Raw genomic sequence first — 144,179 nt, forward strand, 5'->3', positions numbered from 1 at the left:
TTTGCCATGTCATCATCTGCATTTCATCTGCATGTTTTCCAAAACTTGCATCCGGTCCTTTTCCCCGTTGTCCGTTTCGCGATCCGACACTCCCACACGCACCCGTTGCACCCCTCTGTTTTATTTTCGTGAGCGGGAGAAAAACGTTCTCGAAATGGGCCGAGCTTTGCCGAGTGGCCTTGGTATATCACCGGTAGGCCGCCCGTCAAATTTCGCTCCATTTGGAGGTCGTTTGATGCCCCAACGGTTAACCGCGTAGCCCGAAACCCCTCTCTCTTTGCAGCCCAGCACCCCTTCACCACAGCCCACTAGCCCATCCAAACCCCCTCCATGCTCTTGGTCGTTCGATCACGATCGTGTGGGCGAAAACCGCACCTTATTTGGACACTCCTAGCTCCCTCTACCTATATATAGGCCCTCCCTTTCCATTTTCGCGCAGATGAAACCCTAGCCCCGCTCCTTCGCGCCGCCGGACGTGTCCGCCCGGCGCCGGACACGACCACCGCCACCTCACCCCGGCCAATCCCCCGCCGCCACGTCAGCGCCGCCGCCTCCCTCCTCCACTCGCGCACCGCCACATGGCCTGCCGGCCACCTCTCTCCTTCCCGCACCCGCCGGGGCCCGGATCGGGCCCGCGCGAGCCCGCCGCAGCCGCCTGCCTCCCGGCCCGAGCGCCGCCGCCCGCGCCCGTTCCTTCGCCGCCTCGGCGGCCTCCCGGGCCACCGTGCCTCGCGCGCCGTGCGCCGCCGGCCACCGCGCCCCCTCCCGCCGCCGAGCACGCCGCCGCTCGCCGGCCTCCGTCTCCGCCCGCTGGCGCCACCCGAGACCTCCGCCGACGTTCACCGTGCCGCCGCGCCGCCCCGCGCCCTCCGCCGACCGCCGCCTCCCCCCCCCCCCTCGTCGCCGGCCGTCGTCCCGGCCATCTCCGCCGCCGGCCCCGTCTTCCGGCCACCCCGCGCGCCGCCCCATCGCCGGATCCGGGCGGGTGGATGAGATCCACCCGTCCCGCGATCCAAACGGACGCATGCACCGCCCCATCCCCGAACCTCGCCGTCCAACTTTTCTTCGGGGTGAGATTTTCACCAAGTCCCTGGATTTCTACTTCATGTGTCCATATTCATTGCATCATAACTCCATGCTCATTGCACCGATTTGTGCGTGTGATATATCAAAATGTTCATCATGAGATGCTTTTCATTTTATACATTGTGCCATGATTTTTTGAGTATATCTTGATGTTAACATGCTGTCTGTTATCAGAACTTGGTAATTTGTCTTTTTATTGCATTTTGTGTGTGCATCCTATGAGCATGAGCTCTACATGTGTTTTGATCTATGCCATGTCATCTTTACATAGGTGCTTTCCATGTATTTTTGTGATCAATATGGTGACTAGCACAAGCATGCCAAGTAGCCTCCATGATGTTGCTGATTTCTGTGAGTCATTTCTGCCAAGTCTGTAGCTGTAACATTGTGATGCCAAGTAAACCTGCTGTCACCATGAGCTCTATGCATAATCTGGAAATATTCACTAAGGATGTTTTGTTATACATATTATTCTCTATCCATCCATGCCCTTGTTTGCATTTATAGCCTGCTGTAGCTTGTTGTAATCTTGCTCTCAAATTGCTAAATAATGTTTCTGTCAGCCTGTTAACATTAAGTTCGTTATTTCCATGTGTTTTGCTAGTGATCCATGCACCCTATTACCATGCTATTACCATTATTAGCTTCATAATTATGCCATCTTACTGTTCGTCACCTTGCCATGCCATGTAATTCTCTGTAGTGAGTTGTACAAGCTCACCAACATGCCCACTTATCGTTGTTTCTGCCATGCACTGTTATTTTCACCAAGTCTGAATCTGTCATATCACTTGCTATGTTTACATGGGTGCCATCATATCTTCTGTGCCATGTTGGCTCGTGATCAGTAAGAGACTTTTGTTCTATGCAATTATTAGATTCATGCCATGTCTTTGTTTGCTATGATATGTTCCTGTAGCATGTTGTTTGATAGCTCTAAATATTGCAACCTGATGTTATTCCTGTCATGTCCAGTGATTTCTGCCAAGTCTGTGAAACTATTATTATTTGCAATCTTGCCATGTCCTTTTGGGCATGTTCTAGTGGTTTCTGGAGATAACTCAGTGTTCATGTTTTGTCATACTTTACCTGTACATCATGCCCATGCCTTTTGTTTTCATGTTGAGGTGTTGTAGCATATTGTTATGATGCTTGCTAGAGGCCTAGTTGCTGTTTTGGACAGATTGTTGTTATATCTTGTTTGGAGTGTATGTGATGCACCGTTGCTCCGTTTTGAGCATGCTCTATATGAAACTTGCTTAGAATTGCATGTATTTTCATATTATCTTGTTGCATCCTTGTTTTGAGTGTGTTTGCTTGATGTTTGAATGCATTTTGCATCAATGTCATGTTTAACTTGTTTTGCTCATATCTTTTAGGCCGTAGCTCCGAATTAAACGAACTTTATATGTAACTTGACTAGATTTTTGTGTAGATCATCTTGGTGTACTTTAACTTGCTGTTTAACAACTTGAACATAAGGTTTATTCAGATCTGGACCAATTTCGAAATTGTATATGAGGACTTACCGGAATTTATCTATGATGTTTCCGGCCTCATTTAAACTTGCTTTGATGTGTTGCTCTTGTATGCATCATCTCTTGCCATGAGTAGCTTCATGTAGCCTTGTCATGCATCATACTTGATTGAGCATCATGCCTTGTTCATGTGTGGTGTGTTTACCATGTTGTGTGCTTCTTCTCGATAGTTCCCGTTTCATTGCGATCGTGAGGATTCGTTCGTCTACGCTTGGTTTGTCTTCGTGGCTTCATCTTCTTCATGGACTCGTTCTTCTTCCTTGCGGGATTTCAGGCAAGATGACCGTCGCCTTGGATATCATTACTATCATTGCTATGCTAGTTGCTTCATTCTATCGCTATACTGCGCTACCTATCACTTGCTCTTCAATGCCTCCCAAATTGCCATGTCAGCCTCTAACCTTTTCACCCTACCTAGCAAACCATTGTTTGGCTATGTTACCGCTTTGCTCAGCCCCTCTTATAGTGTTGCTAGTTGCAGGTGAAGATGAAGATTGCTCCATGTTGGATTATGTTTATGTTGGGATATCACAATATCTCTTATTTAATTAATGCATCTATATACTTGGTAAAGGGTGGAAGGCTCGGCCTTATGCCTGGTGTTATGTTCCACTCTTGCCGCCCTAGTTTCTGTCATACCGGTGTTATGTTCCTTGATTTTGCGTCCCTTACGCGGTTGGGTGATTTATGGGACCCCCTTGACAGTTCGCTTTGAATAAAACTCCTCCAGCAAGGCCCAACCTTGGTCTTACCATTTGCCTACCACCTATTTCTTTTCCCTAGGGAGTCGCGCTCCCGAGGGTCATCTTTATTTAGCCCCCCCCCCCGGGCCAGTGCTTCTTTAAGTGTTGGTCCGAACCGAGCCGCCTGCGGGGCCACCTCGGGGAAACTCGAAGTCTGGTTTTACTCGTAGCCTGTCTCATCCGGTGTTGCCCTGAGAACGAGATATGTGTAGCTCCTATTGGGATTGTCGGCACATCGGGCGGTCTTGCTGGTCTTGTTTTATCATTGTCGAAATGTCTTGTAAACCGGGATTCCGAGACTGATCGGGTCTTCCTGGGAGAAGGAATATCCTTCGTTGACCGTGAGAGCTTATAATGGGCTAAGTTGGGACACCCCTGCAGGGTATTATCTTTCGAAAGCCGTGCCCGCGGTTATGTGGCAGATGGGAATTTGTTAATGTCCGGTTGTCGAGAACTTGACACTTGACTTAATTAAAACGCATCAACCGCGTGCGTAACTGTGATGGTCTCTTTCCGGCGGAGTCTGGGAAGTGAACACGGTTTTTGGGTTATGTTTGACGTAAGTAGGAGTTCAGGATCACTTCTTGATCATTGCTAGTTTCACGACCGTTCCATTGCTTCTCTTCTCGCTCTTATTTGCGTAAGTTAGCCACCATATCTTGCTTAGTCGCTGCTGCAACCTCACCACCTATCCTTTCCTTACCCATTAAGCTTTGCTAGTCTTGATACCCATGGTAATGGGATTGCTGAGTCCTCGTGGCTCACAGATTACTACAACCACAGTTGCAGGTACAGGTATTGCGATGATCATGACGCGAGAGCGATGTTTACTTGTGTTGGAGTTCTCCTTCTTCTTCTTCGTCGATCTTGGGTTAGGTTCCTGGTCGGCAGCCTGGGCTAGCAGGGTGGATGTCGTTGGAGTTTCTATTTGTGTTTCATCCGTACTCGGGTGTTGATCTTATGTATGATGTATTGGTGTATTCTTGGGGCGTTTGTGCCGTTTGTATGTATCCCCATCTATTATGTATTGTTGATGTAATGATATCCACCTTGCAAAAGCGTTTCAATATGCGGGTCTATCCTTGGTGGGACCTTCGAGTTCCTCTCGGATAGGGTCGCATATTGGGCGTGACAAGTGGGAACCTACTATTAGAATTAAGATTAAAGATCATGAATGCTATGCTTTGTGTGATTTGGGTGCTAGTGTTTCCATGATTCCAAAAACTTTGTGTGATGTGTTAGGTTTTCGTGAATTTGATGATTGTTCTTTAAATTTGCATCTTGCGGATTCCACCATTAAGAAACCTATGGGAAGGATTAATGATGTTCTTATTGTTGCAAATAGGAATTATGTGCCCGTAGATTTCATTGTTCTTGATATAGATTGCAATCCTACATGTCCTATTATTCTTGGTAGACCCTTCCTTAGAACGATTGGTGCAATTATTGATATGAAAGAAGGAAATATTAGATTCCAATTTCCGTTAAGGAAAGGTAAGGAACACTTTCCTAGGAAGAAAATAAAATTACCTTATGAATCCATCATGAGAGCCACTTATGGATTGCATACCAAAGATGATAATACCTAGATCTATTCTTGCTTTTATGCCTAGCTAGGGGCGTTAAACGATAGCGCTTGTTGGGAGGCAACCCAATTTTATTTTTGTTACTTGCTTTTTGTTTCTGTTTAGTAATAAATAATTCATCAAGCCTCTGTTTAGATGTGTTTTTATGTTTTAGTTAGTGTTTGTGCCAAGTAGAACCAATAGGATCTTCTTGGGTGATAGTTGTTTGATCTTGCTGAAAAAGACAGAAACTTTGCGCTCACGAAAATAACTGTTAAAATTCACCAGAACGTGATAAATTGCCAATTCTTTTTGCAGTAGATCAATATACAAATTATCCAGGTTGTCCTAGTTTTTCACAATTTTTGGAGTTCCATAAGTATTCGAACAAATCTGATTGCTACAGACTATTCTGTTTTTGACAGATTCTGTTTTTCGTGTGTTGTTTGCTTATTTTGATGAATCTATCGCTAGTATCGGGGGGCATGAACCATAGAGAAGTTTTAATACAGTAGCTTTAACACCAATATAAATAAAGAATGAGTTCATTACAGTACCTTCAGGTGGTGGTTTGTTTTCTTATACTAACGGAGCTCATGAGATTTTCTGTTGAGTTTTGTGTTGTGAAGTTTTCAAGTTTTTGGGTAAGGATTTGGTGGACTTTGGAACAAGGAGTGTCAAGAGCCTAAGCTTGGAGATGCCCAAGGAATCCCAAGGTAAAATTCAAGGACAACCAAAAGCCTAAGCTTGGGGATGCCCCGGAAGGCATCCCCGCTTTCGTCTTCGTCTATCGGTGACTTTACTTGAGGCTATATTTTTATTCACCACATGATATGTGTTTTGCTTGGAGCGTCTTGTATGATTTGAGTCTTTGTTTTTTAGTTTGCCACAATCATCCTTGCTGTACACACCTTTTGGAGAGACACACATGAATCGGAATTTATTAGAATACTCTATGTGCTTCACTTATATCTTTTGAGCTAGATAATTTTGCTCTAGTGCTTCACTTATATATTTTAGAGCACGGTGGTGGTTTTATTTTATAGAAATTATTGATCTCTCATGCTTCACTTATATTATTTTGAGAGTCTTATAGAACAGCATGGTAATTTACTTTGGCTATAAAATTAGTCCTAATATGATGAGCATTCAAGATGAGTATAATAAAAACTATCATATAAAGTGCATTGAATACTATGAGAAGTTTGATTCTTTATGATTGTTTTGAGATATGAAGATGGTGATATTAGAGTCATGCTAGTTGAGTAGTTGTGAATTTGAGAAATACTTGTTCTAAAGTTTGTGATTCCCGTAGCATGCACGTATGGTGAACCGTTATGTGATGAAGTCGGAGCATGATTTATTTATTTATTGTCTTCCTTATGAGTGGTGGTCGGGGACGAGCGATGGTATTTTCCTACCAATCTATCCCCCTAGGGGCGTGCGCGTAGTACTTCGTTTCGATAACTAATAGATTTTTGCAATAAGTATGTGAGTTCTTTATGACTAATGTTGAGTCCATGGATTATACGCACTCTCACCCTTCCACCATTGCTAGCTTCTCTAATACCGCGCACCTTTCGCCGGTATCATACACCCACCATATACCTTCCTCAAAACAGCCACTATACCTACCTATTATGGCATTTTCATAGCCATTCCGAGATATATTGCCTTGCAACTTACCACCGTTCCGTTTGTTATGACACGTTTCATCATTGTCATATTGCTTTGCATGATCATGTAGTTGACATCGTATTTGTGGCAAAGCCACCTTTATAATTCTTTCATACATGTCACTCTTGATTCATTGCATATCCCAGTACACCGCCGGAGGCATTCACATAGAGTCATATTTTGTTCTAATTCTTGAGTTGTAAGTAAATAAAAGTGTGATGATCATCATTGTTAGAGCATTGTCCCAAGTGAGGAAAGGATGATGGAGACTATGATTCCCCCACAAGTCGGGATGAGACTCCGGACAAAAAAAAAGGAGGCCATAAAAAAAGAAAAAGGCCCAAACAAAAAAATGAGAGAAAAAGAGAGAAGGGACAATGTTACTATCCTTTTACCACACTTGTGCTTCAAAGTAGCACCGTGATCTTCATGATAGAGAGTCTCCTATGTTGTCACTTTCATATACTAGTGGGAATTTTACATTATAGAACTTGGCCTGTATATTCCAATGATGGGCTTCCTCAAAATGCCCTAGGTCTTTGTGAGCAAGCGAGTTGGATGCACACCCACTTAGTTTCTTTTGTTGATCTTTCATACACTTATAGCTCTAGTGCATCCGTTGCATGGCAATCCCTACTCACTCACATTGATATCTATTGATGGGCATCTCCATAGCCCGTTGATACGCCTAGTTGATGTGAGACTATCTTCTCCTTTTTGTCTTCTCCTCAACCACCGTTCTATTCCACATATAGTGCTATGTCCATGGCTCACGCTCATGTATTGTGTGAAAATTGAAAAAGTTTGAGAACATCAAAAGTATGAAACAATTGTTTGGCTTGTCATCTGGTTGTGCAGATTTAAATATTTTGTGTGATGAAGATAGAGCATAGCCAGACTATATGATTTTGTAGGGATAACTTTCTTTGGCCATGTTATTTTGAGAAGACATGATTGCTTTGTTAGTATGCGTGAAGTATTATTATTTTTATGTCAATATTAAACTTTTGTCTTGAATCTTTCGGATCTGAACATTCATGCCACAATAAAGAAAATTACATTGAGAATTATGCTAGGTAGCATTCCACATCAAAAATTCTGTTTTTATCATTTACCCACTCGAGGACGAGCAGGAATTAAGCTTGGGGATGCTTGATACGTCTCCATAGTATCTATAATTTTTTATTGTTCCATGCTATTATATTATCTGTTTTGGATGTTTAATGGGATTTATTATGCACTTTTATATTATTTTTTGGACTAACCTATTAACTGAAGGCCCGGTGCAAATTGCTATTTTTTGCCTATTTCAGTGTTTCGCAGAAAAAGGAATATCAAACGGGATACAAACGGAATGAAACCTTCGCGAGGATCATTTTTGGAACAAACGCAATCCAGGAGACTTGGAGTGGACGTCAAGGAAGCAATGAGGCAGTCACGAGGTAGGAGGGCGCGCCCGGGGGGTAGGCACGCCCCCCACCCTCGTGGGCCCCTCGTAGCTCCACTGACCTACTTCTTTCGCCTATATATACTCATATACCCTGAAAACATCCAGGAGCACCACGAAACCCTATTTCCACCACCGCAACCTTCTGTACCCGTGAGATCCCATCTTGGGGCCTTTTCCGGCACTCCGCCGGAGGGGGAATCGATCACGGAGGGCTTCTACATCAACACCATAGCCTCTCCGATGATGTGTGAGTAGTTTACCATAGACCTTCAGGTCCATAGTTATTAGCTGGATGGCTTGTTCTCTCTCTTTGGATCTCAATACAAAGTTCTCCTCGATTATCTTGGAGATCTATTCGATGTAATTCTTTTTGCGATGTGTTTGTCGAGATCCGATGAATTGTGGGTTTATGATCAAGATTATCTAGAACAATATTTGATTCTTCTCTGAATTCTTATATGCATGATTTAATATCTTTGCAAGTCTCTTCGAATTATCAGTTTGGTTTAGCCTACTAGATTGATCTTTCTTGCAATGGGAGAAGTGCTTAGCTTTGGGTTCAATCTTGCGGTGTCCTTTCCCGGTGACAGCAGGGGGCAGCAAGGCACGTATTGTATTGTTGCCATCGAGGATAAAAAGATGGGGTTTATATCATATTGCTTGAGTTTATCCCTCTACATCATGTCATCTTGCCTAATGTGTTACTCTGTTCTTATGAACTTAATACTCTAGATGCATGCTGGATAGCGGTCGATGTGTGGAGTAATAATAGTAGATGCAGAATCGTTTCGGTTTACTTGTCACGGATTTGATGCCTATATACATGATCATGCCTATATATTCTCATAATTATGCGCTTTTCTATCAATTGCTCGACAGTAATTTGTTCACCCACCGTAGATTATGCTATCTTGAGAGAAGCCACTAGTGAAACCTATGGCCCCCGGGTCTATCTTCCATCATATTATTTTCCTATCAATTTTCTATTTCTATCGCCGTTTATTTTGCAATCTTTACTTTTCAATCTATACAACAAAAATACCAAAAATATTTATCTTATTATCTTTATCAGATTTCACTTTTGCAAGTGGCCGTGAAGGGACTGACAACCCCTTTACCGCGTTGGTTGCAAGGTTCTTGATTGTTTGTGCAGGTACGAGGGATTTGCGTGTAGTCTCCTACTGGATTGATACCTTGGTTCTCAAAAACTGAGGAAAATACTTACGCTACTTTGCTGCATCACCCTTTCCTCTTCAAGGGAAAACCAATGCATGCTCAAGAGGTAGCAACTCGGCAGCCGTTACCCTTCGTGGATTGAAGTCTCCATCAACGTGGATGTGCGATACCACCACCTATCGGAACCATGCCAAAAATCTCCGTGTCTACATTACGTGGATATGCAAATGATTTACATTTCGCTGCTATACTCTTAGACTTGCATGTGTAGGTTGATTACTTGACTTGCGCTAAGTTGCTAAAATCTACCAAGACTTAAAATTGGGAAAAGGCTAGATTTTTATTTGGTCAAGTAGTCTAATCACCCCCCTCTAGACATACTTTCGATCCTACAAGTGGTATCAGAGCTTTGGTCTCCATTTGCCTTGATTTCCATAGCTTTTGGTGATCGTAGCCTTGGTTTCACAACCTAGGAGAGTATGGCGTCTAGCAAGGGAAATTACCACCGTAGAGTCCTTACTTTGATGGTACTAATTTTGCTAGTTGGAAGCATAAGATGAAAATGCATATTCTTGTACATAACCCCACCGTTTGGGCTATTGTGTGTATTGGATTGCAAGGTGAATTCTTTGATGGGAGAGAACCAAACCGTGAAGCTACCGTGGAAGAGTTGAAGATGCTGCAATACAACGCTCAAGCTTGCGATATCCTCTTCAACAGATTGTGCCCCGAAGAATTCAACAAAATCAGCCGTCTTGAGAATGCAAAGGAAATTTGGGATACTTCGATTGATATGCACGAGGGTACCGACTCCGTCAAGGAATCCAAATTGGATGTGCTTCAAAGTCAACTTGACAAGTTCAAAATGAAGGATGGTGAAGGTGTCGCTGAAGTGTACTCTAGGCTTGCTCTCATCACAAATGATAGTGCCGGCTTAGGAAGTGAAGAGATGACCGATAGATTCATCATCAAGAAGATCCTAAGAGCCTTGGATGGAAAATATGATACCGTGTGCACATTGATCCAAATGATGCCCAATTACAAAGATCTCAAGCCAACGGAAATCATTGGAAGAACTGTTGCTCATGAGATGTCACTCAAGGATAAAGAAGAGCTTCACAACAAGTCAAGTGGTGCTTACAAATCCTCATGTGACGCTCCTACATCATCAAGTGAGAAACAAACCTTCAATGAGGAATTGAGCCTAATGGTGAAGAACTTCAACAAGTTCTACAAGAGTAGAAGCAAGGAAAGAAGTTCCAAGTCAAGGTCCTACAATGACAAAAGATCTTTAAGTCATGAGCGTAATTGCTCCAATTGTGGAAGACACAGACACTACTCCAATGAGTGTACGGCTCCCTACAAAATAAGCGAAGACTCACCCAAAAGGAGAAGTAGAAGAGAAGAATCACCTCCAAGAGAGAGAAGGAGTAGAGATGATCGTTATGAACGAAGAACCTCTCAGAGAAGCAAGGATTCGGAAAGAAAGGACAAGTCATCAAGGAGCTACACAAAATGAAGACATCAAGCTCACATTGGTGAATGGGTATCCGGCTCCGACCATCACTCCGAAAGAAGTTATCACTCCGACTCCGAATATACTCAAGATGAAGGTGTTGCCGGTCTAGCACTTGTGTCAACCAACTCGTATGACATATTTGACTCACCAAATGAAGGAATTGGAAGATGCTTCATGGCTAAAGGCCCAAAGGTATCACACCCCGAATATGTTGATTTCAATAGTGATGAAGATGACTTGCTAGGTGATGATGAATTACTTGTTGACAACTCTAGTGATGAAAACTATGATGAACTTGCTATTAATCATGCTAATCAAGATAAAAATAATGATGATGATAAGAAGGAGATTGAGCGTCTAACTAAAGAACTAAACACTCTTGAGTTAGCTCATGAAACTACCTTGGAAGATCATCGAGAACTTTTAAAGACTCATGAGAAGCTACGCTTTGAAAAGCTCAACCTTTAGCAAGAGCATGGGTTCTTAAGAGCAATCAATGATGATCTTCGCAAGAAAAGTCCTTCTTACATTGCTAAGCGTTTACTCTTGTCTACTTACATGCCACAAGTAAAATCTAGCAACAAGAGTAAGAAAGATTCTTCTTCTAGTAGTAACAATGATCATGTTAAATCCAATGTTGTTGCTTCTAGTAGTTCTCTTGATTCCACTAATGATTCTCTTATCCAAGTTACACTTGAGCAAGAAAATAGCTTATTGAATGGAATTATAGATAAAGGTGTTTACAAGAGCCTTGCCGGAAGTAAGCAATTTGAGGAAATTGTACGCAAGCAAGGAAGACACCGGAAGAATCAAGGTGTTGGTTTTGAACAAAAGTTCAATGCCAATGGAGTTGAGTGGGAAGAAGATCAACACCCCAAGACGAAGTTTGTTCCTCAACAAGAGGAGTATGATCCTACTTCTTTCAAGGGGACACAAGCTCAAGATGATCTTCCACCACAAGACCACAAGCAAAAAGGCAAGGACAAGCTTCAAGAAGAGATTGATGCATTTGAAGAAGCTCCCAAGGCCTTGGTCAAGTGGGTTTCCAAGACTACATCAAGTTCTACTTCATCAAGTACGACTATAACTCCAAGGATTCCCATCAAGATGATGTGGATCCCGAAGAAGAAGAACTAGAGAGTTCTTGAGGGTGACTCCGCCAACATACTCCATTCATATCATTTTGGCGAGGACAAGTGCAAACAACTTCCACATCTTGCACTAGTTCAAGGAGTCACAAACCCTCTTGTTGGTAAGACAAGGGACAAGGTAACCTAATGCTTTCATGGACATCATCATGTGTGAACTTCATTCTATGTCCATGGATATCTTTGTTTGTTCCTTGTGGGACTAACCCATGTAGGTATTGAAAGTGCAACTCACCCCAATGGATTGCTCCGAATGATCTACATCAACCTTGAGCATCCAAATCTTCAACATCTACATGAAGTCATCATCGACAAAACCCAAGGTTAGTTCATCCCTCTAAGGGGGGATATCACATCTAGGGGGAGCTTTACTCAAAATATTGAGGTAAAGCAACTCTAATGGTGTGAACACAACAATGCTTTATGTAAAAGTGGTAACCCCACTTGTGCTTAAACGATGAGTATGACCTATGATCAAATGTTCTCATTTGACTCCTAAGTCAATATACTCATATATAGATGACCTAGTCATCGCCAATTGCTTGATAGATGCTAGAGTGTTTGTGCATGCTTTGTCACATATTTCATTTGTCATTTTATTATGTGAGCATGTTGGTTGCATATTTTACTCATTCGAGGACATCCATTTGTTGCTTTGATTGTTTGGCTCTTTTTCTTTTACAAAATGGATGGACAAGAATGCCTAAGAACCTCCTCTAGCTATCTATGTTTTTCTCGTCTCAAACTCTATTCATGCTGCATCACAAAGTTTGATCAGGTCAAATTCGAACACTCTGTGTGAGGAGCACTCGGAGTCCCCGATTCGTCATAGACTTAAACTTCCAAAACCTCTCTGTGCATTTCGGTCTGACCGATTCATCCTTTTCGGTCTGACCGAGTTCACTGAGTTGATCTAGGTTTTCAATCTCGGTGCAACCGATTAGAACTTTTCGGTCACACCGAGTTGCAGTAACCGCTTGCGATTCTGCATCTCGGTGCCACCGAGTTGTTCCACTCGGTCACACCGACAGGGTCAGGATATATATACCATCGGGTCGAATTTTGGAAATTTCTTCAAAACCCTTCAGCCCGTGCATGTCCTGCTCTGCCGCCTCGGGTCTCCGGATCGTCCTCTCGTCACCAGCGACCTCTCACCGCTGGTCTCCGTCGTCGTCAACGAAATTCAACCCCGCCGTTGCCGCCGTAGTGAGCTCATCACCGAACTAGGGTATGAGTTCAAAACTTTGTGTTGTTCCTTACTTCGATTCTTAGCACAAAGCAAATGCCATGTTCTTTACCATATATGAGATCATCCTGTCCAGCAAGAACATCCCTTAGATTAGATTTGATTCAAAAATTTAGGTTAGGTTTCCGCCGAACTCATCTCAGACCGACCGAGCTGTTGAAATCGGTCTCACTAATTTGGCCTAGGCCATTGCACTTGCACTTTTCGGTCTAACCGAAAGTTGCAAATCGTTGTGACTGAGTTCAACTCTCTATGAAACCCTAGCAATCTCGGAGTCACCAAACTGTGTCTCGGTCTGACCGATTTCACTAGTTTAGACTCCAAAAGTTGCTTCGGTGTCACCGAGTTTAACAAATCGGTAGCTCCGAAATGCTTTCTGTGGAAAACTAAAACTAAGTTTTTGACTCATTTGTTTTTGCAAAAACTCTGCACTTTGTGATGCTCATCCACTCTATCTCATCTATAACTATTCACAGGGTCAGCAGTCAGTTTGCTTTGTCAGAATGTTAGGTCAGAGTGATAGAGAAAACAAGTCAGAAGAGCAGGTGAACCTGACTGAGGGCACTAGTCCCTCTAGCAGCTATGATGAGGGCAGCAGGAGTACTCCAAGCAACTTGCCCGAAGCAGCCACAAGGACAAGGAGGAAGAGAAACTCTGACTCAGAGGATGAGGATTATATTGCTGCTGAGGAGGAGATCAGCTCCAAGAAGAAGGTGCTGAAGAAGGAATATGCTGCGGCTGCTGCAACAAAGCCAGATCTGCACAAGAAGGCTCCAGCAAAGAGAGTTCCTATGTCTAAGGCCAGATCCTCAACTCAAGAAACTATGGAGTTCACACTTGAACCAAAGGAGGCTGGGGAAGGCAAGAAGAGGAAAGAGAGGGTCAAGAAGACCACTGCCAGAGTCATTGGGAGATCCTCTATGATAAGAGATCCAGCTGAAGCTGAAGAGGAGGAAGAAGATGCTGCACCAGCATCAAAGACTCAAAAGCTGATGGGGGATGCCATCAAGTCTGGGGTTGCCCCTTCTAAGCCCAAGACAGCACCCAAAGCTTCTGCTCCAGTTCCAAAGACTGCACCCAAGAGGAGCACAAGAAATATTCCAGCTGCTGAAAAGAACAAGGCCCCAGTGCCTGAGATTGATGAAGAAGATGTTGATGCCCAAGTGCTTAGGAAGCTCAAGCCCAAGATCCCTGACCATGATGATAGTCATCTAGTGGCAGAAGACACGAACATCAGGAAGGATGCAGGTCTTAGACTTTGGAGACAAACTGATCCATATGCTGTGAGGAGAAGGACTGCTGTGGATTACATGTTCCACACCAAGGAGCAGCAGGACTTCTATAAAACCATCTTGCTTGATAAGAAGCCCATTGTTTGTGATATGAAGTGGGCAGATTGGAAATACATTGATGAGAATGAAGATCATTTTCTAGGTGTACATGAGAGCTTTAGGCTATGTGGAGTGGACAAGTTTGTGGGTCAAAAGTTGACCAAGTGAAATAATGAGCTCATTATGCAATTCTATTCTACAGCTCATTTCTATCCAGATGGTAGAATTGTTTGGATGTCTGAGGGTACAAGGTACCAATCAACAGTTGCGGAGTGGGCAAAATTGATCAATGCCTCTGAAGAGCATGAGGATGACTTGGATGTATATGCCAAGAAGAAGAAAGACCACAACTCAATGGCCAACATGTACAAGGAGATTCCTGACAAAGCCCTGGAAACTCATAAGCTAGGCTCTATTCATTATCTGTTATCTGGTTTGGCCACAATTAACACCATCTTAAGGCATACCTTATTGCCCAAATCTGGAGATCACAAGATGATCAGAGGCCATTCCATCAACTTGCTGCAATTGTTTGATGTGCCCCAAAAATTCAAAGTCATGAGCCTGATTGTGGAAACAATGAAGAGGACAGCTGCAGATCAGAAGAGATCTTGTGGGTATGCTCCACACATCCAGGTGCTCATCAACTCCAAGATGGGCACATGCACTTATCTTTTGTACAAGGAACATCTACCCTTGAGACCAGCTTTTGAGGACAACATTGTTGTCATGAATGAAGATGATCCCACATCTGTAGAGGCACAAGAAAAGAAAGAGAAAGCAAAGGCTGAGAAAGCTGCAAAGATGCCAAGTGCTGAGGAGGCATCTCAAGTGTTTCTAAAGACTAAGCAAGATCAATTTGGATATCTAATTCAAGCTACCTTGAGGATTGAGAAAGGATTGGCCACCCTGACTCAGAACCAAGAGAGCCTGGAAAGGATCATTGAGACTAAGTTCTATGATCTTGATCTAAAAGTGACAGAGATGCAGACAGCAGTTGAGCAGCTCCAGGAAGAAGCTGAGGAGAAGAAAGGGCAGGCTACCACAGATGCCTTTCAAAGAGTGCCAAGAGGTCAGAGACCTGCTGCAGTGCCCATGGCTGACAAAAGAGCAACTTCATCAGCACCTGCAGCCACAGCATCAGTGCCACCTCCAGTTGCCACTCCACCAGCTCCATCAACTTCCACAGATGCATTCATCCTTGAAGTCCTCTCAACACCACCTCCCGAAGATCAATCCCAGAGAGACGCATAACACTATGCATTTTCAAACTTTTTGGTAACTTGTTGCCAAAGGGGGAGAAATGTATAGATTATAGGCTTCGAGAGAGAGTGCTTTTGCTTCTTTTGTCTCTTTTGCTATTTGGTTGATACTTTTGTGTGCTCGCATGATACCTTATGTTTATGTGTGCGAGATACTCATTTGATCATGTCGTTGATCATATCATACGTTAATACTTATGCTTGAATGATGTTATATCTTATCTATTCTATATTATCATTCACTTTGCCTTGGTGATGAGTGCATGTTTTTACTTTCTATCATTTTGAGCGCTCCACCAAGATGTATGTGACATGGAAGAGTAACCAATGATCCTAATCGATTGTGCATTTGCATTCACAAGCAAATTTTAAATAATGCACAAATTTAGGGGGAGCTCTTACTTATCACATACTTCTCAAAGCAACGATGCATTTCAATCTTATTATTATTTGTCGAAGCTTTGATCTATATATTGTCATTAATTACCAAAAAGGGGGAGATTGAAAGTGCAACTATCCCTGGGTGGTTTTGGTCATTCCTAACAACATATAGCTCATTGAACTAATGCTCTTTCAAGATGATCATTTCAGAAAGTTCAATGATTGGCATGGCATGGAGTAGGAATGTGGACCCCTTCAATTGCTAAGGACACATATTGGCTCAAGCTCAAGACTCTACATTTTCATTTTTAGCGATCCAAGATAACATTGAGTCCATAGGAAAAGCCAATACTATTAAAGGGTATGAGGTGTTACTTAATGGTTTGCTTGCTCAAAATGCTTAGTGATATGCTCCAAAAGCCCTCAACCACTTTCTCGTATCCACATATGTCCCAAACCAAAAGTCAAACTCGGCCCCACCAATTTGATCTATCCGGCGCCACCGAGTTTATTTGACATAGCCACTGCCAGAAACCCTAATCAGTTCGGTCTCACCGATAGGGATCTCGGTCTCACCGAGATGGGATTGCAAACTCTCGGTTTCCCTTCGTAACGTTTCGGTCTAACCGAGATGAGTGACCAGTCCCACCGAGTTCGCAATGCAAACTCTCTGTTTCCCTTTCGTAACGGTTCGCTCTCACCGAAATGAGCGATTCGGTCCCACCGAGTTTGCCTGACCAACTCTCTGTTTGCCTATTACAGAAATTGGTCTCACCGAGTTTATGTGATCGGTCTCACCGAGATTACGTTATGCCCTAACCCTAATGAAATCAGTCCCACCGAGTTGACATGTCGGTCCCACCAAAAAGCCTAACGTTCACATTTTGAACTAAATCGGTCTCACCGAGTTTCATGATTCGGTCCCACTGAGTTTGGTAAATTGTGTCTAACTGTTAGATTTTGTGTGGAGGCTATATATACCCCTCCACCCACTCTTCATTTGTGGAGAGAGCCATCGGAACGTGCGTACACTTCAAGCATACATTTTCTGAGAGAGAACCACCTACTCATGTGTTGAGACCAAGATATTCCATTCCAACCACAAGAATCTTGATCTCTAGCCTTCCCCAAGTTGCTTTCCACTCAAATCATCCTTCCACCAAATCCAAATCTGTGAGAGAGAGTTGAGTGTTGGGGAGACTATCATTTGAAGCACAAGAGCAAGGAGTTCATCATCAACACACCATCTATTACCTTTTGGAGAGTGGTGTCTCCTAGATTGGTTAGGTGTCACTTGGGAGCCTCCGTCAAGATTGTGGAGTTGAACCAAGGAGTTTGTATGGGCAAGGAGATCGCCTACTTCGTGAAGATCTACCCTACTAAGGCAAGTCCTTCGTGGGCGATGGCCATGGTGGGATAGACAAGGTTGCTTCTTCATGGACCCTTCGTGGGTGGAGCCCTCCGTGGACTCGCGCAGCCGTTACCCTTCATGGGTTGAAGTCTCCATCAACGTGGATGTACGATAGCACCACCTATCGGAACCACACCAAAAATCTCCGTGTCTACATTGCGTTTGCTCCCTCCAAACTCCTCCATTTACCTTCATATGCAAATGATTTACATTCCGCTGCTATACTCTTAGACTTGCATGTGTAGGTTGATTACTTGACTTGTGCTAAGTTGCTAAAATCTGCCAAGACTTAAAATTGAGAAAAGGCTGATTTTTATTTGGTCAAGTAGTCTAATCACCCCCCCCCCCTCTAGACATACTTTCGATCCTACAATTGCCGAAATTTTGCAATTGTGTAGTGGGTGTATAATATGTTGCGGTACAAGGTGGAGGTGTATGCACTGTTGTGTAACCACATGTTCTTTCACCAATTCTATCAATTGATGAAGTTTCGTCTTCTTGGAAAAATCTAGCCTTTATTGCAGCATAATCAGGAAACAACCCATTTTCATATTGTTCAAGGCAAAGAGCACTAATCCTCTTGTTTTGTGTCAAGCTCTTTTTTAATGCAGCCACAACCGCTTCTGGAAGGGATTGCTCCGCAATACTTTCATATTCTTTCGGCAATGATTCATGAGTGTTACTGAAATTCTCAAATTGCGTACAGCATGCATTATATGCTACAGTATTAGATGACGACACATGTGTTTCTGCAAAATTTTCACTTATTCGGCTATGACCATGAATGTGCGGGGCCGAATTATGAACATCTAAAGTTGCGTACGGTGCTGAAAATTTACTAACAAGAGGTGTAGCATATGATGGTTGAGAGTAATTGGCCGAATAGCTAGTAGTAGCGTGGCCAATTCTCCCATCCATCGGCATGGTTGAATTAGTATATTGCAAATTAGTTGCCGATGAATAAAAAGGTGAAACACTTTGCCGCATGCTATTGGAAGTTCCCACACGAGGTGTTTCAACTTGATCGACCAAACTCATCATGTCATTCATCGGCATAACGATTTGTGGGGTTGCCGATGCATGAGAGTTGGATTACATATGGTACATGTTACTAGTATCATAAGAAGTTAAAGCATGTAATTACCTTGAATCGGCCTTTGCACGTAATTAGATGCATGATTGAAAAACTAGGGCTTGCCGATAGAGTATACTCATTGAACGATCTATTAACACCATATGAATTATTTGCATCTACAGTAGTGAATTGGGTATTCATATTATCTTTGTAGATTGCAAACCCTAGATGACGATCTCTTCATAGCAAGAACGGGCTAGAGACCGTTCAAGGCTTCATCCCCAACGGAGTTGCCAAAATGTGTGTTCGCACATGAACACGTCACCGTGTACCCTCGACGCCGGGGGTGATGCACCGCAGCTCACGTCGAACGAGACCAGGCCGGAAGCGCGGTACGCAGGCAATCCGACGGGTGCTTTTGAGGACTCGAAACCCCACGCGCCCGGGAGGGACCCCGTCTAGACGCACGTCGGCGATGGACTGCCCTAGGTCAGCCTGATAGCCCCTAGGGCCTCGAGGTTCGCCGCCCTGCAACAAGAAGAACAGACGAAGAACGAGGAAGAAGAAGAACAAAGGGAGAAGATAAAAGTAATGGTAAAAGTAGTAGAGGGATTTGTTCGATTGTGTGTTGTTCAATCGGCCGCCACCCCTTTGGTATATAAGAGGCGGCTGGACTTCCCGTGCAAGAAAAATGCTTGGATTCACGTCCAAAACTCTAGTCAAATTTGGATTGATTTTGTCCGAACTTTCCAAAACTGTCCAGTTTTAACTGGCTGCACCTTGCAGGTCTTTTTTATGGCAGTAAACGACCTCGATGAAAACGCGCCCAAAAGCATATTTACTCGCTTCGACAAGGCGAACAACTTTCATGTTGAACGTTTTTCGATTCGAAGCCATCTACTAGGCTAAAACGGTCACGCAAAATATCCATTTGCTCGTGCTACCTATGAGACATGTGTCTGGTGGGGCGCGCCATATTTCGCCTCATGACAGAGCTGCATTCCGATAGTTCTAATTTTTGCATATGTACTTGGATTGGGACGATTTTTATATCAGAATTGATAGTTTCGACGAGACGAAGACAATTCGTGTAGATCATTTTTCCATATGAGGCCGTCTTGGGGGCGTAATCAGCCGAATAGTATTCTGAATATAAAATCTCAATACTTCAAACACAACTTCTTTCTTAGAGATGAGATCGGATGGCTATGGCCCAAATATCAAATTTTCTCCTTTTAACGATACAGAACTTTCTCACTTTAAGCACTTTTCTATTTGAAGCCATTTTAATTATGTTTTTGACCATGTCAACATATCGATTATGCAAGTTTACGTAGCAAAAATGATATATAAATCCAATAATATAAGTTTTGGTGACATGCATTAATATTTTACTAGTCTAGCACTCCATCCGTCCCAATATAAGTGTCTCAACTTTATACTAGCTCTAATACAAAGTTGTACTAAGCTTGATACAGTTATATTTTGGGACGGAGGGGGTACGTGGTTAAAGTTTACTAGTACATATGCCCGTGCGTTGCAACGGGCTCCTCATCTAAGTTGTAACGTCCCTATAGGGCGCGACATCCTCCATGAACGTGTGACCCCGGCGGCCTACTGCTCCACCCAACAAGTCGTCCTAGGGGAATGTAGCATCCAAACGATGCCAATGGGTGATGAGGAGACCGAAAACCAGGATATGCTATTTATTTTACGGATCTATAAGGAAAGAAAAAGGTCAATCTAGTAAGACAAGAAACCATTTAGAATGAATAGTTACCCTAACTTTATTTCTCTCTATAGCTCGGGGGCTATGGAAGGCCGGTCTCCCGCTTAAGATAAAAATCTTCCTATGACAAATGTTCCAAAACCGCCTACCGAGGGCGGATAACGTTGCGAAACGCAACGGACCTTCCGACTGGTCTTGTGTGGTGTGCGGTACCATCGAGCTGCAAATCATGCCTTCTTTCGTTGTCACCTAGCCAGGTTTTCCTGGAGCACAGTTAGAGCCGCTTTCCAGCAAAACTGGAACCCTTCATGCGGTGCCGATCTTTTACAAATTATTCATACGCAAAAGGGGGCTAGTGCAAGGATTGTTTGGTGATGCGTAGGGGCGCTGCTTTGGTCCTTATGGACTGTGCCTAATAAGATGACCATCGAGAAGAAATTCCCTTCTCACCCAGCCGATGTCCTGTCCTCTTCTTGCAGACCTAAACACCGTTGGGGAAACCGCGAGACGAGGAGCGCATGATCGAGACGATGGAGCGGATCCACAACATTCAGGTGGAAGCGCGCCAAGTAGTTGCTCAAGACTGATATCATTTTGCATCTCGTTTCTTTGTGTATGCTTGCCGATGACTTGTTATTCCAGCCTGCGTGCTGGTGTTGATGGACCTCTTTTATTTTGGCTGGTTCTGTAATACTTAAGCTGGATTGCCGTGGTATCTGTTTTTAGACTTTGTAAACGCTGCCTTGTTGGCTTTATTAATTTAAAGCCGGACGACTTTGGCGTCTTCATTCTAAAAAAAACTTTATTTCTCTCAATACTAAAGCCAAAATGACACGAAAATAAGTGTTAGATTCTACTCTTTGTTATACTGCCTTTTACTTACAAAAACTTTGGATAGATACCTTGAATTTATTATGCATGCGTCGAGTTAATCATCTATTTATTTATAAACATAATATATTGAACTGGGGATTTCTGAATATTTTGGTGTAAGATGTATATTTACTCACGTAACATTGAACTATACAAATACTTGGACATACATTTATACTCAACCATGTAAATATGAGAAGTTCGTTATGCGTCTATAGTGATAGCTCTGTTTGTCTTCTCTATCTGTATACAAATTTCATGTTAGCAGATAGAGAGGGAAAAATGATGTCGTAGTATATATGAAGAAAAGTATAACTGACAATATACAATAATTAGCTAATTACTACGATGAGTTTTTTCCAGCGCTGCATCGCCTCCTGAACATAGGAATTTTGTTAATTCAGTACGTATGGAAGGCAAGAGCGTCAGACATAAAAACTGATAGTACATATGCCTGTTGCTTAACTCAGTTACTAATAAGATGAGATCGATCATTGAACTTCTAAACATATTAATTCATAGGAGCTCTTATACTCTATTTACAGCAAACATATTTCTGCCTGTCTGATCTCCATCACAAGTCTGATTCCTATAATCCAAGGGGAAGTATTAAAAACACATGTGCGCATATCAGGAAACTATCAAAGCACAAACATATTTCTGCACACCTGATGTCCATCACGCCATGTGACTTGTATCCCATTAGAACGAACACAACAACCAACACAACTGAATAGGTCCTTCCTGGTAGCCTGCATGAGCGTCAAGGAGCCAGCCTTAACTGTAGGGACATATCAAGAAAATTTGAGGCGTTCAAGCACGTGCTCACTGAAACCAAACCAAATATTGCCGGCATCGGCGAGATGTCCGTGCAGGGTTCAACTTTAGACTTTGCAGATTGCAGACCGCCCCAGCTGGTTCCCCCCTCCCTCCAACGTGTAATCTGGTAAGGAGAAGTGCTGCAAGATACGACAGAAAAGGCCAATTTTTCTTGATAAGATATTATGGATCAAGCCTGTTTATTGGGGATTCTGTTATAAATCCAACAACCTGATAACCGAGGGATTTAGGATGGGGGATTATTTACCGACGGCGTGGGGCGATGGTAGAATAGATGAACTCCAATTGGATTTAGAGTGTGATTTGCGTGCCACCACCAATCCAACATATTCCTCCACTTGACAGCCTCAACTACCGATGTCGCCTCCTTACTTCACATTATTGTGGATCCTCATCGGACGCATCAATCATCCTGTAATGCAAAACCTTGAATATGATAAGGGGAAGGCATAGATGGACTGAATCACGTTCTCCTTGTTGGGAATCCAGTACGGATGGAACCATGAAGTCTGGGATGGAATAAAACACGACATGGAGAGATAGAGGAAGAACATCCTTTTAAAGAGTCGTATGTATGGGATAGTTGGTCAGAAGTCCATGGCAGTTCATCCTACAGCTGCGGATGTGTAACATGTAAATACCGGTTTTACCTATTTCCATCTTGACCTTTGGTGACAACTTCTGCTTGGTTGTGGAACCTACACTTGACAGTTGTGACAATATCACAATATGTAAATTTTGAATACTGGGATAGAGGAATGATTCAACATGTCTAAGAAAATACTACTAATGAGTCATACTGCAGATTAGCCAAACTCTTGTGTCAGGCTCAGACACATCTTTTTTAGATCGGGAAACAAAATACTGATATACTGTGCGAAAACAACTATTTTTCAGGAATCTAGCTTCATGTAAGCATGCAGAGTTGATTTTTTACTTCCAATTGAACAATTACAGAAAAAATCAATCCTCTCAACTTCAAGGTAGGTGATGCAAGAAATGGAAATGGCAATGGCAATGCACAATTTAATGTTGATAAAATCTGGAATAGTTAACACAGTTTGCAATGCAGACTACCCTCATTGACTCTGGTGCAACTCCTGCAGTGATAACCAGAAGTCTTAATAAAATTAAGTTGAAAAGTGGACAGAACACACATTATGAGTGAACCATGAACAATACTTGATGCTAGAAAATCTTGTATTGATGTGCTCAAGGTAATTATATGCTATGTCTTCCACCGAAGAATGAAGTATTCGCTAGCTAGTTGTGCATGGTAAGCTTCTTCTTGAAAAGAATTACTCAATGCAAACTTCTTACTGAAATGGATACTGCAGAACTTGTGCTACTTGTGATGCATCATCAATCAATTCATACTATCATAAAAAAATGTATCACAACCTTTGGCATGAGCAGCAGCATATCATTCTCACCTGGAGCAGTTACCTGAATAAAAATGAATCAAAACTGCAGGAGATATTGTCCATGCATTTAGATCTGCAGCTTTACTATGCCCCCAGCATATTTGTGTTTCCCCAAACCATCTTCTTTTCCTGAACCTTTATTTCCCTAATGAACATGATGGCTTATGATTGTGGTAGCCTCGTAAGATTGGTAGAGAACACTATCATGTGAGACACGAAGCCCTCATCCTCACAGAAGGTCAAACTAAATAAGATATGTGGTAGTATGGACGTCAAAGAAGATGCTTAACAGCCAGCAGTCAGGTTGATGTCACTATTATGCGCTCCAACCCCATCGCCGGTGCAACCGGCCATGGGCTCATGCACCTACTGTCTGCATGACCAACCAATTTCAGTTAAGAGCATTGTACAAAAGTAGGCACACATTAGTAGAACAGAAGTGGAAAGGAGTAAATACTGGAATATATAGCTGTTGATATTGATTTGGCTATTAAAGCAGGAACATAATTTCACACCAAGTAAGTTCCTAAAGAAAATCCACACCAACAGATAAGAGAACTTATATGGACATGGTCTTTTTTGTGACTGAATCCAGTTTATATGGTTTCTTTGTACCAATATATGGCCTGCTGCTGCATTACAACTGGTACTTTGAAGGATCTGTTCATCACAACACAGCAAGATCTGTTCATTGATCTGTATTAGATAGCACACCTTTAGCTTGTAGTGCATATTTATTGAAATTGCAGTGCCACACTCCAAAATCAGTTATAGAATCTATTTTTAGCGCTATCTATTCATGTAACTGAAGAAGCAGTACATCTGCAGCAGCATGTCTGTTTTTGGCCCTTACATAGTTTGCTGAAATGAATTGCAATCATGGTACTGAAAGGACACATGAGGACATCCAGTTTGCATGAAAAGTTTTCTGTAAGAATAAATCATACACTCTGATTTCCATCTAATCACAGGAGCTGGTGCCTAGGCAGGATCAACCCACCTCATTCCCAGGCTCAGTGGCATCATATGTGAACACGCTTGACCAAATTGCACAAACAGGGTAATTCCAATCAAACCAAATTCACTAATAAGGTAATTCCAATCAAAGGTGATGGTGTTACTGTTGCTATGGGCAAGCAGGATGCGTAGTGCATGAAATCGTGATATGAGGAAGAAGTTCTGATAGCAGCCACGCCGCAGCCGAGGTCTGAGAATAACAGAGCAGATGGGGAGGGTACCGGGGTCGTTCGGGAGAGGGAGATCGAGTGACCACTGCTAGGGCACAGGAGACATCCGGCTCATGCAGTCCACGGATGCCGACGAGCGGATCCGGCAAGAAATTGTTGAACCCCGGAGATCGAGAAATTGTTGAACCTCGGGCCGACCCGCCTCGAACGCCACCACCACGGGGCGCATCGACCTTGAGCGAGCTCCGCGCCGCACTTGCGTGTTACCGCGATCTCAGCAAATCAGGTGGCTCGCGCGAGGAGGAGGTTCTTATAGGAGGAGGGCGGAGGAGTTGCCATCGTGGAGGAGGATTCCTCGAGTCCGGAGGACGGGTTGAAGAAGAGTCCTTTTTTGAAGCTAGGTGGAGAAGAGTCCTAGCTCAGACTTTTTTCCTTAGCTGCGGTTGGGCTGTTCGGCCCATAAGAGTCCTGGCCTAGTCTTCTACACTACTATTAAACAAGAAACATGGCGGACGAAAACTCTGCCAGGCCCACGCTCCCACAAGAGAAACAACCCACGCCCGCGCACAAGGGAAACAATCAAACCCACGTCTAATTTATATGGAGAGAAAAAAAATCTACACTTCTTCTACACTACTATTAAACAAGAGAACATGGCGGACGAAAACTCTGCCAGGCCCACGCTCCCACAAGAGAAACAACCCACGCCCGCGCACAAGGGAAACAATCAAACCCACGTCCAATTTATATGGAGAGAAAAAAAAACAATCGCAAAAGGGAAACCACACGTCCGTTCAGCATGCATTGTTCAACAATACAGAAAGAAAGTTGCTAAATTAGCGGCAACCACTTTATTTTTCCCCGCCGCCGCCGTCGTTCCGCGTTGCCATCCAGGCGTACAGGTTAACCCGCGGCATCGCTGCCCTGGGCATCCGGCGAGGCACCCGACCACGACGGCGACGACGAGCTCTTCGCCGACACAGGTGTCGCGCCCAGACTAGCTGAACTCCGTTGTCGTCCAGATGTCCAGGTTTACCTGCGCCATCGCTGCCCTGCGCAGACGGCAAGGCACCAGAGGACGGCTGCAACAACGAGCTCTTCGTCAATACAGGTACCGCCCAGACTGTCTGAACTTTGTTGCCATCCAAGCGTCCAGGTTGACCTGTGCCATCGCTGCCCTGCGCAGACGGCGAGGGACCTGACGACGGGTTCGACGAGCTGACCTGCCCTGCGTCATTCACGTCCGAGCTCTTCGCCAACAAAGGTGCCGCCCAGACTGTCTGAACTTCGCGAGGCTTTTACATGCCGCCGCCACCCAGACTGTCCCGTGCCATCGCCGCACTGCGTATACGACGACGTCACAGCGCCGATGAACTGCTCCGCAGGTGCACGCTTATTTGCCAACATGTTGCCAGTGTGATCCATTTGATTGATCCTCTTGCTTTTCTGCATATTATAATGATAAAAAACATGTTGGCATTCTATAATTCATCAAAAACAAGAATGACTCTTATGGCATGAGCATATGCTAACATGATCCCTATTGTACGTACTTGACCTAAACCTGAAATCGTACCATGAAGCCTTGGCAAATGCACATGATACTGACCTCACCTAAAAGCCTCACCAAGCTGCATATGGTTCACCCATTGCTCAGTTAAAGTAATATGAACTAAAAAAAGCCACACTTTGAAAGAGACCTAGATGAATAGTATTACAAACTACTACATGCTGTTACATTATGCCAAGTATATTAATGCAAATTGAATTAATTTGGGTAGCAGACCTAGATGAATAGTATTACAAACTATTATATTCTGTAGCATTATGCAAGTAAATTAATGCAAATTGAATTCATTTGGGTAACAGACGTAGATGAATAGTATTACAAATAACTACATCTTGTAGCATTATACTAAGTATATTAATGCAAATTGAATTCATTTGGGTAAGCAGAGGTACCACAAGAAAGCTCTGAAGGTAAACAGTTGGTGGGAGTTGATAAACAAAACTCTACTATGTCTGTATTCCGGTAATACTATTCCTTCAAAGATAGTTGTATGATAACACTCTTACATTCACAGGGTTGAAGGACTTCGTATGGCCCCTACCACTCTCAACTGCTGAATTGTGTCGTGATTTGCAGACCCTAAAGAAATAAAAAGGCAGATGGATAGAGAGCAATATGCACAAAATAGGGATGAGATTAATAAGAGACGGCGTGAGGCCTAGAAACAGAAAAAAAATTGCCGCTGCCAAGATCAATGGCCTAAATAACAGAGTACACACACAGTTGGCTATGTCACAAGGTAACAATGATCAACTTCATGATATATGGCTCAGTTGTATTACTATATAATGATCTATTCTTCATATATTCAGACCGTAATGAGACTAATAATCGGATGGAAATGGAGTGGTATGCACAAAATAGAGAGGAAATATTAAAGCGACAACGTCAAACCCGCAAGCAAAATAAGCATATTGCTGCCGTTCTCGATGGCAGTAACATTGTGTCACACATGCCAGCTACCGGACAATTGGCAGTCACACAACTGCAGAACATAACATGTGCAGGTGGTGTAGTATCAAATTCCATGCATTTCAACAGAGACATCCTCGACGAAAAAGAGAATATTTATGAAGATGATGAGTCCAATTGGTTGCACAGAAATGATGCGTACCAGATGCAACGAATTTCAAGACAAATGACACTCACCCAAATGTCAAACTGTTTGAGAACCCCCAACTCAGTACATTCGTCAACCTACATATCCCAGAAGAGTCTTAAAAAAAGGTTAGTTCATCGATTTTTTAATGGTGCTAAATTATCAAAAGTGTTTATTTCTTCTTTCTTTGGGCACTCTATAGTTGATTCAGGTACAAAGCCTTTTTATGGCATCAAACAACATCTACCAATCCAACATAATAATGATCACTCACACATTCAGTGATCAGCAAGTAAGAAAGTACCCTCTCTAATCACAAAAAGTCTTGTCTCTGTGACTGCATCCAAAGAAGTAGCACTATTTCTATTACCCGATAAATATATACTCTTTGTTGCTACAATTGTAGTCCAGTGTCTACGCACACAAGGTGCACATAAAAGAGGAATTGGGTCTTCTTATACTTTTTTGTTTTTCATTTTCCAGTATATAAATGAGGTCATCTTCTTCTATTATTAAATTTGCATATTAGATGGCTGTAGGTTAAGTATTGGACGTACTTCATAGCCTCCTCCTCGCAGCACTGCTCCAGAAATACAACAAGTTACACAGTGTCCAAAACTGAAAAGCAGTAAAATCCATTCACAGGAAATCAGGTAACATGGGGCTGAATTTGATTTTATAGGGCTACATGTAACCTGCCATGCGAGGATATGTGCTCTCGCATAGTGACCCTGCGACTGCGAGCCCGCTGTTCGGCTATCCTCTCACCTCTGTAACCCGGCAATCAGAACTCAATTCAGAACGAGATGGGAATTCAGTTGGATTTCCGACGAAGAACAAGATTTGTTCAAAGTTTTAGCACTGATGGGCGCAAACTAGCCATCTGCACATCAGAAGATCCACCAGTAACAAGGAGAAGCAGGGCAGCCAGCACAAACCTCCCGTGTCACCTCTCTGCCTCCCCGCGGCGGCCCGGGACCGTTGTGTGGTGGCGCGCCAAGCGTCCCCGGCGACCCCTCCGTCCGCGCCCCTCGCGCTACTCCTCTCCCTCCGTCTACGCTGCCGGCTCCTGCGCCACTGCTCCTGCTCCTCCCCCTCCTCCGCGGCCGGGCGTACCGAGGCCGAGGCGGCGACCGGCGCGCGCGCGTATATGCGGCATCAGCGTTGTATTTGGCGTTGCCCACGACGGTGCGGATGGCGGAGGCGTTGGCGCAGGAGCAGCATGCCCAGGGACTCCTTCGCCGTAACCGCCGGGAGCACCGAGGACGGTAGCGGCGGCTTTTTTCCTGAGAGCGGCGGGGAGACATTGGAAGGGATAAGGTATGTGAAGTGTGTGGGTGTGGAGAACTGAGAGGAGGCAGCGAGGGGCGTGTCCAAATTTTTTTTCATCGATTCCTTTTCTTTTTATTATCACTGGCCTTTTTCGTCATTCTGTTTACAGTGATGCTACACACCACACCGAATGCACGATTTATGCACGATGAGTCAGCTCGGCCTTTCATTATGTCTGCGAATCTACTTTACAACCGACAGTTCTGTGACCGATCCTTGCACAACAGTCAATCCGGTGGTGTGCTGCAGTTTTAGTTTATGGTTGGATGGTTGGATATGTAGCATCGTCCAAACATCGTGCAATAAAGTCGTCTGCATAGCAGCTCTCTTATGTCTGATGCATGGATCAGTACCCTAGGATTAGTTGTCGTACAAGAATCGGCTGCAAACTGTCGTGCGTAAAGTAGTTTTGTTCTGTTTATATTACTCCCTCTGTTAAGATCTTACATTATGGAACGGAGGGAGTAGTTATCTAATTTTTCTATTGAAAGTTGACGTGTGGGTGCAATCTTTTTACAGGACTCTGTCATGATTGTTTTCATAGTTTATAGAACTTTTTGTTGAGGATAAATCATGTAGGTCATTTTGTGGCCTCTTGATGTTAAATTTCATGGAATACTTATGGGAGATATTTCGACACTTTTGAAAAGATATATTTTGCATCATATCATAATACTTATTATTTTATGAAGTAGCACTATTTAAAAACTAAGTCGTATTACTTGACTTTAGTTTCATAGGGCATATTTAGAACAAAATTAGTTGTTATTTTAGTAGATTGAGAATCGAATAATGATGATATAAGAAATCCGGATCCAGGCATGACACATATGCACATGGCTCAATATCAATGACTCACTAAAGAGAAATAAGATTTAAAATAGATGTTTCTATTATAGATTATGATACGTGCATTGCACGTGCAAGTCTACTAGTAACGTAAAACCAATCAAGCGAGTCATTTTTTTAGTATCGGCAGAAACACTGAACGAAGCGATTTTTAGGTACGAAAACATATTACGAACGATATTTAAGTACGGGAAGCGTATTGCGATGGTGAGCGTGCGGGCAGAAGCGATAGCTTATTATTATTATTATTATTATTATTATTATTAGGGAAAGATAAAAAATACGATTGGGACTGAATAATACTCCCTTCGTTCCAAAATAGATGACTCAATTTTGTACTAATTTTAGTATAAAATTGGGTCATCTATTTTGGAACGGAGGGAGTACTACTACTGTAGTAGTACGCGTTGTCGCATCGTTGACCAATAGCTCCCCTTTGACACTTCTCCCCATGATATCCATCTTCTGTGCTTGCACGGCTCGCCACTCGGAAAGAGGCGACCACGCGTCTCCGCCCCCACCATGGATCCGCAGGAGGATGGCTTCTTCTACTCACACCATGGCGCGTGCCATGCCGATTCCAGGTTCTCGTGCCCACGCCACTTCTTATTTATTCATTATTCTCCTGTTTATATACCTGAAATAAATTAGGTTCCGGTCCCGGACCTTCAATCAAAACTGATAACAGCTTTTTGCTCGAATATGAGGAGTTCTGGAGGGAAATGGGTTTCGCCGATTCTGCAATGCTAATTTCATGATGCAAACCGGCAGCTTCAGTAGTCGAATTCAGTGGATATCTGCAGCGTTGGCAATGCCACTATTTTGTTAGATGACGCGTTGGGTTTATCCGAAGTTAAATTTTACACAGCGCTTATACTCCAAGAAGTCATCTTTGTGCATAGGATTTATGGCTACTAGGATAAGACATGCTTGAGTGAAAATATTTTCCATTAGCAAATTGATGATGGAGATCCACAGTACAAATTTCATCATATGCCAATGCTTCTCTTGCCTTGACGTGCTGACGAGATTTTATAGAAAACAATTGCTACTCATACATCTAAATATTGTATCTGCTGACAACAACTGTTCCTTCTTTTGTTCACAGTCAAGGGACGGAATGTAAAGCCCAGAGTTCGATTACCGCTCGCAAGGTTCACAAGGCTGACTGTGAGAGAATGCGACGAGACAAATTGAATGAGCAGTTCATGGAATTGGGAACCACACTTGGTATGATGCAGCAGCTTGTCTCGTGCACAAAACTTCATTATTGCTACTCGTAGGACATTTAGGCATTTTTTTTCTTCGCTCTGGCTGCTTCTATTTATTCTGATGGAACATATATAGTGTGAAGTTGCAGTTCGCATAGAGAAAGAAATATACTTTAAAACTATATTCTATGAGCAGTTACTTTAAAGCAGTTGAGTTGAAGGGTTTACATATTTATCCTTATACTACTAACAACAACACCAATGTTTCACGTAACTACCATCCAATTGCAGGTATGCAAAGCTCACGATCTCTGCATTTTTTTTAATTCTTAGCATTTCTACTATTCCAGCTCAGCAAGGAAAATGTGTTTGAAATTTGGGAAGCTACTTGACCTGATAAAACCTACGAGGCCCTAGTAATTGTGGACGACTGGAGATTCGTTTCTTCTTGACCGCTTGGGGTTCAATCCCTTTTGACACATTCGACCTGATGGCTGTTTGGGTTTATGTGATATAATTTCTTAGCAGGATGGGCTTGAGGGATGTCATGGTTGGTCTAGTATTTGTAATCTCGTCTTCCCCTAATTGTGTCACTCCCTTTGAAGAACTCGCCTGTTCCTTTTCCCGGTCAATTTTTTCTTAATTTTGGTTTTTTTATTCAACCATCTGTAGTAACTTTTACGTTTATAAAATATAGAATCATCAATAGTATCCATTTGATATCAGGAAATGCCTCAATTCTTGTTTGGATGGAATACCAACACCTATTATCCTCTGGTTGCTATAAATTGGCTGCTTTCTGGCATGAACTTAACTCTGATTGGTGCAGCAGTTCTGTTATCCTAGCCAGCTGAATTCTTGGGTGTACCCTTGTACATACAATATAGATATTTACTCCCTCTGATGAGGAACAAGATGAGAGAAAAAGAAGAAGAGAGAAAAACACATGCCAGATCTGTTTGGGTACTTCTAGATACTTCCACTCTAGTGTAGTATTTCTTTTCTTTTCTTTTCTATCCTACCTACTATTTTCTATAGTCTTCTAGTTGTGAGTAGCTATGAGTAGAATGGTGAAACTTAAATAATATTTTCTAGAGTATTCCAACTATAAGTACAAGTATGTGAAGGCTTCCCAAAGCCCTATAAATAGAGGTCCTCACCTCTACTTTGAACCGAGACTATGTACCCACCATCTATAATAGAACTTGTTGTTCTTATCTAAGATCTTGGAGTAGATCTTGTGCTCTAGGAGTTCTGGGTTGAACTCTTACTGCCATATGGGCCTACATTCGCCTTTAGAGCGATATCTAGCGCAGCACGTTGAAGTTGTTCCTTCAACACTTGTGTTGTACACATTGTAGCAACAAGGTGGAGTTGCTCCTCCACAACCTTTGTGCTGCTTCAGGTGGCATCAGAGCCTCGGTGACCCATACTAGTTCTTGCTGTCCTCTTTGAGAGCAAGCTGCAGCAAGCAATGGAGCAATTGGAGAAGAGGATGGATGCTCCAGAACAACAAATCAAAGAGCTGCGTGAAGATCTTAATCAGAGATTTGACCAGCTAGTTGAGATGATAAGAAAGGGTGCCCCCCTGCTACAAATGAAGGTGATTCATCTAAAGAAGAAGAAGATGTTCATCTAAGAAGAAGGAGAGGTAATCTTGGAGCAAGACCGCCACAACAACATGTTGTTCAACGTGCTTCAAGAAGGCCAATTTATGTTGAAGCTTCTGAAGATGAAGAATATGATGATATCCTTGAAGAACCAGATCTCTACGCATACCGGAGAGTACCCAACCCTACATATACAAGAGATACATACAAGGTGAAAGCTGAGATCCCAACTTTTAATGGAAATGTTGATATTGAAGGGCGCCTAGATTGGTTATATGAAGTGGAGACTTTCTTTGAGGTCATGGAGGTTTCGGAAGATCGTAGAGTTCCTTTGGTCGCATACAAGCTGAAAGGAGGAGCCGGTGCATGGTGGCATCGTGTTCAAGAAGAGCGCCGTAGGCTGAGAGGAGAACCTCGTGTGAGAACTTGGCGACAAATGAAAAGCCTCTTATAAGGGAGATTTTTGCCCGCTGATTATGACCAGATCCTATTTATCCAATTCCAAAATTGTACTCAAGGAAATAGGACTGTTTCAGATTACATGGAGGAGTTTCTAAGGCTACAAGTGAGGTGCAACCTTGCTGAAACTGAAGATCAACAAGTTGCAAGGTACATCAATGGTCTCAATGATGCTATTCAAGATCGATTGATGATGCAACAAATCTGGTCAATTGATCAAGCACAAGCTCTAGCCTTAAAGGCCGAGAGGTTTGTGAGGACAAGAAAGGCGACTAAGGCTCCATATCCTCCACATCCTCATGCCGAAGGCTCGTCTAGGAGTCAGCCTAATAGAGTGGAAGAAAAGACTGCTCCACCAAAGGCAAAATGACCCATCCAGAAGCAAACTAGAAGCAAGGATAAGTCCAATGAAGGCCCGAAGTGCTATAAATGTGGTGAAGAGGGACACATATCTAGCGGTTGCCCACTAAGGAAATTTGTTAACACAACTATCCATGATGGTGAAGGCGATGAGGAAGAATACGAATCTGAAGATGTAGAGGGACAAGAGGTTTGTCAAGAAGAAGGTGAAGAGGTGGTATGTGTGATTCAGCGTCTCCTATGTTCCAGACCACAACCTGATGACACACAACGGAAGAAAATATTTGAGAGCAAATGCACAGTGAATGGCAAGGTATGCAAATTAGTGATTGATAGTTGCAGTTGCGAGAATCTTATCTCCCAGAAGTTGGTGAACCATTTAAAGCTTGATACTCATGATCATCCAAACCCCTAGACTATTGGGTGGATCAAGAAAGGAGTGAATATGAGGATCACCAGAAAATGCAACCTGCCACTTTCTTTGGGCAAGCATTATCGCTCAAATGTGTTGTGTGACGTAGTTGATATGGACGCTAGCCATGTTCTTCTTGGGAGACCTTGGCAATTTGATGTGGATACTACACACAAGGGCAAGGAAAATTCTTACTATTTCATTTGGAACAAGAGAAAGATCATTATTTTACCAAACAAAACTGAAGGTAATACCTCTAAGGAGGAGGGGAAAACTATGTTAACCATCTCTCATACCTCTCCTGAGTTTATGGAAGACTTGAAGGAGGCAGATTTGTATGCTGCACTTGTTGTAAAAGGAGAAGAGCACATGACTGTTGAAATTCCAGCAAAGGTACGTGGTTTATTGGCAGAATTTTAGAACATACTTGGAGAGCCACAAGGCCTACCACCGATGAGAGGAATTCAACATAGGATTGACTTAATTCCAGGAGCAAGTCTTCCTAATCTTCCACACTATCGAATGAGCCCAAAAGAGCATGATATATTGAAGGAGAAAGTGGAGGAATTACTGCAAAAGGGGCGCATTCGAGAACGTAATAGCCCATGTGCTGTACCAGCCCTGCTCGCGCCAAAGAAAGATGGGTCTTGGCGCATGTGTACGGATAGTAGAGCCATTAACAAGATCACCGTAAGGTATAGATTCCCTATTCCCCGTCTGGATGATATGCTGAATCAGCTTAGTGAAGCAAGAGTGTTCACAAAGCTGGATTTAAGAAGTGGATATCATCAAATCCGTATTAGACCCGGGGATGAATGGAAAACAGCCTTCAAGACAAAAGAAGTGTTGTTTGAATGGCTAGTCATGCCATTTGGGCTCTCAAATGCAAACCTTTATGCACTTGATGAATCAAGTCCTTCGGCCCTTCTTATCCCACTTTGTTGTGGTCTATTTCGATGACATCTTGATCTATAGCAAAGATGAGGATGAACACTTTGATCACATTCCAAAGGTGCTAGAAGTACTAAGGGAAAATGAGCTCTACGTCAACTTAAAGAAATGTGTTTTCCTACAAACACAACTTCTTTTCCTAGGATTCATCATAGCATGTGACGGTATTCGTGTTGATTACTCTAAGGTTGAAGCAATCCGAGAATGGCCAACTCCGAAGACCATTTCTGAGGTAAGAAGTTTTCATGGCCTTGCAACTTTCTATAGGCGACCTGTGAAGAATTTCAGCACTATCATGGCACCAATTACCGAGTGCCTGAAGAAAGGAAAGTTTCAATGGACAGAGCGGCTGAAGCTAGTTTCAATGAGATTAAGCAAAAACTTCAGCAAGCTCCTGTATCGGTGCTACCTAATTTCAACAAGACTTTTGAGTTGGAGTGTGATGCAAGTGGAGTAGGCATTGGAGTTGTTCTATCTCAAGAAAGGAAGCCCATTGCTTTCTTTAGTGAGAAGTTAAGTGAAGCTAGGCAGAAATGGAGTACCTATCAACAAGAATTGTATGTCGTTTTCAGAGCATTGAAAACTTGGGAAGTCTATTTGCTGCCTAAAGAGTTCATTGTTTATAGTGACCATCAATCATTGAAGCATTTTAGAAATCAAAAACATGTTGACCGCATGCTAGCAAGATGGACACCATATCTCGAGAGGTTTAACTATCTCATCGTGCATAAATCTGGAACAACTAACCGAGTGGCCGATGCTTTGAGTCGCCGTGCATGCCTCTTGACTTCTTTTGAGGCTGAACTTCCAGGCATGGATCAAATACAAGATTTGTATGAGGATGACAAAGACTTTGGCCATGTTTGGGTAAAGCACACAAGGGGCCAACCATTAGGTGATGACTATTTGGTGCAAGATGGGTATCTCTTAAAAAATGATCGTTTGTGCATTCCAGGAAGTTCTTTACATGACAAGCTGGTTAGAGAACTCCATTCAAGTGATCTTAGTGGCCATGTTGGACGGGACATGTTAAGTACGTAATGGGCCTAATGGGCCTGGGCTGGCGGTATAGCCCGTTAGTCTTAGGGTTAATTATAGATAAGGGTCGCTTGCTTAGGGGTCAAGTAAGCCTTGCTGGGGAGTCAAGTAAACCTCTCTATATAAGGGGAGGAGATGTATCAATCTAATCAAGCAAGAATTAAGAAGGAAATCCCTTCCCTCTTGCCCGGCCGTAGGCAAAAAGGCCCCCGGCTGGCCCTCTCGCGCCCTCCTTCTAGCAGCACCATAACAATTTGGTATTAGCTTTCCCGGATTCGGTCATGTCCAGCCCTCCACCGAGTTCTTCCCACTCGCCGCCGCCGCACACCTACCTGCCGCCACCAGCGTCTTCATCGGCGCTGCTGCCCCACACAGCAGGCGCACCGGCATTGGGTGTGCTGGCATCCTCAGGGCGATTGCACCCTCTACCCCGGCGTCGTCTGCCCTCGTCCTCACCTCGGAGCAGATGACAGCCGCAATCCTGTACAGCAGGCCGTGGCGGGCATTAGGGCTTTCCTCGTCGGGCCCTATGTGCCCCAGCCGCATCCCCAGCAGCCACCTCCTCCGCCGCCACACCAACAGCAGCTACCCCCACCGCCGCCGCCCTTGGACGTGACCACGGCGCCGGTCATCTCGTACCAGTATGGGATGCCCTACGACGGGACTGCGACGACCTCGTTCCCATCAGCGCCGCCCCCATACCAGGGCGTCCCCATCCAGCAGATCAAGTTCCCGCCGTCGCCGTCACCGCTTCCGGCTTGGATCACTACCCGCCACATGTCGGCGGCGGTGAGGCTGCAGGCTGCTGTGCTTGGCATCCCAGCGCGTCAGCATGTGCGGGAAATGCGTGGTCTGCAGCTGCCGCTCCTCCTAGTTGCGCTTCGCTGCACAAAGGACCTCGATCTCGTCCGCTGCGTCGGGTATCTTGGGCATGTGGTCTTCCCCATGGGCGGCGGGCATGCTGTTTTCCCCACGGACAGCGACCTCAAAGTCTGCGACATTGGCGGTTGGGGGGGCGCACCCCTCCTCGCCATTCTCCATCGAAAGCCCTCCACTCTTCTCTATGCGGTGCAGACCAACAGCCGTCCGGCGGGGAGAAGGCATGGTGTCACCGACAGGAGCGCACCGCGTAGCACCACTGCATTCCGCCGCCGGCCGCCACGAGAGCGCCTCTGCTGGTCGCTCTTGTGACCACTTCCAGGTGGCCATACACATGCACTCCTTTTGTCCAGATGGTGTCCATGGGATCCAGGTGGCTGTACACGTGCACGTCCGATGTGCGGATGGTGTCCACTTTATGTTCAGGGGTCCAAAATAAAGCGTCCCAGTCCATTTCAGGTTGAGAGTAATAAAACAAGCTGAGATGTAAAAGGCTTGTTTTTAGGTGTTCGGTTTGTGTTAAGTCGAGTCATGGTTATAAGTTGGTTAGGTTGCAGCTCGAGGACAAGCTGCATGTCCAGGTGGGGTGTAGTGTTAGAGTACGTAATGGGCCTGGGCTGGCGGTATAGCCCGTTAGTCTTAGGGTTAATTAGAGATAAGGGTCGCTTGCTTAGGGGTCAAGTAAGCCTTGCTGGGGAGTCAAGTAAACCTGTCTATATAAGGGAAGGAGATGTATCAATCTAATCAAGCAAGAATTAAGAAGGAAATCCCTTCCCTCTTGCCCGGCCGTGGGCAAAAAGGCCCCCGCCGGCCCTCTCGCGCCCTCCTTCTAGCAGCACCATAACAGGACAAGATTATCGCTAACCTGGAAGCTCACTACTTTTGGCCACAACTAAAGAAAGATGCTGGAAAGTTTATTCAGCGATGCCCCATACGTCAAACCTGCAAAGGCCAAGTCCAGAACTCGGGGTCATACATGCCTTTGCCTGTTCATGTTGCTCCATGGGAGGACATCTCTATGGACTTCGTCTTGGGCTTGCCAAGAACAAGATGAGGAAGTGATCATGTGTTTCTGGTTGTGGATAGATTCTCTAAGATGGCTCATTTCATCCCATGCCGCAAGACAATGGATGCTCATCATGTGGCAAACCTATTCTTTCGAGAAGTGGTCAGACTTCATGGAGTTCCAAGGTCCATCGTCTCAAACCATGATAGCAAGTTTCCTGCTGCATTTTGGCTCACTTTGTGGAAGCAATTCAGCACTGAATTAAAATTTTCTAGCACTGCTCATCCACAAACAGATGGGCAAACGAAAGTGGTGAACAAGTTTTTGGGTAATCTAATCCGTTGCATTTGTGGAGAAAGAAAGGGACAATGGGATATGGCTTTATCTCTTGCAGAATTCTCCTACAATAACTCTAAAGCATAGATCCACAGGGAGGAGTCCTTTTTCCAGTGTCTACACTAATGTTCCAACACACGTGGTGGACCTGGTGAAGCTACAATCAAAGGGAAACTCAAAATCAGCATTGTCCTTTGCTGATAATTATACTGAGTTATTTGAAGAGATTCGTGGTGCTTTCGAAGCACAAAATCAGAAATATAAACAACTTGCTGATTGCAAAAGGAGGCCAAAATTATTCCAAGTTGGTGATAAGGTGATGGTCTACCTCCGAAAAGAGAGGTTGCCTTTAGGTGTCAAGGGGAAGCTTAGGCAGCGAAGGTATGGGCCCTTCTCTATCGTGAGGAAGATAAATGATAATGCTTATGTGATAGATCTTCCAGCGACATGGGCATATCCAACACTTTCAATGTTGCGGACTTGACTCTCTGCCATCCAGAAGAAGCACTCTATGACGATAACTCGAGGGCGAGTTCCAAACAACCAGGGGAGAATGATGAGGAACAATAGATGAGAGAAAAAGAAGAAGAGAGAAAAACACATGCCAGATCTGTTTGGATACTTCTAGATACTTCCACTCTAGTGTAGTATTTCTTTTCTTTTCTATCCTACCTACTGATTTCTAGAGTCTTGTAGTTGTGAGTAGCTATGAGTAGAATGGTGAAACTTAAATAATGTTTTCTAGAGTATTCCAGCTATAAGTAGAAGTATGTGAAGGCTTCCCAAAGCCCTATAAATAAAGGTCCTCACCTCTATTTTGAACCGAGACTATGTACCCACTACCTATAATAGAACTTGCTGTTCTTATCTAAGATCTTGGAGTAGATCTTGTGCTCTAGGAGTTTTGGATTGAACTCTTGCTGCCATATCGGCCTACATTTGCCTCTAGAGCGATATCTAGCGCAACACGTTGAAGTTGTTCCTAAAACACTTGTGCGGTACACATTGTAGCAGCAAGGTGGAGTTGCTCCTCCACAACCTTTGTACTTTAGTGATCTAAACACTCTTATATTTCTTTACAGAGGGAGTACTTACTGTGTTTTCTGGAAACTGTGCAGTATTGCAGTCTAAAGTGTGGGCTATTTGATGAGTGCGAGTTATAGGTGGGTTGGACAAGACATTTAACTTCTGACTGGCATGTATGATCTACCCATGCATGCTTGAAAATATCTTATGATATGTGGATGTTAATCAAGTATAATAATAGAATTTAGCATGTTACAATTTGAGTTGGTACTTAGTGGAAAGGATGAAACTGTATGGCCACCCATAGAATTTCCTAGTCATATTTCTATTATTAAATAGTAAGCAAAAACAAAGGAATGTGCAGGGTTGTTACATAATTTCACAGGGTGGGTAACACATGAGCCGTCTCAAGAAGGTGACTATGCTTGCGCTCAGCCACACAATTTGAGCATGAGCACCATGACAAGAGGACTGGGCAAGAGTACTCTACTCAGCAAGGACACAACGCAACATCTTGGAGATGTACTCGGCAGCAGGCTGAGCAAGAAACACACGAATAAGCCTAGAGAATTGAGTGTGAAGCATGGCAGCAAAACACTTGTAGATAGATAGAACCTCACTATGAGAAGACAAAAAAGAAAGCCAAGTGTAGCGAGAGAAGTTATCTGTAAAAATAATATAGTATCGATGCCCCCCTTTCAAAGCGAAGGGAGCCGAACCCCATACACCGGAATGAACTAAATCAAAAGGATGCCAAGACACCGACTCACTAGTATGATAGTGTAGTCGAACCTGTTTGCCAACCCTACAACCCTGACACTCTTAAGAGACATCTCCTGAGACAGACCCAGAAGACCTCGACGAACTAAAGACGACAGGCGAGAACAACAAAAATGACCGAGTCGATGATGCCACTGTTGGAAGGAGCCGATAGCGGAAGCGGCGAAAGCAAAGGGACTAGCGATAGTGGTAGCTGTGGAAGGAACATGAAGCCAGTCTAACTTCCAAAAGCCTTGAGAGTCATCGGCGGCGAGGGCCAGCCCGAACCAGAGCATGCGTGCGACAGTTCTGAACAGAACAAGAATCAATGTCAACAATGACGCGTCAACCAGAGTCAGTAAGCTGACCAACAGAAAACAAGTTCATGGTAGGGAACAGAAAAATAAGTGGTAAGAGCATCTTGACTAACAACAAAAAGACTAGGTGGACGAATCAAATGACATATGAAAGGAAGATTCATAAGCCAGAACCCATGGGGATGTACCTGACAGCTTAGATGGTGGTCGCTTAGTGCCAGAAGCAGCAGTCACATAACCTGTAGCACCCATCGAAGTCTCAATATTCTGCTCGGTCAATGAGACAACTGAGGGTGTCGGAGTAGGATCACGAGTCCTAGAAGATATGCGCTCCTTGTTGCACATGTGGCGTTTCTTGAAACAATCAGACTCGAGTTGACCATACCTATTGCAGTAGCCGCAATGAGTATGAGCGCGACCCTCACCACCAAGAGTAGGCATGGGCGGCGGAGCACTGGAGCGTGAAAGAGTTGGTTCAAGCAGCGAGCACAGAGGGAACCCCAAGTAAACCAACACCATGAAGGCAAATGTCCGCAACACGAATCTCGGAAAGCGCCTCCATAAGAGAAACACGGCCATGAACTAACAACCACATCACGAGCATCATCATCAAACTACTAAGTGTAAGCAGACAGGTCATCACCGTACGTGTGAAGAGCCTCTTGATAGTTCAAGGCCTGCTGGTCATAAGCATCAACTGCAACATCACCAACAACCTTAGCTGCATTCTTACCAGCCTGAGAAGCATACGCGACAAGAGACATTGGCATCAGCGGGGTAGGTGTAAGTGCATCTAGTGCCCCTTAGTGATTTTGGTGTATTGAAGACTTATAGGTTAAGGGACTAATGTGTTTGTGAGTGTACACAGGTCTATAAGTCTATGAGGAGTTTGATATTTACAGAGAAAGTCGACCCCTAAAAATGAATATCTTCGATTGAAGACTTTGGATTTCTGAAGACTTACTGAAGACTTTGAAAGTGAAGAAATTGGTGTGACCTTGAAGACTTGGTATTCATTCGAGGAACATGAAGCGGGAAGACTTTTGTTTTCGTAGTTTCGTTTTCTCTTTCTTGAGTCATAGGAAACACCGTACTGTTAAAGGGGGTCGAGGAAATTCTAAGGAAAAATTTCCAAGTGATGCTCAACTCAAAATCCTACACCTACCAATCCCTTCGAGTGAAGCCATTGGAAATCTCATGCAGCTCAGTCAAATTTCTTCAGTGACAGAGACGAAGTTCTTCTGGTCTCTGAGGAATTTGTTCTGACTGAGGAGTTAGGAATTCGCCAGTGCGGATTGCCTACAAGTGAGGAACATGATAGCCCTGAGGAATTTGATAGTCAAATTTTCGACCATTGCTGTGCTACGCGCGAGCTGTCCCAAAATATCTTCCCACCTAACGGTCATATCATTGAAGGGCATTTATGTCTTATCATGTCGGGCTGCTCCCTAGGCTATAAATAGCCGCCCCCCTACAACCACTAGCTGGTTGGCTGCTCCGAGAGAAACTGACACTTGTCATTTGAGAGCATCCCATCCTCCGAGGACTTTGAGCGAAAATCATCAAGTGAGGAAAACTCAAACCCAAACACCTACAAACCCAAAGTGATTGAGCATCACTGAAGAGATTGATCCTGTGTGGATCCGACGCTTGTTACCTTTGAAGACTGTGCATCTTCCAGACGGTTAGGCATTATGGTCTAGAGCATCCAAGAGGAAATTGTGGATCGCCGAGTGACTGAGTTTGTGAAGGTTTGGAAGTCACCTGAAGACTTACCACGAGTGATTGGGCAGGGTCTGTGTGACCTTAGCTCAAGGAGAATACGGTGAGGACTGTGTGTCCTTAGGTTTAAATACCTAGCCGCTCCAACCAGACGTACAACTATCACAGCAGTTGGAACTGGTCTACCAAATCATTGTCTTCACCAAGCCTACTGGTTCTATTTCCTCAACTCTTTCATTTCCTCATTACTGTGTTGTGTGCTTGTTCATATCTGTTTAAAGACTTTGACTGAAGACTTTCTCAATTTCCTCAGTTCAATTTCTTCAGTCTATTTGTCTTCATCATGTTTTATCCTGTGCTTATGCTTCCTGTACTCTTTGTCTGTTTTTCATTTCATCATGATGTCCATGTTTATGTTATGTCATGTATGCATCTGAGTACTTATTCCGCTGCAAGTAGTTCTTCGCTTAGGAATTTCCTCACCCTGAAATTCCTCAGTGAAGAATTCATAAAAATCGCCTATTCACCCCCCCCCCCCCTAGTCGACTTAACGCACTTTCAATAGGAGACATAGGAGGAACTGGGAGCGGTGGACCGGAAACCTCACTAGAAAGAATGTGATACGGGGTAAGCCTTGTAGGTGGCTCATTCTTCACAAATTGGAGATGGATACACGAAGAACACGGAACAAAACCACAAGAAAACACAAGCCAAAACACTAATTGGACAATATCCATACTGAGCATCCCCTAAATCACAAGCCAATACAAGAGATGCATCTAGATTCAAGAACAACAAAGGAAATAAAGATAACTAGGGTAGTTCTTCCCCAATCTCTAAGAGATTGAAGATCTTGATAACCCAAAGGGAGTAATCCCTTTGGGGGTCTTGCTAACCATGGAAGGTTCTTCTCCACTTGGGAGGTCTTTGTTCCTCTAAGAGAAGATACAAGGAGAAAAGCTCTCTCAAGATCTAATTTATGCTTTGCTAACCCTGACGAGGAGGTTGGGGAGAGAGGGGATACATGGCCCAAGGCCTGATCTCCACGCAGGTAGGGGCGGCCGGATGTCCTGGTTGGTGGCGAGATAGTCCGGGTTGCTAGCCGGACAATCCAACTGCTGACACGGTCTTTGCTCCGAGCTGGCTTAGGTTTTGGGCACACAATAACCTCTAGGGGCCGAACGAAAGGTCAGAGGGCCTCAATGTCCGGCTCGGTTTTTTGGTAGTAATGTTACATGTGCTTCATGTCGAATGTCCGGGTTGGAAGCCGAACGTCTATTGAAGTTGGGGCAGCCTTTTTCCTTCTCTGTCGTGCGCTTCCGCCTCTGCTTCCACACTTCCCTCATAGATGGTCCAGGGGTACTCTTGTGCTTGTGCTCCTCCTCGACTCGCGGGAAGCTCGGCTCAAACCTATGCATGCACGAGAGGAAGCAGTCAAGTAGTATATCATCCAAGAAGGAACCAAGTAGACACACATAAATGATAGAATTCATCTTAGGATATGTGATGCGTGGGTTCCTTGACAATGGAGCCAAAGCCATGGTAATGACCCTAGGGTGCTCTGCCCTAGAGACAAAGGCCATTCATATGAACGCGCATAAAAGGCAGTGAACTCAGTGTAGTTAGTAGCATCAAAAATCACTGGACAACGAGGGATACCGACATAGCCCATATTAGTCTAGATTTACTTCCTTGTACCCCAAGTCCCTTGTACTATACATTCGTCCCTTGTGCTATGCAATAAAGACAAGTTGCTCTTCTAATACTATCAACCCCTGGCGTTGTGGCAATACAACCAAGTTTAGAGAGCTATTCGTCGCGTACAACTCTCGACTTCCCGGAATGTCTTGTCGTTGTGCTGGACCCAGGATGGCCAGTACACTTCCATGACTTGCTACAACAATGTCTTCCATGGAGCGGTGGCATAGGTTTCTTGGAAATTTAGTTGGAAGTCTTGCCCTCTGCACATAGGAAAAGTTCTTATTGGGCTCACCTGCTTACCGGGTGTTCCTTCTCGCAGACCCTTTGGTAGGAGGTGCTATCCTAGATCCAATCGACCACTACTGCCGTTGAGTCCTCAGATTGGTGGCAGCAGACCGCTCTCTCCACCCCTACCACTGTGAGAAAGGGCACCTCCATGGTGGTCGATCATGTCTTGCTGGATTTGGAAGCAGTCCTGGGCATTTCTATACAATTTCAGTGGCCTTTCTGATCATGGTTGTCTTATGTAGGATTTACTAGCATAATTGCCCGTGCGTTGCAATGGGATAATAAGTATTGATGTATCATGTTGTGGAATAAACACTGTAAATGATCATTCCCTAAAATTAAGGCATACACTGAAAAAATATAGATTACAAACTAAAAAGAACCCATTTTTTTGGATTATTGGTGCATATGAATGAGGGTATGATAACCCTTCAAACTATGATAAGCCAAATGTACTTCAAACTATGATAACCCAAATGTTTGGATTTTTGGTGCATATGGATGTGTTTTGGAAGAAGAGAGTGCCAATCTGAACTAAATCTTCAAGGCGATTGATAGCATGGGAAGATGCCACTTGGTAGTGGCTTCATCGTCCGTCTTCGATGTATAATCATGGTAGAGTAGTGAGATCATTAGATGGAGAGGATTACAACAGTGTGGCAGATGGGACAGGAGGATCCAGGGGAGGGGTATTGCGGATGAAAAACATTATCCATTTGTCAGCTGCTGGAACCTCAATCTCTATGTATAAAATCAATAAATCTCGGATTAGATGTCTCCTCTATCTCTCTCTTAGTATAAATCGCAACATGCCTCGCGCCCAGACTGGGAGACATGGTTAGGCGCAACCAGAACGCTTTCATCCCGGACGGAGCCTGCACGACAACTTTGTCCTCGTCAAGCAATCGATGAAGCTGCTGCACCAACTAGGGGCTCCGAGAGTGATGCTCAAGCTAGACCTGACGCGAGCCTTCGACTCCCTATCTTGGCCCTTCCTTTTCGAGGCTCTTGGCCAGTACGGATTCGGACCTCGCTTCAGGGAGTGGCTTGTGATCTTGCTATCATCATCGAGCACTCGGATCCTGATCAATGGAGAGCCGGGACCGCCAGTTTGGCATCGCTGCGGGCTGCGTCAGGGCGACCCTGTATCTCCGCAGCTCTTCGTGCTCGCCGTGGACATCCTTGGGTGCCTGATCAGCCGCGCCCACGACGTCGGCATCTTGCAGCGGCTGCACCCCCGACGTGACATACCAGCCATATCTCTGTACGCCGATGACGTGATGCTATTCTGCCATGCCACGCAAGGTGACGTGGAGGCCGTCTGCGAGATCCTGGCCCTGTTTAGTGAAGCAAGCGGCCTCCGCGTGAACTATGCCAAAAGCTCTGCCACTACCCTCAATGGCGACCCCGAGGCGGACGCTACAATTGATCAGGTGGGATGCGCGAAAGCGGAGCTGCCCATTACTTATCTCGGCATCCCGCTCACGCTACGTCGCCCCTCAGCCGCCCAACTACAACCCCTTGTCGACTCGGTGGCAGCTCGGCTTCCCACATGGAAAGCATGGCTCATGAACAAAACCGGGCGGCTGGCTTTGGTCAAATTGGTGCTCGCCGCGATCCCGATACATCAACTGCTCGCGTTTGCGCCACCCAAGAAGACCCTGAGACAGCTCGAAAAGATCCAGCGCGGCTTCTTGTGGGCTGGGCGCGCTGCTGCTAACGGCGGACACTGCCACGTCAACTGGCGACGTGTGTGCCGTCCGGTTGAGTACGGCGGGCTGGGAGTCCAGGACCTGGAGCGCGCTTGTCTCGCGTTGCGCCTGCGCTGGATGTGGTTCTCCCACACGGACGACGACCGCGCATGGCGAGGCCTCGACCTCCAGTTTTCCCGCGAGGAGCGTGCGCTGTTCTTCGCATCGACGACCATGGAGCTTGGAGATGGACTGGCGGCACTGTTTTGGGACGACCGATGGCTCAATGGTCAGTCCGTGCGTGAACTCGCACCGGCACTCTACCAATGCATACCCCAACGGCGACGCAAATCAAGAATGGTGGTCGCAGGCCTTGCGGGCAACGCTTGGGCTCGTGACATACAAGGAGTGATAGGGATTCATGAGATTGGCCAATACCTGAGGCTTTGGCAAGCCGTGCAGCACATCAGCCTATCACACAGGCCTGACCGAATGCTCTAGAGATGGACAGCTAGTGGATACGGCACGGTCATGCTACGCTGCAACCTTCCACGGGTCCATGAAATGCCCCTCTTGGAAGCTTATCTGGAAGAGCTGGGCACCGCGCCGCGTCCGTTTCTTTCACTGGTTGGCCAGCCAGGACCGGTGTTGGACGGCGGAAAGACTCGCCCGTCGCGGCCTACAGCACCATCCACGATGCCTCCTTTGTGAGCAGGCCCTAGAGTCGATGCGGCACCTGCTCCTAGAATGCCCGTTTACGCGGCAAACCTGGCACGACGTACTGGCTTGGGCGAGGATACCTTCTCAACCGCCGAACAATGAGCCCACCCTTACAGACTGGTGGCAACGAACGAAAGGGTAGACCCCACATGTGCTACGGAAAGGCCTGCAATCCATCGCCATGCTTGTCCCTTGGATGATCTGGAAGCAGCGCAATGAGTGCGTCTTCGAGAATGCGCGCCCCTCGGTTCACACACTCGTAGATAGGATTAAGGCCGAAGCCATGTGTTGGGCACAAGCCGGCGCATTGGGCCACAGGGTAGTCCTTCCCACTAACTGGGATGTTCACTGATAGGGTGCTAACCCATGTAACCACCACCTCCTAGGAGGACTGTATCTTCTCATCTTTTCAATGAAATGAAACGCAAAGAGTCTTTTGCGTTTTCTCGAAAAATCTATCAAAGGGCAGCTCTCTCACCCAATCTCTTATTCTCTATTAAATCCCCACAAATAGCTCTCTCTGTTAAAAACAAACAACCAGCTGCAAACTTCCTCTGTAAAAATTCCCCATGTGATCTACCTGGTCACCGCCAATCTGCCCCTCGCAGATGCATGGATCCAGCTCCTCCCATCAGATGGCTCTTCCCCATCAGCAGGTTAACTCCTCCCCACCAACCAAGCAGCGTTTCTCCACCTCTTCTCCACCAAGCAATCCACGGAACACAAGATAATGGCTAGTGGCGGCAGTCGGATGGACCCAGCTCGCGCTGCCCCGATGCATTGAACACGAGCAATGGCGCCACGCTACCCACACATGTTTCGAGGTGCTTCCAATGGCATCAAAGGATTATGGAGGTGGTGCTTCTCGGCCGACAGATCTGACGACTACGGCTGCCAGTCCTGGATGATACGCTGCTCATGTAAACGTCCTTCTGGTTGGTCATGTTGTACTTGTCGTCGATGAATTCCTTGGTCAGGATTTGAGAGCTCAACGGCTCGTGATGCATCGCTGGCGCTGGCTCTGGGCGCAAGCTCGCGGGCCTTCGACCTCGTCCTGCACGTCCACAACGACCATGCCGGCGAGCCGTGCCATGGCGGGGGTGATAGAAAACTAGTATTGCTGTGCAATTCACGCCACCTGAAGGGCGCCTTGTATTCACATATATAGGAATTACATGCCTTGCTAATCAAGGTGAATCAGAGAGATCCCAACCGAAATATACAACAAGGATTCGGTAGGATTACATTCCTATTACATGTGATATGAACAAAAGGAAATACTTTAACATCCCCCCTCAGCTTGTGCGTAGTATGGTAGGAAGCATAAGCTGGAACGAAACTCGGAGAAGAGCTGCGAGGATAATCCTTTTGTCATAATGTCAGCATACAGATGCGAGGATGGTACATGAAGAACCCGGACCTCACCAAGCGACACCTTCTCCCGCACGAAGTGGATGTCAATCTCAATGTGCTTGGTGCGACGATGCTGAACCGGATTAGAGGCCATGTAGACAGTACTAACGTTGTCACAAAAAACAACAGTAGCGGTCGTCAGGGGGTGATGAAGCTCACCAAGCAACTGACGAATCCAGCAACACTCGGCCACAACATGAGCAACTGCGCAATACTCCGCCTCGGCACTCGAGCGAGACACGGTGGTCTGTCGTTTAGACGACCAAGAGACGAGGTTATCACCAAGATAAACGCAGTACCCAGACGTGGAGCGCCTAGTGTCAGGACACCCCGCCCAATCAGCGTCAGAATAAGCAGTAAGTGCCACCGAGGATGAGCTGGAGAGATGCAAGCTGAGATCAAGGGTGCCCTTGATGTAGCGGAGAATGCGCTTGACCAAGTGCATGTGAGGCTCTCGGGGTGCATGCATGTACAGACATGCCTGCTGAACCGCGTGCGCGATGTCTGGACGTGTCAGGGTGAGATACTGCAAAGCACCAGCGTAACTCCGATACTCCGTGGGATCGGAAAGAAGAAGGCCATCCTGAGCTGAGAGCTTGCACTTAGTGTCAATAGGGGTGGCCGACGGGTGACAGTCAATCATGCCAGCGCGCTGCAGAAGATCCAGCGCATACTGTCGCTGAGAGAGGACCATGCCAGAGGAGGTCCGAGTGACGGAGATGCCGAGGAAAAATGACAAGGTGCCGAGGTCTGTCATGGCAAACTCTGCATGAAGCTGCTGTGTGAGACGTCGAAGGAGCTCGTCCGTGGACGCGGTGATGACAATGTCGTCCACATACAAGAGGTGTTGGGAATCGTAGCATAATTTTAAAATTTTCCTACGCTCACTAAGATGCATCTATGGAGTCTACTAGCAACGAGGGGAAAGGAGTGCATCTACATACCCTTGTAGATCGCGAGCGGAAGCGTTCCAATGAACGTGGATGACGGAGTCGTACTCGCCGTGATCCAAATCACCGATGACCGAGTGCCGAACGGACGACACCTCCGCGTTCCACACACGTACGGTGCAGCGAAGTCTCCTCCTTCTTGATCCAGCAAGGGGGAAGGAGAGGTTGATGGAGATCCAGCAGCACGACGGCGTGGTGGTGGATGTAGCGGGTCTCCGGCAGGGCTTCGCCGAGCTTCTGCGAGAGAGAGGTGTTGCAGGGGAGGAGGGAGGCGCCCAAGGCTGTTCGTTGCTGCCCTCCCTCCCCCCTTTATATAGGCCCCCTGGGGGGGCGCCGGCCCTAGAGATGGGATCTCAAGGGGGGCGGCGGCCAAAGGGGGGGAAGGGGTTGCCTTGCCCCCCAAGGCAAGGGGGAAGTCCCCCCCACCCTAGGGTTTGCAACCCTAGGCGCATGGGGGGAGGCCCATGGGGGGCGCCCAGCCCACTAGGGGCTGGTTCCCTTCCAATTTCAGCCCATGGGGCCTTCCGGGATAGGTGCCCCCACCCGGTGGACCCCCGGGACCCTTCCGGTGGTCCCGGTACAATACTGGTAACCCCGAAACTTTCCCGGTGGCCGAAACTGGACTTCCTATATATAATTCTTCACCTCCGGACCATTCCGGAACCTCTCGTGACGTCCGGGATCTCATCCGGGACTCCGAACAACTTTCGGGTTTCCGCATACACATATCTCTACAACCCTAGCGTCACCGAACCGTAAGTGTGTAGACCCTACGGGTTCGGGAGACATGCAGACATGACCGAGACGCCTCTCCGGTCAATAACCAACAGCGGGATCTGGATACCCATGTTGGCTCCCACATGTTCCACGATGATCTCATCGGATGAACCACGGTGTCGAGGATTCAATCAATCCCGTATGCAATTCCCTTTGTCAATCGGTATGTTACTTGCCCGAGATTCGATCGTCGGTATCCCAATACCTTGTTCAATCTCGTTACCGTCAAGTCTCTTTACTCGTACCGCAATGCATGATCCCGTGACTAACGCCTTAGTCACATTGAGCTCATTATGATGATGCATTACCGAGTGGGCCCAGAGATACCTCTCCGTCACACGGAGTGACAAATCCCAGTCTCGATCCGTGCCAACCCAACAGACACTTTCGGAGATACCCGTAGTGCACCTTTATAGTCACCCAGTTACGTTGTGACGTTTGGCACACCCAAAGCACTCCTACGGTATCCGGGAGTTGCACGATCTCATGGTCTAAGGAAAAGATACTTGACATTGGAAAAGCTCTAGCAAACGAAACTACACGATCTTTTATGCTATGCTTAGGATTGGGTCTTGTCCATCACATCATTCTCCTAATGATGTGATCCCGTTATCAATGACATCCAATGTCCATAGTCAGGAAACCATGACTATCTGTTGATCAACGAGCTAGTCAACTAGAGGCTTACTAGGGACACGTTGTGGTCTATGCATTCACACATGTATTACGATTTCCGGACAATACAATTATAGCATGAATAATAGACTATTATCATGAATAAAGAAATATAATAATAACCATTTATTATTGCCTCTAGGGCATATTTCCAACAAGAGGATGTAGGCAAGATCGTGTCCACGCTTGTAGATGAACAGAGAGACATCCGACTTGGAAGCAATGAAGCCAAGCCGATGTGCAAACAGTGCGAACCGTTGGTACCAAGCACGCGGCGCCTGCTTGAGACCGTAGAGAGATTTGTGTAGGCGGCACACATAATCTGGGCAGCGAGCATCGACGAAGCCTGGGGGCTGCTGACAGTAAAGCTCCTCGTTAAGATTGCCATGGAGAAATGCGTTCTTAACATCGAGCTGGTGGATCGGCCAGGACTGGGAGACGGCAAGACTGAGAACAATACGGATCGTGGCGGGCTTCACAACAGGGCTAAAAGTCTCGTCGAAGTCAATGCCTGGTTGTTGAGAGTAGCCACGTACGACCCATCGCGCCTTGTACCGTGCAAGGCTGCCGTCCGAGTGAAATGTATGTTTGAAGATCCACTTTCCTGAAACAACATGAGCACGAGGAAGACGTGGAACAAGAGACCACGTCCAGTTAGCAACAAGAGCATCAAATTCCTCGTTCATAGCACGACGCCAGTGCGGGTCATGTAGCGCTCCCCGGTATGTTTTAGGAATAGGAGAAGGAGTCGAGTGGGAAACATGAAGGTTGAGACGGTCGACGGGCTGGAAGAGACCACGTTTTGCTCGAGTGACCATGGTATGGGTATTAGATGGTGACGGAGGCCGGTGAACTACAACCGGAGGAGATGGGTCGCTAGAGTTGGATGCGGCGCTAGAGGGAGAAGGTGGTGGACCTGGTCGGGTAGAAACCACGGCAGGAGTTGTGTTTGGCCGGTCATACACGGAGGAAGGCGAAGAGCCGTCATGCATGGCGGGTTGTGGGTGCGCATGCAGGGCGGGTTGCGCGCGCGCGGGAAACCTGGGTGGTTGGGTGGGTTGCAGGCGCGCTGGGGAGCTGAGCGGGATATTGCGAGGCGTGGCCCCGGGTGCGGCGTTGTGGGGCGTGGGGCTAGGAGTGGGTGCAACGCTGCTGTTGCCATGCATGGCAGGAGACGAGGATGCATGCAGGTTTGGTGTGTGCTGCGTGACTGCTAGGTCTAGCAGAAAATCAAGTGCGGCGATGGGATCAGTTGGACGCTCCTGGGAGTAGGAGAAGGGAAATATGGTCTCGTCAAATACCACATGGCGGGACAGAATGACTCGACGAGTGCTAATATCAAGGCAGCGATAGCCTTTGTGGTTGCTTGGGTATCCTAGGAAGACACAAGCGGTAGACTGTGGAGAGAGTTTATTTGTGGCCGTAGCAGACTGGTTGGGATAACAGAGGCAACCGAAGACGCGGAGGGCGGCGTAGTTCGGTGGAATGTCGTGGAGGCGTATGTAGGGCACCGCAAAGCCAATGGATTGGGAGGGGCGAATGTTGACAAGATACGTGGCCGTGGCAAGGGCTTCGGCCCAGTAGGAAGGTGGCATAGAAGACTGGAAAAGAAGTGTACGAACGACGTCATTGATGGTGCAGATGGCACGTTCGGCCTTGCCGTTTTGGCCAGACGTGTACGGACACGAGAGGCGAAGGTGAATGCCGTGGGTGGAGAAGAAGTTGGTGACCGTGGAGTTGAGAAACTCGATTCCGTTGTCGGCTTGCATAGCAACAAGAGGCCGGGAAAACTGTGTGCGTATATAAGCAACAAAGTTAAGTAGAGTGTTGGCGGTTTCAGATTTGTGGCGAAGGGGAAACGTCCACATGAAGTGGGAAAAATCGTCGACAATAATGAGGTAATATTTGAAACCAGAATTGCTCAAAAGCGGTGAAGTCCAAAGATCACAATGAATCAACTTAAAAGGTTCGACACTTATTGAAGTAGACCTAGCGAAGGGCAAGCGCACGTGTTTGCCAAGTTGACATGCATGACAAACATGTGTGGCTGCTTTATTACATGAGATAAAGGAGTTCTTATGAAGTTGGGACATGGCGTCGCGTCCCGGGTGACCTAAGCGACGATGCCATAGCTCGGTGGTGGTGGTGGCGAGGAGTCCATGGGCGTGGTGGTTGAGGACCGCGGATGGGAAGACGTAGAGGTCGCCGAGGCTATTGCAGGGAAGAATCACGGCCTTGGTACGAAGGTCCTTCACAGAAAAGCCGAACGGGTCAAATTCAATTGAGCAAAGATTGTCAATAGTGAAACGACGAACGGAAAGTAAATTTTTGACAATAGTAGGAACAACTAAGACATTGCGAAGAAGAAGAGAGCGAGCAGAAATATTGAGAGATCTGCCGCCGGTGTGAGAGATGGGCAAGGTGGAGCCATTACCCACGGTGACAGTAGAAGAAGCGGAGGAAGGAACGAGAGTGTGGAGCATACCGGGGTCGGAGGCCATATGTGCGGTGGCTCCGGAGTCCATGACCCACTCACCAACGGTCGAGGGTGTAGCCGCGTTGTCCAGGGCAGCAAGAAGAGCCGAGCAGTCCCACACTGGTGCACCGCCGTAGCCGGGAATCGGTGGAGCGTTCGTGCTGAACGCCTGGCCATGCAGGGGCGCGAGAGAGGTGAATGCCTGGGCCGGCGGCAGCACTGGAGGGCGCGGCCCAAGGAGGCCTGCGCTGGAGTTAGCCCGTGTCATGATGGGGGCCTGGAACGGCTGCGGCCCGCCTGGAACTGTTGCCCCGTATACGGGTTGAAACAGACCCAGGGGCCGATCGAGGAGGACGCCCCGCGCTGGGAGTTGTTGTCGAGAGAACTGGAGCGGCCGCCACCACTGTATCCGCCGCCAGTGTTGCCGCCGCCGCCGGACTTCTTCTTCTTCCAGTTGCCGCCGTTGCGGCTCCCACCAGAGGGGCTGCCCCCGTTGTTGTTGCCGTGTCGAGCGCCGTCGCCGCGGTCCGACCCGCGGTGGTGACCAGAGGAGTTGGAGCCGCCGGTGCCGTGGGAGGGCGTACTGCCATAGAGGGCAGTCTGGTTCCCAATCGCGATGGAGTTCGCGAGTTGAGTCTCGCGGAGAGTCAGCAGGGACCTCGTCTGGCTGAAAGACGGAAGAGGGTTCTGCATAGTCACGATAGTCGTGATGTCCGAGAAGCGCGGATTGAGCCCTCGAAGGCAGTTGAGGACGAGAGTTTGGTCGGAGACGGGAGTGCCGACATCGCTCAGGGCGTCGGAGAGTGCCTTTAGACGGTGACAGTAGGCGGTGATGGAGAGATCGCCTTGGGCGAGGCCGCGGAATTCCGCCTCGAGGTAGACCGCGCGGGTCAACTGATAGTCCAGGAAAAGATTGGAGATGAGCGTCCAGGCCTCCTGAGCAGTTTGGTCCTCCGCCATAATAATGTCCAGAATCTCGTCGGAGATGGACCCGTAAAGCCACGAGCGGACAATATAGTCCTCACGAGTCCAGTCCGGGGTGCGGTCCGCCTCGGCAGTGACATCGTTGACGTGGGAGAGCAGATCGTACTTGCCGAGAAGGACGCGAACCAGCATCCTCCACTTGGTGAAGTTGGAAGCATGGAGGTCTAGGGTGACGGGAACGTGAGTACGCACGCTGGCGACGTTCACGGCCGGCGACGCAGCAGCGGGTAGGACGGCCGAGATCATGGCACCGGTGGTGGTGTTGGTGGTGGCGGGGAACGTCGGGGAGGAGAGAGAGCTGCTGGTGCTGGACGAGGTGGTCATGGTGTGGCGGCGAGAGGTCTGGAGGCTGGCGACGTGAGAGAAGGAGAGGATGGATCGGTGTAGTCTGATACCAAGAAAACTAGTATTGCTGTGCAATTCACGCCACCTGAAGGGCGCCTTGTATTCACATATATAGGAATTACATGCCTTGCTAATCAAGGTGAATCAAAGAGATCCCAACCGAAATATACAACAAGGATTCGGTAGGATTACATTCCTATTACATGTGATATGAACAAAAGGAAATACTTTAACAGTGATGCCGTCCTCTCCTAAGTGGGCGTTCCCCTTGTGCATGGGCGCACGCCCAGCATCCAGCTTGCGGGCTCTGTTTTTATTAGCGATAGTTTAGAAAACGCGATGTAAAAATCTGAAGTAAACGGGCCACGCGCAAGAAACGATCCTTTTTTTAAATCTTATCCGTCAATCTTTATGGTTAACACAAAATTAACAGATATAAAGGGGTGACGGAAGGAGAACTAAGAAATCTTCCTACTTTTAGTATTATGTATAGATATAGATGTGGCCTCATTTTGCATTGTCGTTGATCTATGCCTATTCTCTTGCTGCCGAGCTTTTTTCGCCACCGGTTTCTTGTGCTATGATCTTTGCAACATGCTTCTTCTATTCCTCTTTTGGCTTGACTGAACAGGTATTTGAAGACTCCGTGCTACGACGACACTATCAAGACGTGGATTATGGATTAGTGTTATACTTCTTCGAATGCAATGCTATTGCATAAGCTTTACATTTGAGAGGATTGTTAAGGAGTATTAGTATTGGTCTGGATTCCATATTAGTCTAGATTTCCTTGTAATATATATTCACCCCTTGAGCTATGCAGCACAGACAAGATGCTCCTCTAACACAATCAACCCCTGGCGCTGTGGCAATACATCCAAGTCTAGAGAGCTAATCGTCGTGTACAGCTTTCGACTTCCCCAAATGTCTTGTAGTGGCGGTGGACCCAGGACGGCCAGTACACTTCCGTGACTTGCTACAACAAATTCTTCCAGGTGTCTCGGGAATTTAGTTGGAAGTCTTGTCCCCCACACCCAGGTGAAGTTCTTACCGGGATCACCTTTTACCGCGTGTTCCTTTTCGCGGACCCTTTGTTACGAGGTGCTATCCTGGACGCCGGTGAGTCCTTCTCAGATTAGTGGCAGCAGGCCGCTCTATCCACTCCTACCGCTGTGAGAAAGGGCACCTCCATGGTGGTCATAATCGCGGCTTGCTGGATTTGAAAGCAGCACAACGTGGTCATTTGCGACGGTGCACAACCCAACATCGCTAGCCTCTTCGACATGGTCCGGGCCGAAGCTCGACCATGGGTGAACGTGGGGTCTCTGGGTCTTGCGGCTATTATTCCTTCAGAATCTATCTCGTAGGGTGTTGTGTTGTAATCCTGGCTGTTGCCCTTCATTGAGATACAAAGCTCTTACGTTTTCTTGAATTTTTTTTGCAAGGGCTCCTTGCATCTTTTTGATTACAATTACCGAAGTGTTTGCTTTCTTTCTGCGTGTTCGTGGGGATGGGGGTGCTGTGTTTTTCACATGATCTCATGTTTGCGACATGTTCAAATATGCAGACCCAGATCGGCCCAGGCATGATAAGGCTACTATTCTTGGTGATACAGTTCAGATGCTCAAGGATTTGACTTCTCAAGTAAACAAGCTTAAAGCTGAATACTCTTCTCTCTTTGAAGAAGAATGTGAGGTAACCTATGAAGCATATCAGCCGCAGAAAAGTTCAACTTCTAATTTGCCTTTTTTTCTGGTTATTGTAGTTGACTAAAGAAAAAAATGAGCTTCGGAGTGAAAAAGCTTCGCTGAAGTCTGATGTTGATAATTTGAACAACCACTATCAGCAACGTATTCAAATGTTATACCCGTGCACTACAATGGAGCCTTCTGTACTCATTGGGCCACCTCCATCATATCCCTTCTCGCTCCAAGTTCCTATACCCGCTGGTGCTGTAACTATGCATCCACAGCTTCAGCCATGCCCCTTCTTCCAAAATCAAACTTTAGGAGCCATCTCGAATCCATGTACTCCTTACATGGCATATAGTCAATCCTGTCATGCTCCTAGTGATCAACCATCTAGCCAGTTCAGTACTCCAGTTCTGCTTTCAAGTAGTAATCGATCCCACTCTCCTGCACAAGGCTGTAGAAGCAAGTCACCTTCACTTCAGCAAGCAAGCTGTGGAGGGAGAAATGATGATTTTGGTGATGTTGCAACTGACTTGGAACTAAAAACTACTGGTTCCTCAGCTCCTTCACATTCAGAGATCACTAACAAGGTAAGAGCCAACCATTATCAGTTTCACCACACACAATTAGTGAAATCTTTTGTGGCAGTTCAAATAATTGATTCGTTGAATTTCTACAGAAAATAGAGTCCTACAAATAGATTCTTTTTTGTTTTGACCCTTTTTGTGTAAATTAGGTAAAAGAGCAAAAACACATAGTTTTCTAAAAGGTACTTCTCGCTATTACAGGATTCCTCTTCTGACTTGAAAATGAAGAAGCAATGCATAAAGTTAATTAATGGTAGTACTCTTATTGAAGACAGCAGTTCAAGCAGATGTTCTTCTAGTCCCCCCCCCCCCCCCCCCCCACACACACACACACACACACACAATTCCTCTTCTGTACTTGCCGAAGACCAGTGATTGACAGTACTGTACGTAGACAAGGATAGATGAAGTATAGTTGATAGTATTTTTTAGTCACGATGCGTGGTGATATCCGTCCATATTACAAAGCTTATCTACATAGGAACATGGATCTTAGTTCCTATCAGGATGAAATCATCTATGTGTACTGAAATGCTCTCCACGATAAGATTTCATGCATGGCTCATGTCTTCTGCGATTTGTCAAATAGATATCTGTAGCCATATGGGCTATGTTCGCACACGAAAACGTCACCGTGTACCGTCGACGCCGGGAATGATGCACCGCAGCTCACGTCGAAGGAGACCCAGCCGGAAGCGCGGTACGCAAGCAGTTCGAGGGCGCTTTTGTACACCCGAAACCCCACACGCCCGGAGAGACCCCGTCAGGGCGCGCGGCGGCTATGGGCTGCCCTAGGTCGACCTGATCGCCCCTAGGGCCTCGTGGATCGTTGCCCTCCTTCACGAAGAACGAGGAAGAAAAAGAACAAGGGAGAGAGATAAAAGTAAAGATAAAAGATGATAGATTGATTTGTTCGATTGTGTGTTGTTTAAGATTGTGTGTTGTTTAATCGGTCGTCATCTCTTGTCTATGTAACATGCGGATGGACTTCCCGTACAAGAAAATGACTTGTCTTGCAGTCCAAATGATCAAAATCTAACCAAATTCGGACTTCTCACGACCTTCGGCCCGGATGATCCGGCCAAGCTCAGTTTTCTGACAGTAGGTCACTACTCGGGCTGTAACTTTTTCATATGAATTCGGATTAAGATGATTTTTATATCAAAATCAACCATTTCGATGAGACACACAACTTTGTTGTTGAACACTTTCCGATTTGAAGTCATCTTGAGGGTGTTTCGAGCTGTTTTCTAACATCTGCAGTAGAAAAAAGTTGTCTGGACGTGCGGATCCTTGCACGGATGGCCTTTACCCGGATCATCCGGGTCTGCACCCAGATCATCCGACTTCACCTTTTAGCTTCTGTTGTTTGGGTCGTTTATTTGGCCTCCGGCCGGATGATATGGACCCTGGCCTGGATGACCCGGTCCCGTAGTGCTGCGGCGCACAGTTTCGGCTGTAACTTTCACATACAATCTTGGATGGGAACGATTTTTATATCAAAATCGTCCATTTCGACAAGAAGAACTTTCATGTTGAAACTTTTTCCATCCGAGGCCGTTTCCATTATGTTTCATGCCATTTTATAATTTGCTGTCAACATCGGTATCTCCAAAATCGTCATACCTTTTGCATCTGAGCTCCATTTTGGACCATCTTTATATCTATTTCGGTCATCTTGAAAAGTTCCAATGGTGACATGAAATCGTAATTTGAACCTCATCTTGTTACAGCCTCAAATCACTCTTTGTGATCATGCCATTTTTGAGCGTCAACACATGCCATCCTGTTTTTCGGTAAAGCTAGTGTGCCAAAAAATAACTTGTACAGTGTTGGTTCTAAGGACGATGTCAACACTCCATCGGTCACTTTGAATGTGCTTAGGGCGATAAATATATATCGACCATTCTTTGTTTGAATCCTTGATGCAAACTTGGGCGAAACCTTCTCAACTTCATTAACAATCTGATGATAAAGTTCCATAGATATGTATCTCAAGGTCATCCTCCGAACCATATTGTTCACCTATTTGCTAGGATTTTGCAGATAATCAACAATAAATTTTCTCCAATCCTTACTTTCTCTGCATAAAAAATTTCATTAATGGCCGAAGCGGTGGACTTCGGTTCGGCCTTTCCTCTGTTGACGAGACTAAGCATCGGTATTGATAGAAATGCAATACACAATGATTAACATAGTAGCCGGACGCTTGCTGTGCCAACTCTCTCAAATTGTCATGTCTAGACATATGAACAATTTAAAGCAACCTAAGGTAAATTTTGCATCTAGACATACCTCAAGATAAACTATAAGTGATTCATCAATACATTGCTAACCCTCGGATATTTGTCGCACTACTCATAACGGATCACCGAAAGCCTCAATATGTATAGAACCCATGGCAACCAAAAGCTCTAAACCAAGTAAAATTTCATATTCGGCATTAATTATTGTGCAAAAATATTTTAAGCGCCACAAGGCTTCACAAAATAGCACCATATGGAGGTATATAAACAACACTGACACCGTGGTCATTGTTATGAATTTAACCATCGAAAATAATCTCCATAGTACTAGAAAGACAAGGGTAATATCAATGAACATGTACCTTGTTTCGGTCTCCGATTGAACTAAGGACGATGTTATGATACTACACCGGCCATGCTTTGACATATTCTTAGGGCGATAGATAAATATCGGCCATTACCATGAGGTCCATATAGAATTCACCCACCAAAGTATGTATAGCCGAAATAAACAAATGAAATAGCAATAAAATATTTCGGCCCCTTTATATTAGCAACAAAAATGTAACTAACCAAATGCATAGTGATTTGGTAATACCCTCATGATATAGAAAATTATGTAGTATCCATGGATAAAAATAAATCCATGATTGGTAATTGATCATACCTAGGGATGAATTCCATGGCAAAGGCATCAATGGCATGGTTGAAGAAAATAGATAATGTGCTCACCGAAGATTTTGATGTTGTGATGCACACCTTCGGCTTGTTTGTTGCTTCCATTATTCTCTTTCTTCACCTTTATTGTACTTGTTGCAATAGAAGCATGCACATCATTTTTGTTTTGATTGATCCTTCTGGGAACCCATGCCATGTTCTTCTTCCCAGCCCTTGTGCACTAAGATTTTGTAATTCCTTCTTTTGCCAATACGATAAGTCGAGTGGGCATCTCGGCTGTGATTTTGTTTCGACCAATTCTTTTTTGGCCTTGTGCACTCTCAACTTCTTTTCTTCAGATTTGTCACTTTGACTCTCAACAGTTGGTTGCTTCATCTCATTGCCTTTAGTAGCTAATGTCAACACTTTAATTGACTCTTTTTTATTTGAGATCAAATCTGAAGTAGCACTCTTATGACCATCTCTTTTAACGCGGTAAACTTGTTTGATCACCTTTTTCTTCTTCCTTGAGCTCCAGACCGATTCCTTATGATTGAAACGGTCTTTAACATGTGATTGTTCAAATGTTGATCTTCTCGGAGTTGCATAATATTGGTGAGATGGTCTAAAATAAGATGGAGAGTGTGCCCTTGTATCATACCTGTCCCATGATGGATATGGATCTACATGAGCATAGGGAGGCATCCACGACATTGGCATTGGCGGCCCAAAATTAGGATATGAATATGTTGCATTAAATTCTCACTTTGCCAATACCGATCCTCATATTTGTGCCTTGGGTGTGATCTTGGTTTCTTTGCATGATTTGACCGATAAGCATTCTTCTCTGCACTATTCTTTTGATATTTATCCAATAGTTCAGCAAAGCTAATTTTTGATCTCTTACACATGCGCTTATTTCGGCCTTTGTTTTCTCTTGGTTTGCTTTCATTGATCATTGGATTTTCTTGTTGCCCCCAATTGGCGTCTTCATTGTAGCTTTGATGGAATTCACGCCCTCAAGATTATGTTCATTATGCTCTTCAACAACTTCTTTACTTGAAAGCTTGATCCTGTCACATGCAGTTTTTACCTTCTCTTAGAATGGATCAGCTTGAAGCAGCCGAGGAAAAACTTTTTGCCATCAAGACCAATCGGAATAGACCGGTCATCTCTAGGTGTTTCAACAAATTTCAATCGTCATTTTTCAATGGCCGATTTAACTATTTGATGAAACATGATGCAATCCTCAAAACTATGCTTGAATGAATCGTGCAACTTACAATACATTCGGCCTTGGATAGATGGCTTTTCATGGTGATCAAGAACTCTAATGTAATTATTTTTCAGCAACAAATCAAATATTTGATCACACATGCTTGAATTGAAGGTATGCTTCTCGTTTTCTAGCCGATCTTGCTGTGAGAACGACTTTCCAGGTAAGCAAACGAATGGTTTAGAATATCCCCATTCGGCTATGCATTGTGTTTTTCATTCTATCTCTGATGTTTTTGGATAAGATATTATACTAGCATTAGTTTTCTCAACATAATTTAACCTTGGCTTTTAATTTCTGAAATGAAAATAGTTAGAACACATGTCTCAATTGAGACCAAGTATAAGCCATGTAAGAAACAAGCAAAGCTACCCACTTAGATATAAACTTCACATAAATCAATGGGAAAAGTTTTGGCTGCAATAATAAGTCACTATCGGTCTCTTCGAATGGTACAATGTGTTGACCGATATGCTTTGTAACTATTTTATTGCTAATAAGTAAAATACCCTTCATCATTGGTCTTTCCAAATTACTTATAAGATTTTTCCTAATAGATGCATCAACAATAAAGTTGTGACCAAATATGAAAATAGGTAAATCACTTGGTAGACATACTGGAAGCACAAGTGCTCCCTGGGTGGTTTTGGTAATTAATGTCAACATGTTTCTTGTTGGACTAATGTTTTTATCTAGTATATTTCAGAAAATTTCAACAGTGGAGTGGCATGGACAAGAGGGTGTGGAACCCCTTCAAGATGCTAAGGACAAAGGATTGGCTCAAGCTCAAAAGCTCAAGACTCTACATTTTATTTTAGTGATCCAAGATCACATTGAGTCCATATGAAAGCCAATACTATTAAAAGGGGATGAGGTGTTGCTTAATGGCTTGCTTGCTCAAAGTGCTTAGTGATACGCTCCAAAGCCCTCAACCACTTTCTCATATCCACATATGTCCCAAACCAAAAGTCAAACTCGGCCCCACCAAATCAGTATATCCGGCGCCACGGAGTTCATTTGACATAGTCGCTGCCAGAAACCCTAATCAATTCGGTCTCACCGATGGGATCCCGGTCTCACCGAGATGGGCTTGCAAACTCTCTGGTGCCTGTTGCATTTATTTCGGTCTCACCGAGATTTGTAATCGGTCTCACCGAGTTTGCTTGACCAACTCTCTGGTTAGCTCTTTACCAAAATCGGTCCCACCGAGTTTGAGTAATCGGTAAAACCGAGATGAGGTTTTACCCTAACCCTAGCACATCGGTCCCACCGAGTTAATCATATCGGTCCCACTGAAATGCCTAACGGTCACATTATGAACTGAATCGGTCTGACCGAGTTTTCTGATTCGGTCCTACCGAGTTTGGTAAATTGTGTGTAACGGTTAGATTTTGTGTGGAGGCTATATATACCCCTCCACCCTTCCTTCATTCGTGAGGAGAACCATCAGAACATGCCTACACTTTCATCATACATTTTCTAAGAGAGAACCACCTACTCATGTGTTGAGGTCAAGATATTCCATTCCAACCACATGAATCTTGATTTATAGCCTTCTCCAACTTGCTTTCCACTCAAATCATCTTTCCACCAAATCCAAATATGTGAGAGAGAGTTGAGTGTTGGGGAGACTATCATTTAAAGCACAAGAGCAAGGAGTTCATCATCAACACACCATCTATTACTTTTTGGAGAGTGGTGTCTCCTAGATTGGTTAGGTGTCACTTGGGAGCCTCCGTCAAGATTGTGGAGTTGAACCAAGGAGTTTGTACGGGCAAGGAGATCGCCTACTTCGTGAAAATCTACCCTAGTGAGGCAAGTCCTTCGTGGGTGATGGCCATGGTGGGATAGACAAGGTTGCTTCTTCGTGGACCCTTCGTGGGTGGAGCCCTCCGTGGACTCGCGCAACCATTACCCTTCGTGGGTTGAAGTCTCCATCAACGTGGATGTACGATAGCACCACCTATCGGAACCACGGAAAAGATCTTCGTGTCTCCAATTGCGTTTGCATACTCCAATCCCATCCCTTTACATTCTTGCAACTTGCATGCTTTACTTTCCGCTGCTCATGTACTCTTGCCATGCTTGCTTGATATGTATTGTGAATGTTTAAACTTGTGCTAAAACTCTACCTTAACTTGAAGAAAATAAAAACTGCAACTTTTCTTTGTTAAGAGTCTATTCACCCCCCTCTAAACACCTCTTCTCGATCCTTTCACATACTTTTTCAAACACATTGGGAAAGCATGATGGTTGCGTTACTTGAACGATATGCTGTTCCTCTTTCGAATAGCTCCCCAACACCTTGTCGTCCTCTTTTTCTAGAACAGATTCGGCATACGTAATATTTGATTCGGTCTTTTCAATAACCGAATTAACTTTGTTATCTGAATCACCACTTTTTTATAATTGTATCCACACCCAATGCTTTCTCTTTTGACATAATCTACCTTGTATTGCAGCAGAATTAATAGGTTGTCCCTCTTTTATTAATTCATGTAGAACAAGATTGCATTCGTCCCAAAAAGACGTAAGATTTTTCTTAATGACCCAATCTGGATAGAATTGCCCCCCCCCCCAACACTTTTGGACACCCCCCGACACTTTTGGACACTTTCGGTAACAAGATGTCACCGAAATTCTGTAATTGTGCAGGGAAAATATTGTATGCTACGATACTAGATGAAGACACATGTGATCCTATAGAATTTTTACTTATTCGGCTATTAGCATGAAGGTGCGAAGCCGAATTATGAATACGTATAGTTGCATATGGTGCCAAAAAATTAGTAGCATGAGGTGTAGCATATGATGATTGAGGGTAATTGACCACATAACTAGTAGTAGCATGGCCAATTCCCCTATCCATCGGCATGTTTGGATTAACATATTGCAAGTTAGTTGCCGATGAATAAAAAGGTGAAACACTTTGTTGCATACTATCGGAAGTTCCTATGTGAGGTGTTTCAATTTGATTAACCGAATTCATCATGTTGTTCATTGGCATATGGATTTGTGGGTTTGCCGATGCATGGGAGTAGGAATACATATGTTGCATGTTGCTAAAATTATATGAGGTAGAAGCATGGGGATTTTTTTGCATCGGCTCTTGCACATAATTAGATGCATGATTGATAAAGCTAGGGCTAGCTGATACATTATTCTCATTAGATGATCTAGCAACAACATATGCATTATTTGCATCTACATATGTGAATTGGGTATTCATATTACCTTTGTAGATTGCAAACCCTAGATGACGATCTCTTTTGTAGCAAGAACGGGCGGGAGACATTCAAAGCTTCGTCCCCAGCGGAGTCGCCAGAAGGTGTGTTTGCACAGGAACACGTCACCGTGTACCCTCGATGCCGGGAGTGATGCACCGCAGCTCACGTCGAAGGAGACCCGCTGGAAGCGCGATACGCAAGCAGACTGGCTGGCGCTTTTGTAGACCCGAAACCCCACACGCCCGAGAGGGACCCCGTCAGGGCGCACAATGGCTATGGGCTGCCCTAGGTCGACTTGATCGCCCCTAGAGTCTCATGGATCGCTGCCCTCCTTCACGAAGAACGAGGAAGAAGAAGAACAAGAGAGAGAGATAAAGCTAAAGGTAAAAGATGATAGATTGATTTGTTCGATTGTGTGTTGTTTAATCGGCCGTCACCTCTTGTCTATATAAGAGGTGGATGGACTTCCTGTACAATAAAAGGACTTGCCTCGTCCAAATGATCAAAATCTAACCAAATTCGGACTTCTCACGACCTCCGGTCCGGATGTCCGGCCCAAGGCCCGGATGATCCGGCCAAGCCCGGTTTTCTGACAGCAGGTCACTAATCAGGTTGTAACTTTTGCATATAAACTCGGATTAAGATGATTTTTATATCAAAATCCACGTTTTCGATGAGACGTACAACTTTGCTGTCGAATACTTTTCGATTTGAAGTCATCTTGAGGGTGTTTCAAGCTATTTTCTAACATCTGTTGCAGAAAGAAGTTGTTCGGACGTCCGGATCCTTGCCCGGATGGCATTTACCCGGATCATCCGGGTCTACACCCAGATCATCCGGCTTCACCTTTTAGCTTCTGTTGTTTGGGTCGTTTATTTGGCCTCCGGCCGGATGATCTGAACCCCGGCCCGGATGATCCGGCCATGCAGTGCTGCGGTGCGCAGTTTCGACTGCAACTTTAACATACGATCTCGGATGGGGACGCTTTTTATATCAAAATCGTCCGTTTCGACGAGATGAAGAACTTTCATGTTGAAACTTTTTCCATCCGAGGCCATTTTCGCTATGTTTCATGCCATTTTATAATCTGATGTCAAACACCGGTGTCTCCAAAATCGTCATACCTTTTGCATCCGAGCTCCGCTTTGGACCATCTTTATATATCTATTTCGATCATCCTGAAAAGAGTCATCCAATGGTGACATGAAATCGTAATTTTAACCTCATCTTGTTACAACCTCAAATCACTCTTTGCGATCATGCCATTTTCGAGCGTCAACAGGTTAGCATCATTCTCCAGTTTATACGCTTGTCGATTTTTATATGAATATCTATGCTGAATTACTCGTGATCTATGTTAAATTAAGGACACCAATATGACGTACGGTCTGGGGACCTCCCAAACAGAACGAAACGTTCGCTCGAGGAGGGAGGTTCGAAGAGCATCTCCGATATAAGATGCATATTTAGAGATGTAAAACTGGATATGTAAAAATGTACATCTTCAAAATGTGCTTTCTACACCTCCAAGAAGGAGGCAACTCTAACAGATGATGTATATTGGAGATGTAAAAGAGCAACTCCAATAGGTAATGCAAACCGTAAATGTAAAAACCACCCGCAGACCACGCAACATTCAATTAGCAATACAATTTCATAATTCTACCAACAAAAGTGCATCATCAATCAAAGTTTAAAATCCTACAACCAAAGTGCATTGTCTCAAATAGAATTCTTGGTCCAACAAATTAAAAAGCACATAAACATCACTCAATTTTAGTCCTCTCCCTTGTCACTAGTGACATTGTCGACGGTGGTATGATCATCATCATCAACGGCTTCTTTGTCGATGTTTTCATCATTGCCACGAACTCCAGCGGATGCACCTTCATTGCCACCTCCCATGCCGCTTATGTTGCCGCCAAAGCCACCTCCCATGCCACTCATGTTGCCGCCAAAGCCACCTTCGATACCGCTCATGTTGCCGCCGAAGCCACCTCCCATGCTGCTCATGTCGCTGCCAAAGCCACCTCCCATGCCGCTCATGTTGCCGCCGAAGCCACCTCCCATGCCGGCCATGTTGCCACCAACACCACTGCCCATGCCACCAAAGCCACCATCCATGTGGCCACCAAAGCCACCTCCCATGTTTCCACCAAATGCACCATTCATGGCAGCTCCCATCATGTTCATGTAGCCGCCCATTCCATCTCCCATTCCTCCGCCCATGGCACCTCCGATTCCTCCCATCATCATCCTTTTCATGAGCATTTGCTTCTTCTTGAGCATTTCATCGTGACAAAGTTTGACATACACCTTTGCCTTGGGATCAAGAGTAGATGTGTCCACGAACATAAACTTGAGTGCCTTCTCCTCGACCATCTTCATCTCCTCGGCCGCCGCCTTTCTCTCCTCAAGTTCAACCTTTCTCTCCTCAACCACCGCCAATCTCTCCTTGGCCTCTGCCCTCCGCCTCTCGGCTTCACCTCTCTCCTCCATTTCTTTGAGCTTCAACAATTTTTTTCTTTGGCATACTCTTTCCTCGCCGTGACAATGGCATCAAATCCTTCCTTGAGATCATTGTCTCCGGCCTTGTTTCCCTTCACTTTCTTAGTTCCATCGGGCCTATATGATTTAGTGGCCAAGTGAGGAGTGGGGCTCTTAGTTCCACAGCCATCCTTTGGTTGCTTTTGCAAGCAAACAAGTTTGGACTGAGGGACCCTTAGGGAAATCCACTATATATAAATCACCCTTTCTATTTCCCTCGAAGACGAATGAATTGCCAGTGGCCATAAAGACAATGCATTTGGATGTAGAGAATAGAACTAGCATGCGTAGATCACAAAGCTTGCGAACTGACACGAGATTGAATCCAAGAGACTGAACAAGTAAAACATCACCAATGGACTTGTCTTTGGATATAGCAATTTTACCTAACCCAATTACCTTTCCTTGGTTGTTGTCGTCGAAAGTAATATACTTCATAGATGAAGCAGTTAAGTTGGGGTCAACAAACAACGACTTGTCTCCGGTCATATGACTAGTGCATCCACTATCCGTTATCCATTCGGTACACCCAGAGACATAGTCCTGCAGAAGAATTAGGCTTTCTTAACCACCCACATCTATGTGGGTGGCTTTGGAACAAAAGAGTGAGCAGGATATGATTTCGTTTGGCAACCATAATTGTTACTCGAGGAAGTGCGATCATAATCGAAAGAGTAGGCATTGAAATTCTTCCCAGACGAACGAGTATAGTGGTTGAATGAGGTATGCATGTACTCATTCTGTCGAACTTCTCTACAGAAGTAACGAGCATTTTTTGCCTGCATGGTTAGTAAGGTAGTAACAAGTAATGCATCGATAGTTTTCCTGGGCACCCAAATAGCTTTCTTTGGGGGGCCATTCCTGTTGTTTGGTCCAACATAGCGAGCAACGGCCTCACCACATTGGTTTTTGAACAACTTACAGTTATCCAGAGAATCATCATAAGAATATTCAGGGATGGGAGAGTCATATCCTGAAAGCAAAGATGGATCGAGCGTTTTGCTCTTGGCAGACACCCACACAGTACGAGGATATTGATCAGGTTCCCAGTAGGAGCCATTTTCATTCAGTTTCCTTTCAAAACCGATACCTTCTTTCCTGGGATTCTTGTCAAGAATAGTTTTCCTCAGAACATCACCAAGGGTTTGATGCCCTATGAGAGACTTAAACATTCCTGTCTGAATGAGATCCTTCAACCTAGCATTTTCACCAGACACAGAACCATTTTCCTCGACAAAGGGGTTAGCATTCATAGAAGATTCAACATTTGACTCAGCATTGTTGGAAATATGCCCTAGAGGCAATAATAAAATGGTTATTATTATATTTCCTTGTTCATGATAATTGTCTATTGTTCATGCTATAATTGTGTTATCCGGAAATCGTAATACATGTGTGAATACATAGACCACAACATGTCCCTAGTGAGCCTCTAGTTGACTAGTTCGTTGATCAACAGATAGTCATGGTTTCCTGACTATGGACATTGGATGTCATTGATAACGAGATCACATCATTAGGAGAATAATGTGATGGACAAGACCCAATCCTAAGCATAGCACAAGATCGTGTAGTTCATTTGCTAGAGCTTTTCCAAATGTCAAGTATCATTTCCTTAGACCATGAGATTGTGCAACTCCCGGATACCATAGGAGTGCTTTGGGTGTGCCAAACGTCACAACGTAACTGGGTGGCTATAAAGGTGCACTACGGGTATCTCCGAAAGTGTCTGTTGGGTTGGCACGAATCGAGACTGGGATTTGTCACTCCGTATGACGGAGAGGTATCTCTGGGCCCACTCGGTAATGCATCATCATAATGAGCTCAATGTGACCAAGTGTTTGGTCACGGGATCATGCATTACGGTACGAGTAAAGTGACTTGCCGGTAACGAGATTGAACAAGGTATTGGGATACCGACGATCGAATCTCGGGCAAGTAACGTACCGATTGACAAAGGGAATTGTATACGGGATTGACTGAATCCTTGACATCGTGGTTCATCCGATGAGATCATCGTGGAACATGTGGGAGCCAACATGGGTATCCAGATCCCGTTGTTGGTTATTGACCGGAGAGTCGTCTCGGTCATGTTTGCATGTCTCCCGAACCCGTAGGGTCTACACACTTAAGGTTCGGTGACACTAGGGTTGTAGAGATATTAGTATGCGGAAATACGAAAGTTGTTCAGAGTCCCGGATTAGATCCCGGATGTCACGAGGAGTTCCGAAATGGTCCGGAGGTGAAGAATTGTATATAGGAAGTCCAGTTTCGGCCACCGGGAAAGTTTCGGGAGTCACCGGTATTGTACCGGGACCACCGGAAGGGTCCCGGGGGGTCCACCGGGTGGGGCCACCTATCCCGGAGGGCCCCATGGGCTGAAGTGGGAGGGGAACCAGCCCCTGGTGGGCTGGTGCGCCCCCCTTGTGCCTCCCCCTGCGCCTAGGGTTGGAAACCCTAGGGGTGAGGGGCGCCCCACTTGGCTTGGGGGGCAAGCCACCCCCTTGGCCGCCGCCCCCCTTGGAGATTGGGTCTCCTAGGGCCGGCGCCCCCCCAGGGGCCCTATATAAAGAGGGGGGAGGGAGGGCAGCCGCACCTAAGCCCCTGGCGCCTCCCTCTCCCTCCCGTGACACCTCTCCCTCTCGCTGAGCTTGGCGAAGCCCTGCAGAGATCCCCGCTACTTCCACCACCACGCCGTCGTGCTGCTGGATCTCCATCAACCTCTCCCTTCCCCTTGCTGGATCAAGAAGGAGGAGACGTCTTCCCAACCGTACGTGTGTTGAACGCGGAGGTGCCATCCGTTCGGCGCTCGGTCATCGGTGATTTGGATCACGACGAGTACGACTCCATCAACCCCGTTCACTTGAACGCTTCCGCTCGTGATCTACAAGGGTATGTAGATGCACTCTTTTCCCTCTCGTTGCTAGAAGACTCCATAGATTGTTCTTGGTGATGCGTAGATAATTTTTAATTTCTGCAACGATCTCCAACAGTGGCATCATGAGCTAGGTCTATGCGTAGTTTCTATGCACGAGTAGAACACAAACTTGTTGTGGGCGTAGATGTTGTCAATTTTCTTGCCACTACTAGTCTTATCTTGTTTCGGCGGCATCGTGGGATGAAGCGGCCCGGACCGACCTTACACGTACGCTTACGTGAGACAGGTTCCACCGACTGACATGCACTAGTTGCATAAGGTGGCTAGCGGGTGTCTGTCTCTCCCACTTTAGTCGGATCGGATTCGATGAAAAGGGTCCTTATGAAGGGTAAATAGAAATTGGCATATCACGTTGTGGTTTTGGCGTAGGTAAGAAACGTTCTTGCTAAGAAACCTATAGCAGCCACGTAAAAAATTGCAACAACAATTAGAGGACGTCTAACTTGTTTTTGCAGCATATGCCGTGTGATGTGATATGGCCAAAAGGATGTGATGAATGATATATGTGATGTATGAGATTGATCATGTTCTTGTAATAGGAATCACGACTTGCATGTCGATGAGTATGACAGCCGGCAGGAGCCATAGGAGTTGTCTTAATTTAATTTATGACCTGCGTGTCAACATATAACGTCATGTAATTACTTTACTTTATTGCTAAACCGTTAGCCATAGTAGTAGAAGTAATAAATGACGAGACAACTTCATGAAGACACGATGATGGAGATCATGATGATGGAGATCATGGTGTCATGCTGGTGACGACGATGATCATGGCGCCCCGAAGATGGAGATCAAAAGGAGCAAAATGATATTGGCCATATCATGTCACTAATTGATTGCATGTGATCTTTATCATGTTTTACATCTTATTTGCTTAGAACGACGGTAGCTTAAATAAGATGATCCCTCGCAATAATTTCAAGAAAGTGTTCCCCCTAACTGTGCACTGTTGCGAAGGTTCGTTGTTTCGAAGCACCACGTGGTGATCGGGTGTGATAGATTCGAATGTTCGAATACAACGGGTGTAAGCCAGATTTACACACGCAATACACTTAGGTTGACTTGACGAGCCTAGCATGTACAGACATGGCCTCGGAACACGGAAGACCGAAAGGTCGAGCATGAGTCGTATAGAAGATACGATCAACATGAAGATGTTCACCGATGTTGACTAGTCCGTCTCACGTGATGATCGGACACGGCCTAGTTGACTCAGATCATGTTTCACTTAGATGACTAGAGGGATGTCTATCTGAGTGGGAGTTCTTTGAATAATTTGATTAGATGAACTTAATTATCATGAACTTAGTCTAAAATCTTTACAATATGTCTTGTAGATCAAATGGCCCACACTAATGTTGCCCTCAACTTCAACGCGTTCCTAGAGAAAACCAAACTGAAAGATGATGGCGGCAACTATACGGACTGGGTCCGGAACCTGAGGATTATCCTCATAGCTGCCAAGAAAGATTGTGTCCTAGAAGCACCGCTAGGTGACGCACCCATCCCAGAGAACCAAGACGTTATAAACGCTTGGCAGCAGCGTGCTGATGATTACTCACTCGTTCAGTGCGGCATGCTTTACAGCTTAGAACCGGGGCTCCAAAAGCGTTTTGAGCAACACGGAGCATATGAGATGTTCGAAGAGCTGAGAATGGTTTTCCAAGCTCATGCCCGGGTCGAGAGATATGAAGTCTCCGACAAGTTCTTCAGTTGTAAGATGGAGGAAAATAGTTCTGTCAGTGAGCACATACTCAAAATGTCTGGGTTACACAACCGCTTGACTCAGCTGGGAGTTAATCTCCCGGATGACGCGGTCATTGACAGAATCCTTCAGTCGCTTCCACCGAGCTACAAGAGCTTTGTGATGAACTTCAATATGCAGGGGATGGAAAAGACCATTCCTGAGGTATATTCAATGTTGAAATCAACGGAGGTGGAGATCAAAAAGGAACATCAAGTGTTGATGGTGAATAAAACCACTAAGTTCAAGAAAGGCAAGGGTAAGAAGAACTTCAAGAAGGACGGCAAGGGAGTTGCCGCGCCCGGTAAGCCAGTTGCTGGGAAGAAGCCAAAGAATGGACCCAAGCCTGAGACTGAGTGCTTTTATTGCAAGGGAAGTGGTCACTGGAAGCGGAACTGCCCCAAGTACTTGGCGGACAAGAAGGCCGGCAACACCAAAGGTATATGTGATATACATGTTATTGATGTGTACCTTACCAGCACTCGTAGTAGCTCCTGGGTATTTGATACCGGTGCGGTTGCTCATATTTGTAACTCAAAGCAGGAGCTGCGGAATAAACGGAGACTGGCAAAGGACGAGGTGACGATGCGCGTCGGGAATGGTTCCAAGGTCGATGTGATCGCCGTCGGCACGCTACCTCTACATTTACCTACGGGATTAGTTTTAAACCTCAATAATTGTTATTTAGTGCCAGCTTTGAGCATGAGCATTGTATCAGGATCTCGTTTAATTCGAGATGGCTACTCATTTAAATTCGAGAATAATGGTTGTTCTATTTATATGAGAGATATGTTTTATGGTCATGCCCCGCTGGTTAATGGTTTATTCTTAATGAATCTCGAACGTAGTGTTACACATATTCATAGTGTGAGTACCAAAAGATGTAAGGTTGATAATGATAGTCCCACATACTTGTGGCACTGCCGTCTTGGTCACATTGGTGTCAAACGCATGAAGAAGCTCCATGCAGATGGACTTTTGGAGTCTCTTGATTACGAATCATTTGACACGTGCGAACCATGCCTCATGGGTAAGATGACCAAGACTCCGTTCTTCGGAAAAATGGAGAGAGCAACCAACTTATTGGAAATCATACATACTGATGTGTGCGGTCCAATGAGTGTTGAGGCTCGCGGTGGCTATCGTTATGTTCTCACTCTCACTGATGACTTGAGTAGATATGGGTATGTCTACCTAATGAAACACAAGTCTGAGACCTTTGAAAAGTTCAAGGAATTTCAGAGTGAGGTTGAGAATCAACGTGACAGAAAAATAAAGTTCTTACGATCAGATCGTGGAGGGGAATATTTGAGTCACGAATTTGGCACACACTTAAGGAAATGTGGAATAGTTTCACAACTCACGCCGCCTGGAACACCTCAGCGAAATGGTGTGTCCGAACATCGTAATCGCACTCTATTGGATATGGTGAGATCTATGATGTCTCTTACCGATCTACCGCTCTCATTTTGGGGCTATGCTTTAGAGACTGCCGCATTCACTTTAAATAGGGCTCCGTCGAAATCCATTGAGACGACACCGTATGAATTATGGTTTGGGAAGAAACCTAAGCTGTCGTTTCTAAAAGTTTGGGGATGCGATGCTTATGTCAAGAAACTTCAACCTGAAAAGCTCGAACCCAAGTCGGAGAAATGCGTCTTCATAGGATACCCTAAGGAAACCATTGGGTATACCTTCTACCTCAGATCCGAAGGCAAGATCTTTGTTGCTAAGAACGGATCCTTTCTGGAGAAAGAGTTTCTCTCGAAAGAAGTAAGTGGGAGGAAGGTAGAGCTTGATGAAGTACTGCCTCTTGAAGCGGAAAGTAGCGCAGCTCAGGAAAATGTTCCTGTGGTGCATGCACCGACTAGAGAGGAAGTTAATGATGATGATGATCAAGGTACTTCGGATCAAGCTCCTACTGAACTTCGTAGGTCCACAAGGACACGTTCCGCACCAGAGTGGTTCAGCAACCCTGTCTTGGAAATCATGTTGTTAGACAACGGTGAACCTTCGAACTATGAAGAAGCAATGGCGGGCCCAGATTCCGACAAATGGCTAGAAGCCATGAAATCCGAGATAGGATCCATGTATGAAAACGAAGTATGGACTTTGACTGACTTGCCCGATGATCAGCGAGCCATAGAAAATAAATGGATCTTTAAGAAGAAGACAGACGCGAATGGTAATGTGACCATCTATAAGGCTCGACTTGTCGCTAAGGTTTATCGACAAGTTCAAGGGGTTGACTATGATGAGACTTTCTCACACGTAGCGAAGCTGAAGTCCGTCCGAATCATGTTAGCAATTGCCGCATTCTATGATTATGAGATATGGCAAATGGAGGTCAAAACGGCATTCCTTAACGGCTTTCTTAAGGAAGAATTGTATATGATGCAGCCGGAAGGTTTTGTCGATCCTAAGAATGCTAACAAGGTATGCAAGCTCCAGCGCTCCATCTATGGGTTGGTGCAAGCATCTCGGAGTTGGAACATTCGATTTGATGAGATGATCAAAGCGTTTGGGTTTACACAGACTTATGGAGAAGCCTGTGTTTACAAGAAAGTGAGTGGGAGCTCTATAGCATTTCTCATATTATATGTGGATGACATAGTGTTGATGGGAAATTATATAGAATTCTTGGGAAGCATAAAGGCCTAGTTGAACAAGTGTTTTTCAATGAAGGACCTTGGAGAAGCTGCTTATATATTAGGCATCAAGATATATAGAGATAGATCAAGACGCCTCATTGGTCTTTCACAAAGTACGTACCTTGACAAGATATTGAAGAAGTTCAATATGGATCAGTCCAAGAAGGGGTTCTTGCCTGTATTGCAAGGTGTGCAATTGAGCACGGCTCAATGCCCGACCACGGCAGAAGATAGAGAAAAGATGAGTGTCGTCCCCTATGCCTCGGCCATAGGGTCTATTATGTATGCCATGTTGTGTACCAGACCTGATGTAAACCTTGCCGTAAGTTTGGTAGGAAGGTACCAAAGTAATCCCGGCATGGAACACTGGACAGCGGTCAAGAATATCCTGAAGTACCTGAAGAGGACTAAGGATATGTTTCTCGTTTATGGAGGTGACGAAGAGCTCGTCGTAAAGGGTTACGTCGATGCTAGCTTCGACACAGATCTGGATGACTCTAAGTCACAAACCGGATACGTGTATATTTTGAATGGTGGGGCAGTAAGCTGGTGCAGTTGCAAGTAAAGCGTTGTGGCGGGATCTACATGTGAAGCGGAATACATGGCAGCCTCAGAGGCAGCACAAGAAGCAATCTGGGTGAAGGAGTTCATTACCGACCTAGGAGTTATTCCCAATGCGTCGGGCCCGATGACTCTCTTCTGTGACAACACTGGAGCTATTGCCCTTGCCAAGGAGCCCAGGTTTCACAGGAAGACCAGGAATATCAAGCGTCGCTTCAACTCCATTCATGAAAATGTTCAAAATGCAGACATAGATATTTGTAAAGTACATACAGACCTGAATGTAGCAGATCCGTTGACTAAACCTCTCCCTAGAGCAAAACATGATCAACACCAGAACTCTATGGGTGTTCGATTCGTCACAATGTAACTAGATTATTGACTCTAGTGCAAGTGGGAGACTGTTGGAAATATGCCCTATAGAGGCAATAATAAAATGGTTATTATTATATTTCCTTGTTCATGATAATTGTCTATTGTTCATGCTATAATTGTGTTATCCGGAAATCGTAATACATGTGTGAATACATAGACCACAACATGTCCCTAGTGAGCCTCTAGTTGACTAGTTCGTTGATCAACAGATAGTCATGGTTTCCTGACTATGGACATTGGATGTCATTGATAACAGGATCACATCATTAGGAGAATAATGTGATGGACAAGACCCAATCCTAAGCATAGCACAAGATCGTGTAGTTCGTTTGCTAGAGCTTTTCCAAATGTCAAGTATCATTTCCTTAGACCATGAGATTGTGCAACTCCCGGATACCATAGGAGTGCTTTGGGTGTGCCAAACGTCACAACGTAACTGGGTGGCTATAAAGGTGCACTACGGGTATCTCCGAAAGTGTCTGTTGGGTTGGCACGAATCGAGACTGGGATTTGTCACTCCGTATGACAGAGAGGTATCTCTGGGCCCACTCAGTAATGCATCATCATAATGAGCTCAATGTGACCAAGTGTTTGGTCACGGGATCATGCATTACGGTACGAGTAAAGTGACTTGCCAGTAAGGAGATTGAACAAGGTATTGGCATACCGATGATCGAATCTCGGGCAAGTAACGTACCGATTGACAAAGGGAATTGTATTCGGGATTGATTGAATCCTCGACGTCGTGGTTCATCCGATGAGATCATTGTGGAACATGTGGGAGCCAACATGGGTATCCAGATCCCGCTGTTGGTTATTGACCGGAGAGTCGTCTCGGTCATGTCTGCATGTCTCCCGATCCCGTAGGGTCTACACACTTAAGGTTCGGTGACGCTAGGGTTGTAGAGATATTAGTATGCAGAAATCCGAAAGTTGTTCGGAGTCCCAGATGAGATCCCGGACGTCACGAGGAGTTCCGGAATGGTCCGGAGGTGAAGAATTGTATATAGGAAGTCCAGTTTCGGCCACCGGGAAAGTTTCGGGAGTCACCGGTATTGTACCGGGACCACCGGAAGGGTCCCGGGGGGTCCACCGGGTGGGGCCACCTATCCCGGAGGGCTCCATGGGCTGAAGTGGGAGGGGAACCAGCCCCTGGTGGGCTGGTGCGCCCCCCTTGTGCCTCCCCCTGCGCCTAGGGTTGGAAACCCTAGGGGTGGGGGCGCCCCACTTGGCTTGGGGGGCAAGCCACCCCCTTGGCCGCCGCCCCCCTTGGACATTTGGATCTCCTAGGGCCGGCGCCCCCCAGGGGCCCTATATAAAGAGGGGGGAGGGAGGGCAGCCGCACCTAAGCCCCTGGCGCCTCCCTCTCCCTCCTGTGACACCTCTCCCTCTCGCTGAGCTTGGCGAAGCCCTGCCGAGATCCCCGCTGCTTCCACCACCACGACGTCGTGCTACTGGATCTCCATCAACCTCTCCCTTCCCCTTGCTGGATCAAGAAGGAGGAGACGTCTTCCCAATCGTACGTGTGTTGAACGCGGAGGTGCCGTCCGTTCGGCGCTCGGTCATCAGTGATTTGGATCACGACGAGTACGACTCCATCAACCCCGTTCACTTGAACGCTTCCGCTCGCGATCTACAAGGGTATGTAGATGCACTCTTTTCCCTCTCGTTGCTAGAAGACTCCATAGATTGTTCTTGGTGATGCGTAGATAATTTTTAATTTCTGCAACGATCTCCAACAAGCATTACTACGTTCAAGGCATTTTAAGCAGGGTGGTACGAACACTTCAGGTTTATCTTTGAGTTGTTGGGTGAGAAGAGAATTTTCTCTGATCAAATCCTCATGAGCCTCTCTCAGCGACTCGAGTTCATGTTTCCTTTTTAGGTAATCATAATTCAATCTCTCATGATATGCCGAGAGAAAATCATGACAATTTGACAGTTCATCCATTTGTGACATGAGAGCGGAATGCTCTTTTGTCAATGAATGATTTTTCACCATCTCTTCAACCAAAAACCCTTAAGATTTCCTGAGGGTTTTCTCAATTTTCTCAAGAGTGTTTTGTTGAATATTAGCGATTTTGATCAATTTAGCATGGTCATCCTCATCCGAAGAATATTGATCACTGGAGTGAACCTTGTGATGTTTGGAGGATACCTTTTCCTTCGAGGCTTTGGCCATGAAGTAGTAGGCAGGAGATTCATCATTGCTTGATGGATTCCCGAAGAAGTTTGTCGCAGGGGAGGAGGCACATGCTATACCAGCCATGTCGGAGTCAGAATCTTCATCGGATACATCACTTCTTTGGAGTCAGATGATTCTTCTTCATCGGAGTCCATTTCTTTGCCTGCATGCCTTGGCCTTGCGAGAGGTATTCTTGCGGTTGGAGGAGGACTTGGAAGGATTCCTTGAGGAAGATCTTGACGAAGACTTGGAGGCGGAGCTGTCCTTCTTCGTGAAGAACTTCTTCGTTTTCTTCTCATCATGGGAGTCATAGTTCTTGCTCTTGCCTTTGCCATGGTAGTTTCCTGAATCATATCTTCCACTAGCACGGATTTCAGCTTCCCAGAGAGGGCAGTCCAAGATGAAATGCCCTGGCTTTTTGTACTTGAAGCAGGTGTAATCTCTAGTAGGTTTTGATGAAGTTCTTTAACTGCCAGAGTTGCTGGATCCTTTCTTCTGGAACTGGTTCTTCCTATGAAGGCACTGGAATCTTTTCGTGATTAATGTGAGATCTTTGTTGACCCTTTCTGGGTCATCTGAACCTTCTTCGGCATTTCCTTATGAGGAAGAATCAACTACATCCTTGAGAGCATGACTTTTGCGGTGACTTGAGCCATATAGATCTTTGTTCTCTTCTTCTTGTTCCTCGTGATTGTTTAGTCTTTCCATGATATCAGCAGAGTCGAGATGTTTGAAATCAGATCGTTTCCTTATCATCAGAACTAGAGTGTCGAATGAACTGTCAAGAGATCGGAGCAGTTTCTTCACAACTTCATGATCAGTAATGTCTTTCGCGCCGAGACCTTGCAGCTCGTTTGCAATGTCACTCAGACGATCGAAAGTTTGCTGGCAGCTTTCATTTCTGATGCACTTGAACCGATTGCACTTCGCCCGAAGAGTATCAATACGAGCTTCTTTCTGAGTTGAAACACGCTCGTTGATCTTCTCGAGAATGACGCACCATTCCTTTGTAGTTTCACATTGACGATAGCGACGAAATTGAGCACGAGAGAGATGCCACCAATTTCATATTTGGCTTGAGCGTCTAACTGAATAAGTCTCTTCTCGCGGTCAGTGGGGACCTGGGGTACTTCAATCGTGACTCCATTCTGCACCACATTCCACATATCATCATCAATAGCTCAGAGACGGATCTTCATCTTCTCCTTCCAAAAGGGATAGTCTGTCCCATCGAAGATGGGAATCTTGAGGTGCGACTTGTAGATCATTGAAGACATACTTAAACTCCAAGGTGGTTAGACCAAAATGAGCAGAGTCAAGGAGTACCTTGCTCTAATACCAATTGTAGGAACGAAGTGGGTCTAGCAGAGGGGGGTGGTGGTGAATGGGAGTTTTAAAATTTCTTCTGAAAATTCAAATCTCTTGGAACCCAGCAATGGAGCGAAAGATAACCGAGTGCAGTGAGCGAATACAAACTACCGAATGGAAACTAAAAATGTGCATCGAGGCAAATTGCATGACTGATACATAATGAAAGTAAACAGGGGAAGTAGATATAACCAGTGATGCTCGATGGCGACAAGGGATTTGATAGACCAGTTCGTCCTTCTGCACAAGGACTATGTCTGGTTGGAGGGGTTGTGATATAACACACAAGATAAACTCTCTTTGCCCTATTCTCCTCGACAATTGGTTCGTCAACCAATGTCGATCACTCGTGGTAGATACTTGAGGCGATATCCAAACCTTTACAGACTTCATCTTCGAGAACCACAATTACTCTTGGTCTCTAAAGAGAATAACACCTAACCGTCTAGAGAGTTTGCAGCTCTCAAGAGTAATAGGCGGAGCGTACTGGACTAAGATTCAAGTGATGCTGAACCACTATCTAATTTTTCGGCTCTAGGGGTTTTCTCTCAGTGGATTTTAAACTCAAATCACTCAGGAGAGGGGGTTGCTCAACAAGCTTCTCAGAATAGAATGGGGCCATCCACTGGACAACACCAGCGCGGGGTGGCTATTTATAGCCGCAACCTTCCCTGGTGGGAAATAACCATTTTGGACATGCGGTCCAACCAATGGCCAACCGACACGTTCACAACGGTTGGATTTTGGAGCAACGGTAACATTACTTATGGAACAAGTAATGCTAACTCCTCGGTCTGAGTCAAATCTGTCACAACGAAGATCAAAGTCTCTTGCTAGCAAGTATTTGCTCGGAACACAAAGATATTTCTCTCGCAACTTTCATAGGATTTGGGTTTAGTACCAGAAAATCAAAGTTTCAAACGCTACACCCTCTTAATAGTACGGTGGTCCTATGACTCAGTAAAGAGAAGAGAAACAAAGAAATAAATGCTAAGTCTTCACTTCGTCTTCAATCTTCTCAGTCACAGTCACTTCCTTCGAACAGGCACCGAACCAATTGCTTCACGTCAACAATTTTGAGGGGTCACTCGTGTAATCATAATCTTCGGTGATAACGTTCACTTCCATGCAGAGGATTATCTTCGTCATTTGAATCAAACTCCTCTTGATTCCAGGGACCTGTTACTCTGTGTGCACTAGCAAACACATAAGTCCCATACTGTTTATGTCAACAAACTCCAAAACATAAGGAGGCAAATTTATTGCATCAACAAGTATCTTAGACACTAATCACTATATCATCAACAACTTGCAACAGACAAATGAAGTGCTAAAGGAGGAGATTAAAGAGCTGCACAATGAGACTGTTCAGCTCATTAAGAAGACTAATAAGCTGAGGGGCGAGAGGGACAAGCTCATCGAGGATCGGGATGAACTGAAGCAGGAGATAAAACTCCTCAGCGCGGAGAGGAATGAGCTCGAGATGGACATAGCTCATTTCAAAAAAGATGGAGAGGGCAATAGAAAGAAGCTTCGCAGCTGAGCATAATCCTTGATTAAGAGTAGTTTTTTAACTAGCTAGTCCATCTTAGTTAATGATGATCGAGTAACTAGAGTTGATGACCAACTGTTGTGAAGTTTAATTAACATGTTATGTTCAGGAGCATCTTGTGTTAATGAGTGTCTATTAAGTAAGTAGGTAGTGTTGATGAGCATATTGTGTTAATGAGTATCTATTGAGTACAATTATTTAGTTTGTGAAGTAAATTTTTTATTACCAAAAAAACATCTGTTGGCATTGGCCAAGGAGGCATGACAATGTTAAGATGAACTTACTGCTGGTGTTGGACAGGTGACACGCCAGCAACACATAGGATACTGCTGACGTGGGCTCCAACGCCACCACTACTTTTTAGCAGTGGCGCCATATTGGTGGTATCATGTGTCCACACCAGCAAGGCTGTTTTTTGCACACCACAGCTAGACTTTTCTACATTAGTGAAGAGTAGTTGAATATACAAACATTGTCGACAAATGCAATGCGTAATACAAAAAAAGGATGACATGATATAATTGACATATATGATGCCTGGGTAAACAACATGGCATTACATAATTCACATATATAATGCCTTGCAACAAGATGGCATAGCATAATTCACGTATATCATAGAGAAACTAAACATGTGGTATTCACACAAAGCATGTCTAAACTAAGGAAATGAAATAGCAATGCAAGACACCATATACATGATATGAGCAATATAACCCTGGCAAGTTAGAGCATATACCTTGGGGAGGAAATAGGACTGGTCATCTGTCTATGAATCCTCCTCCGAGGAGCTATTTGTAACTGGCAACATATGCGCTTCGTTAGATAGCACTGTCTGCTATGAAGACCTTGTTTGCGCTCTAGATTTTTCCGCCACCGTGTCAAATGGCTGATGCACATGAAGAGTAGTTGAATGTACTAACATTGTTGACAAATGTAATACGTAACGAAAAAGGATGGCATGATATAACTGATATGTCTTCAACGTATCTACTTTTCCTAACGCTTTTCCTCTTGTTTTGGACTCTAATTTGCATGATTTGAATGAAACTAACCCCGGACTGATGCTGTTTTCAGCAGAACTACCATGGTGTTGTTTTTGTGCAGAAATAAAAGTTCTCGGAATGGAACGAAACATTGCGAGGATTTTTTATACAATAAAAGAGAATTTCCGGAGCCAAGAGTCACCTGAGGGGGGCACCTGGGTGGGCACAACCCACCAGGGCGCGCCTACCCCCTAGGCGCGCCCAGGTGGGTTGTCCCCACCTGGTGGCCCTGCAGACCCTGAAACCGACGCTATAAAATCCTATTTTTCGAGAAAAAATCAGGGAGAAAGAATTATCGCGATCCATGAGACGGAGCCGCCGTCACCTCCCGTTCTTCATCGGGAGGCCAGATCTGGAGTCCGTTTGGGGCTCCGGAGAGGGGGATCTTCGTTCTTCGTCATCACCAACCCTTCTCCATCGCTAATTCCATGATGCTCCCCACCGGGAGTGAGTAATTCCTTCGTAGGCTCGCTGGTCGGTGAGGAGTTGGATGAGATTCATCATGTAATCGAGTTAGTTTTGTTAGGGCCTGATCCCTACTATACACTATGTTCTAAGATTGATGTTGCTATGACTTTGCCATGCTTAATGCTTATCACTTTGGGCCAGGGTGCCATGATTTCAGATCTGAACCGTTTATGTTATCACCATTATATCCATGTTCTAGATCCGATCTTGCAAGTCATAGTCACCTACTAGGTGTTATGACCCGGCAACCCCGGAGTGACACTAGTCGGGACCACTCCCGGTGATGTTGAGGAGTTCATGTATTCACTGTGTGTTAATGTTTTGTTCTGGTTCTCTATTAAAAGGAGGCCTTAATATCCCTTAGTTTCCAATTCGACCCCGCTGCCACGGGAGGGTAGGACAAAAGATGTCATGCGAGTTCTTTCCATAAGCACGTATGACTATTTACGGAATACATGCCTACATTATACTGATGAACTGGAGCTAGTGTCGTATCGTCCTAGGTTATAACTGTCTCATGATGAATATCATCCAACAAGTCACCGATCCAATGCCTACGAATTTATCTTATATTGCTCTTGCTAAGTTACTATTGCTATCGTTACTGTTGCACTTGTGACAAAACTACTGCTATCACTTTTACCGTTACTATTGTTGTGTCACTATTATCAAAACTATCATATTACTTTGCTACTGATCACGTTGTTGCAGATAATTAATCTCCAGGTGTGGTTGAATTGACAACTCAGCTGCTAATACCTTCAAATATTCTTTGGCTCCCCTTGTGTCGAATCTATAAATTTGGGTTGAATACTCTACCCTCGAAAACTGTTGCGATCTAATGTCTACTACACAACCTTCTTTTTGTAGACGTTGTTGGGCCTCCAAGTGCAGATGTTTGTAGGACAGTAGCAAATTTCCCTCAAGTGGATGACCTAAGGTTTATCAATCCGTGGGAGGCGTAGGATGAAGATGGTCTCTCTCAAACAACCCTGCAACCAAATAACAAAGAGTCTCTTGTGTCAACACACCCAATACAATGGTAAATTGTATAGGTGCACTAGTTCGGCGAAGAGATGGTGAAACAAGTGCAATATGGATGGTAGATATTGGTTTTTGTAATCTAAAAATATAAAAACAGCAATGTAACTAATGATAAAAGTGAGCGAAAATGGTGTTGCAATGCTAGGAAACAAGGCCTAGGGTACATACTTTCACTAGTGCAAGTTCTCTCAACAATAATAACATAATTGGATCATATAACTATCCCTCAACATGCAACAAAGAGTCACTTCAAAGTCACTAATAGAGGAGAACAAACGAAGAGATTATTGTAGGGTACGAAACCACCTCAAAGTTATTCTTTCTGATCGATCTATTCAAGAGTCCGTAGTAAAATAACATGAAGCTATTCTTTCCGTTCAATCTATCCTAGAGTTCGTACTAGAATAACACCTTAAGACACAAATCAACAAAAACCCTAATGTCACCCAGATACTCCAACGTCACCTCAAGTATCCGTGGGTATGATTATACGATATGCATCACACAATCTCATATTCATCTATTCAAACCAACACAAAGTACTTCAAAAAGTGCCCCAAAGTTTCTAACGGAGAGTCAAGACGAAAAAGTGTGCCAACCCCTATGCATAAGTTCACAAGGTCACTGAACCCGCAAGTTGATCACCAAAACATACATCAAGTAGATCACGTGAATATCCCATTGTCACCACAGATAAGCACATGCAAGACATACATCAAGTGTTCTCAAATCCTTAAAGACTCAATCTGATAAGATAACTTCAAAGGGAAAACTCAATCCATTACAAGAGAGCAGAGGGGGAGAAACATCATAAGATCCAACTATAATAGCAAAGCTCGCGATACATCAAGATCGTGCCAAATCAAGAACACGAGAGAAAGAGAGAGATCAAACACATAGCTACTGGTATATACCCTCAGCCCCGAGGGTGAACTACTCCCTCCTCGTCATGGAGAGCGCCGAGATGATGAAGATGGCCACCGATGATGGATCCCCCCTCCGGCAGGGTGCCGGAACAGGGTCCCGATTGGTTTTTGGTGGCTACAGAGGCTTGTGGCGGCGGAACTCCCGATCTAGGTTATGTTCTAGAAGTTTGGGTATATATAAGAGGTGTTGGCGTCGGGAACAAGTCAGGGGGGTCTCCGAGGCGGCCACGAGGTAGGGGGCGCGCCCCCCACCCTCGTGGGTGCCTCGGGACTCTTCTGGTTCATCTCCGAGACTCCGTGGGCTTCTTCTGGTCCAAAAATAATCACCGTGAAATTTCAGGTCAATTGGACTCCGTTTGGTTTTTCCTTTTCTGCGATACTCAAAAACAAGGAAAAAACATAAACTGGCACTGGGCTCTGGGTTAATAGGTTAGTCCCCAAAATAATATAAAAGAGCATATTAAAGCCCATTAAACATCCAAAACAGATAATATAATAGCATGGAACAATCAAAAATTATATATACATTGGAGACGTATCAAGCATCCCCAAGCTTAATTCCTGCTCGTCCTCGAGTAGGTAAATGATAAAAACAGAATTTTTGATGTGGAATGCTACCTAACATAATTTTCAATGTAATTTTCTTTATTGTGGCATGAATGTTCAGATCCAAAAGATTCAAGACAAAAGTTTAATATTGACATAAAAATAATAATACTTCAAGCATACTAACTAAGCAATTATGTCTTCTCAAAATAACATGGCCAAAGAAAGCTCATCCCTACAAAATCATATAGTTTGGCTATGCTTCATTTTTGTCACACAAAATGCTCTCATCATGCACAACCCTGATGACAACCCAAGCAATTGTTTCATACTTTAGTATTCTCAAACTTTTTCAACTTTCACGCAATACATGAGCGCGAGCCATGGACATAACACTATAGGTAGAATAGAATATGATGATGGAGGTTGTGTGGAGAAGACAAAAAAGGAGAAAGTCTCACATCGACGCGGCTAATCAACGGGCTATGGAGATGCCCATCAATTGATGTCAATGCGAGGAGTAGGGATTGCCATGCAACGGATGCACTAGAGCTATAAATGTATGAAAGCTCAACAAAAGAAACTAAGTGGATGTGCATCCAACTTGCTTGCTCACGAAGACCTAGGGCATTTGAGGAAGCCCATTGTTGGAATATACAAGCCAAGTTCTATAATGAAAAATTCCCACTAGTATATGGAAGTGATAGTATAAGAAACTCTCTATCATGAAGATCATGGTGCTACTTTGAAGCATAAGTGTGGAAAAAGGATAGTAGCATTGTCCCTTTTGGGTCTTTCTCTTTATTTGGCCTTTCTCTTTTTTCCTTTTTTTATTTATTTGGCCTTTCTTTTTTTTATATTTGGCCTTTCTCTTTTTTTTCTCTTTTTTCCGGGACATGCTCTAATAATGATGATCATCACACTTCTATTTATTTACAACTCAAGGATTACAACTCGATACTAGAACAAAGTGTGACTCTATATGAGTGCCTCCGGCGTTGTACCGGGATGTGCAATGAAACAAGAGTGACATGTATGAAAAATTATGCATGGTGGCCTTGCCACAAATATGATGTCAACTACATGATCATGCAAGGCAATATGACAATTATGAAGCGTGTCATAATAAACAGAACGGTGGAAAGTTGCATGGCAATATATCTCGGAATGGCTATGGAAATGCCATAATAGGTAGTTATGGTGGATGTTTTGAGGAACATATAAGGAGGTTTATGTGTGATAGAGCGTATCATATCACGGGGTTTGGATGCACCGGTTAAGTTTGCACCAACTCTCGAGGTGAGAAAGGGCAATGCACAGTACCGAAGAGGCTAGCAATGATGGAAGGGTGAGGAGTGCGTATAATCCATGGACTCAACATTAGTCATAAAGAACTCCCATACTTATTGCAAAAACCTACAAAGTCATCAAAATCAAACACTACGCGCATGCTCCTAGGGGGATAGATTGGTAGGAAAAGACCATCGCTCGTCCCCGACCGCCACTCATAAGGAAAGCAATCAAAGAACACCTCATGCTTCAAATTTGTCACACAACGGTTACCATACGTGCATGTTACGGGACTTGCAAACCTCAACATAAGTATTTCTCAATTTCACAATTACTCAACTAGCATGACTCTAATATGACCATCTTCATATCTCAAAACAATCATCAAGTATCAAACTTCTCATAGTATTCAATGCACTCTATATGGAAGTTTTTATTATACCCATCTTGGATGCCTATCATATTAGGATTAATTTTATAGCCAAAGAAAATTACCATGCTGTTCTAAAAGACTCTCAAAATAATATAAGTGAAGCATGAGAGATCAATAATTTCTATAAAATAAAACCACCACCGTGCTCTAAAAAGGTATAAGTGAAGCACTAGAGCAAAATTATGTAGCTCAATATAAGTGAAGCACATAGAGTATTCTAATAAATTCCGATTCATGTGTGTATCTCCAAAAGGTGTGTACAGAAAGGATGATTGTGTTAAACTAAAAAGTAAAGACTCAAATCATACAAGACGCTCCAAGCAAAACACATATCATGTGATGAATAAAAATATAGCCTCAAGTAAAGTTACCGATAGACGAAGACGAAAGAGGGGATGCCTTCCGGGGCATCCCCAAGCTTAGGCTTTTGGTTATCCTTGAATTTTACCTTGGGGTGCCTTGGGCATCCCCAAGATTAGGCTCTTGCCACTCCTTGTTCCAAAATCCATCAAATCTTTACCCAAAACTTGAAAACTTCACAACACAAAACTTAACAGAAAACTCGTAAGCTCTGTTAGTATAAGAAAATAAATCACCACTTAGGTACTGTTGTGAACTCATTATAAATTTATATTGGTGTAATATCTACTGTATTCCAACTTCTCCATGGTTTATACCCTCCGATACTACTCATAGATTCATCAAAATAAGCAAACAACACATAGAAGACATAATCTGTCAAAAACAGAACAGCCTGTAGCAATCTGTTTTGTTCAAATACTTCTGGAACTCCAAAAATTCTGAAATAGATTGGTGGACCTGAGGAATTTGTCTATTATCATCTGCAAAAAGAATCAACCTAAAAGCACTCTCCAGTAAAAAATGGCAGCTAATCTCGTGAGCGCTAAAGTTTCTGTTTTTTACAGCAAGATCGCAAAGACTTCACCCAAGTCTTCCCAAAGGTTCTACTTGGCACAAACACTAATTAAAACATAAAACCACATCTAAACAGAGGCTAGATGAATTATTTATTATTAAACAAGAGCAAAATCAAAGGACAAAAATAAAATTGGGTTGCCTCCCAACAAGCGCTAACGTTTAACGCCCCTGGCTAGGCATGATGATTTCAATGATGCTCACATAAAAAATAAGAATTGAAACACAAAAAGAGCATCATGAAGAATATGACTAGCACATTTAAGTCTAACCCACTTCTTATGCATAGGGATTTTGTGAGCAAACAATTTATGGGAACAATAATCAACTAGCATAGGAAGGCAAAACAAGCATAACTTCAAGATTTTAAGCACATAGAGAGGAAACTTGATATTATTGCAATTCCTACAAGCATATATTCCTCCATCATAATAATTTTCAGTAGCATCATGAATGAATTCAACAATATAACCATCACATAAAGCATTCTTTTCATGATCTACAAGCATATAATTTTTATTACTCTCCACATAAGCAAATTTATTCTCATGAATAGTAGTGGGAGCAAACTCAACAAAATAACTATCATGTGATTGAAAATTAAAATCAAGATGACAAGTTTCATCGTTATCTTTATTCTTTATAGCATACGTGTCATCACAATAATCATCATAAATAGGAGGCATGCTTTCATCATAATAAATTTGCTCATCAAAACTTGGGGGACTAAACATATCATTTTCATCAAACATAGCATCCCCAAGCTTGTCGCTTTGCATATCATTAGCATCATGGGTATTCAAAGAATTCATACTAACAACATTGCAATCATGCTCATAATTCACATATTTTATGCCAAGCATTCTATGTAATTCTTCTTCTAGTACTTGAGCACAATTTTCCTTCCCATCATTTTCACGAAAGACATTAAAAAGATGAAGCATATGAGGCAACCTTAATTCCAATTTTTTGTTGTTTTCTTTGATAAACTAAACTAGTGATAAAACAAGAAACTAAAAGATTCGATTGCAAGATCTAAAGATATACCTTCAAGCACTAACCTCCCCGGCAACGGCGCCAGAAATTGCTTGATGTCTACTACACAACCTTCTTTTCGTAGACGTTGTTGGACCTCCAAGTGCAGATGTTTGTAGGACAGTAGCAAATTTCCCTCAAGTGGATGACCTAAGGTTTATCAATCCGTGGGAGGCGTAGGATAAAGATGGTCTCTCTCAAACAACCCTGCAACCAAATAACAAAGAGTCTCTTGTGTCCCCAACACACCCAATACAATGGTAAATTGTATAGGTGCACTAGTTCGGCGAAGAGATGGTGAAACAAGTGCAATATGGATGGTAGATATTGGTTTTTGTAATCTAAAAATATAAAAACAGCAAGGTAACTAATGATAAAAGTGAGCGAAAACGGTATTGCAATGCTAGGAAACAAGGCCTAGGGTTCATACTTTCACTAGTGCAAGTTTTCTCAACAATAATAACATAATTGGATCATATAACTATCCCTCAACATGCAACAAAGAGTCACTCCAAAGTCACTAATAAAGGAGAACAAACGAAGAGATTATTGTAGGGTACGAAACCACCTCAAAGTTATTCTTTCTGATCGATCTATTCAAGAGTCCGTAGTAAAATAAAATGAAGCTATTCTTTCCGTTCGATCTATCCTAGAGTTCGTACTAGAATAACACCTTAAGAAACAAATCAACCAAAACCCTAATGTCACCTAGATACTCCAATGTCACCTCAAGTATCCGTGGGTATGATTATACGATATGCATCACACAATCTCAGATTCATCTATTCAAACCAACACAAAGTACTTCAAAGAGTGTCCCAAAGTTTCTACCGGAGAGTCAAGACGAAAATGTGTGCCAACCCCTATGCATAAGTTCACAAGGGCACTGAACCCGCAAGTTGATCACCAAAACATATATAAAGTAGATCACGTGAATATCCCATTGTCACCACAGATAAGCACATGCAAGACATACATCAAGTGTTCTCAAATCCTTAAAGACCTAATCTGATAAGATAACTTCAAAGGGAAAACTCAATCCATTACAAGAGAGTAGAGGGGGAGAAACATCATAAGATCCAACTATAATAGCAAAGCTCGCGATACATCAAGATCGTGCCAAATCGAGAACACGAGTGAGAGAGATCAAACACATAGCTACTGGTACATACCCTCAGCCCCGAGGGTGAACTACTCCCTCCTCGTCATGGAGAGCGCCGAGATGATGAAGATGGCCACCGGTGATGGATCCCCCCTCCAGCAGGGTGCTGGAACAGGGTCCTGATTGGTTTTTGGTGGCTACAGAGGCTTGCGGCGGCGGAACTCCCAATCTAGGTTATGTTCTGGAAGTTTGGGTGTATATAAGAGGTGTTGGTGTGGGGAACAAGTCAGGGGGTAGGGCGCGCCCCCACCCTCATGGGTGCCTCGGGACTCTTCTGGTCCATCTCCGATACTCCGTGTGCTTCTTCTAGTCCAAAAATAATCTTCGTAAAATTTCAGGTCAACTGGACTCCGTTTGGTTTTCCTTTTCTACGATACTCAAAAACAAGGAAAAAACAGAAACTGGCACTGGGCTATGGTTTAATAGTTAGTCCCAAAAATAATATAAAAGAGCATATTAAAACCCATTAAACATCCAAAACAGATAATATAATATCATGGAACAATAAAAAATTATAGATATGTTGGAGACGTATCACGATCCCCTATACTTGTGGGTTATCAAGAACTTTTTCTGGCGCCGTTGCCGGGGAGTATAGCTATATTTCTTGAGTCACTTGGGATTATTATCAATTTATCACTATGAAGAATCTAAAGAATGCTAAGACTAAAATTTATCCCTCTAAAACGAGGGGCAGTAAGGAACATCCATCGACTTCTGCTTTAGATTCACCTTCAGTTATAAGTAAACTTGTAACACCACCACATGTTATTAATCCTGATATGTCGCAAGTTATTGATGATGCTACTTCTGCTATGAATGATACTTACGATGATGCTAGTACCTTGCTTGATGATAATGATGTGCCACTTGGTGATTTTCTTGATGAACAAATTGCTAGAGTAATTCAACATGATGTTGTTGAATCTGATGATGAGCTTGAAACTAAAACTCCTGAAACACCTGCTAGAACTAGCCTTCCTAGATATGAATTGCCTAAGGTACTGGAAGGTTATGTTATGAACGAGGAGACAACTAGAGACATTCTTACTTGTAAGGATATAGATGATCTAGAGAAATTATTATGCAAGTACAAAGAAAAATATCTAAATGCTAGAATGAAATATGATCCTAAGTTTACTACTTCACCTATCTTTATTGATGATAAGGATTATGAATTCTCTGTCGACCCAGAGTTAATTACTTTGGTTGAATCTGATCCTTTCCATGGTTATGAAACTGAAACTGTTGTGGCACATCTTACTAAGTTGAATGATATAGCCACCCTTTTTACTCATGATGAGAAGACTCGCTATTATTTTATTCTCAAATTATTCCCATTCTCATTAAAGGGTGATGCTAAAGCTTGGTACAATACTCTTGCTTCTGGTTGTGTGCGTGGTCCATAAGATATGATTTATTACTTATCTGAAAACTATTTCCCTGCTCATAAGAAACAAGTTGCTTTGTAGGAAATATTTAACTTTGTGCAAATTAAAGAAGAGAGTCTCCCACAAGCTTGGGGGAGGCTTTGCCAGTTACTTAATGCTTTGCCTGATCATCCTCTTAAGAAAAATGAAATACTTGATCTTCTATAATGGACTAGCTGATGCTTCTATGGATTTCCTAGATAGTTGTGCTGGTTGTGTGTTCAGGGAACAGACTGTTGGGCAAGCTGAAGAATTATTGAATAACATATTGAAAAATTATGATGATTGGACTCTTCCTGAACCACCGCCTAAACCCACTCCGAAGAAGAGGGTATATTATATATCAGTCCTGAAGACATGCAAGAAACAAAGAAATCTATGAAAGAAAAAGGTATTAAAGCTGAGGATGTTAAAAATTGACCTCCTATTGAAGAAATACATGAGCTTGATACACCACCACCACCTAAGGTGGTAGAGGCAAATTCTCTAATGAAGTTCAATGATAATGACAATCCTCACAATATGCACCCTAGCCAATGCCTTTATGAGTTTGAAAACTACTTTAGAAAACAAGATCACTTCAATGCAAATGTTATGAAAAAATTGAAGTATAATTATGATATGATAGCTCGCTTGAATGACTTGTTATTTAGAATCTCAAATGATGTTAGAGGTGTTGGAAATCATGCTTCTATGGTTCAAACTCAATTAGAACAAGTTGCTAAATCTCAAAGAGAGTTGCTTGATGAAATGAATAATAATATACATGACTTTGCTGTTAGAGTAGCAACTAGAGGAGGTAAAATGACTCAGGAACCACTTTATCCTGAGGGACACCCAAAAATAATTGAACAAGACTCACAAAGAGCTAACACTGATGCACGTAGTCCTTCTAAAAAGAAGAAGAAAAGGAAAAAGGATAGGACTTTGCATGTTTCTAGTGAACCTGAAATAGAGAAACCTCCTGATAATGATAATGAAGTTTCTATCTCTGATGCTGAAACTCAATCTGGTAATTAACACTCACCTTCTGATAATGAAAATGACAATGATGAGGTTCATGAAAATACTCAAACAAATAATAAAGAACCATACAATGATGTTGAGATAGAACCACCAGTTGATCTTGATAACACACAACCTAAGAATAAAAGGTATGATAAAAGTGACTTTGTGGCTAGAAAACACGGTAAAGAAAGAGAACCGTGGGTTCAAAAACCTATGCCCTTTCCACCTAAGTCAACTAAAAAGTAAGATGATGAAGAATTTGAACGCTTTGCTGAAATGCTGGGGCCAGTCTTTTTGCGTACTCGCTTGACTGATATCTTAAAAATGCCCCCTTATGCAAATTATATTAAAGACATCATCACTAATAAGAGAAAAATACCGGAAGCTGGAATCTCCATCATGCTTACTAATTATACTTTTAAGGATGGAGTACCTAAAAAAGTTGGAGATCCGGGAATACCAACTATACCTTGCTCTATTAAAAGAAATTATGTGAAAACTGCTTTATGTGATTTAGGAGCTGGTGTTAGTGTTATGCCTTTCTCTTTATATAAAAGACTTGATTTGAATAAACTCACACCTACTGAAATATTTTTGCAAATGGCTGACAAATCAACTGCCATACCTATCGGTATTTGTGAGGATGTGCCCGGTTTTGTTGCTAATGTTACTATTTTGACTGACTTTGTTATACTTGAGATGCCCGAGGACGACAACATGTCGATTATCCTTGGTAGACCCTTCTTGAATACTGCAGGGGCTGTTATTGATTGCAATAAAAGCAAGGTCACTTTTCATACCAATGGTAATGAGCATACAGTGCACTTTCCGAAGAAACAATTCCAAGTGAATGGTATTAATGTTATTGAAAATTTTCCGACAATCACTATTGGAAGTTTTCAACTACCTCTACCTACTGTTAAAAAGAAATATGAAATGCTTATTGTTGGGGATATTCGTATCCCCATTGAGGTAACTTAGTGATTTACGATAGTTCTTCGGTTTCATGCTAATCGAAAGTGGTTGTTAATAAGACTTGATCAACCTTATTAATGGATCATTTTTGAGAGGTATAAAATTGATGAATCTAGTAAGCACTACCTTCTGTCCCTACCTTTTGTTTTCTGTTTTTATTAGTTAAATAAAATAAAATACCATGTTTTGTCTGTTTTCTGAATTTCCCGTGCAATAAAAAATGACCCAAAAATAAAAGTTCTCAGAATGCTCTATAAATTTAATATGATTTTTTTTAATATTTAAATTTTTTTGGTGCAAATAATATCAGAGGGAGGTGCACCAGGTGGGCACAACCCACCTGGGAGTGCCAGGACCCCTAGGCGCGCCCTGGTGGGTTGTGGTCCCCACGTGGGACCCCTCACTTATTCCTTCACACCACATCATCACCTACCTTCAGAAAAAATTCACCATTGCTCTCTCTCGCGCGTTATTGCTCTCAAACCCGCGGATTTCGATCTCTTTACTCGAAGCTCCGTTTCCGAAACTGTTTCGGGGCATTGTTGTTTGGTATGTGACTCCACCGTTTGTCCAATTAGTTTTTGCTTTAGTAGTTTATATTTTGAATAATTAGCTACTCTTGGTGCTGTTGTAGATGAGTTTGCATGTTGAATTCTTAGAGTTCTAAATAGTTTGATTGCTTGCTATGGCCTATATGTATCCCTATGAGCAGTTGCTATCAATTTTGTAAAGTTTTGTTGAAAAATTTTGTCACTCAAAATTTTTCAGAAAATTATACGCGAACATGATGAACCTATTTGGAAGAAACTCTTCAAGGAGGAGATCCACTGATTATGTCCCACTACTCAATTTTGCCAGTAGAAATTTAAACTGCTCAAAAGTGACATCGCTTCATTAGGTACATGCTCTTAAATGACACGTGACACCATTACTGTCACCTCAAATCTTGTTTAATGTGTTATAATGACTAAAATACCTATGGATCAACATGTAAGCTCTCCCTTTATCTCACTACAACAAAAGTATGGGTCCCACTTGATCCCAACAGCCTTCTTATTTTTCTTAAAATTATTCGCTTGCTTACTTCTAACAAGTGGAGCTACACTTACCATGTGAGATAGAGAGCTAACATGTGGGACTAAGGGTATTTTTGTCATATAACATGGTCAACAGGTTTGACTTGATAATAACGATGTCTAATGTCATTTTTGAGCAATCGTCTCATGGAGTTATGGCATTTTTTAGATATCTAATAACATTTTTAGCAAGCATCTCCTAGAACGATGACATTTTTGAGCCGTTGTAACTTGTAATGGTAAAATCGAGTAGTGACCATAAATGATAAAAACCTAAAAATATATTCCCTCCGTTCCTAAATATAAGATTTTTTAGGGATTTCAATAAGAACTATATACGGAGTGAGGCGTTTTGGCTTCCAGGCTCACCTGCACCCGTGTTGAGTAAAAAAGTCAAAACAAATACTAAAAAGATTCTAAAATTTCTAATTTTTTTGGCATGATAGGTAATCTGGTGCTTGATGTCCGTCCCAAATTTCAAATCATTTGGACATCTAAGTAGCTCTTGGCAAAAAGACGAATTTGGGGTCCGTTAAATAGTGTACTGTTCATATACTCTGACCCAATTTGTCTTTTTTGCTAAGAGCTACTCAAATGTCCAAATGATCTGAAATTTGGAGCGCACCTCACACACCAAATTATCTACCTTCCATAAAAAAGTTGGATTTTTTTAATTTTTTATAAATTGTTTCTTGACCGGGTGCAGATGTGTCCGGGCTCAGAATTGGATATTCCATATATATATAGATGTATATGTACATAATTTAGAGGGTAATTCACTCATTTTGCTTGGTATGTAATCTGCATTGAAATCTCTAAAACTTATAAACTTATAGTACACACGTGTTAATCTCTCCCTTCCCGGCACCCATTCGGCCACCTAGACGCCCCCACAACCGGAAACAACGCAAGGGACCTGTTTCATTTGCCTTTGGTCTTGTGATGAGATGATGATGGGAACGGAGCAGCCGCGGCCGCGAGGCGTAGCCATAGATTTCCTCGCAGCACGACATGCTGCTCCTCATCCACCATGCCATCCGACTCCGAGCCTCCCTCCCTGTCCGTACCCACCCGTAGCCCGGTAAACATAAGTCGCCGCCAGCCCCAGCCCCAAATCCGAATCTTCCCTTGCAACAATCATCCGTAAGGCCGTCATCGCCTTCCGCCCCGCGGCCGCGGGGAGACGCGATGCAGGGACTCCACCGCCGCTACCGATGGATCAAGGAGTGGTTTGTCTCCCAACCCCTACCACCCCTCGAATTCCACTCCGCTTCGTGTGGTTTGGATCTGAACTATTTGCGCCGCGTCCTTCTCCTAGGGTTCCGCAGGACCTCGTCATCGCCGGCGGCCCGTGCGCGCTTTACAAGTGGGTGCGAGGTACGTCGCCTTCTTCTTGTTGCTGTAAATTCTTACTTTGACTTACTGTTGTGTCACGGCTCCATCACTTGTTGCTTAGTGTCATCGTGCCTGCAATTGCTGCTTGACATGATCTTTCTTTGGTTGTTATTGTGGTTTCCGTTGCTTAAATTCCACCGGGTGTTTATTAGATAGAGGCTTTGGTTTCATTAGTCACAGGTGCAAGCTAGCCTAACTTTCGAGAAAGCTTAAGGTTGGGCCATTACAACCTAACACCACTCCAGCAAGATAGCAACTAACGACTGCTAGAGGCAAGTATAGCATACACACTACCAGAAATGCAACTGGCCTAAATGCTTATCATCTTCCGATGGCTGACCAGTGGAAATGTTTGTCATGATTCGTGAACACGGCCCAACAATGGTGCAGCCACACACCACTGTTGAAGCCATCCTTGCAGCACTGGGGCATTGCCTCCCCCTCTGTGTAGGCCAGATCCGGCGTGTCCCACACAATGAGAAGTTAGCCCTGGAGGCCTAACAAGAGCACACAGGATGCCCTGCCCGTGCTGAAAAGACGGCCACTCATCCACTAATGTCGATGCCCTGCATGTTGTACTGCCACACGTTGCACTGACCCGATCCTTTCTTGTGTGGCCACATATCCATCTCAACATGTGCATCTCTGCTACACCTAACTTTGGACATGTTGCCCTTTAGTTGGCCAACATTCAGCGCCATACAACATCTCAGGTCGAATCGCCGTTCTATAGACCTGCCTTTTAACTTTTGTGGCACTCTTGTCACAGAGAACGCCAGAAGCTTGGTGCCACTTAATCTATCAAGCTTTGATTCGATGGCTCATATCTTCATCGATATCATCATCCTTCTGCAGCATTGACCCCAAATATTGAAAGGTGTCCTTCTGAGGTACCAGCTGCCCAGCAAGGCTCCTCGTGCCTAGTAGTACTGAAACTGCACCTCATGTACTTGGTTTTAGTTCTTCTAAGCCTAAAAACATTAGTTTCCAATGTCTCTCTCCACAACTCTAACCTTGTAATTCTCTACATTATTGAAATATCATTACGACAAGCATATGTTGTACCAATTGCATCAAGTAGTAGTCTGCTCTTTTTCTGATTTAGTCTACTGCAAACATTCTACAATTGGAGATTGACATGGGGATTGTGAAGTTTCTGTTTAATCTGTACAGACTTGAGAACCAATAAACCCATTAATCTAGTGATGAGTTCTCGCAAAGCAAATAGCAGAATTTGAGATTTCATATGTAGATTGTGATCAACATGTCAAAAGATTTATGTTAAATTTCAAGTGTTTGGTGTGGACAATGTTGCACTCTTTTACACCTGTTCTTTGTTTACAACTTCCGAACAATTTAGGAGTTACATGCAATGTACCAATAAACCATTAGTCTAGTGATGCGTTCTCTCAAAGCAAATAGCAGAAGTTGAGATTTCAGATGGAGATTGCGATGAACATGTCAAAGGATATATGTTAAATTACAAGGGTTTAGTGTGGGCAATTGTTGTGAACCTTGATTCACAAGGGGTTAACTACCGTGCTGAAGATAGCCAGACGTCGTGGGATTGGGTAATAGGTTGAGACAAGATAATAATTCTAGAGATTAGATTGATTGTTCTTCCTTGCCTCAAACGTGGATGCATGCCATCCTTATATAACGGATGCTCAGGTCCTTGACCTCTCCTAATAAGGCTTAAAATTTTCCTTATACGATTGGACTCTTTCCTAATCCTATACTTTCCTAGTGTACTCTTAGGATACTTCACTCTCATGGACTCCTTCCACGCTGGTACTCTTGCCTTGATACTGTGAACCCTTCGTCCGCAACATTACACCCCTCCTGGACAAGCAGCTTGTCCTCAAGCTGCTTGTTGGTGGTCAGGGCTGAATTCCTTCATAGCCCCGCATCAATGTGATAGTGATACTGTGACTGCAGCTCTACGTTTTGCCAGACCTCTTGCCTAATTCTCTCAGGTACAACTTGTATATCTCTAGGTCACCCTGATACTTCTGTCTGAGATCCTCTCCAGGAAATTTGGAACGTCCCTTATTATGTCGCTGACATTCAGTTGGCAATAGAATTCTTTCCATGTCCTGTTGGTCACATATTCCTTTGACACCCCCTTGGTCACGTTCTTCTGGTGGACGCCATACAAACCAACCTAGGCTATTTTCTGTTTTATGGAAAATGCAACAGCTGGAGCCAATACGAATCCCATTTGATTTGTTCTCATGCATGCATAATAATTCTCGTGCTTTTCTTTCCAATCTGAAATATAACTTCTACATATTCTATGCACCAAATTATCTCTTCCTGTATGCACTCATGCACACAGAACTAAACATTTGCTTGAACCAACGTCCACACATGAATGATGGCCCAGATCAATTTCGTGGACAACTCCAATGCTAGGTCCATGCTCAGCAATTGACCCTTTTCTAGCCTGCCTCAACCGTTCCACTGAAGATGATTTTGGATGGCCCAGATCAATTTCGTGGACAACTCCAATGCTAGGTCCATGCTCAGCAATTGACCCTTTTCTAGCCTGCCTCAACCGTTCCACTGAAGATGATTTTGTTGATGCTGTTATGCATGGTTGTGTCGGCACTGTCGCTAGCAATGCTGCTGTGCCTGGTTGCTCCTCTATCTGCATCTGTAGCTTCTGCATCCGGATGTCTCGTAACTGCTGCTTGCTGCTTCTTCGTGCGCCTCTACAGCTTCTTGCAAACCGCCGTTGCTACGCCGACTTCAGGCTGCAGTGATGATATTGCTGCCATGCTCGCCATGTTTGTCGCTGAAGCCATTGCTGCCCTCCTTTACTTTGCTGCCTTGATCTCAAGCATATACGAATCTTGAATTTGTCAAAGATAGATTGGATTGAGGCGTTGAACTCTTCCATGAAAGAGTCGGCATTGAAAGCCATGGTGGCTGTCTCTGATACCAAATGATGTCAACCTTGATTTGCAACGGGATAACTACCGTGCTGAAGATCGCCAGACGGTGTGGCTGTGAGGAGGGATTGGGTAGACATATGTTGAGACAAGAGAATAACTGGGAGAGATTAGATTGATTGTTCTTGCTTGCCTCAAACATGGATATGTGTCATCCTTATATAACGGATGATCAAGCCTTTGACCTCTCCTAACACGATTAGACATAGATCTTTCCTTATGCAATTGCACTCTTTCCTGCCCCTATGCTCTCCCAATGGACTCTACTTCCTCCGTCCGGGTTTATACTTTACTAGTGGACCCGTTGCGCCAAATGGCGTAACGCCAAATGGCGTAGAGGCACGCTAAATCCATGTACGCGATGAAAAAATAATCCATGGTTTAATCCCCTTGAATAGGAAACATGGTGGATTGTTGTCTACAGTGAGATGTATATACATATTCTAATTTGATAGCACGAAATACTTGCTACCATGTTCGCAAAGACCCAATTGAAATCATGTAGCATTGAAAACATTTGCATTTTCCAGTGTCCTTGTATTTGAGCAAAAAATACATAGGATTTTGTTTAAAAATCTATGTACCTTGAAAAGCATGAGTGCTTTCAAAATATTTTCATTAGTTAGGAGCTTTTGGTTTGAGCAAACATGTATGATTGGAGCTTTAGCTCTTGTGTATAAAAATAATGAAGGAGCATCAAACATTGAATAGCAGATGAACAATAGTTCGAAACGTCTCCATAATAGCAATAGCTATCTTCTATGACATTTGTTTTATAACTATCAAACCTAAAACATCATTTCTATTGAATCCACATAACAAGTGTTTATGGTAAGCAACACCATCACATAGATTAAGGGAAAAAGGGATTAATCAATAGTTCAACCCTAAAGCATCGACCACTTAGCAAGAGGCAATGTGTCAAAGTCTCTTGTGGTACATATCCTGAAGCCTTGCAGTGCTTCATGGTCAGCAATGCATCATTATACACACATCTTCGCTCCAACTGATACATGCACCTCAAACAACATGATGGTGTTTTTACCTGATAAAATAGATAGTGATACAAATTTATTTACCAGGTGCAAATTGTACCATCGACTTGTATGAAAACAAAAATTCAGTAAGATCACTATCCGACTATTTTTACAACAAGAACCAAAACTGAATCGAGAAAACAAATGTTGTTTTCCCCTGTAATCGAATTCTTAGAACCCTTGGTATATTGCTATCTCTGTCGGATCTAAATTTACGCTCGCAACGTCATTTTGTGAAATAAAAAACTGATTGGATGCATCCTAGGTGCATAACATGATGTATGAAAACAATTGTATTCAAAGCATATGAACCAACTTCAACCATTCAACAAACTGTTGCCGCCATATTCTTAACTTAATCAAGTAAAGTGGCTGCATAGAGCTAAAATCCCAAAATAATCACATGCTCAGGTAAAAGAAAAACTATGAGGCTGCAGAAGATGGATGGGGCATCGTCTCCTCATGCCTCGTTGCCTGAGAAGAATTAAAAAGGGAATTGATAGCAGTTTTAATTAAGCAGGGCATAAATGGGTCGGTGTGTTCACATGCAAGCAATTGTAGTAATTAGCAGGAAAATCAAGCTAAATGTTAAAACAGAGCATGCCAATGTCAAGGACCAATGGATTAATAGCATAAAAAGCGAATGATGGTGAAACAGAGATGAATCCTGACTGTAGAATGAACAATGGGATAAGCTCACCTTGCACAACAAACGACCAACTTTAAGAAAAAAGATGAGGCTATCGAGCAAGATCTGCTAGGGAAATTTTGGTTTAGATATGTACCATCTCGAACATAGCAATATTTGCTGAAGACCACTGAAAGTAAGGTTTTAAGAACATAGCATGAAATGATGTGTTCGTCAGAGTACTCTGCCAAAAAGAAAAACCTAACCTGTAGCTCACTTCTTGGTCTAGCTCAGTAATCATTCAAAACAGTATATACACATACAAATTGGATAATTTTACCTCGCCAAGAGAAACATACAAACAGTCTTATTTGACCACATCAAGATCATTGCAGTTGTATTCGCTGCTTTGCTTTGTTAGAAACTGAACCTGGCTGGCAAAACAAAAAATTAGACAATTTTACCTCGCTGAAAGAAAATCCAAAATATATAGAAAACTCTAAATATGCTAATGTTAAGTGGAAAAAAATATGTTGATCCAACGATGACTTCTACTGGAAAACGCTACTTTATCTAAAATATATAGATTGCAGTGCTCAGAAAGTGCAAACAAACAGTAATTTGAGTAATCTATCTTGGCCTTCAGTTTATAGCATAATAAGGAATGAGAGATTTGACAAACTTTTACACATTGCTAAGGTAACTTGTCAAGTGAAAAAACAGGCTGCCATTGTTCAATGCTTGGAAACCACAGATGGTAAATATAAAACCAAACTTAGCAAATTATTTATGTGCACTAAAACCAAAGAAAACTAATGAACTCTCTCTTGGCTCATTATAAGTGAAGGTGAAGCGCAGTTTTGTGAGGTTAAGACTGGATATCAACAAAAGAAGGCGCAAAAAAGAACAAATAACATCAACCTCTTGGCTCAACTTATTCTAGCTAATTAGTAGGCTGAACAAACTCGTCTCCAAGCAATTTTTTTTACTGTATCCAACTAATATTATCTGTAATATACTACTTATCAGGAAAAAAATACATCTATGGACAATGCCATGAAAACGTCCAGCTACACCAATAAGTAATAATATTTCAATTTCCTCAAACAAGTTAAGTGCACGTGCTGTATTCCCCTGTCAGAAATATGAACACAAACAAATATGTCGTCATTGTAATGCAATTCAAGGACGTTTATGAATTGGACATGCAAACTTCATATAAAATATAGTTTTCTTACCTGGATAGACATGGCGCTGCGTTAGCTGAATCGAACTTGGGATTGCTAACTAATCTTGCTCCATATATCTGCAAGCGCCCATGCAGAAAAGAAGAATCTCCAATTTATGCTGATCTAATTCAATCTCCATACAAATCATAAACAAAATCAAATCAGGAAGGTGTCTTCACCTGGCGCTTGAATCGATCTGGCAGTGGTGGCACCATTTGTGGAGAGAAGAGACCGGGAGGTCAATGGCGAGCAAGGACGTGGCGGCAGCGATGACGCAGGACAGCGGCGGCGCGGGGAGAGGAGAAGCAAGCGCCGCTGCATCCTGTGCCTGGGAGCCGCCTTGTCCGGCCGGATGCGCTGCCTTCCCTGGCCACCCCATCGTGCCTCCGTGCGGCGTGACCTTCGCTCGTGCCCTTCCTCGATGCTGCATCGACCTCCGCCCCGGCTCCTTCCTCCACCGCCGCTATCTCTCTCTCCGTGCTTGGTTGCAGTCGGCGAGAAAGTGGAAGAGGAAGGTGAGGTCGAGGCGCACCATCTCAGATCTTGGTCCACCTTACCATGGCCGATTTGAGCTGGAGGACGGCGTCCAACGCGGCCGTTCCTCACCATGGACCAGCTCAGCCCCCGCCGCCGCCATCTTACTCCCGGTGTGGGGTGGAGAGCCGGGAACGACGAGGGAGGCGTAAAAGAGAGGAGACGAGTGTGTGCGGCAGCGGAGGGGATTTTTCCACGCATTGCTAAGCTTTCGCGGCTGCAGAGCGCACGTCGCGCGCGGCGCGGGAGGAGACGCATAGGATTGGGCAGGCCTCTCCCTCCGATGGCAGTAGAGACGCAACAACCCCTCACGCAAACCCAAACGAGTCAACCCACAGAGGCATGGGACCAGCCGAAAATAAGGTCCACCGGGGATGGCCCACAGCACAGCATGCACGTCGCGGATTGACGGAAAGCTTTTCGCACGTTCCCATGTCGCAGGCCCTGCTCAGCACGCGCAACCAACCCCGTGACGCACGACCACCCCATCCCGCGAGGAGCAGCCAGCCAGTGTAGCTGACGAGCGGGACCAGGAGCAGCACCGGCCCGCCTGTCATCGCGAGGAGGGCGCCCAACACGGGTGTGCATGCGTCTGCGAATCCGTCCGCGTCCTCCCACGACGCACGCCGCGGTCAGCGCGCAGCAGCCCACGCGAGGCGCCAGGGGCGGTCCACCCGAGGATTTCTAACCCAGCCAATGGAAGAACCTGGCGAGCCCACCAGTCATCGTAGTCCACGATCGATCGCTGGGTCAAAATAGGCAGTAAAAAACGGGCGGCAGACAGAGGCGCGTTGACCCGACCAGCCTCGATCAAACGGTCAGAACGAGGCGAAATCGATGGATCGCTCGGGGGGGCGGGTCGTCCCGGATTCTTATAGGTTAGAATAGGTCTCAGGGGCCAAAATGGCAAGACCAAGGTGCAGCTGTAGTGAACTGCATGCACACGCCTTGGCTTAATTAATTGTGGCAATTTAATTGGCTGCATGCATGCCGTTAGCTGTAATAGGTTGCATGCTTGGCTGGCATATTGACTGGAGGAGCGCTTTTAGTGACTGCATGCTGCCAGTCGTAATTAACACAGCAAACTGGAGGGGAATCGAGTCGAAATACTTCCATTATAATTACTGCGGCCTTTTAAATTCAAACGGCTTACCGTGGCTCACAGGTCCTTCAATCCCGGGCGGAAGAAGTACTTTTCTGTCATGGACTCCTCCCATGCTTGCTTTATGTTGGTACTGTGGGCCCATGTCCACAACAAAAGTATTGCATTCCTTTTACACCTCTTCTTTGTGTACAACTTCAGACCAATTTAGAAATCAGGTGCAATGTAGCAATAAGGACAAACTAGTTGGATTTTCTTCTTGACATGTTTGCGTTTTAGTTTAGCATTCTCATTCAGCTAATATTTTTATCTTCATTCCCTCATAGAGGATAGGTTGGCTGCTCTTAAGTCCAAGGACAAGGAAGAAGGGGCATGCACTGCAAAGCCTGACCCTGCCACTGAGGTTCTTTTCTTATGCAGCTATGATGGCTGTGGGAAAACTTTTGTTGATGCAGGTGCTCTTAGGAAACATGCCCACGTGCATGGGGAGAGGCAGTATGTCTGTCACTACGAGGGATGTGGGAAGGTATTGTGTCATCCATATCTGTCTTGCCTACATCACAAAGCCATTTCCATATGGCAGTGACATTTTTTATACTGAGCTGCTTATCTAATTTTTTCTGCTGAATCCGTTTTGTAGAAATTTTTAGATAGCTCTAAGTTGAAGAGGCATTTTCTTATTCATACAGGCGAGAAGAACTTCGTCTGCCCTCATGAAGGTTGTGGCAAGGTTATTACCATGCTTTCTCCATGTACTTGTTATGCTTTTCTGTACAGAATTTGGTTTTTAGTCATATATAATTTGTACATTTGAACAAGTTACCAGAAATATTTAATTACGGAGAAATGTTATTTATGTTAATTAAATATAGAAAAGCTCCATCCTTGGTTTCTGTTTTAGTTCTATTTCTTATCCTAGGGCTTTGGCATTTCAATCATTCTGTTGGTTGCATTTGGATGATGTTTTTGATTTGTATCCAGCAAGCACATTTTTATGTACATCATATGAATTTCACATGCACACGAGAGAGAAATCACTACCTGGACATGAACCCGCTGCAGTATTGTCTGCAATCCAAGAACTCTCCATGTCAAGGGATTATAGTTTTAAAAAATTCAAATAATGGTGTACACAAATGTTAACATGCTCATTCTGGAGTGGCAGTCACCAGCAAGAGACTTCTTCACGTATTTTTGAGAAATTATGTTAGCTTAGTAGGATGCACCGGGTGGGCTTTACTTTGTAACTGATGGAATAAGTGCAACGCAGCAAATTGGTATTCCCTCATCATAGTTGTGGATTTGGGAACTCATGGATTTAATCTGCTTTTATTCCTGGTTATTGCAGGCTTTCTCATTGGATTTTAATTTGAAGGCACACATGAAAACCCATTTTGCGGATAACTATCATATGTGTCCATACCCAGAATGTGGTCGAAGATTTACACAGGAATCTAAACTAAGGGCTCATTTCAGGGCACAGCATGAGAAGGTAAGATGTATAGAGATATTTGTCAGTTGCAACTTGTCGCATAACCTATACTCACAAGACTAGACAGTCTGGTGCACAGAATCCAGGTGGGCCTGTAATGAACCGCAATGCACTAGGAGATCACCCTCATAACACAGCGAAATCTCTGGTAACACCACCAGTTCCATCAGCTGATCGTCCGTATGTCTGCCCTTACGATGGGTGTGCCAAGGCATACATTCACGAGTACAAACTTAACCTCCATTTGAAGAAAGAGCACCCCAACCACTATTCAGATGCTGGTGCTCAAGCTGGTCCGTCGAGGGGCACAGTATCGAAGAATTCCCGTAGAAGCAAGCCAAACCTCACAACCAGCATGCCACTCGCCAAGATCTCTAAGCGCAGCGGTTATACGGTGCCATCTCCAGCTGTCAGTATCCCTGAGGAGCATCAGTGGCCAAGGAAGGTGTTGTACGAAGATGATAGTGAGGAGACCGAGGAAGAGGGAGATAACCTTGAGGAGGGGGGATTGAGATACAGAGCTGCTAGCGACGGCGATGACGATGAGGAGACGGAGGAAGAAGAATGAGAGCTATGGGTTGCTGTGCACATAGTTTATGATCACCGGACTGGATTATAGTTCTGCATACATGTAACAATACATATTAAGGGTGGCTAGTTAGGCAGAAACTTGTGGGCTGCATGTAGGTGTCTCAATTTAAGGCTATTAATTAACTTATTAAGAAGGGTAATAGATCATCACGCTTCCGTGCTGAGAATCTAACTGTTGATGCCTCACACGTGTTGACAATGCGGCTATCAGAGGTACTCTCATAGGGTGCGCTGCATTGCATAATGTTTTGGAGGCTGGCCAGGTGACGTGCAAACTTAGTCCCACGTCTCAACTTCATCTCTTTTCTTTTCCTCATTCAAATTTAAATACTTCAATCGCCATTAAAATCAAAGTTTGTGACATCAAACAATTATTCACATAATTTTTAAACAATCATGCACATATTTTTAGCAAGTTGCATCAACTATAGTGTTAAACCGACGTGTACACATGTCGCTGGCGTGTGTGCCCTCTCCTGCGTTTGCGGCCCCAGGATGTATGATCACCATCCTCGTCTCCTCTCAAAATGCTCTTGCCATTGGATCCATTATATGATGAATTGGTTCTCCCCGGCGAACCAATCTTGCGCCAACCATGCCTCCTCAACCTGGATTCTATATGCCCGCATCTCTTCATGAGTCCTTTTGCTTTGCATGACATCCCATCTCTTCTCTTGGATCTTCTTCTCCTCCATCTCCAACTTTGTTGTTTCTTCTCTGAGTACCTCCTTGATCTCACCAAGTCGTCGGTTTTTTTTAATCGCCTCTACCTCCTTATCTCTTGAGCATCTCCTTCAGTCCTCCCGTCGGGACGTCCCATGCTAGATGCCACAGTGAGACTTCTAGGCACCCTTTTCTCACCAGCACCGTCATCTTTTTCACTGCTGTTCATCTCCATAGATGAGTACTCCAATTTTCACTTTTGGGAGGAGCCTCATCATTCCTTGATTTTCGCCTTCCAACAAATTCAAACAAAGTTGGTGTGTAACAGCCCGAGACCAATTCCTTCTATTATTATTGTTGTTTTATTGTTTGCTCTATTTCATTTTTGCATTGCATCATGTGATAATGCATTAAATTTACAAACCTAAATGTTCCTCATATAAATAAATTGTATGGATCTTCAATCCATTCAAATTGAGGGAAATTCACATGGTGATTTCTCTTAAAACATATATCCTCCCAATATTAGTAGGGAGCTAGGAACGCAAACGAAAATCGAACGCCAGGTCCTAGAGTAGCAGATAGTCTAACAGATTTGACTCCCGCGTCGCTCTCGCGGGCGGCTCGGGAGAAACCCCAGCCGCCGCCGACAGTCACCCTCGCCTCCCCCCTCCTCCTCCCGCCGCCGTCGGAGGGCGTCCCTAGGCAAAGCCCTCGGCACCGGCGGCGGCGGGGACGGCTCTCCCTCCTCTTCTCCAGGCGTGGCGCGGGACGCTGGCCGGCAACGGGGACTCGCGGGCGGGCGCGGGTGGTCGGGGGCGCGCACCGGCAATGGTCGCGCTGTGCGCCGGCGCGAGCGGCGCGGAGGCGTGGGCAGCTGTGTCTCCAAGGATCCGACGCCGCTCTGCCCAGGGGAGCTCCAGATCCAGCTCCCTTTGGACGGCGGCCCGTTTCCCTTGGCCGGCGGTCCCCGCGGCCGCGACTGGGGGCTGGTGGCGTAGGCGGGTGTGGTGGTCAGCGCAGCGTGGTGGAGCAGGCCGTGGCGGTGACCCTGGTGACTGCCATGCCTGGTCTGGGTGCCTCTCTTCGCCCAGATCTGGACCCCTCTGGGGCGGTGGCTCGAACGGCTGGTGCACTCCATGGTTGCGGCTGGGGGGTCGGCGGTGGCTGCTGTCGGCGGGGTAGGCGTGTGGTGGTGTGGTGTTGTGGCCGGCAGTGAGGGGTTGGGTGCACGTGGCAGCCGAGACAGAACCAACTCTGTCTATGCAGGTGCTCGAGGTGAGCGGCTGTGTTTGCGGATGACTCTTGCTGGACCAAGGGGGGACGCTCGCCGTGGACTGGCAGGAGAGGGGAAGGTCTAGCGCTGCCGGACTCGGCGGCCGGCGTTTGCGGAGTCGGCCGGGCTGGGATGCTTCGGGCAAAAGCCTATTGTCGACCTCGTCGGCAACGATGATGACGACGTCTCCTGGCGCCGTGTCCCTTCGTGAAGGCATCATTGGGGAGCTACCGTTGCTGGCTATTTCTTTGTGCTTCGGGCGAAAGTCTCAGATCCTTCTCTGGATCGGACGACGACGACATCTTCAATGTTGTTTCCCCCTTGGGGGCATCGTTTCAGGAGCCAGGGATCCGCGGTTGGTCGTCTGATGTCTGGGCTGGAGTGTTGGTTCAGGTTGCTGGTTTGTAGGGCGGTGGCGGTGGAGGTGCTCTGTGGCGGCGACCAGTACCTTGGTCATCCTATGCTGATGGTTGACCTCTCTTTTTGGGGCTTGTGGCGGTGGTGAGGTCTCGGTGTTCGGCACCCTTCGATGGCTTTTGAGGTTTGGTGGCATGCGGAGTGCTATGGTTCTCTCTATTTGTGATGGTGGCCGTGGTGTGGCTCAGAGGAGGTGTAGGGCTATCTCGGCAGAAAATTGCCCTTCGGCACGGTCTGTGGCTTTCTCTGCCGCGACGTTCCTAGGCGGCAGGATGCTCTTCGATGGTGGCTACGATCTCCTAGCTCTTCAAGGTGCAGAGATCGCATGGTAGCAAGCAACTTCTTCTCTACGTCTTCTCGGTGGCGGATGTCCTTTCGACGGATCCAACAAAGCTAGTTCCTGCTCTTCTCGGTCCACTGGTGGTGATGGATGCTAAGTTCTTGGTGTTGGCTGCTTGTCGTAGCTCGCCTCTGGTTCTTTTTCTGTTGTTCCTTATTCCATCTTCTATTCTGTTGTTCTTAGTTCCTTCTCCTATGTGTCGGGTGATATCTGTTGTAACCGTCGTGTTGTATCTCAATCTTATCTATAATGAAAATGGTTCAGGCTGGCGTAAGCCCGCCGTAGCACCGTCAAAATTAGTAGGGAGCTAAAACAACATTTCATTAACTTGGAATCACCCATAACACATTTGCACTATTCAACAACTTTCCTTTCTAACCAACTCAACTTCCTAATCTTCCTTTTAAGGCCTTTTAGTAAGATTACTTGCAGTTTTACTTTCTCCATAAATGTTCCAAATCTGCCCATAAGTCACATCTAGTGTGTAGGGTCATACATATAATAACTCACAAACCATGCATCGGATTAAAATGATTATTATATGTAAAATGTTTAGATTTTCTTGTAGATTCATAATATGCAACTCTGTCACATGCTAAAAATATTTAAATTGTTGTTTGTGTTAAATCTATATAAATAACATGCTTAAGTGGTTTATTACATAACTTTTAAATCGTAGCTCCGAATTAAATAAATTATATATGTAAATGGACTACAAAAACGCATAGAATAACATGGTGCATTTACTATTGCTATTTAACAAGAATAAAATTATGTTTTAGGCAGAACAGTACCAAATTCGAAAATTGCATATGCATAGGTGCAGTAGAAACATACCAATGAGGATTCTGAACTCCTTGAGAACACCTTTCCATTCTGTTGTTTCATCCGTCACTACAATCCTTTCTCTTTATGCCGGTGTACAAAAGTAGGGGTCCTTTTTGCAGCCCTTTACTTGTGCGCGGGCAGTCGCAACCACATGCCTGCGGCCGCGTTTGGCGGAACAGAAGAGGAAGCAAAGTCACGAGACTACCAGAGCCACGCTCAAGACCAGAAGCATGAAGAGCAGAGGGGCGAGGCGAAACTCCCTTGGCAAGGCCCTTGCCGGGGCAACTTACCCAACACCAACGAGGCTGTCGCCCTTGAGTCTAAAAGTTCCGACGCCACCAACCACATTGGAACCAAGGTTCGGGAGGCGCCTCCATGGTGGCATGCAGATATTTGTGAAGACAAAGGGCCTGCGAGGCCTAGGCAGGAACCAAAGGACAAGAAAACAACAAGGCCCCTTGCCGAGGATGCCCACGAGGCCCCGGCAAGGCTCCTGCCGAAGATATCCACGAGGCCCCGGCAAGACTCTTGCCGAGGGCACCCACAAGGCCCCGGCAAGACCCTTGCCGGGAATATCAGCAAGACCGCGGCAAGGCCTTGCCGCCCCGTCGCCGCCCCAGCTCAGCGCCGACCCACCAACTAAGCAGGTACCCACGTGGCAGTATGTGGCTCCTGAGCCAACTAGTCAAGCACCTATGTGGTGGCATGCAGATCTTCGTGAAGACCCTGCCACCACACCGGCTCAGCAGCCCGCCAGCCTACATGGCGCTGCACGCCTCGTTGGCCTGGACGCGTGGCGAAGCAAGGCGAAGCGGCCACGGACGGGATGGGCTTCGTTGCCATCCCCGATAAAGTAAGAAGACACCTAAGTAGCGCATTTAATGCGTTTTGTCCTGTGATGTCAGGTGATAAACTCGACTACTGTACAACTTTCCACCTCCCGTGTGCCATTGTGGCAACCCCTTTGACTATAAAAGGAGGCCCGCGGTGTACTGTGAGAGGATTTGGACTTTTTGGACCCTGCACGCTTTATAGCTAGTCCAAGAACACCAGATAAACACAAGCTAGCAGGAGTAGGGTATTATGCATCACTTGCGGCCCGAACCTGGATAAATCTCCCGTGTTGATCTCTTAAACCCGCTCTTTCCACAGCCCCGCGCCCGCTGACCGTAGAAGGGATTCCCCGTGATCGCATAGGTGTCGTTTCCACCGACATCTTTGGCGCGCCAGGTAGGGGGGCACAAGCTGTGAAAATCTGGTTTGAAGGTCAGCGCATCGACTTCATCATCACCATGGCCCCCAAGAGAAAGTGGATCACAGCGATCGGGTCGCCCGGAGCCGGCCCGTCCGCGCCAGTATGGGCAGGCGACCGGGTGGCCGCAGATGAGGCCGGAGACGTGGCCCGCGAGCATCCACAACACTCTGGCGATCGGAGCCAGGCGAGCGGCGTCGTCCGAGCCCGAGACGACGAGCCACACGCCGCTGGGTCCGGGGGCGGGGCCGTGCTACCCACGGGCGGCGCGACAACCTCTACGGCGCCCCAGCTGGCACCCGCGCCACGGCCTTCCCAGGCCGCGCGCAATGAGCGCCACCGCGATGCCGGAGCCCCTGGGCACTGCCGCGGAAAGAGTCCTGTGCGCCACTCGCAGGACGCACCAGGCCGGCATGCACGCTCGGGCGCCGGCGGAAGCGGCGCGCGACCGCGAGACCGTGACAGAGCCCCTTCTAACCTGGTTAGAAGTCGGAGCGCGTCACGGTCTACGCAGCTCTCACCGCCGCTCACGCCAGCAGAAGCGCTGGCGCACGTGCAACTGCTCCTCGACTTCCCCCCGCTGCGGAGAAGCTCGACGAGTGGAGGGCCACCATCCGAAGCCTTGTCAGCTTCGCCAATAAAGACGAGCCGCTCCCAACGGGACCCTCACGCCGGTGTTTTGTTGAGCCGATGCATGTTGGCGGTGGGGGGACCAGAGACGCTGCGACCACGGTGCAGTCTCCTCCCCCGCGGCCGCGACAGCAGCCGCCGGCCCGTCGGGCCGACGCCCGTGACAACATTTCCACGGCGTCGTCTGACCCGCGAACCCGCTGCGACCAACGTCGAGTTCTTCGAGAGCGAGCTCAGGAAGACGCTCGAACTACCATCGAGCGACGGCGGGAGGCGCGCCATCAGTCAGATCGGCGGCGGGGCCTGCTATGGACCACCCAGTGCCGGGGGGCCTTGGCGGCCTGCCTTACGAGGTGGGTTGTCCGGCCTCTACCCGAGAGCTGCGGCAGTTCCAGTGGCCCTCCCACCGCACGATCAAGCCTGATGTTGGGGAAAAGTACAACGGCAAGACTCACCCGTCGGAGTTCCTCAGCATCTACACCATCGTGATGCAAGCCGCCGGGGCTCGCGATGATAAGGTGCTCGCCAACTACTTTCCGTTGGCACTTAAGCCCAACGTCATGTCGTGGTTGATGCACCTGCCGATGGATTCCATCTCTTCCTGGTCGGACCTGTGCCACAAGGTTGTTGGCGCCTTTACCGGAGGCCACCAAGCTCCTGGCCAGGCAAGTGACTTGCATGTCATCCCCCAGAAGGATGGTGAGTCCCTGCATAAGTACATACAAATATTCATCTGTGTGCAGTACACCATCCCAGACGTTCATCCCGCCGCTGTCATCAGTGCGTTCCATCAGAATGTACGCAACCGCAAGATGCGTGAAGAGCTAGCGATGAACAAGGTCAAGGATGTGGCCGAACTTTACGTTCTGGCGGATAGGTGTGCTCAGGCTGAGGAAGGAAGGAAGTACCCCGATGAAGACGCTGGCGCGGAAACCGATTCCACGAACGAAGACGCCGCCGCCCCGACGAAGAAGGGCAGGCGCCGTAACAGGAAACGTAAGGGCAAGACCGTGCTTGCCGTTGAGGGATCCAGTGACTCCGGCACCGCCAAGAAGGCCAAGGATGACGACCCCGACAAGGAGGTTGCCGGGTGCGCCGCCTGCCGGGCCTTGGCAGCCGCCGACAAGCCAGGAGGCTCCGACAAGCAGTACTGCAAGATCCACCGCACCAAGGGCCATGACCTCCAGAACTGCCGACAGGTTGAGTTGCTTGCTGAAAAGCAGAAGGCTGAATATGAAAGGCGGGACAAGGAGAAGGGTCAGGATGGTGCTGAGGGGTCCGGCAAGAAGTGTGGCGGCCAAGGGAGTCGCCGCGGCAAAGATAGTCAATAAGAGAGGCCTGCTCGGGGCCGCGATAAGGAGGAAGATGATGATCATGACGAGGACGACGAGTCCGGCGAGCACGAGTTCCAGAAAGCTACAGAGGCCATGTGCGTCGACGGTGGCGCCTCGCTGCACACCTCTCACCGCCAACTGAAGCAGTGGGAACGCGAGGTCACTACGGCGGAGCCATCGTTCGATGCCCAGAAGCCACTGAAGTGGTCCCGCACACCCAACATTTTTGACGCCGAGGACCACCCTGATCGCACAACTGCGGTCGGGTGTTTGCCATTGTTGGTTTCGCCAACAATACGCAACCTCAAGGTGATGAAAGTACTGGTTGATGGTGGGGCTGGTCTAAACTTGATCTCGCCCGATGTGAGCAAGAGGTTGCAGATTCCTGATGGGGATCTCGAGGAGACGAGCACGTTCCAAAGGGTCAACCCGGGAAGGAGTCAGCCGAAAGGTAAGATCACGCCGCCCTTTACGTTTGGGGGCGAGCTCAACTACAGGACGGAGAAAATCGTTTTTGATGTTGCCGAGATCCCCTTGCCGTACAACGGGATCCTTGGCCGCCCAGCGCTGGCCAAGTTCATGGCGGCGCCACACTACGCCTACAACACATTGAAGATGCCGGGGCCGCTGACCATCATCACCGTCCCCTCCGACAAGAAAGACGCGCTCATCTGGGCCGACCAGCTCTACCGAGAGGCAATTGCAGCAACTGCCGCCAAGGCACTTGCTCCTGCCGCTGAAGCCCCGGGAAGGAAGAAGGCCGGCAAGACTTCTGCCGGCAGGACCTCCGGCACCCACTCCGGCAAGCGTGCCTCTTCGGAGTGCAGCGCTCCCGTCGAGGACATGCTAGAGTGCTCCACCGGCAAGAGCAAGAAATCCAAGGCTGCACCACCAGAAATCAAGAAGGTGTCCGTCAAGGAGGACGACACGGGCGGGGCTTTTACTATAAGCTCCATCCTCGACAGCAAATAGGAAAGCGCGCTTGTCGCCTTCCTGCGGGCGAATGTCGATGTGTTTGCATGGCAAGCATCCGACATCCCCGGCGTTCCCAGGGAGGTGATTGAGCACCATCTTGCTGTCTGTCCTCATGCGCGGCCCGTCAAGCAGAAGGTCAGGAAGCAAGCTTTGGAGCGACAAGAGTTCATCATCGAAGAGATCAGGAAGTTGGAGGCGGACAACCTGGTTAGAGGAGTGCTCCACCCCACGTGGTTGGCCAATCCAGTGGTGGTGCGTAAGGCAAAATGGGAAATGGAGGCTGTGTATTGACTACACGGATATCAATAAAGCCTGTCCAAAGGATCCTTTCCCTCTGCCACACATCGATCAGATTGTGGACTCCACTGCCGGATGCGACCTGCTGTCGTTCCTCTATGCCTATTCAGGATACCACCAGATCTTCATGATGAAGGGAGACGAAGAAAAGACCACATTCATCACCCCATATGGTACGTACTATTTTGTACGAATGCCTTTCAGGTTGAAGAGCGCTGGTTCGTTGTTTGCCCGAGCGATCCAAATTGGTTTTGAGCCCCAGCTACATAGATGGAAGCTTGTATGGACGACATAGTGGTCAAAACCAAGGACAGGGACACACTCGTGCAAGATTTAGAAGAAACATTTGCAAATTTGCGCAAGATCAACCTCAAGCTGAACCCTGAGAAGTGTGTCTTCGGCGTTCCGTCTGGCAAGCTTCTCGGGTTCTTTGTGTCACAGCATGGGATCGAGGCGAACCCTGACAAGATCAAGGCAATTGAGCAGATTGAGGCGCCAAAATGGGTCAAGGACGTCCGTAGGCTCGCTGGCTGCGTTGCTTCCCTGAGTAGGTTCATCTCCAAATCTGCTGAGCGCACCCTCCCCTTCTTCAAAAGTTTGAAGAAGGCGGGTCTAGTAAAGTGGACTCCGGAGGCAGAGGCAGCACTGCAAGATTTGAAAAGGTACCTTTCCTCCACGCCGATACTAGTCGCACCTAAACCACAAGAGCCGTTGCTGCTATACTTAGCGGCAACAAATCAAGTGGTCAGTGCTGCGCTAGTGGCACAGAGGGAACTCGAGGGAGAAGCAGCGGCAGCAGCGGAGCCGCCAGGTGATCGGCCGAGGCCCTCCCCGGTGGGGCTTGACGTCGGCAAGGCGGAACCCCTGGCAAGGCCCGGTCACGGCAAGGCGGAGTCTGCACAGATGGGTGAAGTTGAACAGAACAAGAAGATGGTGCAGCACCCAGTTTATTTTGTCAGTTCCCTCTTGCAGGGGGCTAGGTCAAGATATTCTGGTATGCAGAAGCTACTTTTCGGCCTCCTCATGGCCTCGAGAAAGCTGCGCCACTATTTCCAAGCACATGAGATCACCGTTGTCACCGCCTCCCGTTGCAACGAATCTTGCACAACCCAGATGCAACTGGGAGGATTGTGGAGTGGGCATTGGAGCTGTCGAGCTTTGGCCTCAAGTTTGAAAGTACTTCAACAATCAAGATCCGAGCCTTCGTAGAGTTCATAGCAGAATGGACCGCAACGCTCGACGAGGAGATTCAAGAGACGACCCTTCCCGGCAAGGAGACGAGCAGTGAGTGGATTATGTACTTCGATGGAGCTTTCTCACTCCAAGGTGCTGGTGCCGGCGTGCTACTCGTCGCACCCACCGGAGAGCACCTCAAGTATGTAATCCAGATGCACTTTCCCCGGGAAAAATCAACGAACAACATGTCGGAGTACGAGGGACTGCTGGCTGGTCTCAGGATTGCGGCAGACCTCAGAATCAGGAAGCTCATCACCAGAGGTGATTCGCAGCTCGTCGTCAAGCAAGTGAACAAGGATTACCAGAGCCTGTTGATGGAGGCCTATGTGGATGAAGTGAGGAAGTTGGAAGAGCGCTTTGACGGGTTCCAAGCAGAGCATGTTTGCCGAGCGGAGAACGGCATTGCTGATGACCTGTCAAAACGCGCTGCCCTCAAGTTGCCTGTGGAACCAGGTACCTTTGTACTTCAATTAACTCAGCCATCCGTTGAACCATCAGCAGGACAGAGCAAACGAAGGAAGGCGGGCCCCGGCAAAGTACTTTCCCGCTGAGCTCCCAGGAGCTGCCGGCAAGGACGTTGCCGGGTGTCCCAAGCTTGCCGGAGAGCAGCAACCCCCGGCAGGGCCTCAAGCCCTAGCCGTAGAGGCAGCTGCCCTCACGGCCGAAGATGTGCCTTTAGTCCTTGCCGTTGAGCCCCAGGCTCCGGCATGGGCGCATCCCACTGTCCGTTTCCTCCAAATAGGGGAGCTTCTTGAGGAACAAGAAGAAGCAGAGAAAGTAGTCCGTCGGTCCAGCATGTACCAGTTTGTGGATGATGCCCTGTACAGAATGAGACCGAACGGTGTGAAGTTGAAGTGCATTCCTCGGGAAGACGGGCTGAGGCTGTTGGTAGAAATACACGAAGGCATGTATGGCTCCCACATAGGGTTGAGAGCCCTTGCCGGCAAAGCGTTCCGGCAAGGCTTCTTTTGGCCCACCGCCCTCCAGGATGCAACTGCCCTAGTAACCAAGTGTGAAGAGTGCCAGTTCCATTCAAAGAATCTTCATCAACCAGCCCAAGCCCTTCAGACAATCCCTCTTTCCTGGCCATTTTCGGTCTGGGGGCTCGACATACTGGGCCCCTTTCCCCGCGTTGTCGGGGGCTTTGAGTACTTGTATGTCACGATCGACAAGTTCACAAAGTGGCCAGAAGTGGAACCAGTGAGAAAGGTGACAACACAGTTAGACATCAAGTTCTTCAAGGGACTAGTCTGCCGTTTTGGTGTGCCCAACAGAGTCATCACCGACAACGGCACGCAGTTCACGAGCCACACCTTCATGCAGTACATTCAGGACCTCGGCAGCAAGGCCTATTTTACTTCTGTTGCCCATCCCAGAAGTAACGGCCAGGCCGAAAGGGCGAATGTAGAAGTGCTGCGAGGTCTCAAGACTAGGACTTTTGACAAGCTGCACAAGTGCGGAAGGCGCTGGGTTGATGAGTTGCCAACGGTTCTTTGGTCGATTAGAACAATGCCAAATCGAGCTACTGGCTAGACACCATTTGCCCTGGTTTATGGGGCAATGGCAGTTCTCCCCACGGAACTCATATACGGGTCACCTTGAGTGCTCGCTTATGATGAGCTTGAGCAAGAGCAGTTGCGCCAAGAGGATGCGATGCTCCTTGAGGAAGATCGTCTTCGGGCTGCTGTGCGAGCTGCTCGCTACCAGCAAGCCTTGCGCCGCTATCATAGCCGCAAGGTTCATGCCCAAAGCCTTGAGGAAGGCGACCTTGTTCTTCGGCGGATTCAATCCGCCAAGAATTCAAGCAAGTTGACGCCGAAGTGGGACGACCCTTATCGAGTAATGCGAGTCACCAGGCCCGGCGCAGTCCGCACGGAGACCGAAGATGGCATTCCAGTGAGCAGCTCCTGGAATATCGAACATCTTCGCAAGTTTTACCCCTAAGGCGCGGTTACCGGGAGCCCCGACAACCCCCTTTTTGTACTAGCCTTGCCGGCAAGGCATGTAACCCTATGTACTAGCCTTGCCGGCAAGGCATGTAACCCCATGCGTGGCAGAGTCTTATCGGCAAGCCAAGGTTGACGTGAGGGGCGGGGAACCCTGTGTTCACCCACATATCGCCATTGCAACACCCCTTCATGTGAAGCCTTTTGCTCGGCCGCTGGTCGATCTCGACCACCCTCGCGAACGCCTCGGGAAGGTGAAGGCGGCTGGCTCACGCAGCTGCAGGATGAACTCCAGCACCGTGTCCCCAACATGGTCGCTCGATGAAGCAGGAGGAGACGGTGGCGGAGATGGGGACGGAGATGGCGATGACGCAGGTGTTCCCCTTCCGCGACCGCCTCTGCCTCGACCACCTCGCCGACCGCGGCCCCGTCCGGCGCCTCCACCTCGAGCATGGCCTTCGCCTTGGACGGCAGGGTCTTCCTTGACCGCCGCGTCTCTCTGGCGGGAGGAAGACCTGGTCGCCTCCGCAGAAGAACGGCCGCGACCACGCCCTCTCGCCATGGCGGTGGATAGAGAATGAAGATGAAGGGAAGACGCGAGGAGGTGCTCCTCCTCCCCCCGAGTCCCCTTTTTATAGCTGGGCGGGGGAGGCCAAAAGACTAGCTCTACGCCTCTGAAGAGCCCGTTCAGGTCCGGCTCATTAAGTGGCAATGAGCAAGTCCATCGACCGCCCTCCCCGCCCAATCAAAGGCACGTAAGTAACGGCCACTACGCGCCTTCCCATATCCCGTGCGTTTGTCACCTACCCCACGCCGTGCATGCGGCGTATGTGGCACAAGGGCCAGGCGTAGTGGGAAACGTGGAACGATGGTTCCAAGGCAGAGAGAGTAAATGAGCAGCGGCCCTGCTGTTTTAAAGGGACACGCAAGCCGCCTCTTTACTATTCACCGCAGGATGACGCAAGCATGCCGCGGTCATTCCACGCACGACCCCCCACGTCACGCATTCAACGCAGGTCATGGGGAAGCGCAACTGGCGGGGGAGTTGTTGCGATAAAATTCCATCACGCGCGCGCCCGCGCACCGTTCTGGGCCTGGCCCAATAACGCCCTGTGCTTATATGTGGCCCTGGCCCGGGGGCACCTGTCGGTGTACAAAAGTAGGGGTCCTTTTTGCACCCCTTTACTTGTGCGCGGGCAGTCGCACCCACACGCTTGCGGCCGCGTTTGGCGGAACAGAAGAGGAAGCAAAGTCATGAGACTACCAGAGCCACACTCAAGACCAGAAGCATGAAGAGCAGAGGGGCGAGGCGAAACTCCCCCGGCAGGGCCCTTGCCGGGGCGGCCTTCACAGCCCCGGCAAGAGCCTTGCTGGGGAAACTTACCCAACACCAACGAGGCTGTCACCCTTGAGTCTAAAAGTTCCGACGCCACCAACGACATTGGAAGCAAGGCTCGGGAGGCGCCTCCATGGTGGCATGCAGATCTTTGTGAAGACAAAGGGCATGCGAGGCCTAGGTAGGAACCAAAGGACAAGACAACAGCGAGGCCCCTTGCCGAGGATGCCCACGAGGCCCCGGCAAGGCTCCTGCCGAAGATACCCATGAGGCCCCGGCAAGACTCTTGCCGAGGGCACCCACAAGGCCCCGGCAAGACCCTTCCCGGGAATATCAGCAAGAACGCGGCAAGGCCTTGCCGCCCCGTCGCCGCCCCAGCTCAGCGGCCGACCCGCCAACTAAGCAGGTACCCACGTGGCAGTACGTGGCTCCCGAGCCAACTAGTCAAGCACCTACGTGGTGGCATGCAGATCTTCGTGAAGTCCCTGCCACCACACCGGCTTAGCAGCCAGCCAGCCTACATGGCGCTGCACGTCTCGGTGGCCTAGACGCGTGCCGAAGCGGCGACGGACGGGACGAGCTTCGTTGCCATCCCCGATAAAGTAAGAAGACACCTAAGTAGCGCATTTAATGCGTTTTGTCCTGTGATGTCAGGCGATAAACTCGACTACTGTACAACTTTCCACCTCCTGTGTGCCACTGTGGCAGCCCTTTGACTATAAAAGGAGGCCCGCGGCGTACTGTGAGAGGATTCAGACTTTTTGGACCCTGCACGCTTTGTAGCTAGTCCAAGAACACCAGATAAACACAAGCCAGCAGGAGTAGGGTATTACACATCACTTGCGGCCCGAACCTGGATAAATCTCCCGTGTTGATCTCTTAAACCCGCTCTTTCCACAACCCCGCGCCCGCCGACCGTAGAAGGGAGTCCCCGTGATCCCATAGGTGTCGTTCCCACCGACACTTTATTTACTTTTATGTTATTTTGTTATAAGTCACTCCACTACTCAATTATCATTTATATCCACCCTCACTCTACTTTAAGTCTACAATTATCTGCAGGCACGAAAATACATAATTCTCTACAAGAGGCAAAAGGCTGATTCCTGTGTTCCTTGTGGGATCGATACTTTTACTTCAAAAAAGCTACAACTAAAGCCTATGCACTTGCAGGCCATTTCGAAGTAATTATCTGCAGGCCTTATGTTTTGAATTATTTTATGTCCTAATGGTTTTTGCAGATAGAAAGCAACCATGGTCCTTTACGAACAAATTTGTCAGGTAGGAGTGGAATTGATGGCAGGACCGTCTAGAAGAGAGAATGTTATATCATTTGGTCCCGACCTACTTGGCAAAGCTTATGAGATAAACCCTCGGTTAATTGATGTGCTGAAAGGGAATATATTCCAAGGTGATGCAACTGAATGCCCATATATGCATATTAACAAAATTAACATTGCGTGTGGAACTTTCAGTTGTAGGACTTGACTAATGAAGAGATAATGGCAAAAATATTTCCTTATTCATTAGATGGAGGAGCTGCCAGATGGTTAGAACGCCAGTCTGCGATTGTCTTGAGAAACTGGCCAGAATTATTGGCTGCATTCTATGCTCATTATTATCCTCAAGGGAAATTATACACGATAAGAAGGAAGATTATCAGCTTTGTTCAAAGGAAAAGAGTAAGGTTGATCTTGTTTATGATATTATTAAGTATTACCTTAGAACTACAAAGGTAAAAGACTTCCGTAGTGAGCTAAATATTGGAACTGACCCCATGTTGCATGTTTTGAAAAACTTTTCTAAGTTCTTGAATTTGCCAGAGAAGAAGTACTTGAAACACAATAGGGAGTCTAAATCCATCCACATGGTAGAAGAAATAGTGAAAAAGACCACTCCACCCGAGAACCAAAAGTAAGCTTATCGTAAGCCAAGTGGCAAAAAGCCAGAGGGAACACTATTAGCTAAGGGGAAGAGGAGCATCAAGGTGGAACAATGCGGGTCTCCACCTTATGTTGATATCGTGGAAGAACTTGCTACCCTATATCAGTGGTGAAAAAAGAGGTCTACCTAGGTAAAGACACCACTTCCTATCTTAAAGGATGCGCCGAAGGTAAAGATGCAGGTAAACAATCTTATCATGTTCCTTCGGGTGCAAGTCTTCACTACAAAAAAAAGACACATCCGTGACATTTTGGGCCGAACGGATTTTTTTTCTGTCATGCTTATGACACTTCTATGATGATAGTTGTGACGAAACTCGGTATCATCATAGATGTGGTGGGCTCCTACTTCTATGACAAAAAATCATGGCAGAAAATGGGCTTTTCGTCTTGGGCGGGCCGGAGACATGGCTGCATGACATTCTTTGGGCCGTCCATGACGGAAAAAACCATGGTAGAAGCGAGGGCGAGGAAAATATCGGGGAGTTCCCGGTTACGGTGGGTGGTCGGGGCCGAGCGATGCACATTTCTCTCATACACGTACGCGCGTGGGTGTGAGGCGTTGGGCTCTAACTGAACCCGAGCGAGGCGTTCGTCTACTGAACCCGAGCAATTGCACAGCAGGCTACGCGTTACTGAACCCGAGCGATCGATCGATCGCTGGCTGTTAACTGAACCCGATCGAGTGATTCCTTCACTACTACTGCTAACTAAAGCCGATCGAACCTGCTGCCTCTTGATGAATAGTGAGCATTGTTGGGGGTTGGATGGACAGTTGCCGGTGGGGGTTGGATGAACAGGACCCCGTGGTAGTAGAGGCCGTTGCCGCTGGATGAACATGACCCTGATCAAGCCAGTTGGGGTGGATGAACAGGACCCCGTGGAGGGCTGGATGAACAGAACCCCGTGGAGGGCTGGTTGAACAGTAGCCGTTGGAGGGCTGGATGAACAGTAGCCCGTGGAGGGATGGTTGAATAGGACTCCGTGGAGAGGGCTGGTTGAACAGTAGCTGGTGGAGGAGCGGTGGAGGCTGGATGAACAGGAGCCCGTGGATGAACAATAGCTGGTGGAGGTAGGAGGGAGACGCCGTGAATGCACAGTCACTTGTGGAGGCTGGAGGAGGTCGACGGTGGATGAACAGTAGCCCGTGGAGGCTGGAGCGAGGCAGTAGACGGTGGATGAACAGTAGCCCGTGGAGTACCGTTTTGCAGTACGCCACACCCCTCTCGATGAACAGGACCCTCATTTCGACCGTAGGTGCTCCAACACAAGTCCGTTTCCTCTGTTTTGCGGTACGCAACACCCCTCCCGATCAACTGCACCCCGTTTCGACCGTAGGAGCTCGAACACAAGTTCGTTTCATCTGTTTTACGGTACGCCAGACCCTTCCCGATGAACAGGACCCCGTTTCGACCGTACGCGGTCGAACACAAGACCGTTTTCCTCCGTTTTGCGGTACGCCAGACCCCGTTCTGGCTGTTCCGTTGAAGCCAGTAGGCTCCCATTGAACACGACCCATTCCGACCCAGTCTGTTGCCTCCCGATGAACAAGACGCGTTCCGACCCAGTCACTTGGCTCCCGGTGAACACGACGTTGTTTCCTCCGTTTCGACCCAGCCGGTTGGCTGCCCATGAACAGGACGCCGTCGTTGCCTCTCCATGTACAAGAGCCTTGGCCGTACGTATGCGCGGGTAGGCGTTCGAGACCCCGTCCGTATGTACGTATGTGGCCGTATTTACTTTATTGCACCCTGGTTATACGTACATGTACACGATATTGACGGGACTGTGTGCCATGCTACGTCCGCGCCTCTACTATGACACGTGCCCTTCCTTACTCGGCCACAGTTCATCGCTGCAGCCTGCAGACAAATCGATCGACCAGTATGTACAGACACGTTCGCAACCAGAATGACAACGCTACGTACGCTTCAACCAGGTGGGTCCCGACTGTCAGGGAGGATAAGGAGGCACTTCGTTGCATGCAAAGTTATTGCTGGTGGGTCCCAGCTGTCAGGGGGAGAATCATTTTCGTGCCAGTAATATGGATGCACTTCCTTGCATGCGAAGATGTAGCTAGTGGGTCCCAGCAGTGAGGGGGAAATGTTTTTTCGCGAAATACGGTGGCCCATCCAGTGGGTCCCTGCTGTCAGGTGGAGGAATCATTATTTTACGCGTAATAAGGTTGCACTTCCTTGTTGCGGCCGTGGACTCAGCTGTCAGCCATTCCACGTATAGTACTCTTCCGATGGAAGTCGTTCCTTGACCACATATGACCACGCCGCGCCAAGAGCACCAAGGCGGTGGACGACGGCGAGGCCTAGGAAGGGGACGACACGGAGCCGGGGAAGACGTGACAGTGGATGCCCACGCGGAGAGGAGTACGAGGGTTGACTGGTTCGGCTGCGGTGTGAGGCTGCCGTCGCCGCAGAATAACAAGGGGTGTGGGTGAGTAGAGGGATGGCCTGGCCAGTGGTGGGAGTAGTAGGGGGCGGTGAGGCCTTCGCGGCAGCACAGCCGACCACGAGAGGCAGGAGCACGCAGTGGTTTGGACGGCTGGAGCAGGAAAATCAGAGGTTGAAGAAGCAGGACGCCCGTTGGATGTTAACAATCCAGCGGTCACTCTTGATAGAATCGTTTGTTGACTAAGTTGACAAAGCCCTCCGTCCGCGTCAACTTAGTAGGCCCATGAGTCAGCCTCCCACTATGGTGGGTCCCAGCTAGTAGGGGGAGTATTCATTTATTTGTGCGTAATAAGGAGGCACTTCCTTGCGTGCGAAGATATAGCTGGTGAGTCCGAGTTGTCATTGGGAGTATTCATTCTTTTTGGCATAATAAGGAGGTACTTGCTTGCGTGCGGCCATGGACCATGTGGGTCCCAACTGTCAGCCTCTCCATGTACACCCGTCTTGCGATGTTGTCGTTTGTTGACAACGTTGACCACGCCGTGCCGAGAACACCAGCGTGATGGACGACGGCGAGACCCAGGAAGGGAATGACCGGGAGGCGGCGAAGCCACACCAGTGGAGGGATGTGGGTGAGTAGAGGGATGGCCTGGCCAGCGGTGGGGGTAGTAGGGGGCGGTGAGGCCTGCGCGGCAGCACAGCCGACCACGGGAGGCGGGAGAAGGCGGTCCTGCCGGCGCTGGATTTGGTGGCTGGAGCAAGAAGACCAGAGAGTGAAGAAGCACGATGGCCGTTGGATTGACATCCAATGGTTAGGTCTACTAGAGTCGTTTGTTGACGTATATAATAAGTAAAAAATTCTTGCATACACGCCAACTTAATAGGCCCACAAATCAGACCATTCCCTATTTTTTAAATAATTTACAGCTCATTGCAACTTCTTATGCAATTTATTGCAGTTCGTTTTTTGTTGGCAAGAGCCAGGGTTAAAAATTTAAACAAAATTCCGCATATTTCTGTGGGTTCCAAACTATTTTTAATACCAAAATATCAAGCCAGATTTACAGTACTTTGAAGATATATTTAAATTAGGTTAAAGCCGAGTGAAATTGGAATATGAAAATGTGAAAAAATTCAGAAATTATAAAGTAATTTCCAATTTGTCATCTATTTTTTATATTTACAGCCCATTTCGTATCACTTTCAAGATTAGCAGGCGTCTTGAAAGAGTTGCAGCCCATCAGGGCGTAGAAAAATAGGTAGGCCTAGATTGGGTATTCTTCAGAAAAAATAAACTGGGCTCATTTTCACAAAGAGAAAATAGCTGGGCTGGTCATGTGGTGAACGTAAAATATAAGCCTGTGCTAGATGGGCCACAACCTAGTTGAAACCCTGCTCCGTCTCAACAATAACAAAAAAATACTGCTCGAGCAGCTACATCCCAGGTGTCAGCCGATCTTGTGCTGTTCTCTTGTCTATTGACTATATACGCTGACAATGTCGTGGGTCCCTGTCGGATGTGGAGTTCCAGCAAACCCTTAAGGTTCGAACACTGGGGTGCACGCGAAGTCTCTCCCTCCTACCGATCTACGCTCTAGCTCGCTAAGATCTCGCGGATGAACTCGACGAACTTGCAACACAGAAAGACACGGGGTTTATACTGGTTCGGGCCACCGTTGTGGTGTAATACCCTACTCCAGTGTGGTGGTGGTGGATTGCCTCTTGGGCTGATGATGAACAGTACAAGGGAAGAACAGCCTCCTGAGGTTGAGGTGTTCTTGTGCTTGTGTAGTTGAGGATGATCTGAACTAGTTCGGGATCAGTTTTCTCCTACTGTGGTGGCTAGTCCTATTTATAGAGGCCCTGGTCCTCTTCCCAAATATCGAGCGGGGAGGGAGCCAACAACGGTGGGCAAATTTGAAGGGGGACAGCTAGTATAAGCTATCATGACAAAAGCGGTCTTCGCTTGCGAAAAGCTCTGGGGTGACGCCGTCTTGGGCTCCACGATGACCTCTGCCTTGCCGTCCTCCTGGTCTTGGTCTCGTTGCACCAATATGGCAACCTTTGCCTAATGCCTCGGTACTCTTTGCCTGCGCTGGCCTCCTTAGCACCAAAGAGGAAATAAGGACACTGCGCGCACCGGCGCCCGCCTGGCACCCGCCTGGTACCGTTCGTCATGGCTCACGTCATGAGAGCCTTGTGAGGTTTGCCTTGCCTTGATATCTCCGCTCCTCATGAGCCTGCCTGGCTAGGCCACTCCAGAGGAGGTATTGCATCGTCCGCCTCGCGTGGCTTGGGCCCTCGTGAGGGTCTTGGGTGCCTTGTTGACGAAGATGGGCCGTACGGCCTGTTGCTTGGCCACGCTGTGGGCCGCAGGCAGGCAAGTCTGGGGAACCCCGTTCCCAGAACGCCGACAGTAGCCCCCGGGCCCAAGGTGCGCTCGGGCTTGGCTTCGCGGCGAAGCCAAGGGTCAAGTTCGGAGCACCGCGGGCACCAAAAGCCTGCGGCCTCGGTCGATGCGTGGCGGTTGATTGGACGTGGGCATCTCCGCTTCCCCACGCTGCCTCGGCAACTGCATGACTTGACAAGTCCCTGTGACATGCAAGGAAAACCATCATTACCCGCCATCGTGGGAGACGCCGGTTGGCCTTCTCTTGCTATAAATGGGGAGGGAGGCGGAGCCCCCGTTGCCCATTTCTTCCTCGCTTGCTTGCTTCTCTGCTCCATTGCTTGCAGTGCCATCGATGGCGCCACGAAAGAAGTTCTCTGCCGCCGAGAAAGGAAAGGCCCCTCGTGAGGGCCTCGGTTCCCCGGCGCCCAAGCGCGGCCGCGGCCGTCCGCGCAAGCATGCCGCGACCCCCGCCGTGGCCCACCGTCGAGGTGGCACCGCGGCACGCGGAGGGGATCGTCCCATCCATGGTGGTTCAGCCGATGAGGGGAGGCGCGCGATGGTGGCGCGGCCTCCCCGCCCGTGCTTCCATTTGGCTGAGGTGTCGCCGAAGTTCGTTGTCTGGTCGGAGAGCCCGGCTGGTAACTGGCTCCATCTTCCGTGCTTCTTCGCCGGCGAACTACCGGGCTTTGGTCCGGGCGGGCTCTGGCTGCAGGCGGACGGCTGCTGCAGCAGGGCCTCTTGGGTTGCGGTCAAGACTTCCGCCGCGGGCAACATAGCCCTGGCCTGCGGCTGGCAGACGTTCGCCCGCGCGCGCGGCCTGGGCAGGTGGTGCACTCTCCACTTCAGGTACGATGGTGAATCGACCCTCTATGTGAGGGTGTTCGGGGAAGATGGTCGCCGCGCCGGGTGCTGCCCCGAGACGGAAGACGATGAGGAGGTGCTCGGCCTTGGTGATGGTCGCGATGAGGACGAGGGCGAGCCTGCCCTCGGCGGCGACCGTGTCTCCTCCAGCTATGGCGGCTCTTCCTCCGGTGACAGCTCCAGCAGTGGTGGCTACGACCAGCCACCGCGCCCGCTTCGAAGGAGGCAGCGGGTCATCTCGTCGTTGCGCCTCCGTGAAGCGCGAGGAGGGTTCTGGCTAGGCTCGGGGCGTTGCCAAGGGCCTGCCTCTGCGGATTGCTGCAACGCTGCTTAGCTTAGTTTTTCTTTCTTTCCTGCATCAGAAAACGAAACCAGTATGGGCCCAGAGGGGCGTGTATCGAACTGTGGTTCTTTGGTTAATGCACTGTGCGTGTCGCTCCCATGCCGTGTTGTTTTTTGTGCAAAAGATAACTTAACCTGGTGCGTTTGGGACGCCCTTTCCCTCACGTGGTGTCTGCGTTGCTTGGAAACTGCAAAAAATTCCTTAGGAGGTGCACTAAAGGATTTGCGTCTACCCAAGCCTTGACTTGGCACCTTGTATCGCGGTACCCGAGGGGCACAGATTTAGGAGAGATGTGCCAGCTTCCAGGCTCGAACGAGGGTGGCTCGCGAGAAGGCAAAGAGAAGAGAAATGCTCGCGAGGGTGCCTGCCTAGCCCCCTCGTGAGGTATGCGAGAGAGAGAACATAGCAAACTAGAGCCAAAAAAGCGGTAAAAGGCTAGGGAACCAAATCAGCAACGAACACCAAGAGCAAATCTGATTAAGGAAAAGCGAGCCAACTACGGAAATCAAATGAAAAGCCGCGTCCGGCACCTAATCTAGTCTTCAAGTCTTCTCACCAGCGCGGAGCTAAGTGCTGTCCACTAGGCGTGGGAGGGAGCCCCAGGGCCTGAGGCCGGCGCTCCTGAGACTCCGGGGCGTGTACAACCCCACTCATTATTACGTGAGAGTGTCACGGGCGGCGATTCTTCACAGGCACCAGGCCTTCTTCACAGGCTCTGGTGCTGGATGTTCCAGGCGTTCTGGATGGGTATCCCGTCCCGCGTCTCCAGGTGCGCCGCACCCGGCCTGGATGCATGGACGATCCTGAACGGGCCCTCCCACATGGGCGAAAGCTTGTGCAGCCCTTCCCTGGAGAGGACCCGCCTCAGGACGAGGTCACCCACCTCGAGCGTCCTGGAGCGGATGTTGCGGCAGTGGTACCGCCGCAGCGCTTGTTGGTACCTTGCCGCCCTCAATGCGGCTTTGCGTCGGCGTTCCTCCCCCAGCACGAGATCCATCCCCCGCATGGCATCCTGCTGCGTTTCGTCGAACGCCAGGACCCGCGCAGAGCGATGCTTGACCTCGTGAGGGAGGACTGCTTTGGCTCCGTAGACGAGGAAGAACGGAGTCTCGCCCGTTGGCTTGGTAGCGGTGGTACGGATGGACCACAACACAGACTGGAGTTCGTCGTGCCAGCCCCTGCCGCAGGCCTCCAGCTTCTTCTTGAAGGTCCTGGTCTTGAGACCCCTCAGGACCTCAGCGTTGGCGCGTTCGGCCTGACCATTGCTCCTGGGGTGGGCCACCGAAGCGTAGCAGATCTGCGTTCCAAGGTTAGCACGGTAGGTTTTGAAGAGGTTACTAGTAAACTGCGAGCCGTTATCTGTGATGATGTGGTTGGGGACCCCGAAGCGGCTCACGAGGCCCTTGATGAACTTGACAGCAGAGCCGGCTGGAATGGTACGGACGGCTTCCACTTCCGCCCACTTGGTGAACTTGTCGATGGCGACATAGAGATAACGGTAGCCCCCTGGCGCTCGTGGGAACGGGCCTAAGATGTCTAGCCCCCAGACCGCGAACGGCCACATGAGCGGAATGGTTTGGAGGCCCTGAGCGGGCTGATGGATTTGCTTGGCCTGGAATTGGCAAGCTTCGCAGGACTTCACCAACTCGGCTGCATCGTTGAGTGCTGTAGGCCAATAGAATCCGTTGCGGAAGGCTTTGCCGACGAGGGTCCTTGACGATGAGTGATGTCCACAGTCCCCGCCGTGTATGTCAATCAGCAGCTCCCTTCCTTGATTGCTGGAGATGTAGCGCAGCGTGACATCGTTCAGCCGTTTCCTGTACAACTCGCCGTCTTGAATGTAGTATGCCGTGGCCCGTCGGGCCACGCGCTCCGCGTCTTTTTCCTTCTCCGGCAGCGTCCCGTGCATCAGGTACTCCTTGAATTCCTTGGTCCAGCACTCCTCTTGGGGCTCGAGCGCCAAGAGTAGCCGAGCTCCTGAGGTTGGGCCGCAAGCTGGGGCTCCCGTGGCCGGGGGCTGTGGGAGCTCCTCCCGAGGCTGAGTCGTGCTGGAAAGAGGTGGCATAGCTGACGGCTTGAAGAGCCGCTCTTCGAAGATGCCGGGCTCTTGCGGTTGCCGCTTGGATGCTCTTTTGGCGATGTCGTCGGCTTCCTTGTTGGTGCCCCGGGGCACGTGCTGCAGCTCCAGGCCCGAGAACTGCTTTTCCATCTTGCGCACCTCCGCAAGGTAGGCCTCCATGTGCTCGTCCTTCGGCTCGTACACTTTGTTGGAGAAGTTGACGAGGAGCTGCGAGTCGCCCTTGACGGTAAGGCGCCTCACCCCCAGAGCCGCCGCAGCCTTCAGGCCTGCTATGAGGCCTTCGTATTCTGCGATATTGTTGGAGACCTTCTCGCCGTGCTGGAAGCAGAGTTGCACGGCGTAGTAAAGCTTGTCCTGAGTGGGCGAGATGAGCACTGCTCCAGCCCCCGCGCCCTGGTGCGCGAAGGTGCCATCGAAATGCATGACCCAGCCGTCTGGTGCCTCACTTCCTGGGGAGGTGGACCGGTCTTCTCCTTCCTCAAGAGCCGGGGCATCTGTCCATTCTGCCACAAAATCGGCGAGCGCAGCTCCCTTGATGACCCTAGTGGTGCTGAACTCCAGCTGGAATGCTTGCAGCTCGATGTTCCATTCAGCGACCCTTCCGGCTGAGTTTGGGCTCCTGAGTACCCTCTCCAATGGGTAAGATGAGACGACCTTGATGGGGTGGCCCTGGAAGTAGTGTCGTAGCTTGCGCGAGGCCACCAAGAGTGCGAGCAGGAGCTTTTGCGGCATGGGGTAGCGTGCCCTTGCGTCCCGCAGTACGGTGCTGACGAAGTACACCGGGTGCTCGACGAGGGCTGGCACACTGTTGAGGCTCGGGTCCTGCGGAGATTGTGGCATATCCTGAGGTGGAGGGTTTCCTGAGACTTGGCCGTCCTCAGGAGCTTCTGCGATGTTGCCCTGCTGAGCTTGGTCTTCCACCGCTGATGGCTCTGCTGTGCCTTCTTGACCCTGCGCTGCATTGGCTCTGGCTTGGCGCGGCACACCCTTGTCTTGGCGCTCCTCCCAAACCGCCACCAGCGCCGCACTGGCGGAGTACGGGGTGGCGGATACAGTACTAGAGGTTCGAGAGGCCGCGGTGCCACCATCACCGGGGGGCTGGTGAGGTATTTCTTGAGGTCTTGGAAGGCCCGGTCGGCCTCCGGGGTCCACTCGAAGGGGCCCTTCTTCTTCATGAGCTTAAAGAAGGGTAAGGCGCGCTCGCCTAGTTTGGAGATGAAACGCCCTAACGCGGTCACCCGTCCTGCCAGCTTTTGCATCTCCTTGAGGATCTGCGGTAGGCTCATGTCTTCGATGGCCTTGATCTTCTCCGGGTTCGCCTTGATCCCTCTGTGGGACACGAGGAACCCTAGTAGCTTGCTGGAGGGGACGCCAAACATGCACTTCTCCGGGTTAAGCCTCAAGTGCACCCGGCGCAAGCTCTCAAAGGTCTCCTCCAAGTCTTGAATCAACGTCCTCGCCTCGCGAGATTTGACCACTATGCCATCAACGTAGGCCTCTATGTTCTTGCCGAGCTGCCGCCCCAAGGCGAAGTGCATCAGCTGCTGAAAGGTTGCGCCCGCGTTGCGAAGGCCGAAGGGCATGCAGGTGTAGCAGTACACCCCACATGGTGTCAGGAAGGCCGTCTTCTCCACATCCTCCACCGCCATCTTGATCTGATGGTATCCAGAGAATGCATCCAGGAAACATAGCAAGTCGCACTCGGAGGTGGAGTCGACGATTTGATAGATGCGCGGGAGGGGGAACGGATCTTGGGGGCAAGCTTTGTTAAGGTTGGTGAAGTCGACGCACATCCGTTCCTTCCCACCTTTCTTCGGTACTACGACGGGGTTCGCCAGCCAATCAGGGTATCAAACTTCACGGGGCGCATGTTGGGGCACACCCTTAGATGATGCTGGATCACCTCTCTCGGGACCCCTACCAGCTGATTGGGCTCCCACGCGAATATCTCCTTGTTCGCGCGCAAAAACCTCACCAAAGCTTCTTCTTGTCCCCGGTCTAGGCTGGTTCCTATGGTAAAGGTGGCTCCTGAAGACCCGTCCTCGTCAACCGGCACCTGCTTGGTCTCCGCCTTGTCTTGGGTGAACAACTGCTTCTTCTTGGCGGGCGCGGTCTCCTTGGTCTCGGGCGTACTGGCGCCGGCTGGCTGCGGTCTTGAAGGCGAGCCCAAGCGCCGTCACCGCCTCCTTAGTGTCCCCCTTGATGGTGAGGATGCCCTTGCTCCCTGGCATCTTCATGAGGTTGTAGGCCGGGTGAGTCGCCGCCATGAACTGAGCAAGAGCCGGGTACCCGAGTATGGCATTGTACGGGAGACCGATGCGGGCGATGTCGAAGTCCACCAGCTCAGTGCGGTAGTTGTCGCGCGTGCCGAAGGTGACGGGGAGGCGGATGTGCCCCAGAGAGTGGGCAGCTCCACCACCCACTCCCAAAAAAGGCTTGCTGAGGTTGAGCCGCTCAGGCGGCATGTGGAGGAGGCTGAAGGCTTCTACGGAGAGCAAGTTGAGGCCGGCACCGCCGTCGATGAGGGTCTTGGTGACGGCCACGTTGCAGATGGTAGGCGTGCAGAGCATTGGGAGCATGCCAGAGCCGGTGGTGGAGCCGGGGTGGTCTTCTGAATCGAAGGTGAGGTCGGCCTCCGGCACAGCCCAACCCGGCGGAGCCCCCGGGCGCTTGGAGGCTGCCCCAATCTGACGGAAGAAAGGCTTGACGTGGCGATCTGAAGGCGGTGCTTGAGAGCCACCCAGTAGCGCCGCGACCGCATGGTGCGCCGGCACCGCGTAGTGCGCGATGAAGAGGTCGCGGAGTTCCTCCCAGGACGCCACCGTGGACCCTGGGAGGTTGAGCAGCCAGGCGCGTGGCTCGCCGGTGAGGGCCATGGGGAACCAGTTGGCCATGATCTTGCTATCACCTCCGGCATCGAGGACGGCCTCCTCGTACGCCTGCAGGAACGACGCCGGGTCTGCCGCGCCATCGTAATGCGGCGGCATCTCCGGCTTGAACTTGGCTGGCCACCGCACTCGCCGCAGGGCGGGGGCCAGGGCTCGGTACCCAGACTCCCTGCTGCTGGTGTCGGTCACAGAGGCGGATGGCGGCGCACCTGCCATGGGAGCGAAGCGCGGCGGAACGGGGCGCAGGTTGGTGGAGAGGAGCTCCGGCGCACCCCTACCTGGCGCGCCAAATGTCGGATGTGGGGTTCCGGCAAACCCTTAAGGTTCGAACACTGGGGTGCGCGGAAAGTCTCTCCCTCCTACCGATCTACGCTCTAGCTCGCTAAGATCTCGCGGATGAACTCGACGAACTTGCAACATAGAAAGACACGGGGTTTATACTGGTTTGGGCCACCATTGTGGTGTAATACCCTACTCCAGTGTGGTGGTGGTGGATTGCCTCTTGGGCTGATGATGAACAGTACAAGGGAAGAACAGCGTCCTGAGGTTGAGGTGTTCTTATACTTGTGTAGTTGAGGATGATTTGAACTAGTTCGAGATCTGTTTTCTCCTACTGTGGTGGCTAGTCCTATTTATAGAGGCCCTGGTCCTCTTCCCAAAAATCGAGCGGGGAGGGAGCCAACAACGGCGGGCAAATTTGAAGGGGGACAGCTAGTACAAGCTATCCTGACAAAAGCTGTCTTCGCCTGCGAAAAGCTCTAGGGTGATGCCGTCTTGGGCTCCACGATGAACTCCGCCTTGCCGTCCTCCTGGTCTTGGTCTCGTTGCACCAATATGGCAACCTTTGCCTGATGCCTCGGTACTCTTCGCCTGCACTGGCCTCCTTAGCACCAAAGAGGAAATAAGGACACTGCGCGCATCGGCGCCCGCCTGGCACCCGCCTGGTACCGTTCGTCATGGCTCACGTCACGAGAGCCTCGTGAGGTTTGCCTTGCCTTGATATCTCCGCTCCTCGTGAGCCTGCCTGGCTAGGCCACTCCATAGGAGGTCTTGCGTCATCCTCCTCGCGAGGCTTGGACCCTCGCGAGGGTCTTGGGTGCCTTGTTGACGAAGATGGGCCGTACGACCTGTTGCTTGGCCACGCCGTGGGCCGCAGACAGGCAAGTCTGGGGACCCCCGTTCCCAGAACGCCAACAGTCCCAGATGTCAGGAAACCACTAGGAGGAAGCATTTTCTTTTTCTATACGCTGACAGTGGAGTATATATAACAAAAAAAAGAGGAACTTCCTTGCATACGGCCATGGACATGGTGGGCCCATACTGTCATCCTCTCCACATACAGTCCTCTCCCGATTCCTCTTGTTTGTTGACCATGTTGAGAACGCGAGAGGGCGGCGCCACGGCGAGCACACCAAAGCGCGCGGAGGACGACGGCGAGGCCTCGGATGTCGGCGTTAACGATTTAGAAGACGGTGGGGAGGCGATGCGTGCGCTGAGGCACAACCAGCCGTGGGAGGCGGAAGCAGGCGGCCCCGCCGGCGCTGGTTTGGTTTTGGCGACTGGAAGAAGACAGGACTGAAGAAACACGACAGACTGTAAAAGCAGCATGAGTACTTAACAACCTTAACTGAAGCCAGCAGGGGCACTTAACAACCATAGCTAAAAGCAGTATGAGTACTTATACAGGTTCAACCGTATAAAGCACGCCTCGAACAGTGCTACTTTGCCTACAGTTAACCAAGGGTTAGGCCACCAAGCCCCAGGACAAGGCCCAGGTGCCACCCCGCTCATCCACAACCTTCTGAAAGCGGCTTCATCTCGCAATATGGTCAATAAACAAGATATTCGCTTTAGAGCCGTGGAAAAGCATGAACATAATCTTCTGTCCCGTTCTCCAAGATTGACGGGCCTTCATTATTTGAGACCACCCATGAATAAATATCTTTTCACCTCCAAGGGTAATGGAGTAGTTCGACATAAGCATCATGTTGTGACCAAGCGCAAGTCTGACCCAACCATTGTCAAACATCTGTATAGGAACAATAGAACTGGGCAGTTTCTGTTTCAAGAAGACCACAACTGTAAAACTGTGTATAATCAAGAGTTTATGAACAACATATATAACAGAAAACAACTCATACCATAAATTTCTCGACCCAGTTGGACCTGTTCAACGAGTGCAGCAGTGGCACACATATCCCACGTGGCCTTCCACCATTGAAACGCCCCGCAAGGACCTCAAGACGATCACTAAAGTGTAGGAACTTGTGGATATTGTCCCAGTCAACTTAAGTGCCATCAGTAAATATCGAGTTCTTATAGAATAACAAACGAGTAGCCTGCTTAACTTTGAAATAACCTACACATGCCACCAATTATAACAAATATTAGTTAGAAGTAGCATCTTCTGAGAGATTCGTTGCTACTTCTAAAGTTAAATTGTGATTAGTTAGACAGAATAGGTGGATTAAGAAGTAATCGAGGCAACAAGCAAGAACCAGATACAAAACTAACATGGATGAACAATTGGAATGACGTCGGGGTGGAAGATCACAGTGAAGATGAGACCAGGTTCTGCTATTTCCATCAACATTCGTGCGCCAACTTTCAGTCTGTAACACTTGAGAAAGTTTATCCAAGTTCGGCCCTAAAAAAGTAGCGATCTTCTTGGTTCGTGAACCCAACTCGGAACTTATATCCACGGCTTGTCGTCACTGTGACCATTAAACTGGTGTTTTCAGTTATGGCAAAGCCGAGCATCTTGAGTACATGTGTTCTGGCAGAGAAAGGAATGCACTGCAGGAAAAATAATATGAGAACACAATGTATTCCCTATCCAAATCTAGAAATTTCCTCCTTCACGTCAGTGTTGACCATGGTACTAGAACCTTTTATCCAAATGTAGCAATTCAAATTTCCAAATTACTCGACATCATGTTCGAAAAACCCCACCCTCCCGGATAGAAAAGAGGATTCTAGGAACATACTGTGCGCGTTTTAAAATCCAGTGTTAGGATGAGAAGGAACAAGTGTGGTGTCTCGCCGAGGGCGCAGAAATCTGTAGGGTCCTCGCACTTTGGGCATTGCAAATGAAACACACTAGATTCAGTAGGAAGAAAAATGCATCAATGGCGGCGGCTGCCATCCTAGGATTACCCGTGACCAAGGGACTTGGATTTATCGAGGATGGATGAAGAATTCGTACCTGGTTCTCCATGAGAAAACTCTATGCAATCGCTGAGCGGGGGTTTTCTCTGAACAAGCATACAAGGGAGAAGGGGATTCAGGCCCAGTGAAATATTGCTACTTCGTCTATCCAGCTTACTGCTAAAGCTGGAAAGGTGGGGTTTTTTGTGATTTGACGGCTCATTGGGCATTACTGCGGCGCTACAACCGGGCTGAGTCTACCGTGCAGTTGTGCACTCTAATTTTGTGCATGGCACATGGACCCCGTTGCCAGATGCCCCACATATCCGCGAAAGGAAGTAGAAAGGCAGGAGTAACTAGTTACACATAAATATATTTTTGAGAGAGAGATATTCCCTTTGTAAAGAAATATAAAAATCTTTTATATCACAACTTTATACATAAGAGAAATCAAGGGGAATATATATAACATAATATGGGGGTTCAGCTAAGAATGTAATACTCAGACAGGCTCACGGTTCTGGACTTTGGGCCACAGGCCAGTGGGCCTGCATGTTTGGGGGCCCATGTGTTCTACCTCAGCGCTTTTCATATTGCAAGCGATCGGTACAGCGCTGGTTTTAGATGCTGTCGCAAGGCGAATATAGAAAATTGAATAAAGTGCGGCGGTTGTTAGAATGAAATCGAATGATGGTTCCTAACCAGCAATGTGAGTTCCAATTCTATCAACGATATACTACATGATAAATAATACTGTCGTACTACTTATGCACACATGACACTTGTTTCACCATGCCAGATTATTACATCAAAATCTCTTGGAGGATAGATCAGTTCGGCAGTTGCGTGCTGCTACTGAAGAATTTCAAAGTTGATTTGGACCAGCTCTCCTTGCCGAGAAAGTTCAATTTTGACATCACCCCCTACCACAAGATTTGAACCTTGACCATCCTTTAGCATCAATCATCATGCGACCATCCTTTGTACTTACGGTATATTGAGCAGGTTCAACGACTCTCTCGTTGCTCTAGGAATTCTCTATTTGCAAACAAGAAGACATACACAAGCAGTTAGATCAACATAGTGAATCATGTGAAACAACATGGAAAGAAAAAAGAATGAAGTACTTGGGCGGCCAATGCTTACCAAGAAGGTGGAGATGTCGGTTTTTGTAAGGACTTTGGTATATGCAGTGCGAACTGCAGCCCAGTCTGTTGCCGGTGCAACTGCTGGTTCCGTTGCCGCTGCACGGGCCAGAGCAGATGCAAGTGCAAGTGTTGGTGCAGGTGCCGGAGCCGTTGCTGGTGCCCGTGCCGGTGTGACTGGTAGTGCCGCTGCTGCTACCGGAGATGGTGCTCCTTGTAGAGTTGGTGCCGGTGTCGGAGCAGGTGCCGGTGTCGATGCCCGATCCTCTAGTAGATCAGCCTGATCCGTTGACGCGGTCGATGCCCAATCCTCAGGTGGATCAGACTGAGCTACTGCCGCTGTCAGTGCTAGAGCAAGTGCCGTCGGAGAAGGTGCCGGTGCTTGATCCGTTGCTGATGGTGGTAGCGATGTGCGAGACAACAACGATCGTGTCTGGTCTGCTATGACCAGCTTTCTAACTTGACTAGGCTCCGTGACCGTGATCCAGTCTTTTTGTTCATTTCTTTTAAACGCGAGAAGGACTAATTGTGGCGTGTTTGTTAAACCGTACTACAGTTCATCATAAGGCTTCAACTTGTACTCAGACTGATCCAACTGTGTCCAGTAATATAAGTGATGGACAATGCCTTCGTTACTGACACGACGTAAGAAGTGAAACCTACAAAAATAACCATCGTAGAGCAAACCAAACGGTCTATTCTGTGATGAATGTCAAATGGCAAAACCTACATCGTAAAGTTGCAGCAAAAGTAAGAAAACATGACATTAAAACAGTAAGATTTAGACAGTAAATCAATAAGATTTACTTGATGTGACACGAGTGAATCCTTAGCAGGAAATTACTATGTTCAAGTACTAAACAGAAGATTGATCGTCCAACTATGTGTGGCATGCGGGGCCCCCGCCTACTCCAATAAGCAGGACAGTCCAAATGTCGTGACAAATCGTATAACATCCATGGGACTGGAAATCCTGGTGGGTGCGATAAACCCTGTAATGCATATAGATATTGGAGTGTAACCATAATTGATAAACCGTCCTCACAAAAAAGATGATCTGGATACTTCAAAATATACATACTGAATTGAGTGGACATACATTAACATAGACTATTCTTAGGACTCACCACACACCAAAAGCGGCAGTACTAAACAATACAGGGTTCACACACGCAAATCAAGTACTGAACATTAGTACTTACTACAGACAAGAAAAGTTGCACTAATTAAACTCTGTAGACTATTTCTTGCCACCGACCTATGGGATGAACCCCGCATATCTGACTAGGCCATGGACTTCGTGAGAGATGTCTACCTGCACCATCACCATCTCGTCAACCTTGGAGAACCTAACAGAGTGGTCTTTCCACTCATAAACATGACGATGAAGACAGTCTGCATCAGATTTGTCGGGAAGCTTTACAAGAACCACACCCTTCGTAATCGAAGGCACAACCAGGAAATTGTTGTGGTCCAGTACACCCTCGAGAACACGCCTGACAACAATGCTACAGGAAAACACTAGTTCAGGACACGTGGCGACAAGGAACAGTAGCTGGATAGTTTAGCAGTAGAACTCATCCTCAGGTCTTCCAGTTCACACGGCATGACTTTGAGAACTTCATTTCCACCGCAGACCTGGTTCTAATTCAAACAGAAACCAAATATTTTACTACAGCCTGGAGCTTCTTCATCGGCATCCGGCCCCCTCCGTCCAGATCCGCCGTCTCCGCCTCCCTGCCATCTCTCCGGTGAGCAGCCGTTCCGCCGCGGCTCTGCCCCCTGTCGTGCAGAGGACGCCGCTCATCCCTGCCGCGTTGACCGTAGCCAGCGCCCCTGGCCCAGCTGCAGCGGTCGCGTGGGCCACCAGCAAGCAGGCCCAGCGCCCCCCTTGCAGCCTCCCTCTCCAAGCCGACCGGGCCAAGAGCCCATGGTGAGCCTCCCAGCCGCTGCCCTGTTCCAGATTCAGCCCAGCAGTGCTCCAGACGCGGCCCGACACATTTTTTCCCAGTTCTGGACGATTTTCCTAATTATCCAGAGACTGCAGTTTTACAAAAAAACCCTCAAACATCATGCATATAATAACTCTTTAACAGTGCATCTTATGTAAAAACATTATATATGTAAAATGCTTAGAATTTCATCTAGTTTCATAAGATGCTACTTTCATCCATGTTAAAAATGTTTAAACTTGCTGTTTGTTTAAATTTGTATAAATGCAATGCTAAAATGATTTATTTCATAACTAAATAACCGTAGCTCAGATTTAAATGTTCTTTATATGTAAATGGGGTAGAAAAATGCGTAGTTTAACATGGTGTACTTTATTTTGCTGTTTAACAACATTAAAATTGTGTTTATGGCAGAACAGTACCAAATCCAAAATATGCATATGAGGATTTTCCGGAATTGTTGTTTGTTGTTCCGGCCTCATTTAAACTTGCCTAGATAGGTAGTCTTACTATGCTTCACCTCTTGCCATGTTTAATAACATTTAATATTGTTGGGTATATAAACGAGAGAGAACTAAATAATTGATGTGGTGCTTCGTCAATATGCAACTTGTTGCATATTGTGCTCCACTTAATTTGTAGTGTTGTTTGTTGCACTTTGCCATGCCATGCTCATTAAACCGGACATGCATCATACTTGATTGTGCATCATGCCATGTATTTGTGATGGTTGTTTACTATGTTGTTTGTTTCTTTCCGGGTTGCTTCTCTCGTTAGCTTCGGTTTCGTTCCGGAGTTGTGAGGATTCGTTCGACTACGTCCGTTTGTCTTCTTCATGGACTCGTTCTTCTTCCTAGCGGGATTTCAGGCAAGATGACCATACCCACGAAATCACTTCTATCTTTGCTTGCTAGTTGTTTGCTCTATTGCTATGCCGCGTTACCTACCACTTGCTTATCAAGCCTCCCAAATTGCCATGAACCTCTAACCTCTGTCACCCTTCCTAGCAAACCGTTGTTTGGCTATGTTACTGCTTTTGCTCAGCCCCCCTTATAGCGTTGCTAGTTGCAGGTGAAGATGAAGTTTGTTCCATGTTGGATCATGGATATGTTGGGATATCACAATATCTCTTATTTAATTAATGCATCTATATACTTGGTAAAGGGTGGAAGGCTCGGCCTTATGCCTGGTGTTTTGTTCCACTCTTGCCGCCCTAGTTTCCGTCATACAGGTGTTATGTTCCTTGATTTTGCGTTCCTTACGCGGTTGGGTGATTTATGGGACCCCCTTGACAGTTCGCTTTGAATAAAACTCCTCCAGCAAGGCCCAACCTTGGTTTTACCATTCGCCTACCTAAGCCTTTTTCCCTTGGGTTCTGCAGACTCAAGGGTCATCTTTATTTACCCCCCCGGGCCAGTGCTCCTTCGAGTGCTGGTCCAAACCGAGCGATGTCCGGCGCCCCCTGGGCAACCAGGGTCTATGCCAACCCGACGTCTTGCTCATCCGGTGTGCCCTGAGAACAAGATACGTGCGACTCCTATCGGGATTTGTCGGCACATCGGGTGGCTTTGCTGGTCTTGTTTTACCATTGTCGAAATGTCTTGTAAGCCGGGATTCCGAGACTGATCGGGTCTTCCCGGGAGAAGGAATATCCTTCGTTGACCATGAGAGCTTGTGATGGGCTAAGTTGGGACACCCCTGTAGGGTATAAACTTTCGAGAGCCGTGCCCGTGGTTATGTGGCAGATGGGAATTTGTTAATATCCGGTTGTAGAGAACTTGGCACTTGACTTAATTAAAATACATCAACCGCGTGTGTAGCCGTGATGGTCTCTTCTCGGCGGAGTCCGGGAAGTGAACACGGTTTTTGGGTTATGTTTGACGTAAGTAGGAGTTCATGATCACTTCTTGATCATTGCTAGCTTCACGACCGTTCCGTTGCTTCTCTTCTCGCTCTCTTTTGCGTATGTTAGCCACCATATATGCTTAGTGCTTGCTGCAGCTCCACCTCACTACCCTTTCCTACCCCATAAGCTTAAATAGTCTTGATCTCGTGGGTGTGAGATTGCTGAGTCCTCGTGACTCACAGATACTTCCAAAACAGTTGCAGGTGCCGACGATACCAGTGCAGGTGATGCAACCGAGCTCAAGTGGGAGTTCGACGAGGAACTTGGTCGTTCCTATGTTTCGTTTCTTGATGATGAGTAGTGGGGCCCAGTTGGGACGATCGGGGATCTAGCATTTGGGGTTGTCTTCTTTCATTTTGGTTCCGTAGTCGGACCTTGATTGTACTCTGAATGATGTATGAATTTATTTATGTATTGTGTGAAGTGGCGATTGTAAGCCAAGTCTTTATCCCATTCTTGTTCATTACATGGGATTGTGTGAAGATGACCCTTCTTGCAACAAAACCACAATGCGGTTATGCCTCTAAGTCGTGCCTCGACACGTGGGAGATATAGCCGCATCGTGGGCGTTACAAGTTGGTAATCAGAGCCATCCCCGACTTAGGAGCCCCCTGCTTGATCGAATCGCTGGCGTTGTTGAGTCTAGAATAAAATGTTTTGAGTCTTAGGATTATATATATCGGAGAGTAGGATTCTTTTTACTCCTCAGTCCCTTCGCCGCTCTGGTGAGGCCTCCTGACGTAGAAGTTTTGACTCTTCTCTCCTCAAATTTCACTAAATTTTTTTTAGGATCACGCGGGTATCTTGGAATCGTTTCGATGGTTTTGTGATGAGAACATTGTTCTTGGTGCCTCCTGACATTTAGGTGATAACATGCTATTTTATTTGGGTGTAAAACAGGCTTCTCTGTTAGCGGCGACTACCCAGTCAGCAGAAATTTCCGGACTCAAACGGAAACTGGAGTGAGCCGATGAGGATCTAGTCCTTGTGAACACGCTGCTCGACCAGGCGCAAGGTATAATATACATCTTACTGTATGCCTGTTTATGTCTGTGTTTTTGTGGAAGTTGAAAAGCTGCCATGTGCATGTTTGTACAGATGGTGCCGCCGCTGTGGAGACCCTCAGGGGCAAGCTTGCTCAAGCCAAGGAGCAAGCGCGGGTAAGCAAGGTAGCTACTGATAAGGCGGCTGTGGACTTAACGGCCGAACAGGCCGCTCGGTGCCGTTTTGAGGAACGGGTGACTGAGATGGTGCAAAAGCTCAAGGACACTGCCGCCAAGTGCGAGTCCTTGGAATCAGAAAATATGGCGAAGGGGACCGAACTCGCCAAGGCCCTTCACGATGCTTCGGAGGCGCAGTCCGAATCCCGCTCCGCGCGCGAGGAAATCCATCAAGCCGGACAGATAGCGGCTGGTAAGCCCTTTCTTTTACAGGCTAAATTTGGGGATCCGAAGTATGCCTTGCTTAATCGACTGTGGAGTTCTCCAGACGTTTATGCGGATCTGCCGAAGAGTGCCGCGGACGCCGTCCAATTCTTCCAAGCCCAAGAGGGGTATGCGACGGAGAAGCTCTTCTGGTCGCAGTTTGTGGGGCAGGAGCGCCCCGTACTGCTAAATGACCAGATGAAACAATGGGCGGAGCTGCATAAGATGTCCAGCGCGGCCATGAAGGACGTCATAGTCCGGTTGTGGCCTGCCGAATCCATTCCAGACAACTACTTTGGCCTCATGCGGCGTCTCGTTGATGCGCTGCCCTGGATTGACGCCGTCAAGGGGTGGTCCTGTATAGAAGGAACACGTATGGCCTTCGCCCGTGTCAAGATGCACTGGGTGAAGATGAGTGCTGAAAAGGTGGCAGTTGAGGGCCCTCCCAAAAGCAAGGCCCACCGCACACCGGAGTGCTATTTTGAAGACGTGCTAAAAGGTGCTCGCCTTATAGAGGGCCAATGCTCTAAGGACGTAGTGTTCGAATAAAAGAGTCCCAACTGTCCGGGGATTTGTATTATGAACTAAGTATTTTGTAATATATTCATTTCTTGATGAAAAGTTTTATCCTCCTGTGCGGCCGTTTGTTATATCTGAGAGTTCCCAGTCGTCGGCTTCATCCCCCATGTAGATACTACTAGGGTGTTTGGAATTGCACATGACTACATTTAATCAAACGTCTTGGTCCCTGAAGGAGGTGTCAGTGCGGCGAACCAGGCAATCAGACTATTAGGTTTTATTGCTCTCACTTAGCTGTAGGAGTTTGACAATGGGTCTAATAGGTAGCCCCTGGTATGTACACGACTACCCTGATGTGGATGCGTTACATATTTGACCGGGAAACAGTCCTTCGTGTAATACGGAAAAATCGCTAAGGATTGTAATGAATCGCCGAGTGGCTGACCAGCTCTTGCCGCATCATGACAGTCAGTTTTTGGCTTTCTCTACTGAGGTGTTTAACCGGACGAACCAGAAACACAATTGCAGTAGTTCTCCCTTTACTACCCTAGCCGATTAGACAGAACATAAGGTAGCAAGCATAGGAGCCAGACAACCCAACTATTGACCAAAGACATGATTCAGAGCCAATGCATATAATGCCGAACTCGGGACGCCGAATTGTGCTATACAACTGTTTAGACTTTTGTTTGGCAACACATATGTTGCCTTATAGAGCCCCTGGAAATTTTATGCCGAGGTGTGTGCGTGAAACAACTTAACATGCGGAATAAGGTCTATAAGTAAAGACGATACTGAATAAGAATTTTGGTTCTCTGAAATCTAATAGATATGTCAAAACGTAATCTTACAGAAGGTACCATAATCACCAAGGCCATTTTACATGCCGATGGCCTAGGGTTAAGGGAAAAGCTCTATACAGGTTCTTGAGTAAAGTTGTGGTCTGCAAAATGTTTGGCACCTTCCTGCCGCACGTCTGCGCCGCTTTCACCCAAATAAGGAAGATTCCTTTAGAGGAATGGTCTTCGGCTATGTATATGGAACCGGGCTCAGAGAGAGTCCTCGTGAGTCCGAAGAACGAGTAGGTTTTGTTCAACTGTGGTAAAAGGGAACAGATGATTAAATAAAGGGGAAGGCCGTGTAAGGTCGAACCGTGTTATAGGCCTGTCCGTATATTGCCTCTGCCGATGCCCAAGGTATTTTGAGTGCATAATTATGCACGCGCGGTATGAATTTTGCTAATGTACGCGGCGGTCGACGGACGCGAAGCTGCTAATCCAGCCCTGAAGTTGCCGGACTGCCGGCATGTAGAACTGACTGGCCTTGGGCGGTGAATTCCGGTGGGTTAATAGCCGATGAGGTGTGCAGCTTGATAGGGCCGCTTTGTACTTCGGCCGCAATGGCCGCGGTATGCTCCTCAGTACGGAGGGAGCGCTCCGTGTTTCCATTGATTGTAATGATGCCACATGGACCGGGCATGTTGAGCTTCAAATAGGCGTAGTGTGGGACCGCATTGAAGCGGGCAAAAGCGGTTCGTCCGAGCAGTGCGTGATAGCCCCTGCGGAAGGGGACGATGTCGAAGATCAAGTCTTCGCTTCGGAAGTTGTCCGGCGAGCCGAAGACGACCTCCAGCATGATTGGGCCTGTACAGCGGGCCTCTGCGCCAGGTATTACTCCTTTGAAGGTAGTTTTAGTGGGCTTGATTCTTGACGGATCAACACCCATTTTGCGGACAGTGTCTTGATAAATTAGATTGAGACTGCTGCCGCCTAAGGACTCGCGTAAGGTGGAATCCGTCGATGATTGGATTGAGGACCAGAGCTGCCGAACCTCCGTGACAGATACTGGTTGGGTGGTCCTTTCGATCAAAGGTCGTCGGACAAGGCGACCATGGGTTGAATTTTGGGGCGACCGGCTCCATGGCGTAGACGTCCCGTAGTGCGCATTTGCGCTCCCTCTTAGGGATATGTGTGACATATATCATATTCACTGTTTTTACCTCGGGAGGAAATTGCTTCTGTCCCCCTGTGTTCGGTTGACGAGGCTCTTGGTCATCATCGTCGCTTGGCGATCCTTTTCCCTTGTATTGGGCATTAAGCTTGCCGGCCTGCTTAAAGACCCAACAGTTTATGTTGGTATGATTGGCAGGTTTATCGGGGGTGTCGTGAATCTGGCATGGCCGATCTAGTATTCTGTCTAAACTGGATGGGCCATCTTTGTTTGCCTTGAATGGCTTCTTCCGTTGACCGGGTTTGGAGCAGCTAAATCTGGCGTTAACCGCCGTGTCTTGTGTTCCTTCATTGTTGTTTCGACGCTTGTGCTTGTCGCGGTGTGGCTTGCCATTGCCGTCCCTGGTTTCGGAGGTACCAGGGTCGCTGGTGCTATTGCTTCTGCGAGCAAGCCAACTGTCTTCTCCCACGCAGAAACGAGTCATAAGTGTGGTGAGGGCTGCCATGGACTTCGACTTTTCTTGGCCGAGGTGTCGGGCAAGCCACTCGTCCCGGACGTATGTTTGAAGGCCGTGAGGGCTTCTGCGTCCGGACAATCCACAATCTGGTTCTTTTTGATTAGGAACCTTGTCCAAAGCTGTCGGGCCGATTCCCCGGGTTGCTGGATTATGTGGCTAAGGTCATCGGCATCTGGGGGCCGAACATAGGTACCTTGGAAGTTGTCTCTGAATGCATCCTCCAGGTCCTCCCAGTTACCAATAGAATTTTCTGGTAGACTGTTCGGCCAGTGCCGTGCTTGTTGGTGTACAAAAGTAGGGGCCTTCTGTACCCCTTTACTTGTGCACGGGCAGTTGTAGCCACACCTGCGGCCACGCCTGGCGGGGTAGAGGAAGCAAGGAACAAGACTACCAGGGCTGCGCTGAGGCCAGAGGCGCGAAGAGCGAAGGGGCAAGGTGGGTTTCCCCCAGCAAGAGCCTTGCCGGGGACGACCTACGCTCCCCCGGCAAGGGCCTTGCCGGGGCAGCTTACCCAACACCAGCAGGACCGCCACCCTTGAGCCTGAGAGTTCTGACACAATCGACAACATTGGAACCAAGGCTCGGGAGGCGCCTGCATGGTGGCATGCAGATCTTTGTGAAGACCAGAGGCCTGCAAGACTAGATGAGAAACGGAAGACGAAGGCCCCTGGCAAGACCCTTGCCGGGGACGCCCACAAGTCCCCGGCAAGACCCTTGCCGGGGACATCTACGGGGCCACAGCCAGGCCCACACTTACTCAGGTTCCGCTGCCCCATGGCCGTTCCGACCCAGCAGCTAGCCTGCCAACTAGGCACACACCTACGTGGCAGCATGCAGCTTCTAGGCCAACCAGGCAAGCACCTGCGTGGTGGCATGCAGATCTTCGTGAAGACCCTGCCATCGCACCAGCGCAGCAGCCAGCCAGCCAGCGTGGTGCTGCATGCCTTGACAGCTTGGACGCGCGTCAAAGCAAGGTGAGGCGGCGACAGACGGGACGAGCTTCCTTGCCATCCCTGATAAAGCAAGAGGACACGTCGGCAACACATTTAATGCGCTTTGTCCCACGATGTCAGAGATAAACTTGTACACCATAAACACTTTCCACCTCCTGTGTGCCGCTGTGGCAGCCCCTTTGACATATAAAAGGAGGCCCGAGGCGTACTGAGAGAGGATCCGGACTTTTTGGGCTAGGCATGCACCGCAGCTAGTTCAAGATCTCAAGAACACCAAATATACACCAAAGCAGGACTAGGGTATTACGCATCACTTGCGGCCTGAAGCTGGATAAAATTCCCCCGCGTTGATCTTCTAAACCCGCTCTTTTTACAGCCCCGCGCCCCGACAACCGTAGTAGGGATTCCCCGTGATCCCATAGGTGTTGTTCTTGAACCCCGACATCTTTGGCGCGCCAGGTAGGGGGCGCAAGCTGTGAAAATCCGGTTTTTGAAGCCAACTCACCAACTTCATCATCGCCATGGCCCCCAAGAAGAAGGGGATCACAGCGATCGAGTCATCCGGGGCCGGCCCGTCCGCACCAGCGCGGGCGGGCGACGGGGTGGCCGTGGGTGGTGCCGGAGGCATGGCCAGCAAGCACCCACGACACTCTGGCAATCAAAGCCAGGCAAGCAGCGTCGTTCGGGCCCAAGACGACGAGCCACGAGCCGCTGGGTCCAGAGGCGGGGCCGTGCTGCCCACGGGCGGCGCAGCAGCCTCTACGACGCCCCCGCCGGCGCCTGCGCCGCGACCTTCCCAGGCCGCGCGCGATGAGCAACACCGCGATGACGGTGCCCCTGGGCGCCGCCGCGGGAAGAGCCCTTTGCGTCATTCTCATGACGCACCGGGCCAGCATGCACGCCTGGATGCAGGCGGGAGCGGCGCGCGACTGCGAGACCATGATAGAGCTCCTTCTAACATGGTTAGAAGTTGAAGCGCGTCACGGTCCACGCAGCTTTCGCCACCTCCCACGCCACCGGAAGCGTTGGCGCGCGTGCATCTGCTCCTCGACTTCCCTCCTGCTGTGGAGAAGCTTGACGAGTGGAGAGCCACCATTTGGAGCCTCATCAGCTTCGCCAACAAAGATGAACCGCGACCAGCAGGACCCTCGTGCCGGCGCTCCATAGAACCGGCACATGCCGATGGTGGGAGGACCGGAGGCACTGCAACCACGGTGCACTCTCCTCCCCCACACCAGCAACAGCAGCCGCCGGCTCGTCGGGCCGATGCCTATGATGATGTTTCCACAGCGTCGTCCGACCCACGAGCCCGCCGTGACCAACGTCAAGTTCTTCGGGAGCGAGCCCAGGAGGAAGCTCGGACCACCATCAAGCAACGCCGTGAAGCGCGCTATCAGTCAGATAGGCGTGCGGGGCCCACTATGGACCACCCAGCACCGGGGGGGGGGGGGTCCGGCGACCTACCCTATGAGGTGGGTTGTCCGGCCTTTACCCGTGAGCTGCGGCAGTTCCAGTGGGCCTCCCACCGCACGTTCAATCCTGATGTTGGGGAGAAGTACAACGGCAAGACTCACCTGTTGGAATTCCTCAGCATCTACACTATCGCGATGCAAGCCGTCGGGGCTCGCGATGACAATGTGCTTGCCAATTATTTTCCGTTGG

General features: G+C 47.0%; 3 protein-coding genes, 1 long non-coding RNA gene and 1 pseudogene across 8 annotated transcripts; 3 read left to right on the forward strand and 2 right to left on the reverse strand.

The window, feature by feature from the left end:
* Window positions 1-13,972: 13,972 nt before the first annotated feature.
* LOC120967011 (uncharacterized) lies at window positions 13,973-115,242 on the forward strand (annotated as a pseudogene).
* LOC109734604 (uncharacterized) lies at window positions 21,480-25,024 on the reverse strand. Of its 2 annotated transcripts, XR_012187720.1 has the most exons (7): window positions 24,713-25,024; window positions 23,484-23,847; window positions 22,701-22,748; window positions 22,298-22,462; window positions 22,051-22,169; window positions 21,879-21,962; window positions 21,480-21,799 (listed from the first exon to the last, which is right to left on the reverse strand). It is a non-coding gene; the product is annotated as an uncharacterized lncRNA (long non-coding RNA). The 2 variants fall into 2 exon arrangements; XR_012187721.1 differs by lacking the exon at window positions 24,713-25,024 and having other exon boundaries at window positions 23,497-23,771.
* Window positions 29,948-57,078, forward strand: LOC109734626 (transcription factor bHLH121). 2 transcript variants are annotated; one of them, XM_020293831.4, is made up of 5 exons: window positions 29,948-30,095; window positions 30,620-30,741; window positions 55,185-55,312; window positions 55,383-55,898; window positions 56,485-57,078. In XM_020293831.4, exons 1-5 carry the CDS (start codon window positions 30,034-30,036, stop codon window positions 56,551-56,553), a joined length of 897 nt encoding a protein of 298 aa, XP_020149420.1. In that variant the 5' UTR covers window positions 29,948-30,033; the 3' UTR covers window positions 56,554-57,078. The 2 variants fall into 2 exon arrangements, with proteins under 2 accessions (XP_020149420.1, XP_073357473.1); XM_073501372.1 differs by lacking the exon at window positions 56,485-57,078 and adding an exon at window positions 56,097-56,450.
* On the reverse strand, window positions 52,273-54,653 carry LOC141025619 (uncharacterized). The gene has a single exon (XM_073501371.1). It carries the CDS (start codon window positions 53,594-53,596, stop codon window positions 52,553-52,555), a length of 1,044 nt encoding a protein of 347 aa, XP_073357472.1. The 5' UTR covers window positions 53,597-54,653; the 3' UTR covers window positions 52,273-52,552.
* On the forward strand, window positions 93,456-103,729 carry LOC109734637 (zinc finger transcription factor YY1). Of its 3 annotated transcripts, none has more exons than XM_020293845.4 (6): window positions 93,456-93,829; window positions 93,919-93,977; window positions 101,806-102,005; window positions 102,120-102,209; window positions 102,828-102,971; window positions 103,051-103,729. In XM_020293845.4, the coding sequence occupies exons 1-6, from the start codon at window positions 93,789-93,791 to the stop codon at window positions 103,537-103,539; spliced, it is 1,023 nt and encodes a 340-aa protein (XP_020149434.1). In that variant the 5' UTR covers window positions 93,456-93,788; the 3' UTR covers window positions 103,540-103,729. The 3 variants fall into 3 exon arrangements, with proteins under 3 accessions (XP_020149434.1, XP_020149431.1, XP_040248376.1); XM_020293842.4 differs by having other exon boundaries at window positions 93,495-93,829; window positions 103,039-103,729; XM_040392442.3 differs by having other exon boundaries at window positions 93,495-93,829; window positions 102,169-102,198; window positions 103,039-103,729.
* Window positions 115,243-144,179: the final 28,937 nt, after the last annotated feature.

This window comes from Aegilops tauschii, chromosome 6 (genome assembly GCF_002575655.3).
Source record: "Aegilops tauschii subsp. strangulata cultivar AL8/78 chromosome 6, Aet v6.0, whole genome shotgun sequence".
In the NCBI taxonomy this organism is placed as follows: domain Eukaryota; kingdom Viridiplantae; phylum Streptophyta; class Magnoliopsida; order Poales; family Poaceae; genus Aegilops; species Aegilops tauschii.

What these genes read in the sequence shown, in the direction of transcription:
- LOC141025619 (XM_073501371.1), bottom strand. Translation starts at nt 53,596, where the DNA reads ATGACCACCTCGTCCAGCACCAGCAGCTCTCTCTCCTCCCCGACGTTC.
- LOC109734637 (XM_020293842.4), top strand. Translation starts at nt 93,789, where the DNA reads ATGCAGGGACTCCACCGCCGCTACCGATGGATCAAGGAGTG. An exon ending in TACCGATGGATCAAGGAGTG is followed by an intron (nt 93,830 to 93,918) that starts GTTTGTCTCCCA and finishes TCCTTCTCCTAG; the next exon opens with GGTTCCGCAGGACCTCGTCA. An exon ending in CTCATGAAGGTTGTGGCAAG is followed by an intron (nt 102,210 to 102,827) that starts GTTATTACCATG and finishes TGGTTATTGCAG; the next exon opens with GCTTTCTCATTGGATTTTAA.
- LOC109734626 (XM_073501372.1), top strand. Translation starts at nt 30,034, where the DNA reads ATGGATCCGCAGGAGGATGGCTTCTTCTACTCACACCATGGCGCGTGC. An exon ending in GCGTGCCATGCCGATTCCAG is followed by an intron (nt 30,096 to 30,619) that starts GTTCTCGTGCCC and finishes TTTTGTTCACAG; the next exon opens with TCAAGGGACGGAATGTAAAG. An exon ending in GGAATTGGGAACCACACTTG is followed by an intron (nt 30,742 to 55,184) that starts GTATGATGCAGC and finishes TCAAATATGCAG; the next exon opens with ACCCAGATCGGCCCAGGCAT.